This window comes from Colossoma macropomum, unplaced genomic scaffold (genome assembly GCF_904425465.1).
Source record: "Colossoma macropomum unplaced genomic scaffold, Colossoma_macropomum, whole genome shotgun sequence".
Taxonomy (NCBI): Eukaryota; Metazoa; Chordata; class Actinopteri; order Characiformes; family Serrasalmidae; genus Colossoma; species Colossoma macropomum.
The window spans coordinates 42,146,763-42,289,760 of record NW_023494793.1 but is presented as its reverse complement, the minus strand read 5'-3'; the positions used below and the strand labels follow the sequence as shown (position 1 = coordinate 42,289,760).

The 142,998-nt window shown below is 40.3% G+C and overlaps 4 protein-coding genes across 6 annotated transcripts in view; 3 read left to right on the top strand and 1 right to left on the bottom strand.

Moving 5' to 3' along the window:
• The first annotated feature begins 9,250 nt into the window (after nt 1–9,250).
• Nucleotides 9,251–40,395, top strand: rorca (RAR-related orphan receptor C a). The gene is made up of 10 exons (XM_036579601.1): nt 9,251–9,827; nt 24,606–24,691; nt 26,135–26,276; nt 26,631–27,098; nt 29,658–29,779; nt 31,345–31,477; nt 32,523–32,630; nt 35,750–35,860; nt 36,526–36,638; nt 38,360–40,395. The coding sequence occupies exons 1-10, from the start codon at nt 9,821–9,823 to the stop codon at nt 38,519–38,521; spliced, it is 1,452 nt and encodes a 483-aa protein (XP_036435494.1). The 5' UTR covers nt 9,251–9,820; the 3' UTR covers nt 38,522–40,395.
• Nucleotides 40,396–46,665: 6,270 nt separating this feature from the next.
• Nucleotides 46,666–111,472, top strand: sh3gl1b (SH3-domain GRB2-like 1b). 2 transcript variants are annotated; one of them, XM_036579599.1, is made up of 10 exons: nt 46,666–47,120; nt 79,960–80,028; nt 90,169–90,241; nt 91,734–91,877; nt 93,795–93,928; nt 96,044–96,202; nt 100,297–100,400; nt 100,903–101,036; nt 102,478–102,522; nt 111,269–111,472. In XM_036579599.1, exons 1-10 carry the CDS (start codon nt 47,076–47,078, stop codon nt 111,463–111,465), a joined length of 1,104 nt encoding a protein of 367 aa, XP_036435492.1. In that variant the 5' UTR covers nt 46,666–47,075; the 3' UTR covers nt 111,466–111,472. The 2 variants fall into 2 exon arrangements, with proteins under 2 accessions (XP_036435492.1, XP_036435493.1); XM_036579600.1 differs by lacking the exon at nt 102,478–102,522 and having other exon boundaries at nt 111,269–111,465.
• Nucleotides 111,473–122,558: 11,086 nt separating this feature from the next.
• Nucleotides 122,559–140,449, bottom strand: mpnd (MPN domain containing). The gene is made up of 13 exons (XM_036578095.1): nt 140,248–140,449; nt 137,596–137,798; nt 135,400–135,621; nt 133,449–133,560; nt 133,205–133,286; nt 130,828–130,924; nt 129,919–129,991; nt 129,502–129,578; nt 127,937–128,105; nt 126,405–126,475; nt 126,176–126,265; nt 125,027–125,119; nt 122,559–122,981 (listed from the first exon to the last, which is right to left on the bottom strand). Exons 1-13 carry the CDS (start codon nt 140,249–140,251, stop codon nt 122,895–122,897), a joined length of 1,380 nt encoding a protein of 459 aa, XP_036433988.1. The 5' UTR covers nt 140,252–140,449; the 3' UTR covers nt 122,559–122,894.
• Nucleotides 140,450–142,919: 2,470 nt separating this feature from the next.
• stap2b (signal transducing adaptor family member 2b) overlaps nt 142,920–142,998 on the top strand; it is a 30,384-nt gene continuing 30,305 nt past the window's right edge. For both annotated transcript variants that reach the window (XM_036579598.1, XM_036579597.1), the window contains exon 1: nt 142,920–142,998. This exon is cut by the window's right edge and continues 224 nt beyond it. The gene's annotated coding sequence lies outside the window, so the exon portion shown is untranslated.

Below are 142,998 nucleotides of genomic sequence, written 5' to 3'. Positions count from 1 at the left end.
TTGACCATAACATACATGTTCTGGCCGCCATATTTGGGACCAGATTTCTGGCTTCGCTACTCCGCATGAACGTAACTAGAGGTGAAAGATGGCTAAAATTACTCTCCTTACACTGGAAGAGAAAACGTTTCCTTGACAAAGTCGGTAAAATAGACTGTGATCCTTGTGATCCCCCTGAAATCCTGGTCCCACTTAAACTGGCGGAAACCTACCGAATTTGAGTTTTCCTGACATTTATTTTCTATGGACATATATTATCTCATGCTCAACCCGTCTCCCTATTTTGGTGAGTCTCTCAGGGATTTAAAAGCACAGAAGCCCACCAGCTCTTCATGTCAGGGTGGGTAAAGGATCCCATGGTGTTGCATAAAGAGGAGAAAACTCCGTCATCATAGGAGGGTAACGACATCAGCTAATTAACACAGATGTGATCAATGCTGGCCTTTAGGTAGCTTTCACTAATGTTTACGGCCGAGAGATAAACAGTCGCCCCCTAACGGAGCTGCAGACAGCCGGTATAACTTTACTCTCTGTTTCTGGAGATTTAAATGAGGTTTGAATGGAGAAACATAAACCTTAAATATCAGACTGAATGTCGTGGGTCGGAAAACGACGTCGTGTTTCGACAGACGTGATTCTGTAAGTTAGTGCAGTTAGTTCAGAGTTCAGCTCCAGTCCTGAAACCCCTGCACTGCATAACTGTGGTTTCCCTGGTTAAAATACCTGATATTATCAGCTAATTAATCCCTTCTTGAGCTGAACGAGGTGTGAACAGCAGAGAAACACTAAACTATACAGTGCAGCGGCTCCAAACCTGGAGTGAAAACACTGAATTAAAGGTCTGTGTGTCTCTTGTCTCTCAGCTTCTGTCGCGTCTTGCAGGTTGATCATTCACACAGCACAGCAGATTAGAGGCATCGCGACAGCACAGTCACTCCCTGATTCAGTCCTCAAAATAGTGGCGACTATACAGTGTGACGTGACACGAAACGCGAGAATAACTGATGGAGTACTTTATAACCTAAACTCCAGCAAATCGAATGTTATGGTTTTGAAATGTTAAGCTTTTTGAAGTAGTTTCTTGCTGTAGCTTATAAGTAGCATTTTCCACCATTATTTTTGGGATTTGAAAAGGAAAATGCGTCAGTTCGCAATGATTTTTGGGTAAGTTCTGCTGCTAAAGTCCACACTGGTGTTCGCTCGATCCCTCACCCCTCTGAGAGCTCATCTAACACCCTTTAATTGAGCAGCCGTTAAGATGGCACTGGGAATTCCCACTGGGAGGAAATAATGAGTCCGAGTGGACGAGGGCTCGTTAAAACAGGTACTGAAACACAGGAAAAGAGTTTTAGTCCACAGTGTTATTTTAGCCACAGCCTAAGGCTGCATCCCTGTCCCTCATGGCCACATGGTGAGCAGTTAGATCCCATTATATTGTTTTGAATTAAGTTTGCCCCAAAGTTTGGAAATCAGTGTGGAATATTAAGAATAGTCACTACCGAAACACAGATTTTCTGCAGTTAGGTACTTGTGCTTTAACCCCTTAAAAGGCCAGGTTTTATCACACACTTCTATAACCTAAGAATAGCTCAACCAGTTTGCATTGGGTCTCTGTAGTTACTGACCAGTAAACCTTAGTATGTAATAAGCCTGGAATTTTAAGGGATTAAAGAAAAATATGATCATTTTATGTGTGAACAACTGTTCAAAGCTGTGTTTGCTGGCCATGTACTGGCTTTGTTTTTGAGTTCTGCTTAAAATGAGCTAAAATTGTCACTTTAAACAGTCACTACTGAAACATTTGGTAAAGTTTGGTAGTGTTATGCTTGTTTTGGTGACAAAATTGAATGTTCAATCATTAGTTTTAATAAAATAAACATAATTAAGGTATAATAAAGCAAAAGGATTTTAGTCTAAAGTCCAAGTTAGTTGAAAGTCTGAAATGTGTTTTCAGCTCTTTCTATAAACTCTCAGTGCTCACAGTGTTTTTAAATCTTTCTGTAACTGAAATGTGTCTTTTACATCCCTGCATTTTATTTCTTGCTACTTTATTGATGCTTTGGCAATATTATATCTAAATATGGTCATAGTAATAAATCTGAACTGAGTGAACTGCGGAGAGGTTTGGAGAGAGAGAAATGGAAAAAGGAAAGCAGGAAGGATGAAAGGAGAGGAGGAGAGCAGGGTTGAGATGAAATCTCGGCAAAGGGATTATATGGAGCTGGGAGCGAATGGGGAGGGGAGGCAGCAGATTAACGGGATAAGAGCGAGGGGAGGGGAGGGATTACAGCCATGAGAGGTGAAGTCTAAAATAATCCTCTCAGGCAAAAAAAAAAACCTTGCACTTTATCCACTGCAGGGAGAGCAGGAGAGAGGTAAATGTATTCCTTCATCAGCCTTTTCAACCAAAATTCTCAACACCTTCAATATTCCAAATACTCCCAGTGCTCCCAATACTTACAGTATTCTCAGTATTCCCAACTTTTCCATTGTGCTCAATACTTCCAACACTGCCCACATACGGCCAATACTACCAAATATTTCCAAAATTCCCAACAGTTCAGCACTTCATGTACTGCCAACAATCCCAATACTGCCAATACTACCAAATATTTCCAAAATTCCCAACACTTCAGCACTCCATGTACTCCCAACACTACCAATACTGCCAATACTACCAAATATTTCCAAAATTCCCAACACTTCAGCACTCACTGAACTCCGAACACTCCCAATACTGCCAATACTACCAAATATTTCCAAAATTCCCAACTCTTCAGCACTCACTGTACTCCCAACACTCCCAATACTGCCAATACTACCAAACATTTCCAAAATTCCAACCCTCCAGCACTGCCTGTATTCCCAGCACTTCCAATACTCCAACCCTATCAAACACTCACAACATACCCAGCACTTGCACCACTCCCAACATACAATACTTTCCAGTACTCCCAATATGCCAACAATACTATCACTCTCAACACTCCCAATATTCCCAGCATTGCCAGTGATCCCAATACTCCCCACACTCCCAGTATATCAGCACTCTCAAAGCTCCCAACACTCCCTATACTCTGAATACTCTCAACACTCCCAATACTTCCAAATATTTCCAACAATACCAACACTCCTATCATTCTTAAAACTCCAAACAATCCTAATGCTTCCAACACTCGCAATGCTTTCAACACTCCCAGACATTCCAACACTCCCAACATTCCCAACATTCCCAATATTACCCACACCCCAACACTCCTAACAGTCCCAATAATCCCAACATTCCCAATATGCCCATTGGGACGCTGTGCAGAATGTAAATAAAAGTAGAATGCAATGATATGCAAATCATGTAAACCATATTTTTAAAGGAAAATACTACAAACACAACATATCAATTGTTGAAACTGAGAAATATGTGCCCATTTTGAATTTGATGCCAGCAGCACATTCCAAAAAAGTTGGGACGGGGGCCTGTTTACCACTGTGTTTCATCACCTCGTCTTTAACAACACTCTGTAAGAGTTTGGGAACTGAGGAGACACTGCTGTAGTTCTCACAGTGAAATGTTTTCCATTCTTGTTTGATATAGAATTTCAGCTTCTCAACAGTTCGGGGGCTCATTTGTTATGTTTTTCATTTCATGATGTGCCAGATGTTTTCAGTGGTGACAGGTCTGGACTGCAGGAAGGTCAGTTTAGCACCTGGACTCCTTCAATACGGAGCAATGCTGCTGTAAACCATTCAGAATGTGGTTTAACATTGTCTTGCTGAAATAATCAAGGCCTTCCCTGAAAAAGACGTCGTCTGGATGGCAGCATATGTTGACAAAACATGTATATATCATTCAGCATTAATGGTGCCTTCACAGATGTGCACGTCACCCATGCCATGTGTACTAATGCCCCCCTATACCATCATGAATGCTGGCTTTGAACTGTGCGCTGATAACAAGCTGAGTGGTCTTTAGCCTGGAGGACACAGTGTCCGTGATTTCCAAAAAGAATTTCAAATGTTGATTCGTCAACCACAGGATACTTTTCCACTTCACTTCAGTCCATTTTTAAATGAGCTCAAGCCCAGAGAAGGTGGCAGCGTTTCTGGATCCTGTTTATATGTGGTTTCTTCTTTGCGTTTTAGAGTTTTAACCTGCATTTGTGGATGCAGTGATGAACTGTTTTCACACACAGTGGTTTTCAGAAGTGTTTCTGAGCCCATGCAGTGATTTTCACCACAGAATCATGTCTGTTTTTAATGCAGTGCCACCTGAGGGCCCAAAGATCACGGCCAGCAATACTGGTTTTTGGCCTCGTCCTTTACATACAGAGATTTCTCCAGATTCTCTGAATCTTTTAATGTTATTATGTACCGTAGATGATGAAAAGCAAAAGTTCTTTGCTGTTTTACGTTGAGAAACGTTAGTCTTGAATTGTTGCACTATTTGATGGTGCAGTCTTTCACAGAGTGGTGAACCCCTCCTCATCTTTACTTCTGAAAGACTCCGCCTCTTTGAGATGCTCTTTTATACCCAGTCATGTTACTGACCTGTTGCCAATTAACCACCAGGTGTTTTTTTAGCATTACACAACTTTTCCAGCCATTTGTTGCCCTAACTTTTTTGTAACGTGTTGTTGGCATCAAATTCAAAATGGGCATATATTTTTCAAAAAACAATACATTGATATGTTGTCTTTGTACTATTTTCAGGGAAATATAGGGTTTAAGTGATTTGCACATCATTGCACAGCGTCCCAACTTTTTTGGAAATGGGGTTGTAAATCATAATGTTATTTAATCTCTCCCCCTCTCTGGAGTGTAATCTGTAGAATGGCCTACGTGCCGCACCGTGCTGCCCCTCCCCTCGTTCTCCGAGCTCCGGTTAGGAACACTGTGCCACAGAAGTTATATAAGATAGAAGGTCAGGAGGTCAGTGACGTTGCATGTGAGTGTGCGTGTCGGAGTAAGTGACAGAGAAAGAGGAGGACAGAGTCAGTGAGAGAGAGAGAGAGAGAGAGAGAGAGAGAGAGAGAGAGGCTAACAGAGAACACAGAGAGAGGAAGAGAGCTTCAAAGAGGATGAGTAAGTGGGAGCGAGGGAAGGAAGAGAGCTGCTGAAAGAGGAAGACAAACACAAACAGTCGATGAATGAGGAGAGAAATAAAGGCTCTGAGAAAATGAACACACACTGCTGAGTTTCTGCTCAGGATTTGGTCATAATTTCCTCAAATTTCCCCATTTTCCGTCCTGCGCCGGGAGGCCTTTCCAAACACAGGCCAAAAAAAGATTCACACGGGTGAAATGAGGTGGGAGAGAAAGGGACTATAGAAGAGTATAAAGCCCAAAGTGTGGGTTATAACAGAGATATTACACTCAGAATGGGGCCTTCGGCACAAAGGAAGAGGCACACAAAGAAAAGCTCTTATCGCAGTGAGGAACGGTGTGAGTTGTGAAGAGGAAGAGCGAGGGGAAAAAAAACAAACAAGAAACACAAGACAGCAGGCACAGGATGCCCGGTGTAAACAAATCAGCGACGAGGGTGGGGGTGCGGAAGAAGGGAATAGAGAGAGAGAGAGAGAGAGAGTGAGAGAGAGAGAGAGAGAGAGAGATTGAGAGAGGAGGGGTGACAAAGCCCTCTCAGTTCCAGTCTTGTTCCACTAACCTACTTACTATAATCTCTCCTCTCCTCCTTTCATAATAGAGACTCCCAGGTTACATCATAGGCCTTCCATTTTACCCTCCCTCCCTCCATCCCTCCCTCCCTCGTTCGCTCAGTCACTCACGCACTTCTGCCCAACTGTTTTCATTCACCGCCTCTGTTATTTTTATCACTGCTATTTGTTTTCATCAAAGACATTCTTAGAATAAACTGTATTTACATAGCCAGCCTGGGCCTCGTCTTTCATTTCTCCCTCTTTCTTTGTCTATCGCTCTGTTTTCTTTGTCTCTCTTTCTCTATCTCCTTTTCTCTTTCTCTCTCTTTCTTTCACTTCTCTCACTCTTTCTCCTCTCTTTCACACTATCTCCTCTCTCTCTTTCTTCTTTCTCATTTTCTCTCTTCTCTCTCTCTTTCACCCTTCTTTGTATCTCTTTCTCTTTCCTCTCTCCTCTATCTCTTCTTTCTTTATCGATCACTGTTTCTTTGTCACTCTTTCTTATTCTCCTCTCTCTCTCCTTCTTTCTCATTTTCTCTCTTCTCTCTCTCTCTTTCACCCTTCTTTATATCTCTTCTCTTTCTCCTGTCTCTTTCCTTTCTCATTTTCTCTCTTCTCTCTCTCTCTCTCTCTCCTTCTTTCTCTTTTTCTCTCTTTCACCCTTCTTTACGTCTCTTTCTCTCATCTTTCCTCTCTCCTCTCTCTTCTCTCTTTATCTATTGCTCTCTGTTTCTTTGTCTCTCTTTCTCATTCTCCTCTCCCTCTGTCTCTCTCTCCTTCTTTTTTCTCATTTTCTCTCTTCTCTCTCTCCTTCTTTCTCTTTTTCTATCTCTTTCACCCTTCTTTGCATCTCTTTCTCTCGTCTCTTTCCTCTCTCTTCTTTATCTATTGCTCTATTTCTTTGTCTCTCTTTCTCATTCTCCTCTCTCTGTCTCCCTCTCCTTCTTCTTTCTCATTTCCTCTCTTCTTTCTCTCTTTCACCCTTCTTTATATCTCTTGATTTTCTCCCATCTCTTTCCTTTCTTACTTTCTCTTTTCTTTCTTTATCTATCACTCTTCGTTTCTTTGTCTCTCTTTCTCTATCTTTTTCTCATTCTCTCTTTCACTTCTCTCATTCTCTCTCGTCTCTCATGCTATCTCCTTTCTCTCTGTCTCGTCTTTCTTTTTTTCTCTCTCTTTCACCCTACTCTCTATCTCTCCTTTCTCTCGTCTCTTCCTTTCACCCTCTCTCTTCTTTCTTTGTCTATCGCTCGCTGTTTCTTTGTCTCTCTTTCTCACTTTCACCCTTCTTTATCTCTTCTCTTTCTCTCATCTCTTTCCTCTCCTCTCTCTCTCTCTCTATCACTCTATTTCTTCTCTCTAGCTCTCTCTTCTTTGTCACCTTTCTCTCTTTTTTTCTCCCTCTATCTCTCTCTGTCACTCCTCCACATACGCTTTGTTAAGCTGAGTGCTCTTTAATGACACTTGATGAGTTGTTGTTGATTACAGATGAGGATCTGATTGTGTGTTTTGTTGTTGTTTACAGACCCGTGAGAGACACAGTGATATTTGCATCTCTTCAGTGTTATTAATGCATCTTATCTGTGATGCTCACACTTTTTATTTCTCCTTTTTCAATCCACTCCTTGAGATTCTTTTTTAATATGATCATTTAGAACTAGAAACTAGACTAAAGTCCCTTAAAGACTGAGAGATTCTAATGTAATATTAGTCATTTTATCATTGAATTTTATGTAACACTCTTTGAGGGATACTTAACCCTTAAAATATCCAGCCTTATTACATCCTAAGGCTTATTATTCAGTAACGACAGTTATTTTTAAGGCATAGACATTTTTGTTAGTATATGTTTAGACCTGCTGGATGGTTCTTGGCCATTTAAATCCCTATTAATGACAAATTATAAACTGCAAAACAGTACTTTTTAAATAATTTTTCCCATCTTTGTTTCAATTTTATAGTAGTAGCTCAGTCATTCCATAGTCATGGCTATATTTATATATTATTTATAGTCATAAAATTCAGGCCTTTGTTAAATTGGTAATATTGGACCATCTTTAGGCCAAAGCCAGGCTGATATGATTAAACTACAGTCACACGCACTTCATAAAGGCATCAAATGCACTGAAATTCCTTCACTTCCAGGTCTGGATTAAAGATGTCCAAGATAAGTAATAATAAATAATAATAAGTAAAAACAACACATTCACTTTAACATCCTACACCTGTTGATCACCCCCTGAGGCGACTGCCGTACACCAACGCAAGTGCCGCCTTCCAGTTTGCCTCTTTTGGTGAGAATTGTGTTGACGGCAATATATTTGAATCATGCAAATTCTAAGCACCAGTGCATTTGAATGAAGCGCAGAGAACAGCCAAGTAAGAACCCAGATAGCAAGCACACATCGAACCATGAACACTCATTTGCATGCTTAAATGGTTATTTGCGTGGTGAAATGGTTCTTCAGATTGACAGAGAATGTGTTGTATATGGTAGAGCCTTTTTGAAAATGGTTCTACGTAGCAACAAAAAGATTCTTCTACTGTAACAAGCTTGACATCATGATGATAGAAGAACGCTTTTGGGTGCTATATGGAACCCTTTTCAAAAAGGTTCACATAGAATCATACACAACACATTCTCCATCAATCTGAAGGACAATTTCACCATGAAAAGAACCATTTGAGCATGCAAAAGGTTCTTTGAGTGTTCATGGTTCTATATAGAACCACGGTCATTACTAAGAGCCCCTGAAGAGCCGTCTTTTTAAGAGTGCAGTTAGTAACATTTGTCTTAGTTTATTCTCCAAAATAAAAGACTATGTGCATTTAAAATCTGAGGAGATGGCTCTTCAGAGGCTCTTAGTAATGACAGTGGTTCTATATAGAACCATATACAACACATTCTCCATCAATCTGAAGAACCATCTCACCATGCAAAGAACCATTTAAGCATGCAAAAGCTTCTTCGAGTGTTTATGGTTTATGGTTTTTAAGACTGGAGTATTTAATCTCCTCAAACTGATTTTAAATGCACACAGTCTTTTATTGTGGAAAATAAGAGAAACAATGCTGAGAGAAACAATGAATGACTAGGCCTAATATACAATGATGTTGCTGACACAGTGCTAGACTGGTTACAGCTGTAGAACCAGCCTTATTTATGATACTGCTGCTAAAATTACATACCAAACTAATTTACAAAGGAAAACAAAAGAGAGAAATAATAGACAAATGAGTAAACTGGACTGTGAGTGGAAAATGAGTGAAGAAAAGTGGCATTTTTATCTAATGCTCTGCTTAATTGCTGGTGGGCCGCCTGGACTACACTGAGCAAAAAGCCATTGGGCCTCCAGCTTTGCCATAAGTGGGCCAACAGCGACCCAATATACTCTAATATACTATCTGGGAGATACCAATGCTAAATATACGTGTGCTAAAAATAGGTGAATGCATGTAAAAACAGTGCGCATGTGCATTAACTGATTATTACTGAGTCAAGTGTGTTTGACCTTTTGACCTCGTTTCGTTTTTGCTTTGATCTCGTCTTCATCTTCTCCTCCTGCCAGCTGAGCGTCTCGAGGGAGACGAACAGAGGCGCGAGGAGCTTCCACAGGAGCAGACCGGGGCGCGAGCACATTCCCGCAGTGCTTGTGGTTGTGCTGCTGCGGTGGTGACACACTGCCACAGTTTCTCACACATACACACCCGGGGGCACGAGGCGGGCTGGTCGAGCGCGAGATCATGTGAGAGTCCACGCGCCGAAAGTAGGTTAGAGAGAGAGAGAGAGAGAGAGAGAGAGAGAGAGAGAGAGAGAGAGAGAGGCAAAGCCGCGGGAGAGGAGAAGGAGAAGTGCATTTACTGTACTGCAACCGCTGCACCGCGTGCATGAATGCAAGAAAAACAAACAAACGAATAAACGAAACAACAACGGCGACGAGATTCGGGCGCATCGGAATAAAAACAGAAAGAAACCTGACCAACATTCGCTCGGTTTGCTCGGTTTTAGCGGAGACGGACAAGCAACAGGAAAACTTATGCGCTTTAGCTGCTTCAGTGTCTTTGCACCGCTCCGCTCCGGAGCTCTGAACATTTCACCTGATTCACACACTCAGCGGTCAGATGTTCTGGAGTTGCACTGTTCGCAGATAATATAGACCTGGCATCAAGATGAGAGGTAAGTTTTGACAGGATATGATGTATAAAATACAGTAAATGCGAGTTGGCTGAACAATTTTAATGCTATTTGTACTTTTACTGGTGTATTCTTGCTTAAAACAGTCTCAAAAAGCTATGACATGTTTTAAGCCAGTCAGATCAACATTTAAGGCTTTTTAAAAATGAAATAAGCTCGTATTCTTTATTATTGCACGTTTATTTGTTCGCGAAGCTTAAGTCAGTTTCGTATTCGCCAGCGTCTTTTTCGAATTTTACCGTTCCACCTTAAATGGTGCGGCGGTTACGCTCTGGTGCCACAGCCCGAACGTTACCGCTGCACCATTTAAGGTGGAACGGGAAAATTCGTGCAAGTAAGCTGGCGAATAGGGAGCCGATGAAGTTTTGGAAGTGCACAGCGCCAACTTAGATTATGTAAGAGGCAAGCTGTGCGATTAAAACTATATTTCGCCACCTACTGACACAGTTTTCGCCCCGCGTTCAAGCAGAAAGCTGACATTTTAAGGCAACGTCTTCTCTGCATGTTTATCATAACGTTAACGCTGTTGTTGGTTATTCTGTTAGCATCGTGTGCTAACTTAACCGCCATGTTGTTGTTTTGAGCTTCAGAGACTTTTTGGTCGCCTGTTTTTAACATTATAACGCCTTAATACGTGTATAAATCACTTGAATGAGAAATGGGGAAGGTTTTTTGAGAGTCTGTGAGTTTTAGAAGGAGTTTTAAGGTGGGAAAGTGTGCGGTTGTTGTTGTTTTTCCGCACCTCGCTGTCGCTATGGCCGCCCTGAGAGTGTGGCACTCATTCGCTGCTCTATTGACCTACTTCTGTCACTGGGAATTAAACCACGGACAAAATAGAAAGGGAATGGGTCCCAAGTGACCGGCGACATGCTGTTCGTACACTGTCATAGCTGTTTAAGTGCTTTAAAAAGCGACGAAAGTGACAAAGCCTCCTTGTTATAATAAATACAGTATAAAAATTGGTGGAGAGCGAAGCGGGGAAACAGCGCCACTCCGGCGAAAAGGTGTCCTTGCAGCCGAGCGATATAGCAAAACATAAAACATCACGATACTGAACAGTTTTCTTGTGATGTGCATCACGATGTTTGGTTTTTCTGAGGTTTATGAGCCAGTTGCGTAATGGAAAAAGTATCGCCAAAACACTGGGGGAACGTTTTTATTTTTTTGTTATTATTTGTATCTGCAAAAATACTATTTAAAGGATGACCCCAGTGAGTTTTCAAAATGTATGCATAATTAGATGGTTTAGGTGTAGACAAAGTCCTTCACAGTGGTTTGATGTGAAATGCTTCATTCTGGAGAAGCAGAATAGTTTAGAATTTTTTACAAAGGTGGTGATAGGAACCAGATGTCCAAACACTTTAATGCTGCTTAAAGCTATCTCATAGATTTATTACATAAAATGGTTTTGAATACACCACCCAATGCATGAGACATTGTTTCATGATAGTTTTCAGAGGTTTTTGACCTAAAACATATTTTAAAAATACACACTTAGCAATGTAATGCAAAATACCTCTTTTAATGACCTTTTTAGACTTACCACAGTTTTACCATTGTCAGCATTATATATGAAAACCGGTGGTTCCAGTGGTCATTTTGGGTAGTAAATAAAATGCTACCCAAGGTGTAAACAGAAAAGTGAATCTTCATGCAATTTATCATGATAATGACAACATATTATCATATTGCCCACCCCTAAGTGAGGCTAACATGAATTTTAACAGAATAAGCAGTGAAACATTGACTTTTCTTATTTTTTACAGTCCTTTTGCCTTCTGAAAGGGGTACAGCTCATATGTTAGGGCTATCTCCCAAACTTTTCTCATTCCAAGTGATCATTGAGGCTGATATGAGCACCAGCATGAAGTTTCAAACTTCTGTTTTTGTTACACTACATTTAGCTTCCCAGCTCCAGTCCTGTTGTCTGGCTTTGCGTGACCGGTTCCTGCACTCAAGTCACACCAGTAGCCAGCAATCCAGTCCATCCTGGTCCATTGAACCAAGGGTGTCAGTCCTGGAAACTGCAGAATTGTTCAGAACAAGTAGATTATGGTAATGGAGTTGGGAAATATCACTGTGGTCAAAACTGTAGCAGCTGAAAATTTTGTTTGGATTGCATAACTGAAGTTTATCAGGCAGCGGAATACGTTTATTATTATGTTTGGTAATGTCACATCATGTGCCCTCATCAAAGAACATCGTAAAAGGGATGGTCACCTAAAACCATGAAAGAAGGTTCTATAGTCAAGGTCTCCTCTCCATATTTCCTTTACTGTTGTCCATGGTCCCCTGCAAAGGCCTAGTTTTATTTCCCCTTCAGTCTTGGAGCCCCTAATCCAGTTGAGTGGCCATGCTGCGAGCCCTCTGTAGTCTATAAATGTCCAGGAATGTTGCGTGAGCTTTGTTAAGGTGTTCTGACACCTGTTCTTGCTCCCATTGAGCTGCTTGGGCCTGAGCTGTTGGCAGAGTTTTATATGGGCTAAGCCACTCAACCGGCTCTGGCTCCTTCTCTTTTTCCATTACAAACATGCGCTTAAGGACACTGGTCTTGGCTTAAGGCAGATAGGCTTGTGATTTAACACTTCGGGAGCGAGTACAACATGCTTACATGGTTATTTGCACTAGGACTACAGCAACTCGGTCATTGACAAAGAACAAAAGCGTTCCATAATGCTGTGTAACGTTCGTATGATCCACGTGGTCATTCTGACAAATTGCAGTACGCTACAGGAAGTGTAGGGGGCAATATAAATCCCTGTATATTTTTAAATGATTGTTAAACACAGCCTTACATGGCAACAATCTTTAGTCTTTAATCTTTAACAATGTACAACAATCATTAGACTTATTATTCAATATATACTATGAATTATTCAGTATCTACCACAATTTATTCAGTATCTACTATGAATAATTCCTTAACTGCTATGAATTATTTATTATTTACCACAATGTATTTAGTATCTACTATGAATTATTAAGTATCTACTGTGAATTATCCAGTATATATAATATGATTTTTTCAGTATCTACCACAATGTATTTAATATCGACTATGAATTACTATGAATTGTTCATTATCTACCACAATTTATTCAGTGTCCACAATGAATAATTCAGTAACTACTATGAATTATTCAGTATCTATCACAATTTATTCACTATCCACTATGAAGTATTCAATATCTACCACAATCCAGTGAGTATCTACCACAATCTAATCAGTGTTTACCGCAGTCTAATCAGTATCTACCATGTATTTTTCAGTAGCTACTATGAATTATTCAGTATCTACCACAATTTATTCAGTATCTACCACAATTTATTCAGTAACTACTGTGAGTTATTCATTATTTACTATAAATTATTCAGTTTCTACTATGAATTATTCAGTATCTACTATGAACTATTCAGTATCTACTATGAATTATTAAGTATATAATGGATTTTTTACTATCTACCACAATTTATTCGCTAACTAATATGAATTATTCAGTATCTACCACAATTTGTTCAGTATCTACTATCAAACTAATGTTTAAGTTTAATATTATGTTTAATGTTCAAATCCTGTAGTTAGAGTGAGTTGAAATGTGGACAAACATGAAGTCCATCCTGGTCCTGGTCTTAAACCGTTAATGTTGAAGAGGTTAGTTCATTAATCTGTAACATTTTAAACATGTAAACGTGATTGTCCTTCATTTTGTGGAGCAGCTCTTCATATGAATTGAGTGACCGGGAGAAAATCAGTCGGGGGTAAGTGGATTGGCCAGATTTCATTAGTGGAGAGGGGTTTTGCAGGTAGTCTGTGGCTGCTACCCAACGCCACCACACATCAAGATAATCAACAACCATCAACCGCCACCTCATAACACCCGATCCGGGGCTTTAATTCAGTGGCGTTACGTATACTGAAGAATTACTTAAGCCCTCCGTGCATATTTAAAGAACCTGCGGTGTCATTCCACCAGCTTATTTTACCAAACACAGGCGGCTCGGTTTTGGTCTGTTTTTAAGCTGTAGCAGTGGAGAACTGTGACTGTCAGAGCTTGGCCCTCGGTTTGGGCCACAAATCTCACTCAGAACTCAAAAATGAGGGAAAAACACCTCTAGGGTAATGCTAATTTCTGCTAGCATGCCTGTGTGATTCTAATACTATGTTAGCCCCAAGCTAGTGGCAATTCACACATTTTATTTACCTGTTCAAGATTAAACGTCAACATTTAAAGGTTGTAAAAAACATTCCATGTTTCATTTGAAGTTTGTAACAGACATTAGCATATTGCTGTTATATCTCCAAAATGGTAACTTTACAGGAGAAGGAAAAAACATACTTTACTTTTAATGTAAGTCAATGGAACCAGACTTTTTTCCAAGTAAATTTAGGTCATTTCTTTTGGTCCATTCATCATGAAATTTATGTACTATGTAAAGGACAAAAAGTATTTTCAAATTATGTCAAAAAGTGAAAAATGTCAAAAATGGACGTACAAGGTTTTCTTCCGACAGCAGCAATATATTTGAGTTTATATGTGCAGTTTTAGCGACTCAGTAAAGAGTCCTGGCATAGAGCTGCCGGCACTTTTCGTTTTCACAGTCAGTGACGTATCTAGAACTATACTCTAGAAGTACTAGAGTGATTTTTTTAATCACAAAATTAGTCCCATCGTAAATCAAAGAATGACTGATTGACTCCTTGGTCCTCAAATGCTTTGATTTACAATGGGACCCCAAAATTGGTCCCATTGTAATTCAAAGTATGATTGATTGATTAATGGACTTGGGGCATATCTAGTACATTTTTTAAAAACTTTATGAATCAGTGTAAAGCCTTCTGTCCAGCTCCTGATGTCCAAACCAATGGGAGAGCTTACTTGATCAAACCTACCTAGATACCCCTAAGAAAACCGTCCTGACTATTTCAAGAATTTAACCCTTTTGTTTTCTACCAGGGTTTAACAGTGTGGGTACATTTCCAAAGTTTTTTAGCTGTTAAATGTGGAAAATTGCGGTAAGATGAGACTTCACTGTTAAAATCATCTCAAACCAAACACTCGTACAGCTGGAGCTGATGTTGCTGATGTTTATCAAGCTCTGTCCCTTTTTTTCTGTGTTCCATTGCTTCAAGTTGGAAGAGGGAAGTGGAAAAAAAGTTATGACTGTCCATTAAACTGTTTTGAAAACAGATTGTCAAGATAGGCCTTCGGACCCTGGAAAGAGTTGTATTTTATTTTTGAGGTGCACTTATTGGTATTTTTATGTACCAAAAACACCTTAGCTTGTTTTTTCATGACCATATTCCAGTCTTTCTTTATTGCTTGGAATTAAACGAGATGTTTTTGTTATTTTACCCTCAAGACTGATGTATGTAAATGAGCAGTGTTCTAACTGTATCTCATTTAAAAGGTAGGTCGAGCTGAAACACTCCTTATAACTTTCAGTGCGAATGGGCGGGGCTAAAGTGCTATAGACTGAATATGCAGATATATGTAAATGGGATTGGTTTTCATGACATCACAGAAACAGTGCATTCAAAAGTGGGCTGTTTTTGCAGCTTAATTTCTATATATGGACTTGAGGCGTATCTAGTACGTTTTGAACTTTATCAATGTTTATAAAACACATCAAACTCTTTTATTTTGCCCGTTGGCTTCTATTGTGAAAGTGTTTTTTTTACCAAATACAGGGAAACATGTTGAAATCATTGTCCACGGTAATCAACCATACACTACAAATGCAGCACACAGAGGTTGGGTTGAAAATGTAGGAGTATGTATTTAAAGCTGAGACAAATTTCAGGGGGGCGTCAGGTTTGAGCGGTAATTGAAAAATGCAGGTGTGTTAGTTTTAACAAGTGGCTTGTGTTAGAGTTTTTCACATTTGTGCACTTCTCAGAAATGCCAGATTACATCAACATCTGTTGACATGTTCACAATGGGGGAAAAAGCTAAACAGTCCACACAGCAGATGTGATTTAAGCCGTGAAGGCCGCAGCTGTGGCTAATGTGTGTAACCGTGGCTCACTGCATGCGGCTTATACGTTCAGACGCTCGTACTCGGACAAACAACCATGCCTATACCAAGTATGGAAACTTCAGTGCTGTTGCCCTGACACTGTGGCATATGCACGTTTGGAGCACACCTGTTCTGACAGATATGTATCTCTTTACCCTTCAGAGCAGTGGGGCCCAGGAGACACAGCTGTCCAGTAAGGGTGGGCAAAAACAACATGTGTCATAGTGGTGGGCGATACAGCAAATATATAAGTGTCACGATACTTAAACACATTTTCACAATATGTATCATGACATTTTGACACTAGGGCCCAATCCCATTTCACCCCTCGCCCCTACCACTGAGCCATTAGCCCTCTGTTCATGTCTAGGGGTAGGGTGTCCCTGATTTATGTTGCGATAGAGGGGTAGGTTGAAGTGTTTGGGCTACATGGCCCCCCAAACTGAGGTTTTTCAGAGACACTTCAAACAGAGTGTTATGAGAAAAAAAGAAAAACCAGCAAGACGGAGCACAAGAGACCAAAGAAGCCCACAAATGTGAGAATTTTCTATGTTAAAAAATTATGATAACCATTGTTTTACCTTAGTTTAATGTCATTTCAGTGTATTATGGTCGTTTTCTTCATAACAAGCATAAAAAATCACTAAAAGCATGCTAATGTCTCGGTAGCTAGCTAGCTAACTTTCCCGTTCCACCTTAAATAGTCCAGCAGTTCTGACGCCTGAAGCGCCAGAATGTAACTGCTTCTCCATTTAAGGTGGAACGGGAAAATTTGAACAAGAAGCTGGTGAATATCTGACTTCAGCTTCACATCACTGAAGAATTAGGGGTGGATAATAATAAATAATTGTCCCCCTCTTTGAAGGCGTATGATGCCCTAAATGTAACTAAAGCCCAGCAGTGAGGAGCTGAACTTTACCCTCCTCTGCTGTCACTGCAGACTGGCAGGGTTGCCTACAGGGCAGCGCTGGTAGCTGTTAATGAAGTGATGCTCTTTTTATTTGAGGGTCCCATTTCAGAGGGAAGATTTCAACCACTACCCCTTGTAATTCAGTTCCAAGGGGTTAGGGTGACACTCAAAAACAAGTGGTAGTGGTAAAAAGAAGAAATGGGATTGGGCCAAAGACGTGTGGTAGCACAATCTATGTGACAGAGTGCATTAGTGCATCTCTCACTGGAAAAAGGGCTGCTTCCAAGCTGGGAAAAAAAATAATTTTATTATAAAGCACATTTCAAACATTAAATGCAGCTCAAATGAGGAAGGCAAACAAAAGCCAGCATAAGAAATAAAAGCATTTTTTTAAAGGGAAGGGAAAAAAATAGAAATAAAATGCTAAAAAATCTGAAAGTACATAATATTAGTATTTTGAAACAACAAATTAACAATAAAAATAAGTATAAAATATAAAATAATAATGAAATGGAAGGAAAAATAATTGTTGCCTAGAAAAATCTATATTAAAATAAGCTGAACAGAATAATATTAATTATTAATAATTATTAATATAGAAAAATGATTAACTATGTATAACTGCACATACAAATGTCAACTGTATATAGGTCAGTCTATAGGTCAGTCTATAGGTCCAAACGGTTAGGATTTTCCTTTTCTCAAGACAAGCAGCCTTAAGTAAAAATATGTGATCTGAAGAACCATTTCACCATGCAGAGAACCATTTAATCATGAAATAGTTCTATGTAGAGCTCATGGTTCTAAATAGGACGACTGCCTTTACTAAAGAACCCTTGAAGAACCATCTTAGTGTATCATATACATTTAAAGTGTATTATGTTGTAATTTATCATGATAATGTGAACAAATCAAGCTATTGTCCACACTGCTGTCCAGCTTCAGTGGATGTAGGTTAGGCCCTGCGCTCTGTTATGCAAATACAAAGTGCAAGGTAAACAGGACCTTTGAAGCTCTGCCGGTTTGTTTGATTAAAACGCGATAAGAGGCCAAAGTCCCTGGCTTTTTTACAGCACGGCAGATAGAGCTGGACGCGCCGCTGACACACTGACTGACTGACATACAGAGAGAGAGGGCAGATAAGAAAATCTAGATTACTTACAGCTTCTTGCCTGATAAGCACGGCACTCTAATAAATCTCACCTTAATTAGTTTTCTCTGGAATGACGCCGGCCTTGGCGAACGTGCTAAATCAAACAGCGCTGGTTTGATTAGACTTGATTTGCTCGTTTGATTGTGACTGTATTAGATAAACAAAGGCTGACCTGGTTGAGAACCAGCAACGTGAGCTGAGCATCACAGGTGATGACTCGGTTCAAACTTGCGTGTCACTTTCACGTGAATAAACCGTATTACATCAACACGACTGACCGCTTGCACAATTTTGACAGCCTTAGTTACTGTTGCCACTGCCACTGTAGCTTGTATTGACACACTAAAAAGCTCATCAGTGTAATATAGAAGCACACACATGAAACATATTTCATTATTATTCAGACATAAACAGGCTTTAAAAGATGTTCACTGGCACGTTTACTTGAAATAGCTTTAACGGATTCTGTCGGGAACGCTCAGCTACGTCGGTGACGTTGCAAAGTGAGTTTTTCACTGCAAAAAATAGTGTCTTGCCAAGTAAAATGATCTTAAATATAGCCAAGAAACCTAATATTTCTCATGTTGATATTGTTTTAAGTTAATTTATGACCATTTAACCTATTTCTAGACATGTTTTTTTACTTGTTTTAAGTAATTCTATCAAATAAAATGATCTGCCAGTATAGTGAGATAATTTTACTCAATAAAATGACCTAAAACAGGTAAAAAAAATAAGTTAAATGGTCTTAAATGCAAAAAAACGTCTCTTGTCAACTGAAATGATCTTAAATCTAGTCGATATATCTAACATTTCCCATTTTGAGATGGTTGTGCACTTATTATAAGATTATCCAGCTTATTTCCAGAAATCTTTTACTTATTTTAGGTCATTTTATTAAGTAAAATTATCTCACTATGTTGGCAGATAACTGTGCTTGTTGTAAGAAATGAGCTTGAAACCAGCAAAATTATCTGCCAGTATAGTGAAATAATTTTACTTAATAAAATGAGAAAAAAGATTAAAAGATTTCTGGAAATAAGCTGGATAATCTTATAATAAGTGCACAGCCATCTCAAAATGGGAAATGTTAGATATATCAACTAGATTTCAGATCATTTCACTTGACAAGAGACCATTTTTTGCAGTATGAAAATATCAGTCAGCTGTGAAAGGCCTTGACAAAACATTACACTGCGAAAAACAGTATCTTGCCAAGTGAAATGATCTTAAATCTAGTTGATATATCTAACTTTTCTTATTTTGAGATGGTTGTGCACTTATTATAAGATTATCCAGCTCATTTCCAGAAATCTTTTACTTATTTTAGGTCATTTTATTAAGCAAAATTATCTCACTATACTGGCAGATAGTTTTGCTGGTTTCAAGCTCATTTCTTACAACAAGCACAGTTATCTGCCAACATAGTGAGATGATTTTACTTGATAAAATGACTTAAAAACAAGTAAAAATGTCTAGAAATAAGTTGAATAGTCTTAAATTAAGCTTACAACATCATCAACAGGAGAAATGTATGACTTCTTGACTGTATTTAAGATCATTTTACTTGACAAGATACCATTTTCTGCAGTGCAGGGATGTTGACTAGCACCGAGGTGTTATTCTTCGTTCCTGGAAAGAGACTCTGAGGAACTAGAGTAGAGATTCTAATAGCTGAAGCATCTCTGCTATGATGAACATCTGCTGAGTTGTTAAAAGGGTTCTAAATGGATGATCACTAGAATAGCACAGGTAAGGGCGGGGCAGTAAGGCAAAAATGTAAGATGACAAAGACATTTTCATCCTCGCTGATGATGTATCGATGAATTTGAACTGAAGAAATGCTGCATGTCACAACCTCCTGTTTATCAGGGCCACTGATGCCCTGTTGAACTCAGAGCATAATCAGCATTCAGACCTGCAGTCTTAAAAAAGAAGGTTCTCCAAGGGTTCCTTAGTAAAGAAATGGTTCTATATAGAACCTTGAACTCTCAAAGAGGGCTCTATTTGCACCAAAAAGGGTTCTTCTATTCTTATAGGCTTGATATCATAACAATAAAAGAATCTTTTTGGTGCTATTTAGAACCCTTTTCAAAAAGGTTCTATATAGAACCATCTACAGCACGTTCTCCATCAATCTGAAGAACCATATAAAGATGCGAAGAATCCTTTAATCATGCAAGGGGTACTTTGTTCGTTTGGTATCCACCACAAAAGCGGTCAGGCCCTACGCTCTTAAAAATGATGCTTCTTCAAGGGTTCTTTAGTAAAGAAATGGTTCTAGATAGAACCTTGAACTCTCAAAGAGGGCTCTATTAGCACCAAAAAGGGTTCTTCTTTTGTTGTATGCTTGACATCATAACACTAGAAGAATCTTTTTGGTGCTATCTAGAACCCTTTTTGAAAAGGTTCTATATAGAACCATCTACAGCACATTCTTCATCAATCTGAAGAACCATATAACGATGCGAAGAACGCTTTAATTATGCAAGGGGTACTTTGAGTGTTCATTTGGTATCGACCACAAAAGTGGTTTGGCTCTAGACTCTTAAAAATGATGCTTCTGTAAGGGTTCTTTAGTGAAGAAAATGGTTCTATATAGAACCATGAACACTCAAAGTATCCCTCGCATGATTTAACTCATTTATTGTATTTGCTAAATAAATTTTACATATTATATTTCTCTTTAATGTTAATGTACAGCTCTACTTTTGTGTGTATCTGTGCTACTATCAGCCACTCCAGCTTATCCCAGTGGTTCTGGATGGAGCTCCATCACTCCAGAGAACACAGTTCCACTGCTCCACAGCTCAAAGCTGGGGGGCTTTATACCCCTCTAGCCCACGCTTGGCACTGGGCATGGTGACCTTAGGCTCATGTGCTCATGTAGGCTGCTCTAGAGCGTCCCATTCAGCTGGTCAGTGCTTTTCTATGGAGATGATACGGGCTGTGTTGTATCACCGATTTTGAATGCAAAGACATATTCAAATCTCACTCTCTGTCAGAGAACTACTGTATTCTTCTTACCTGACGCACAATGGATGCACAGTGATCACACAGAAAGTGTTGTGAATGGCAGTATATAAATCTTTAAGCTGCACCGAAGCCCAGCAGCTTCATCCAAAGTTAAATTACATACTGCGGAGTTAAAGTGTAATGGCTTTAACCCACTGCCTGTTCATAACGTCCTGGCCGGACGCTGCTGGGGTGCCGGAGTTTAAAAATAGTTTTACGAGCGCGCTCCGAGTCCCCGGCACAGGCGTGCAAATTCTTGACATGCTGCCACAAGTATAAGTTACTGAACCTCTTCAGGATCGAACTGACAATCCGTCCTGCCACGTCTCTTTCCTTTAGCTGTTACATAGAAAGATAAAATGTTCATCTTGTTTATGAACTATAAAAGCGTGGTTGTCATGCGTAGTTGAAGTCTCAATATACCTGCGTTCTCCTGAAATGGCTTGATTTTTCAGTGAGAAGAGCCTCAGTAGTTTAGTTAATTGTTCAACCAATCAAGTCAATCAGTGAGTCAGCCAGACCTCTCAAGCAGAACAGTATTTTACTTTTTTACTTTTAGTTGTTTTATATCCTAGTTTGTATTTTCACTACATGTTTAATGGATGCTTATATACTGGTGTCGGAACAAAACCTCGTATCTCCAAAATGGTAACTTTAAAGGAGAAGGAAAAAACATACTTTACTTTTAACATAAGTCAATGGAACCAGACTTCTTTCCCAGTCATTTTGGGTCGTTTCTTTTAGTCCATTCATCATGAAATTTACTCACAATGTAAAAGGCAACAGGTATTTTCAAATTATGCCAAAACCTGAAAAATGGCAAAAATGGTTTTGTTCTGAGAGTAGCAATATATATGTCTATCCATACAGACACATATATATGGATATATCGCTACTGATGGAACAAAACCTGACAAAACCTGCTGCCTTTTACATTGTGTGTAAATATCTTAATGAGTGGACTAAAAGAAATGACCCAGAATTACTTGGAAAGACGTCTGGTTCCATTGACTTACATTAAAAGTAAAGTATGTTTTTTCCTTCTCCTGTAAAGTTACAGTTAATTTTGGAGATACAAGGTTTTGTTCTGACAACAGCGATATGTATACCACACACACACACACACACACACACACACCCCTTGCTTTTTGATTCACAATGAAAGTGTTGTTGTCATGATTCATTATAACAATCCACTTCGCTCTTGTGCTCAGTATCTAGTAAGAATCTGCTCAGTTTAGAATATTCAGTATCTACTATGAATAATTCAGTAACTTCTATAAAGTGCTCTTATTCCGTTACTACTATTTATTATTCAGTAACAACTATGAACTATTTGTAACTACTGTGAACTATTTTACACCTACTATGAATTATTCAGTATCTACTATAAACATAATATTTAAGTTTTGTAGTTTATAATGTTTTATGGCCTTTGCAATGTGTTGCTGTAGTAGTGTCGGCTCTGAAGTCCAATTGTTGCTGTAACTGAAAATGAATTACTTTAGAAAGTGTTATGTAGTTATGAGAGTGAGGACGTATGGAATTCTTGCACTGTTAAAACTAAAAAATTAAAAACGTGACTAGTTTAAGGTTCGGATTTAAACTTTACTGAGAACATCAGCTTAAGATGAAACGTCAAGTGGATTTGACAGTTAAGACTTAAAGGAGTTGAAAAGTGAAATAAAAATGACTTTAATGTAATTAAACATGCTAAAAAGGTAAACGTGCAAATTAGACAAAAGGAGAGAAGGAAAAAAAGAAAGAAACAATCAGATTAGAAGGCTTTGCAGTTTTTTTTTGAAGGCCTCTCCCCGGCTTTGGACAAAAGTGTGTCAGTAGAGCAGCTCTTCCACATTATCCTGACCCTTCTGAGCAGCGTGTGCGCCGGCCAATCAGAGACGAGGCTTTCCCGTCAGGAGCCAGTGGGAGACGGGAATGGGCAGGACTTGGAGATGCTCGTCATCCTGTTGCTATGGCGACCTCCCCTGAATAAGTGCATTCGTGGAACGTGGCCAGACGGCGGTTATATAACAGGAGGAGGGAGGGGGTGAACGAACGGCGGGGAAGGGGAGGGTGAACGAGAGAGTTAAAAAAAAAGAGAAGAATGAGTGACACCGTTTTCTGCCGTCTGCGCATGTTTATTATGATTTTATTCATTTTATCGCTGGAAAAAGTTCTGATTTATCCCTCACGTCATGCTTTAGATCTCTCTCCGAGGAACGCTGAAGGACTTCTTGCTGAATCATTAGTCACTCCAGCGCGCTCTCTCTCTCTCTCTCTCTCTCCCTCTCTCTCTCTCTCTCCCTCTCTCTCTCTCTCCCTCTTTCTCATGACGCACACGAAAAGCCCCCTTCCTTCACTCGGGTGGGTGTTGATTACCCCCCAAACGCTCAGCTCGCTCTGTCACACTAAATTAGGTGTTACCTAACAGCTTGCGTCACCACACAAAACTCATAAGGGATAAAAAACTGTGAAGTGCTTGAAAAGAGCTTCATCTGGAAGAGTCCACGGCGCTCTGAGCCGATTTCCCTGCTAGCGTTTCACTCTCGTAGGTTCGAGAAGGGCCTGCGGACGTGAAATCCTATAACCTTCCACACGCTGCTGACCTGCTGTTCCTGGACACCAGCTTTCACATGAGCAGCAGAGTGAAGGAGCAGCCGGTCTGTGGAGGGTCTTCAGCTGTAGACAGTTGTTTAAATATCTTGTTTATTCAAGTTTGTTTAATTTGCCTTTGTGTTTCATGCGAAGAAGTTCTGTGAGTGGCTTCCCAAGCCAATGCATTTACAAACAAATACTTTAATATAATAAGTATTATGGTCACACTTTATTTGGATGGTCCCCTATAAATGCTCCACAGATACTTAAATCATCAGCAAACCTTCTGGTGAAGGATTAGGGTTAGGAGTGGATGTAGGTTTTGCCTAGAGGTTAAGGTTAGGGTTAGGATTAGTATTAGGATTAAGCTCATTCAATGGACATTTAGTTGAATATTACTTATAGACAGACTGCTGTCAGAACAAAACCTTGTATCTCCATTTTTGTTGATTTTCAGTTTTTGACGTAATTTGAAAATGCCTGTTGCGCTTTACATTGTGTGTAAATTTAATGATGAATGGACCAAAAGAAACGGCCCAAAATGACTTGGAAAGACGTCTGGTTCCATTGACTTACATTAAAAGTAGAGTGTGTTTTTTCCTTCTCCTGTAAAGTTACCATTTTGGAGATGCGAGGTTTTGTTCCGACAGCAGTGATATATTAAGATGCGATATTCACAGTGTTGCCTCTTTTTGTCTGAATCGTCTGAATCGTCTATGCAGAGGAACTAACAGTGTTTAATACTTCATCTCTGGTTTCATTACATCATTATGAAATATTGTAGGTCAGAGTTTTATGAAGTGGATTTTAAATTCCACTGCTTTATCTTTCCTATTAAAGAGGAACAGCTGGAAAAAGAAGCTGCTGGAAAAATTTCCACTGGTTCGGTGGCGGCGGTGCCTGCAGCAGTGTTCTGACCTATTTATCAGTCATTTATTGAACCAGTGCTCATAGATCAATGGGTCAGACAAAGGACATCACCGGCCTGTGTCACTAACATGATAATAACACCTCTCTCTCTCTCTCTCTCTCTCTCTCTCTCTCTCTCTCTCTCTCTCTCTCTCAGCTCAAATCGAGGTGATACCTTGTAAGATCTGCGGTGATAAATCGTCAGGTATTCATTATGGAGTCATCACCTGTGAGGGGTGCAAGGTAACGTCATCACATCGGAGTTGGTAGAATATAACATATTTCACAATAAATCTCTTCTTACATGCAGATACATCTACTAACAAAAGGTCAAACCCACTGGTCAGAAATTTGGAATCAATATAAAACTAATTTTGTTTTCATGTAGTTTCATATAATAAGTTTTCATATAGTTAGTAGAAAGCTGAAAAATGTACGCAGAAATTGTAGATGAACAGAGTTGCAGATGATAACTGTAATAAACGTGGACGATTAACCAAATTGTGATTAGTATTATATTAATATTGTGATTAATTTTATCCAAAATGAAGTTCTAGTAAAATAAACAACCAGAATGGTGATAATAAAGTTAATAACCAGAATGACTTTCTAATGAAATGAATATCCACAATGAGATGATAAAAAAAATGTATAACCAGAATGAAGCGGTTATAAAAATTAATAACCAGAATGAAGTTCTATCAAAATTAATATCCAGAATGACATTTTAATAAAATTGATTTCTAGAATAAAATGTAATAAAATTAACACGTAGAATGGCATTATAATAAAAATGAATATCCAGAATGAAATGATAAAAAAATGAATAACCAGAATGAAGTTCTATCAAAATTAATATCCAGAATTAAAATGATAGTAAAATTCATTTTTAGAATGAATTTTTAATAAAATGAATGCGTAGAATGACATTATAATAAAAAGGAATATCCAGAATATCTTGTGTTCATGGAATCTCAAGGAGGATAATTTGATGAAAATGATTCACTATAGATACCGGATATTATTTACATAACTTTAACAATGTGTTTAACGTCTTATTCACAGTATATTTCCAATATTAAATATTAAAAATCAGTGTATCTAATTTATCTAGTGTTTGCAAAGTTTTAAATGGCATCTTTGGGCCTTTTGTTTCTGTGCTGCATCCTATATTACTAAGACTTTATGGAATTGCACTTTATTATACTGTAATTATCATATTTTGTATAGAACAGTGATTTCCAGTTCAGTCCCCAGCTGGTCCACAGTCTTAACTAACTCTTAACGCACCTGAGCCAGGTGAGCTAATGTTCCGCGTGGGCAGCCTGCAGGGAGCCAGTGCTCTGTTATTTTGGTCTGAAGTTTTGAATGAAGAGTGTTTTTCCTTTCATTCCGGAGTGCTGTTGGGAATTCTATTATAATCTGATCCCCTTTGAATCACCAGTTTCCACTGGTTCAGCCCCAGGAGCCGAATGAAGTGATTTCATCTGCGTTATGAAACACCAAACAGGAACCAACTGTTTTCTCGGTTTCATTTAAATCCCAGTCGGTGTCGCCTTAAAAATAAAAATCGTATTCTTACCCTCCTCTGTCCTGACCCTGTTAGTTAGGAGTTGTCGTTTATGGTCAGTCCGACCCCGCGCTGGTTGTGTGTTTGATTCCGGCTGTGTTTCTGTTTTCCTGCAGGGTTTCTTCCGCCGCAGTCAGCAGAACAACGCCATGTACTCATGTTCTCGGCAGAGGAACTGCCTGATCGACCGCACCAACCGCAACCGCTGCCAGCACTGCCGTCTGCAGAAGTGTCTGGCACTCGGCATGAGCCGCGACGGTGAGTGACCCGCCGCTGACCCCAAAGACACCTGCTGCCTTCTGAAATGAAGGGAGTTTATCCCTCTTTGCTGGAGTAGCAGCCTCTACTCCTCTGGGAACCCTTCAGATGCTGGAACCTTATTCTGTTTTAACTTATTATCCTATGATTTTCCCCTTGCTTATGCAAGTCGATTATCTGACCTTCTCAGAAATATTTCGCAAAAAAATTTAACAACTTATGGCTTAGTGGCCGTTTTGACTGGAAATGAAGTAAATGACGGGTGGTCTCCGACTTTTACACTGTGCTGTATTTTGCGAAACTCTTCTTAAATAAAATTTAATTTAGTCACTCTCTCTCTTTCCTCTTTTTCAGCTGTGAAGTTCGGCCGCATGTCCAAAAAGCAGCGGGACAGCCTGTACGCGGAGGTGCAGAAGCACCAGCAGTCTCAGGAGCGGGCCGGGGGCACTGGGGCCGTCTCTTTGCCCCCCCGCGGGGGAGATGAAGTTGGAGAGAATGGTAACAGTGGGCACGGAAGAGCATACAGCCGCAGCAGCTCCAGCACGGCCCTCAGCGACCTGGACGACATCGGAGCGCTGCCGGACAGCCTGCTGTTCGACCTGCCGCTGACACCAGAGGGTGCCGGAGAGTACTGCAGCCTGGAGATGCTGGGGGGCAGCAGGGGCAGCAGCTCCTCCTCTCAGAGCTCCCCCGAACAGAGCGGACAGGAGTTCAGCGACACACCCCACATCAAACACGAGTACGAGCTGCTCCACGAGACCGGCATGTACACACACTCTCCACTCAACGGCCAGCCTGACGGATGCTCCCTGCTGGAGATAGGTCAGACTCCCCTGCACTAGACACTCTTATATTGTGGGTATTCCACTACTTTTTGATTGGGCTGCACGATCTTTTGTTTCCGTTATCGTGATGAGTTTCTGCAATAAACACATCATTAATTACCTCACGCAGCATCAAAGTGATGAAATTAGATTGGCGGGAACGTAGCATTAAAAAACTGTTCTCATTCTCAGTGTGTAACGTGTAAAGCAGTAATGGCTGCAGGCACAACAAATCTGCATCATCATAATGAGCTTTTAATGCATTTATTTATTTTTTAGGCCAATATTGAAAATAAAAATATAAGTATTTATTCATGCAAACACGAATAGAAAAGGCTGTTCAGGGAATCCTGAGTGTTTTTAGATGAAAACAACTCTTGGAACTTATGTTACTACAAATTCTCCACAAGGGGGTGCCATTAGCAGTCAACTTACTTTTTATTTCATTATTTTTATATTTGCACAATAGTGAACGGTGCTTTTGTCATTTTTTATCAGAGACACACTATTTTAATAATACTTTATCGCTTCTCATATTATCATGGTGATATCGAACAGCTTTATCGAACATTGCGTTTATGTCTATATCGTGCAGCCCTAATGTGTAATAAGTTAACCCAGTCACTTTTGGGTGTTCAGTAGGGGTGGAAATCAATAGAAGACCCATGATACACTATTACTAGAAATGTATGATGATGTCAGAATCTTATTGGTACAGAAGTGTTTTTAAAAAATTGTAGCATCACAAAAATTTTTAGATTTGACTGATATTTCAAACCAGTATTTGTATATCAGTAACAGTATATCATTCATTTTACTGCATCTTAGGTATCACCATACAATTCAATTGTGATATTTAAAGGTTTTATATGCTAAGAATTGAAATGTGTTGCAAGTTACGGCTCTGAAGGAAAACCTTTTGTCTTTCACTTCACTCTTTATATTGATGCAGAATAGAATAATGAAGTAGACAAAGCAACAACAAAAAAACTACATTTGCATTTAGCAGGTTTTCTTATTGTGCTTGATTCTGATTGCTGCCTGGTTGGAATCAAAGCTCACTCTCCAATGTGGAGCAGTGGTGTTATCCACTGCGGTACCCAACCACACCTACCAACAACAAAGGCAGGAGCCTAGGTCTCTCAAAAAAGAAAGACATCTCAGTGCCATCTTGTGAACTACGGAAGCATTAGATGTTCCTATAACTTGTTGAATGGACTTCATGCATGTTAAATATCTTAGTCAAATATCGAAATGTCAATATTTGGGTCTCCTGAGTGGTGCAACCATCCAAACGTTGGCGATCCCTGGTGATGCTACAGCCATCCATGGCCGGGAGTCCGTAAGAGACACAGTTGTCCTCGCTCTCTCTGAGTGGGCAGGATAGCCCCCCTTCTCCCCCATCACACAGCACGATGCTAGTCAGCGCAAGCCTCTGTTAGCTGACATAACATAACTGGCAGTTGGCGTGGCAGTTTAAAAAGATGCGCTTGCGCTTCACAGGACTCGGAGAAAGCCTTTACTAGCTCTTGCCCTACTAGCGCTGGTGGTATCGTGTGATTGAGGGAGTCCTAAGTAGTGGGTGGAATTAAAGATGTTTAAATTGGTTTGAAAAAAAGTCAGTATTTGAGCCTCGATACATTATTCCACTCAAAATATCAGAAAACTATTTTGATTTTTTCTCCCAGCCTTATAATTCAGTGTTTTTTTTTTAAATAATTTTGACTCATATCGAAAGAATTGAATTGAGATGAACTGAATCGTGGTGAGATTTGGGATTTTGTGATGCAGTGAGTCATTCCCTAAAGAATTACAAGAAAATCGATCAGAAATTAGAGAGATTTACACTCACCCAATACGGATATCAGAACTCTCTTAGTATTTCATGCAGTTAAATAGGTTTTCGACTCAGTGTGTCAAAGAGAACTGCAGAGTCATGTGGTGTGGATGGTGTGCCTGACGGAGCTTATGTAATTTGCGTTGTGTCTCTTGGTTTTACATGCATGATTTCCATGGAAGGCAGTGCCGTCATACCAAAACAATAACACACTGTATGAGCTGACAGCTTACAGTGATGCATCACAGCTTCCATACATTCTGCTCAGTCAAGCATTGACTACAGTTATAATGAGTTACAGCACTTGACAGTGCAGCTAAACCCTTAAACCTGTATTCGGGCCCACACTTTACATGTTTTATCATCAAAAATTAGAGGTGGGTAATCCAGGTCCAAAAAGCAAAAACCCTCCCCAGGATTTTGTTCCAACAGCTTGACTTCTCTAATTTGCTCAGACCAGCAGTAAAGGTGTTCAGGCAGTTGGAACAAAATCCCGGGGAGGGTTTTTACGTTCTGGACCTGGATTACCCACCTCTACAAATAATTTATAGGAAAATGCTGGCTACAAAGTGTTTATAGTTCTGTGTTCATGTTTAATTTATAATAATAATAATCAGTCTAGAGTTCAAGGGATTGAATCTAAAACAGCACAAAGAATGGTATTTTATTGTCTTCTCAGCATGAAGTTTGTGTTCATGTGTTTGTGTGTGTTGTTTACAGAGCGTATCACCCAGAGTGTTGTGAAATCCCACATCGAGACGAGTCAGTACAGCCCCGAGGAACTGAAACGGCTCACCTGGAATTTCTACACAGCTGAGGAGACTCGCACCTACCAGAACAAGGTACTCAAATAATGGATCAAGCTTTGGGTTTAAATCTATAAGAATAGAGTTATAGCTGAAGTAAGGGCGCTATAATAACTACACTCAGCCTTAAATTGCTTATATTGGTACTGAAGCTGTATGGTACTAGTATTATAATGCAAACAGGCCAGTTTTTCGTGGTGTTGTCGTGAAAGGTATCCCTGGTTAAGGTGTGTAGACATAACACCCAATATTGCTGTTCTATGGAGTTAATTTAGTGCCAAAAGTCTCAAATATAATAATAAAATTCACAAGCAAAATATTAAGTATCAAAATGTCTGAGATGTTGCAAATACGAATTGTGAGAATTAAATCAAAATTAACTTTTTAAAAAGATGACTACGCACTTTGATTCCAGACGCAAAAAATATATCAGCAAATCATCAAATAACTCTCATTATTTGCATTTACAAAATATTTTGGACAATTTGATACTCAATATTTTGCTTGTTGATTTTATTGAGTGCATGTATTTAATAATCCGATAACTGCGGAAAATCAGATTTTGTCGTTAAACTGATCAACGTGTTTAATTGCACTTGAGTCATCAGATAAAGGGCAAACTCTGGGTCTACATGAGTCAGACAGTAATCGGATTTCTGCTTTGCAACCAGCCAGTAAACTCACAGAAGAAGACGTGACGTAAACGTAATGTAAAACTCGAACTTCATACCGTGGCTTTTTTTTTAAACATTGAGCCACTTTACCTGAAAATATGAACAAACATTATTTAGAAGATGAAGAATATTTAAATCCTTATTTCGTCAAGCATGTAGTCGATTTCAGCGTTGCTACAAAAGTGTTTTGTTGCGTCTTGCGGCGACACTGCTCACTTATTTCCGGTACCGCAGCCTGTTTTTGCACACGCTCAGACTGAGAAATCTGAAAGAAATCAGAGTAAGAGTTTACATGCACTGAGAAATCTGATTACTGAGTTAAAATCCAGCCTCTTTTATTAGATTTCTTAATCAGATTTCTAGACCTTACTCTGATGTAAGAAATGAGACTGTGCTGTTTACATGACCATTTGAATAATCAGATAACTGCAGAAATCCGATTATGATTGGATTATTGAGTACATGTAAACGCACTCAGTGTTTTATATGATACTTTTGGCACAAAATTAACTCCGTACTGTTCATTTCTAATATTTAAACACAGTATGTTATTGCTGGTAGATCAAAATCTCATAAAGGGACGTTCAGACTTCCTAAACATGAAACGTGCCACATTTTTATATTGTGTGCAGATTTCAGGACAAATGGACCAGTCAGAATTGTCCAAACTTACCAGAAAAGTAAAACGAAATAGCGACGATATCCCATGCATATGTGGCATTATCTTACAGTCAGACTATGATGACTAAGAAAAAAATGTCCCTGGATGAGCTTCCTCATCTGTATATTTATATAGAATTGTTCTATTTAAGATATGGGAGGCAATAAGTGGTTCTAGATCAGGAGTCTTTACCCTAATCTGAAATATACGGTCCAGTATAAAGTGTTTGTGGTGCTAACAGCTTCGTTCTCCTCTGGTTCACACAGCAGACGGAGGTGATGTGGCAGCAGTGTGCGGTTCACCTCACTAACGCCATCCAGTACGTGGTGGAGTTCGCCAAGCGCATCACCGGCTTCATGGATCTGTGTCAAAACGACCAGATCATCCTCCTCAAAGCAGGTCAGCACCACTTATCGCCATGGGAACGACCGTCAGATGCAGTGTGAATCACTCTGTTGTTCATAAGTTTGGAATCATTTGTCTTCTTAATAATTGCTATTTCATATACAGTAATAATAATAATAATAATAATAATAATACAGTTTTAAGTTGAAATAATGTACTGTAAGTTAATTCACTGTAATTAATTATCATTTTTTATTTGAGATTTGATCACTTTTGAATTACTTTTGAGGCATTCTGGATATAAATTTTATTAGAACTTCATTCTATATTTATATTATTATGATGCTCCATAGCTTTCTCACTCGTTTTACTCATCTTCTCCAGCTCTGTTCATCATTCAGCATTTCTGCATTATTATTTACAGCTTCCTGCTAAACAGTTGAAACCTGTTTGAACCTGTTTGAGTTACAGCATCATATCAGAGACATGTTTTAATGTACTAGCAACAAAATCGTTGGAACACAGCTGGTTTTATATTACTTAAAACAATGATTTAACACTCATGCGGTCTTGCGCCCACCCGAAGGTCCCTGAAGCCCCCCTTTTTAAGACTTCTGTGAAATGCAAATGTAGAAATGTTGTGTTTCAGTGCAGTTCTATCTTTTTCTCATTCGCAAATATATTATATCATGAACAGAGGAGTTGGAGAAGGCTGGTTAAATCAATGAGTAAAACAGAATAGTCTGCATTATTCATTGTTTTTGTGCTAACAGTTGCTTTTCTTGTTTCCTTCTCTCTCTCTCGCTTTCTCCCCCTCTCTTTGTCCTTCTTTGTGCATTGTTTGCTGTGCTTTTTACCCGATTTCACATTTAAATGAAAACAAAACCCACTTGTCACTTTTTTCCTCCGAAACCACTAAATCCATTATCACCACAATTATTTGAATGTTGACGATACATTACTTTTTTTGCGCTCATCCTTTTCCCATCAATTTGGATTTGAATTCCATTTGAATGAATGGCGGGTGGAACCTTTTTTCTCTTTTCTGTCTCTGCCCTCCTGCTCCCCCTGGTCTCTGTACGCTCCTTTTGCTCTGCAGGCTGTCTGGACGTGTTGCTGATCCGGATGTGTCGAGTTTATAACCCCCTCAACCACACCCTGCTGTTTGATGGGAAGTTTGCGAGCCCTCAGCTCTTTAAAACACTCGGTAAGACTTCGCACACATAGATGACGGGCATTGCGTTAATGAGACGCTTATGTTTAGTATAATGAGGGAAAAAAGCCGCAGAGTGCGTTCAGAATGGTCTAAAGTCATTTTTTTGCAACATTTGTAAACTGAATGAACATTTATAAGTGCCCATTTTAATTTGTATCATGTAATTTTCATCATTTTTCTCTTTTATTCACAGTCAGATTTGGATTTTCTTTTGTTTTGTTACAAATCAATAGCCCCGTGTGACCAAAAGACTGAATAAGACTGTGTTGTATGATTGATTTTGAAAAATGTACCAAAGCAACATTAAATATTTGAGATATGGACATAAATGGGTTAATATGGGTTAAGGAGTCACTGCATAGTAGGGCTTAGTCATAATTCAAAAATCACAATATCGCTGCAGTTGGAACAAAATCTCATTATCTCCAAAATTATGACTTTACAAGAGAAGGAAAAAACCTGCTTTGCTTTTAATGTGAGTAAATGGAACCAGATGTTTTTCCAAGTCATTTTGGGCCGTTTCCTTTGGTCCATCCGTTATGAAATTTACACACAGTGTAAAGACCAACAGGCATTTTCAAATTATGTCAAAAACTGAAAAACAGAGATACAAGGTTTGGTCCCAACAGCAGCCATATATTTTTTATATACTTTTATATATTAATACTTTGATACAATTGAAAATAATTGCTCATTATATGCATTATACTGTATATTTCATAAAAAATGTTTGGGCACAGCTGATCAAATGCCATGTTTTGTTGATTTTCTCATTGCAAATAAGGCCTCTACAGAGAAGACACTTGTATATAACAACTTTAGTGCACAGTTTTTTATCTTATTGTCCTTCATTAATAGAATTGATTGGATTTCCTGAGTGGAAAATGGGTAATTGGTTTCCTTTCTTCTTCTATTCCTAGAAACACATCAAAACATGCAATTTGACCCAAACTTTGTACTGTATAAAAACATATAGCAAGTAAAAGGCACAGATAACCACTCAGTCTGCCTGGTGTATTGAGGAGCAGAACGCTGTAATCACATCATCAAAAGTGCTTCAAAGGCATTATCGTTATTGCAGTTTTCAGCTTGGAGCCGAGAGCGTTTTTCAGTTACAGATACGTTGCCGTTTTAATCAGTGCTTCAATCCGCACTGGCCGACAAAGTGTGGGCGCCTGCATCTTGCCACATCTTTTTCAGTTATTTTTCCTGAGTGGAGCATAAACTCCATAGAGATCCTGTCAGATTTGATACTCCTACTTGTGGTAGCACTGTGAACTGTATCCTAGACCGTAATTTACTAAAACGTTATAATAATTCAAAGCAGATCCTGAGACTTATGATGAAGAAGCCAACAGCGGTGCTGCTTGTGCTGTCAAGTTTCAAATGTGCTATAAATCTGTAAAGAAAAGGACCTAAAAAGGTCTCATATTCCCACTTGGATCCAGATTGGATTGCTTGGCTGCTTGGACTTCAGTTACACCAGAGAGGATTTATGAAAGCATGTAAAAATATTTCTGAGAATGCGATCAAATGGTTTTGGCATGAGGGATGGGGGACTCATTGCCCTTTTATACACTGTTAGAAATAAAGGTTCTGTGCAGATACATTTTTAGTTCATCAAGGTACAAACAGTGTAAATGTTCCCTCAAAGCTCCAACAGTGGTTTTAAGGTCTGATTGTGAACCTTAAATAAGTTTTTCCAGGTGAAACGTTCGTATTTGTACCTTTTCATAACCGAATGTTTTAAACAGAACAGTAAAATAAAAGCCTGGAGACGAGACGGGGTGTGTGGAGTCAGTACAGCTTAGAACATATAATTTCAGTGGATTATGGTTCAGTTATGTTCCCTGACTAAAGGTACTGAGATGGACCATTGAGGGTCCCACCCCAGTGACAAGAGGGGTCCTGCACCAGTGACAGTTTAGGACCTTTATTTCTGAGAGTGTACAGGCAACAGAGACTCAAGTCTCTTTCATCTAGTTCACCAAACTTTAGTGATTACTTCCCCCTCTTTGTGATTACGGCAAACTTGTGTCCTTTTTTGGTGATTGCTAGACTGCTGTGACTATTTTGAGCCTGAACACGCATCTTCTGATGAGCTGATTTTAAGAAAAAACAGTTTTATTTTGGGTCTGTTCAGCCATCTGCTGGGTCTTTCAGCTGTTGTGGATGAAGCAAGACTTAAGCAGACAGGAGCTGTATCTCTTTTCATCCCATTGACTTTAACCCTTGAGTGGTGTTGATGTGTTTGTTACTCAGTGGTCTGTTTGACCCACCGCATTATTGTTTTTTCAAATCAATACAGCCATAAAAATTGATGTAAAAATACCAGATGTTTAAAATATCACAAGTGTCCAGAGTTCTGCTTTAGCAGCTGTAGCCAGTCAGCAGCCTGTCTATGTTGTCCACCCTCACACACACACACACACACACATACACACAGATACACACACACTAACACCAGGCCATGTAGGAGGAGAACAGAGTGAAGGACACAGCACCTCCACACTTTTACTCCCCACAGATTCACCCAACACCACATGTGTAGTATAAATGTGTGGGGGGGTGAACAGAGTGAAGACACTGAAAATGGGATATTTTATATGTTCTTCACAGAAAATGAGCAAAGGCCAAGAATCTGAGGTTGAAATAATAATAAATCACATCATTTTCTATTTGGTAAACATTGAAAACGGGTCCCACAGACCCAAACACCACACAAGGGTTAATAGGTGTCGCTATTTTGGTTTACCTTATATACCGCCTTTGCGTACAGCATGCTTATATGAGGCTGACGTGTCGTACCTGGTGTGAATTCAGGGTAACAGTCACTCAGTACGTTGTTATGTTGGCTGTTCTACTCAGTTTAACCCTGTACTGCTTGTACAATATAACTCAAAAGTAAATATATGAGCAGATAAGTGAGTAATCGGTTTCCTTCCTGCTTCTGCTCTAATAGAGGTTCTCAGTGCCAGTTGTGGCTGTTCCTAGCTGCTCGGCTCTGAACCAAGAGGTGTTGATTGGCTGATAAGCTGAGTCAGGTGGTAGAACATGTCTGAGAGCTCAGCAGTAACCTTTATTTGTGTGATGTCCACTTTTTTCTGCAGGCTGTGATGACCTGGTGAATGCTGTGTATGAACTGGCCAAGTCCATGAGCCGCCTGCAGCTCACCGAGGAGGAGATGGCTCTTTTCAGCGCCGCTGTCCTCCTCTCTCCAGGTCCTCCACCTTATTTCATTTACTTAGATTACTATTATCATTGTTACACACAAGCAGAATGGAACTGTTTTGTAGCGAAGTATCGAATAGAGTCAAAATTAAGCCTGTAGTGACAGAATTCCCTGGTGATGCAATCAAAACATTCCCAAATTGACCCTTCAGGACTGGACGAATTTATTTAAATGGATATACAAGCTGATGTGGAGGGAATAAAGTGTTTACAGGCAGGGGCACTAGGCAAAGGTTGGCAGCCACATCAGGCCCCACAGAGACAAGGGCCTCATGAATATTCATGATATTCATGACATGTGTATATCAGGCACAGTAACAAAATCAGACTTTTTAATTGTGAGGGATAAAAAGAGGTTGGAAAATGTCCATGTATAAAAAAAAAACATGGTATGTAAAGTCACACATACATCATTATTTTAGCCTTAGGACCAATAATGAAATTAAAACTATTAGATAAATAACTAGATAAGATTTAAGACAATTTCACTTGCCAGTCTATCAATGTTGCTTCACTTGGAATCCCAAAATCTCTACTAATTTAAAAATGGCTCATCCAGAGGGCCCCATTCTTGTCTTTTGCCTAGAGCCCTAAAATCACCATATCAGCCCCTGTTTACGGGTGTTGTAACAGTTCTGGGTGTGTTTTTCCACAGACCGACCATGGCTTACGGATAGCCAGCGGGTTCAGAGGCTTCAGGAGAAAGTCTACCTGGCACTGCAGTACTGCCTGAACAGAGGGGGCACCTCAGAGGAGAAACTGACCAAGGTGAAGTAGACTTCGCTGTTTTAGGGATGCTGATGTGTATTTAAGTAAAGTGCAAGACAGTGTAAAGTAGAGGTCTTTAATTAAAATTCAGTAAGGTCCAGTTAAAGAAAACTTCCTCAAGCAAAGGTCCAGAACATCATAATGTCTAACTTGCATCATGATTCAGTGCCATATACTGTTTACTGAAGTAGCCTAGTAGGTATATCAACATCTTATACAGTCAACAACTGAATGTCAAATCAAATAAAGTACAGTTCAGTAATATTTCAACAACATTTATTGTCAGTAAAGACCGTAAAGGCTAGAAAAGTTACGCCTATTAAAATAGGACCACCCCGTCAAAATTAAATAGTTCTCCATAGTTTATCGGTTATAGGTCCAGGTGTGCATAGGACAGCGCCTGGGTCCAGACTCGGTCCGCAGTCCCTCTATTAGTGACCTCTGGTGTAAAGTAATACTGCATTCATAGCTCATAACTTTAGTGCATTTTTGTTGTATGATGTATACTGATGTATTTAATACTTTACCATGGTAATATAGTATTGTAGTAATCCTCTTTTTTTGTTGTTAAGTTTAAGTTGGAAACAAAAGGGTTAAATTCTTGAAACACCCAACAGAAAATTATCCAGTCAGGAACAGTAACAAAAACCAGTCTGTTTAATTTTAAGGGATATAGAGAGTTGGAAAATGGTCATGTAATTTGAAACATGACTAATACGGTACATAAAAGCAAATACGTATCATAGGTGGACCTTATGGGAAGTGAATTACAAGTCAAATGAAGCATATATGTCCTTTAAAGTTATCACTCATATAGCCAGTGTTACTAGGTTAGCCTTTTGCTGACAATACTCACTTTCGTGGAGGGGTCCATGGTGTTTCCCCACTAGCTGGAATGTTAGAGGTCAAAAATTGCATAATTCCAAACTCCAACTTCCCACAATCAAACACACTAAAAACACTCTATGTGTGGCCTGAGTGGTCAGTTTTGACACAGTCAAATAATTTGTTTGTCCTAAAAGGTTACTATAGCAAATAGTATATGAAGTGAATAGTACACGAAGACTAATAGGGCAAGAATGACTGCAGTTAGCATGATCACATTAGCATGGTCGAGCTAACTGCTAGCTTTTGTGCTGTAGCTATGTGAATAGTTACTTATTTGTGCCTTGTTAGCATTCATTCACCGTTAGCCATGTTAGCGTTTTGGCCAAAGCCTCTTCCTAGGCTAAATGACATTCTTCTTGAGCTTTATTCAGTAATTAACTTTATGATGTATAATTCTATTACTACTCTAAATGACTCAGTAAGTACTATAAATTATTCAGTAAATCATTTGATAACTAATGTGAATTATTCAGTAATTATCCAGTGGTTAATATAATTATTCAGTAGCACTGTGAAACATTTTACTATAATATCTACTATGACTTATTCAGTAACTACTAAGAATCATTCAGTAACTATGAATTATTCATTAACTATGAATTATTCAGTATCTACTCTGACTTATTCAGTAACTATAAATTATTCAGTATCTACTATGAAGCTAAGTTCTGTAGTTATGAGAGTGAGGAATAGACGTGTTGACCCACTTAAAAACTAACTACTGAAAAGTTTGCTGAGTCCAGGACTAAACCTAAATCTGGAGAATTGACTGTGCCGACAGTATCTAATATTCCTCTCTTCTCTTTCCTCTGTCGTTCTCTCCTCTCCTCTAGATGGTGGCTAAGCTGCCCATGATGAAGTCAATTTGCAACCTTCACATTGACAAACTGGAGTTTTTCCGCCTGCTTCACCCCGAAACGGCCTACAATTTCCCTCCGCTCTACCGGGAGGTGTTTGGTAGCGAAATCACCTTCCCCGACTCCACTGAGGGCTAGAGCCAGGCCGGCCCCCCAACTGGTGCTTGAGAGAGAGAGAGAGAGCAAAAGAAAGTTAGGAATACAGAAAGAAAGAAAGATGTAGGGATGAAATGAGGGAGGGGTGGTAGATTTGAAGCGTCATTGGCAGACCAGCAGCTCACTGACAATCATGCACGCAACACTTTAGGACTCCAAATCCCACGATCCCTTTCTTCTGGCTCCCTCCGAAAGGGGTTACTGGCGCTAGCGCGTGAGCAGGCCCCGCGTTTTTCGGACTTTTATTTGCGATTCTACACCAGTTGACACAGGAAGCGCCGCGTAGTCGTGTGCACGCTACCTGTTTTAACAGAGTGACAGGAGAAAGTTTAATTTTAGTCGGAGCTCGAATCTCCCTAAAGATGAAGTACCCAGTACAGCGGATTGGGACGCGACCGCCTCTTTCAGTTCTCTTTAGAGAATCTTTATGAATGTACCCTAGTGGATGTGTGGCACAGCCTCAGGAACGAGACGGAATGTATTATGTGTATTTGTCCTGTAAAAATGTGCTTTTAAGGCTTGGTTTGAGTGTAGCAGCGCCCCATTATCAGCACCTCATCACTAAAAAACCGGAGGGACCAACAGCAAGCAGACTTTGTAGTTGTTTTTAGCATTTTAGCATGCTGATCAGGGTCCGTCAGTCTGTTTCTGCCACGCGTGCACTTAGCTGTAGCACGTCCCTAAGTGTACAGTAATCTTGTGCTGCGCCTATGCATGCTTTTCTACAGGGCTGTGGGCAGACAGTGTTTCCGAGGTTGTTATTTTGACCTTTTTTTTAACTATAAATTTAAAATAAACCTCAGTCCCACCACCCTTTCCCCTGCAAATGCCACTCTAGAATGAAAGAGAAAGTATTTTATTAATATTTTTCTGTAATTAAAATAGATACTAAAGAGATTTATTTAGAATAATAGAAGCTTTTGAATATATATATATATCTATATATTTATATTCCATAAATATATCATAAACATGCGTTAAGATAAACAGATAGACAGAAAGAGAAGGACCTATTGAGAGAGCGAGAAAGATGCACCATAAAAGAATGAATGTTCTCAACATCCCTCAAAGACTGCCTGATTTTATTTTATTTTATTTTATTTTGTTTTATAAGAAGCATCCTGGCTCGAGCTGCAGTTTTAGGAAAGCTTTGGATTTCGAGGCAGGTGGATAGCACTTACGGACTCTGAAAAACCTCCAAATGTGCGAACTTGACCTTCTGAACTGGCTCTTCCCTCAGCCTACATGTCACTCAGGATGGAAAGACTCCACAGTGCACACTCGGTTCACTGAAAACTGGACAGTGCTGTTGCCCTGCCGGTGAAGGAAAGCTGGAAGGCCCACTCTTCCTCACTCCGCAAGTGTGTGCCACAGCCACTGCACTGAAAACTGCATCGAATTTACTCGATTCAAGTGTTGATCTCCAACCCTGGTCCTGAGAGCTTCCTTCTTGTACAGTTTAGTTCCAGCCTGTAAGCTGAACCACCCCTTACTTAACCCTAATACATCTGATCCAGCCAGTCAGGGACTTGGGAAGAGGTCGATTAGCTGGAGCAGGTTTGGCAAATTGTGCTGGATCTAGGCTCTGCAGGAAGGTAGATCTCCAGGATCAGTATTGGAAAATACTGGTGCACGTAATTTCTACATGAATAAAACATCAACTGAACAGTGGTGAAAAAATGAGACAGAATCTTATATTTTAGCTGATGATTAATTGCCATATAAGTAACTGCAATGAACAATTTCATAGTATATAATAATTGCAATACAAGACTGACCAGGTTGGCTGATCAGCTGTCTTGCTGCTATCAGCACTTTATTGTATTGTACCAAATTCTGAATTTTTATATATATATATATATATATATATATATATATATATATATATATATATATATTTTGTGCACTATTAGAAAAACTTTTACCAGGACACTTATTTATCTGAACCAATCAAATGATCTAACATTGACCTCAGAATTGATTTTCGGCAGTTATTGTGTTGATTCAATGCATTTTATTCATGTAGAAATAAATGAAGCTGAATGGAGTAAATTCAGTGCACTGCTTCAGTTCAGCTGGGGGATATTCTGGAGGCACCTTGGAGATTATGGAGAGGAAGTGGAAGGGAGGAGCCTCGTGTTATGAGAGACAACAAACGGTTCGATTTGCAGCGACCCAGCCTGAACTGTGCGGGAGGTGGCCGGCCATGGACACGGAGGAAACGGAAATGGGAGTTTTCCTTGGAAATCTTAGCGTCCAGCCTATTCCTCTCATCCCTGCGGAGATACTGTGGAGATTTCTTCGTGCTCCGCAGTGAAGCTGATGGAGAAGAGAATGCTCAGTGTTCTGTGGTGTGATTTGTTCCTCTCCTGACCTGTTTTGACCTTTTCCCTGCTCTCCTTTCCCCAACGCAGTGACTTAACTCCACATAGCTATGACACACTTTTGGTTCAGCAGAGCCAGCAGCTGCCCCCTGAGTAAGGGACTACTACGGTTAAAGTGTATATTCTATTTTTCATACTTTTGCAGAGCAAACCGAAGGACGAAACTAATGTGTCTATTTTGCGCAGATGTATTTTTCCACTATGGTGCGTTAAGCTCTGGAGGAGAGGCTCGGTAGGACGGGACATGTAGCTGACAGCTCACGTTTTCATCTGCTCATCTCCAGCACGATAAGACTTCGCCTGAGTGAAGGCAGGAAGTCCGTACTCGCTGTGGCAGATTAGCATCGGACTCCGGGGAGCTTGGTGTGGCCGGAAAAGTGTTTTATCAAAAGAGCCTTGCTGTCCAGATCCAGTACAGAACTTTTTTTTGTTTGTTCGTTGTTGTTGTTGTTATTTTTTCTGTAGCATTGTACAAACAGGTCAGTCTGAGAAGCTGACTGCTTCTGCCGTTGTAACCGTTAACATTTAGCAAAAACACTTCACTTCTGCCGTGTTTCCGCACTGCTGGAACAGTGCTCATCTCGGTCCAGACCCAACACTTCCTGTAAACCTTTTATACGTATATATAAAACTTCTTTGGTTCTGCAACACTTCTCTAGGTGCATAAAGGAATTTTCCAATGTTTTTTTCTTTCCTCAGATATGTTTTTCCAGTTTTCACTGTTTTGGGGGAGTACATGTTTCTGAAGTACAGTAGAGTGCAAATATGAGCTCTTATAGATTTCCACAGGACATAGAAAGAGAGGGAATTGCTATTATTTGTATCTTCTAAGTCCTAAAAAAAAGAACTGAATGCATCAATTTCTATACATCATCATATCCCAGTTCCCTCCCTCTCTAAGAGACAAGTGGCAAAGGCTAATAGGACACTAGCTGTCAAACTTATAGTTGCTATTACGGTTAATGTTTCTGTTTAATACTCATAAATCACACAAGACAGTGTGCAAGATTTTGAAAAATAAAATTAAGCTAATTCATTTTTAAAATAAAAGTAGCCCAATCACAGTCGCATTTCCAGTGCCAATCACAGGTGAAATGGAAATACATACAAATTTACTAAACACATTATAGACCACGGTATAATATACACATACAGTGCTGTGTTATGACTCATACCACCTTTATTACACAAAGAAAAAGATGTTTTCCGTTATACAGCTGTTCTTTTCAAAAAAGTACTATACTGCATTTTGGAATGAAACATTGACAACATATCCATTTCTATTCTCTCTATTTATGGACATTTGAGTTTTTGATTTCTTAGGAATTTGGCACTTAATCATCTGCTGAAAGGTGTATGATGCAAAAATTACTAATATTTTCAATAATATGTACAGTAAAGAGCCAAATTTGAAATACAGTGAATAGAGAGCAGAGACTTTTATTTTGGAATGTACTGACTCGAAAGTCTTAAGTGAAAAAAACCTCAAGCATAGTGCTGATACTTTAAAGTCATACTAAAATACATCTGTACAGCTCTCTATCTATCTATCTATCTATCTATCTATCTATATATCTATATATCTATCTATCTATTCAGTTAGCTAACTACATAAGTACAGTATCAAAAGCGTTGTACCTCTGTCCATGGAAGCCTGTGAAGCCTTGTGCTATTTTTAGCTTGTGCTTTACTGATTGAGAGGCATGCATTTCACCATACAGACTTTAATACATTGTTATAAACAGTCAGAAAAGTGGAAAAATATGATTTTTGAGGAAAAACCATTGGAATAGTCCTATAAGACAGTGTCATAATGGGACTGTGCAATAGTTAGCCTGTGCCCCATTACGGCATGCAGGACCCCCCACTGCGGGGGGGATTTCACAAACACTCCAGAACTCATCTGTTAGCACTTCATCGCCCCATACGAGGCTGCAGAATTCTTTCTTTAATGTCACACAACTTGCACACATCTAGTATTAACTAATTTAACTTGCAAGGCTGAGAACGATTGTAAAAAAAATGCAACGCTTTGTAAAATCACATGGGACGGGTTCAGGTAAAGTGGGACTAAATGACAGGTGTTTCTTAAAGATGAATTTCACTGATTCTTCAAAGTTTCTGTATAATTCAGTGTGTGAGGTGTAATCAGAGTGATTCAGAGTGGTTTGATGTGAAATGGTTCAGATGTCTTTACAGTGGTGGTGATAGGAACCAGGGGTCGCCATGACTACAACACAAATATAGACATTTTATTTACTATCCAGAACCACCAGTGAACCTACACGAGTCTTCAGAGTTTATATGGAGAATTGATGATGGAAAATAGTGGAAAATCTTTGCGGACTATTTTGCCTCATAACACCCTGCATGTATCCATCCACCATGAATGGAGTTTACAAATATGTTTTAGGCCAGAAATGAACTTAATCAATGTCTCAGGCGTCAGACGGTGTATTAATCACCATTTCATGTAGGAACTTTCTTTGAGGGAGCTTTTAGAGGTGGATGTCTGGTTCCTATCACCACCACCTCTGACCTTCACACCAAACCATCTTAACCATTTAATTCTGCACGAATTTTGAAAAGATTAGTGGAATTCCCCTTTACAGTGTGCTCAAACACCTGAATCTGCCCTGCTTAGGGGTTTTGTAGATGGTGTGTGTGTTTTGTGGAGCGGTGCTCAGTGTGTGCGGTTGCGTTTACACACACTCACACTCACTCAGGGAGTTAGCTGGGCTCTCGGTCCTTTAACGCCTCTCACCCGATAGCGCACCTTTAACCCTCATCACTGTGTTCGTATCTGTTCTCCTCGATGTTTTTCACTGAAGAATCAAAGATTTCCCTCCCTGTCCTTCTGTCCTTCTGTCCTTCACCAGCGCAGGAGTTCACAGCCTGATCTGTAGAAGAAAATAGGATCTCAAAATATGATAAAGTATATCTATAAATATGAAGATTGTTATGTTTTTGTGATCTTCCTCCTTCCTCGTTGGTGTCTCTAAAACCTCTCTTTCCTCACTCGGTGTTCTCCACCTCTCGGAGAATTGTAATTCTATTTTTTTAAGAGCGTTTTTAAAGCAGCAGAATCTCCCCAGTTCTGTTTATGGTCTTGATCCTTCTGTGTTTCCTTTCATTCTGAGTTTATTGAATCACTTAAATTTTAATAACTGTAATTTATGACATATTATTATGAATACGCAGATTTAAAAAAGATAAACATGATGAGTTGTTGTACATTGGGAATACAATACATGGATTAAGAATGTAATAAAGGTCTTTTTACAAAAATGTGACACTGTCTTGACAATCAAACTGGGGGGGGGTGGCAAAAAACAGAAATGCGTTACGAAATGCAGCACTTTCAACAAGATTCAGTTCAATTTAAGCCATAAAACAAACACTTATGGGTCTAAAAGTCTGTAGATCACAGTGTTTCTTCTGAAATGAAGGGTATTAATAGTGAGTTTGTGCTTCATTAACAGCCTCTCCTCTTCTGGATAGGCTTTACACTAGATGTTGGAATATTGCTGTGAGGATTTGATTGCATGCAGACACGAGAGCATTAGTGGGGCCAGGTAGTAAGGATAGCTGGCCACTGTCAACCAGTGGTTAAGCAGAATAATAGACGAAATGCCACTTTTTATCATTCGCTTTCCACTCACAGTCCAATTTACTTATTTTTTCCTCCGTTTCCTTGTTTTGTTATCTTTTGTAAATTAATTTAATAAATAATTTGAACAGCAATATCAGAAAAATAGCCGGTTACACAGCTGAAACCAGTCTAACACAACAACACTGCCAACAAAATCCTAATTATATCAGGCCTAGTCATTCATTTCTTTTCTCGGACTAGTTTGTAATACTCGCCTTAGTTCATTTTCCAAAATAAAAGTCTGTGTGCATTAAAAATTTATTTGAGGACATTAAAAACTAGTTAGACCTTGTATGCAGGACAGTCCGAGGGTGGACCAGCAGTGGCGTACAGTCGTGCTTGCTATCTGATTGATGTTGGATGGTCAGTTCTGGATCATCACTCACCCCAAGGGTGTTGGATGGAGCTCCATCACTCCACAGCCCAATGCTGGGGGGCTTCATACCCCTCTAGCCCATGCTTGTCATTGGACATGGTGACTGTAGGCCAGTGATAACCAACACTGGTCCTGGAGATCTGCCCTCCTGCAGTGTGCAGTTCCAACCACAATCTGCCTCACCTGCTCCAGCTAATCTACTTCTTCAGAAGTTCTTGCTTGTTTGGATCTGATGCATTAGTGTTAGGTAAGGGTGGGGTGGGGGGGGGCAGCATGATAGTTGCAGGTTGGTAGCTGAACTCACTTTTGTACATACATAGTATAAATAAAGTGACTATCATTTCAGAACATTTAAGCCCCAGTGTTGGACTCATAAGTGAACAATTAAAAGCCTTTGCTGCCCTCTTGTGGTCAACAGGTGAACTGCAGTGACAATTATAATATCAGTTGAACAAGAAAACTTATTGATATTAATATGATGCCAATACAAATTGAAATCTGACGGAATAGAACGAATTCTAAAATGTCAAACTTTAATTTTCACTATTGAAAACAATTTCAGTTCTCACTTATAAGAATCCATGGCTTTTCCCAGTCTATTTTAAAGGAAGGGCCAGTCTTTAAAAGTATGGATTCAGTTTTAACATCTGATAATGCTGATTATTACTTGTTTGAACTGAATTATTGCTGTTTACATTTAAAGCGCAGGTTAACAATAAATTAGAGGTCGTGCACATCAGAGGTTTTACTACATAAAGTGCTGTGTTGCCTCACATTCAGGTATATTTGACATTATATGAGTGTTTCAAATTGTCACAAAATTTGTCGGCCTCTTGATTAAAAACATCTCCTTGTATTTACACTCACTGTCCATTTTATGAGCTCCACTGACCATATAGGAGCACTTTGTAGTTCTACAGTTACAGACTGTAGTCCATCTGTTTCTCTGCATACTTTGTTACCCTGTTCTTCAGTGGTCAGGACCCCCATGGACCCCCACAGAGCAGGTACTATTTGGGTGGTGGATCATTCTCAGCACTGCAGTAACACTGACGTGGTGGTGGTGTGTTAGTGTGTGTTGTGCTGGTACGAGTGGATCAGACACAGCAGTGCTGCTGGAGTTTTTAAACACCGTGTCCACTCACTGTCCACTCTATTGGACACTCCTACCTTGTCAGTCCACCTTGTAGATGTAAAGTCAGAGACGATAGCTCATCTGCTGCTGCACAGTTTGTGTTGGTCATCCTCTAGTCCTTCATCAGTGGTCACAGGACGCTGCCCACAGGACACTGTTGGCTGGATATTTTTGGTTCTCAGTCCAGCAGCGACACTGAGGTGTTTAAAGCACTGCTGTGTCTGATCCACTCGCGCCAGCACAACGTCAGTGACCCGCCACCTAAATAATACCTGCTCTGTGGGGGTCCTGCGGGGGTCCTGACCACTGAAGAACAGGGAAACAGAGTACGCAGAGAAACAGATGGACTACAGGGTGTCGCTGTAGAACTACAAAGTGAAACTATGTGTTAACAAGGAGGTGGAATATTATGCAGAACGCGAGTGCGCCGATCGGATCGGAACACAGCCCGTCATGCGTATTCAAAAGCGCATTGCTTTTGTCTCCCTCTTGTGGCCAGCAGGCGAACTGCAGCGGCCGCGGTGTGCAGTACCTAAAGCTGGCGGCAGAGGGCGCCGAGAGCTCATGCAGGGATTTGGGGAATGTGCCTGCGTTGCGCAGGAAACGCTGGTCGCTGAGTGAGTGAGTGCGGGACCGCTAGCTGCTCGCAGTGCAGCAACACTGAGTTGTAAACAAAGTGGATAAAACTAAACTTCGACACGGGACATTTTCTGCCAACGCTGGACGCTTTTTGGGGCCTTCAGAGCGGCGACTGTCCCGGATAAAACCTCCACCAGCAGCGTTTTGGACCCAGTCGTGCTCGTCTCGTTAACCGTTTCGTGTCTGGAGCTGTTGAGGCGCTGGCAGTGCAGAGCAGCAACGTTTCAGCTGAATTTATGACCTTTTAGCGCTTTAATACCCCGTAATCTGCAAATCTACACTCGTTTTGCAGCTCTTAACCACTTTGTCGCTGCCTTTCCGTCGAAAAAACCGGCCTGAAGATCCTGAAGATGTCCGTTGCGGGCTTGAAGAAGCAGTTTTACAAAGCCAGCCAGGTTTGACTCCCAACTTTTCTCCTCTTCTTTGGCTAAACAGTGCTAAAGTTGTGATTTCTCACTATTCCAGGCATCAAAAGTATGTTTTTAAAACATTTACAGCAGTTTTTACTTCCTCTGTTTACTTCCAGTTGCTACGACTGAACTATCTAGCTTAACCTATGTGTACTGTTAGTGCTGGACGATATCGATACAGTTCAATATCGCGATGTTTTTTTTTGCTAATATGGATCATTATCGCCTCACGAAACTGCCTCAAATTCACTTTTCTCTTTTAAATTTTAAACCCCAATTCCTAGTCACCGAAAAGTGTCCACGTGTCTGATTTTTAACACCAACATTTATCATTTAAAGGGCAATTCCACCCAAAATTTTTGTATAACTCAGTGTTTGAGATGTAAACAGAGTGATTCAGAGTGGTTTGGTGTGAAATGGTTCAGGTGTCTTTACAGTGGTGGTGATAGGAACCAGGGGTTGCCATGACTACAACACAGATATAGACATTTTATTTACTATCCAGAACCACCAGTGAACCTACACGAGTCTTCAGAGTTTATATGGAATGTTGATGATGGGAAAACCATGGAAAGTCTGAAAAAGTGAGTTTTCTTCTGGGACTATTTTGCCTCACAGCGCCCTGCATGTATCCCTCCACCCTGAGTAGGTTTTAAAATATGTTTTAGACCAAAGTGATGTAATAATTCCATGTAGTAACTTTCTGTGAGGGAGCTTTTAGAGGTGGACGTCTGGTTCCTATCACCACCACTGTGAACAATTCTGACTCTAAGTCTCTCTAGAGCAGAGTGTTTCACACCAAACCACTCTGAATGACTCTGTTTACAACTTAACCACTTAATTATGCAAAATAAATAAATAAAAATCAGTTCCTTTTTTTAAAACAGGCTTAAAATAAACTGTCAGCAGGAACATCACTATTTTGAGGGTGTTATATCACTGGTATCTCTGTCAAATATAGCAGACATGACGTAATATATGAGTATTACAGTATATTAATATGGTATATCTGAGTAGACGATATATCGTCCAGCACTTCCGCTGGATAATTTGCAGGCTTGTAACTGTCTTTACTGCTTAACACATGCTGGACCACTTTAGCAGAGCGCTCAGTAACCTTATCCAGTGCCGTTTGCTCTCCAGCTGAAGTGTTGCAGCCGCTTCAATGAGGGTTTTAATGCGTTGTCATTACTCTCTCAGCCAGTGTGGCGTTTTGGAGGTGCGTTCATGCCAGATTAGAGGGTTGCAGTGGCAGGTTTGTGGAGAACAGGCTGGCAGGTTGGCCAGCACTGAGGATCCAGCTTAGTAAAGTGTATATAATCACTGTTGTCGGAAAAAAACCTCCAAAATGGTAACTTTACTGGAGAAGGAAAAAACATACTTTAATTTTAATGTAAGTCAATGGAACCAGACGTCTTTCCAAGTCATTTTGGGTCATTTACTTTTGTCCATTCATCATGAAATTGACATATAATGTAAAGGGCAACAGGTATTTTCAAATTATGGCAAAAACGGCAAAAATGGAGATACGAGGTTTTGTTCCGACAACAGCGATATGCTTTATGATAGGGCTGAGCAATATAATGATATATATTGACATTGTGATAAATTGTATCACAATATACTACAATACGCTTTTCTGAACATATCGTCAGTACTTGTACCTTAGAACACTGACCCACTGTTTCATTATAAAGAGAGCAGAATTAGTTGGATTTAGTCCAACACAGTATGACAGATACTGGATGTTCATTATTGTATTCGCAGTTATTGATGACGTTTTTTACAATGTAGCAATACTGGCTCTTTTTTCTCTGTTCCAACTGATCAGATGTCTGAAAAGATAAATTATGATATGTCGCGTAGTCGTGATAATTTCTTCTACTATCGCGATATCTTTCTGCCATATCGCCCACCTCTACTTTAGAACATTGGGCCTCATTCACCAACCGTTCTTAAGAAGAAATTTCTTCTTAAACCCACTTACGCAGTTTTCAAGAAAGCTCTGACATTCACCAGTGTTCTCTTATTTGGGGTTCGTTCTTAGGTATGAATCAGACACATGGATCAGACACAGCAGTGCTGCTGGAGTCCACTGACTGTCCACTCTATTAGACACTCCTACCTCGTCAGTCCACCTTGTGGATGTAAAGTCAGAGACGATAGCTCATCTGCTGCTGCACAGTTTGTGTTGGTCATCCTCTAGTCCTTCATCAGTGGTCACAGGACGCTGCCCACAGGAGGCTGTTGGCTGGATATTTTTGGTTGGTGGACTATTCTCAGTCCAGCAGCGACACTGAGGTGTTTAAAAACTCCAGCAGCACTGCTGTGTCTGATCCACTCGTACCAGCACAACACACACTAACACACCACCACCACGTCAGTGTTACTGCAGTGCTGAGAAAGATCCACCACCCAAATAGTACCTGCTCTGTGAGGGTCCATGGGGGTCCTGACCACTGAAGAACAGGGTAAAAGGGGGCTAACAAAGTATCAGAGAAACAGATGGACTACAGTCTGTAACTGTAGAACTACAAAGGGCACCTATATAGTAAGTGGAGCTGAAACAAGGAGGTGGTCATAATGTTATGCCTGATCGGTGTAAATGAGTTGTTTTTGTGACATCACAAATGTCGTGAGTTCAGAAAGGCAGCTTGGTTTGAACTGGTGAGTCACGTATGCACAACACCAAACTCTTATTTCATGATTTATTCCACGATGTCGGCTGTTTAACTGTCTGCCGGAAGACGGACGGCGTGCTGGCAGGAGCTAAATGAATGCAGGCAGGCAGGTGGATGTAGATTTCAAAGTCCGAGGTGAGGCTGACTCGGCTCCGGCCAGGAACCAGCTGCCAGATTTGCCGAGCTCAGGCGCAGGATGTTGCTGAGTCCAGCGAGCCGCTGTTTCCTTCAGGTTGGGCTTCTTTAAACAGGCTCACATCTGCCGCTCAGCAGTTCTTCTGCGGGTTGTGTGGGCCTGTCATGCTGAACGGCTTCAGCTGTGGTTTGAATGTCCTGTCTGCTCAACCAGCATTGTGTTTTTATGGAAAGCAGCTGGTTAATGGTTCTTTTTCCTGGTCAGTTACCTCAGGGCTTGTCGTGGCAGAGCCTGGGTCATCAGGCCGCTTTCACTTAACCGAATGTATTATTAGCTGCGAGTCGTCACGCCGCATACTGATAACGATCAAGGAAAATAGGGACAGTGTACGCGCAGGTTGAATGAGATCCATTGTAGGTGGCAGTACACCGTACACAACAGTGGTTTTAAGGTCTGATTGTGAACCTTAAATACGTTTTTCCAGGTGAAAAGTTCGTATTTGTACCTTTTCATAACCGAATGTTTTAAAACAGAGCAGTAAAATAAAAGCTTGGAGGCGAGACGGGGTGTGTGGAGTCAGTACAGCTTAGAACATATCATTTCAGTGGATTATGGTTCAGTTATGTTCCCTGACTAAAGGTACTGAGATGGACCCTTGAGGGATCCACCCCAGTGACAAGAGGGGCACTCCCCCAGTGAAACAGAGGATTCGGACACTCCAAACAGAGAGTTATGAGAAAAAAAAGAAAAACCAGCAAGATGGAGAACGAGAGACCAAAGAAGCCCACAAATGTGAGAATTTTCTCCGTTAAAAAATTACGATAATCATTGTTTTCTCATAGTTTAATGTCGTTTCAGTGTATTATGGTCGTTTTCTTCATAACAAGCATAAAAAATCACTAATAGCATGCTAATGTTTTGGTACCTAGGTAGCTAACTTTCCCGTTCCACCTTAAATAGTCCAGCAGTTCTGACACCTGAAGCGCCAGAATGTAACTGCTGCACCTTTTAAGGTGGAACGGAAAATTCAATCAAGAAGCTGGTGAATAGAAAGCCAACTTCGGCCTCGTCCTCTTGTGAACCTAAATATAAGATAACCTTTGTTTTGATGTTCAGTACTAGTTAATACTTCTGAATAACAGACTTAACATCTTACATTTAGGAGATGTTTATTGCTTATTTAACAAATACGCGTTTCACAGTGAAATATTAGTGTGTCTGCCAAAGCCGAAGCTCGTCCATCCTTGTTTAACGTTACGCCTCTTTTTCCCGACCAATCAGAGGCTTTGTTGCCTAGCGTCCTCATCCGTGGAGGTCGCCCAGCTGCCATGCGCTTGACACAGCAAACGAAGCCTCCGCGCGACGTCTGCGGTTCTTTGTTTTCTCCGCAGTTACGTCACATTGTTTGCTGAAGCCAGGCGAACGTCGTCTCCGCAAGAAGTCTACTGAGGCCATAACGTGGTGCGTCTGTGGAAAGCTAAAAGCTGCAGGTGACTGTTTTAGCCCTTAATTTAAGGAAATGACCCCAGGGGTTCCTTTCTTATCAACTTTCAATTATCATTGTCCTTTTTCTTTTGCTATCTGCTCACAGTGTAAGTGGACTGACGCTGTCGTCAGGTTAAGTTGTTAGTGGGCGTCAAGTTTGGATGCCTCTTTAGAGATGTAAACAACAAAAAACAACAGTGGAAACGTTCAGCGATATTAGTTTTGGCATTACTCGCAAGAGCATATCCCACCCAAACCACACTCTGTGCTTTATTAAGGTCGCACAGACCTGTCGCAGTGGTTTAGGGCATAGTATGATCTTCTGTGAGCTATAAAAATGACCACTACCAGCTGTTTCAGACAAAACCAGGGCAGATACTCACAAAGCAGGACTGCTCTTAGATCAGAATCCTCCATGTTTATGACGGTCACTGTCACAGATACTGATGTCCCGATTGTGGATCAGCTCCTGGGGAGGTTTGTGAATGCAGACTCTGTTGTCTAAAGTGGCTGCCTGCGGTTTTGCTCATTTGAATACTGCGTACTGTGTCCTGCATCATATCAACACATCTTTATAACCTTAATAAAGAACAGGATGTGGTTTGAGTGGGTTGGGAGGAAGGTATGGGGACATATTATTTGGGCTATTTAGGTGCCTATTGAGGTCTGGTGTTTGTTAGCAGCGTTAGCCTCACCTTTTCAGTTCTAAAGAAGCAAAATCCGAGCTCCACACGTGTCTCAGCTGATGGGCTGCACCTGAAGGTGGAAAATTGAGTAAATTTTAATATATATATATATATATATACTTTTTTTTGTCTCAAATTAAAAAAAAAATATTGAGATGTTCATTTTTCTATCAATGTCACCCAGAACTGCCTCCATTTAAGCCTAACTTTGTAGCTGTGCAGCCAATGGGCCTGATGTTTGTGACCCTGTTGTACATAGTAATAAGAAATTGTCAGATAAACACACATCTGTGCACAGCGGCATAAGCGTGCATTACTTTGAAACGTTATTAGAGGTGTATGATTTTATTTCATTATTAAAAATGTAAAACTGTGCCCTCGCTTCCTTCAGAGCGTCTCTTATTTACTGTTTTCAGTGGAAACCACTGTCAGGGATCAAAACTAGGCATCTGGGTGCAGCCTATCAGGGTAAAGGGAGCGTAGAGGGGCGGGGCTTATGATGTAGACACACCCCAAAGTGCAAAAAGAGATTTGTTTTGTTTTGAGTGGCGCAGCATTTGCTGAAAAACTTACTGGAGCGCTTTTATTTTTCTGAGCCAAAGCAGTCTGGAGCAGAGAATTAGGCTGTGTTCACACAGCAGGTAAAAGTGGCCCAAATCCGATTTTTTTTCTTCTCACTTTTTTCTGTTCACACTGCCACACAAATGTGACGCTCAGATCGGAATTCATGTGCTTTTTTTCCGCTGCGCCATCGTTCAGCGTTACCATGGCAGCAGCGCCGAACAGAAGTTAAAGCCTGTAAACGGTGGAAAAGCAGCTCATCTCACCTTTTTCTCCTTCGTCTCGCTCTAATAATGAAGCTGAGAGCTGATCAGAGTTAATTGTCTTTTCAGCGAAGCTCGTTCTGCTCGTTAGTTTGTGCTGATGATGAACGTGATTCATTCACGTGACGTTACTGAGTAGGATGTGGTCATGAGGGTCATTTCAGGACGCCGGTTCATCACATTAATGACAGGAGGCGAGCGACTGGCGTTCGTTGGCGTCGTGATTGTTTACCTCTGGATGAGCCGTGAAGCAGCGTGACGCTCTGTTCTTTAGCGCATGTGGGTCAGTTTAGGAGCTGACCTGTTCAGACTGATGTCTCATACAGATCACATTTAAAAGATAATCTGAACAGCCAAACAAAAAAATCTGATTTGGTGAGAAACTCAGGCCACTTTTACCTGCTGTGTGAACGCAGCTTTAGAGCTCTGTAGAATGGAGACATTTTAATGCACAAAATATTAAAAATTGAATATTAAATTGGAGCTGAAAATATGATTAAGGCCCAATCCCATTTTGTGCATTCTTGTCTAGGGGTAGGGTGTCCCAGTTCTTATTGAGATAGAGGGGTGGGGCGAAGTGTTGGGGCTGCATGACCCTCCAAACAGAGGATTCAGAGACTCCAAACAGAGAGTTATGAGAAAAAAAAGAAAAACCAGCAAGACGGAGAACAAGAGACCAAAGAAACCCACAAATGTGAGAATTTTCTCCGTTAAAAAATTACGATAATCGTTGTATTATCTTAGTTTAATGTCGTTTCAGTGTATTATGGTCCTTTTCTTCATAACAAGCATAAAAAATCACTAATAGTATGCTAATGTTTTGGTACCTAGGTAGCTAACTTTCCCGTTCCACCTTAAATAGTCCAGCAGTTCTGACACCTGAAGCGCCAGAATGTAACTGCTGCACCTTTTAAGGTGGAACGGGAAATCATTATACTCTTTAATGTTGTATAGCGACGTATCACTTATTCGCTGCTGAAACGTGAAGTCTCAAAACTACAACTCAGCACTGTGAATGAAGTTGAACTGAGATAATGTTTGGCAGTGAATAACACAACTTGGGCGCGTCCAGATATCCGTAGGCAGACGTTATCACTTTCATTTGGATAATTTGCTGCCCTAGAGGGCTTCCTGTAAGCAATTAGGCTTTACTCACCAGTGTTGGGTTCTGAGTTATTTTGTTTCTGAACATTACTGTAGCATAGGATTGTTATGATCTGGATTTTTCACAAAGAAATTCCACATTTTTGCAAACAAATTCTACATAATTCAGTGTTTTAGATGTAAACAGAGTGATTCAGAGTGGTTCGGTGTGAAATGGTTCAGATGTCTTTACAGTGGTGGTGATAGGAACCAGGGGTCGCCATGACTACAACACAAATATAGACATTTTATTTACTATCCAGAACCACCAGTGAACCTACATGAGTCTTCTGAGTTTATATGGAATGTTGATGATGGAAAATAGTGATAAATCTGAAAAAATAAGTTTTCATTGGGGACTATTTTGTCTTACAACATGCTGCATGTATCCCTCCGCCATAAGTGGATTTAAAGAAGATCTTAGGCCCAAAAACTAATCAAAACTATCATAAAACAGTGTCTCAGTCATCAGGCAGTGAATTCATAACCATTTCCTGTAGTGACTTTCTGTGAGGGAGCTTTTAGAGGTGGACGTCTGGTTCCTATCACCACCACTGTGAACAATTCTGACTCAGTAAGTTTCTCTAGAACAGAGCGTTTCACACCAAACCACTCTGAACGACTCTGTTTACATCTTAACCAATGTTTTGATTTCAGTTCAAGGTGCTGAGATGAGATTGCCTTTATTCTTTTTTTCATAAATAGCTGTAGCTTATTGAATTTGAACATGACCCACGCGCAAATCACTTATCACGGCTATAAGGCCTCACAACAGTTCAGTTCAGTTAAGATTCAGTGCATCATGAACTCTAAAACCATAACTTGATTCGATTTTATTTATTTAGTTATTTATGTTATGTTTAATAGTACCAGATGCCACATGTTATGAATGTATAGTTCTACAGTAGTTTGTAATGTTTGTCTCTAGATGGGCTTTAAAGTGTGAATGAGAGTTATGTAGAATAAATAAACCGAATTGTTTGCACAGTAGTAGAAAATATAGGCAAAAAAGGAGAAAGAAGAGTCGGAGAAAATAAACCAAAAATGAGCTCAAAGTCTGTTGAATGTAGTTCTATCAAATTATTTAGATTCTGTTTGCCTTGAACTTTCAGATCAGTGTGTGAATTTCAGCACCGCGATATTTACCACATCCTGACAGTATCAGTTCTCAAACCGCTGTAACAGCAAGTATCAATGTTTAACTGTGTCGCAGCTCAAAGATGATAGAACTGCAGTTCTGTTAGACGAAAAATCAAGAATTGAGACATTTTTACACACAAAACATTGAATCAGCTTAACGTGTAAAAATCCTATTGAACAGTGAAATATATGAAGGTCGTTACTCCTCTTTCTGGAGCCTCTTTGTTGGGTTCATCTTCAGTGCAGATTCCAGAAGACGTGCTCTGGGTAACGTGTTCAATCAAATCTGGTCTCTCAGGATTAATACGATTTCATTAAGCCGTTAAAAGGCTGTACAGATGGGGAGAGTTTGGGACAGACAGAGACTGGGGGGGGTTTTGGGGGTTGGTGTAGGGCTGGGTGGTGGGTGGTGGGCGGTACAGTGGGGGGTGGGGGAGAAGTTCAGACCCCTTACTTCCTGTTCGCTGATCTTAGCGGGAAACAAAGCTGCCTGACTGTTGCCCAACTTCCTGCTGGGAATGAACAGGAGTCCCACATGAGAGGAAGAGAGAGAGAGAGAGCGAGAGAGAGAGCGAGAGAGAGAGCGAGAAAGAGAGCGAGAGAGAGAAAAGTGAGAAAGAAAAGAGAATGTGAAGAGAGAAATAAAGAGAAAAAAGAAGAGTAAAAAAATTGAAGAGTGAAAGTAAAAGAACAAGAGAGAGAAAAAAAGAAGAGTAGGAGAGAGTGAGAGAGAAAAAAGAGAAAGATGAACATAAGGGGAGAAAGAAAAAAGGAGTAGAAATGATTGAAGGGTGAAAGTAGAAGGAGAAAAAGAAAGAAGAGAGATGAGCAGGAGTGAGAGAGAGAGAGAAGGAGATAGAAGGGTGAGAGAGGAAAGAAAGAAAGAAAGAAGAGAGAACAAGAGAGGGAGAAAGAAAGTAGAGAGACGAGCAGGAGTGAGAGAGAGAGAGAAGGAGATAGAAGGGTGAGAGAGGAAAGAAAGAAAGAAGAGAGAACAAGAGGGGAGAAAGAAAGTAGAGAGACGAGCAGGAGTGAGAGAGAGAGAAGGAGATAGAAGGGTGAGAGAGGAAAGAAAGAAAGAAAGAAGAGAGAACATAAGAGAGGGAGAAAGAAGAGACGAGCAGGAGTGAGAGATAGGAGATAGAAGAATAGCGGAGAGTAAGAATGAGAGAGAGAGACAAGAGAAAGAAAGAAGAGACGAGCAGGAGTGAGAGAGAAGGACAAAGAAAGAAGAGAGAACATAAGAGAGGGAGAAAAAGGAAAAAGAGGAGTAGAGATGATTGAAGAGTGAAAGTAAGAGGGAGAAAAAGAGAGAACAGTATGGAAGAGAGAGAGAGAGAGAGATGAAGGTGTGTCCAGCAGAGAGGAGAGTACAGAGTGCAGCAGGACGGACTGCTGTCCTTGCTGTGGGGCCAAGTTTGGGTCAGAGAGGAGCTGCCTGTGTGTTTTGTTATGTCCAGAACTCGTTCTGGAACCGTGTAGTGAACCCAGAGGAGAACAGTTCTGACCCGCAGCACCAACAGAATGTTCCTCACCTTGTAAAGTGCTGTTTACCGAAGCTCCCTGTTCTATTTTTAGGAACCGAAAGAGTAAAAATAATACTTTTTGATTTCTCTGGCGTAGGTAACACTTTCGCATGATTAAAGGGTTCTTTGCGTGGTGAAATGGCTCTTCAGATTGATGGAGAATGTGCTGTAGATGGTTCTCTGTAGAACCTTTTTGAAAAGGGTTCCATATAGCACCCAAAAGCGTTCTTCTGTCCGTTACGATGTCAAGCTCGACACACCTCCAAAGTTCAGTCTTAGAAGCTGGTTGATCATTTTCTGAAGTAATCAAACACATTCAGTGGTGTTGAGGTCTGGACTCTGGGGTGGTCAGTCCATCGTCCAGCTTCTTTGTTTGATGTGTCCGTCTCCTTTTCTCAGTGAGGTTCTTCTTGATCAGCTACACATCCTTTCAGACCCACAGCGCTGAGTCGTCTTCTCACAGTGGAAGGATGGACAGAAACACCTGTGGATGTTTTCAGATCTGAAGCAGCTTGATTTTCTCCTCTCTCTCAGAGATGAAAGCTTTAAGTGCTGTTCATCTGATGGGGGCAGTTTTGGGGTCGACCAGGTCTTCCAGGTGGTTGTTAGGAGTCTCAATGTCTCTTATATATGACGTGTGTGTCCTGACGTTGTATAAAACAGGTGTGTGTGTGGTGTGGAGCTCGGCTGGGCTCTCAGAGTGATTGTACTGCAGTGGTGCTGCAGTTCGCTCCTGCCAGCATTCCATTATAATCAATACTCGACAGAGGAGAGAGGCCTGGCCAGGAGGCAGACTCGCACAGTGACTCTTCTGCAGCTCCTCTCTCTGTTTACTATGCGTAGATGTTGTTTTGCTGGGTTTGATAGTGGATCTTACAGTCCTCTGCGGTGCCTCATCCAGAGACCATTTGTGTGTAGATGTATTCCGGTTTAGATGTGAGATAAGGCTGGTGTGCGCCCTGCAGAGACATTTAGAGTAACACATTGAAGTCATTTATGTAGGCTCAGTATTCAGTCATCAGTCTTTGAACCTTTTATTCAGTAACTGTAAGAAATTGTTCAGGAACTACTATAAAAACTGATGTGTGAGCTGCCTGGAATGGATGAAACATTATCGCTGTTGTCGGGGCAAAACCTCGTATCTCCATTTTTGTCTTTATATTGTTTGTAAATTTCATGATGGATGGACTAAAAGAAACGGCCCAAAATGACTTGGAAAAAATTCTGCTTCCATTGACTTACATTAAAAGTAAAGTAGGTTTTTTCCTTCTCCTGTAAAGGTACCGTTTTGGACATACGAGGTTTTGTTCCAACAACAGCGATATTGTGATTACACTGCTACCCGATGTGTTTGCAGTATAACCTGCAGTATCTTAAAAACACCTTGATGCACAGGGTTAAAGATTAGCCTGTGTTGTTTTGACCACTGTTATTTATTAATAAGCTCATTTGCACATCGTTGTGATATCAGGATTTCAAAAGCCAGAAATGATTTAATGATTAACAAACAATGTATCATGCAGTAAAGCTGCCAGCTGGGCTCAAATATTAGATTAGAATGCACTGTTTTTTTTCAGGTATTGTATATGTCGCTGTTGTCGGAACAAAACCTCGTATCTTCAAAACTGTAACTTTACAGGAGAAGGAAAAAACCTACTTTACTTTTAATGTAAGTCAGTGGAACCAGACTTTTTCCCAAGTCATTTTGGGATGTTTCTTTTGGTCCATTCATCATGAAATTTACATACAATGTAAAGAGCAACAGGCATTTTCTAATCATGTCAAAAACTGAAAAACGACAAAAATGGACATATGAGGTTTTCTTCCGACAGCTGTGATATGTTATGGTTATTTCGCATAATATATACACAACTGTAGTTAACTCCTAAATAATAGAAGGACACTGTCAAATATTTATTCATCAGCCCAATCCCATTTCCTCTTTTTACCCCTACCCCTTGTTTTCAAGCGTCACCCTAACCCCTTGGAACGAAGTTACAAGTGGTACAAAATGAGACCCTCAAATAAAAAGAGCATCACTTCATTAACAGGTCTACTAGCGCTGCTCTGTAGGCGACCCTGCCAGTCAAGGATCATGATGCGTTGAAACAACATTAAACTAAGTACAGTGGTTATCGAATTTTTTAACGGGGAAAATTCCACATTTGTGGGTTTCTTTGGTCTCTTGTTCTCCATCTTGCCTGTTTTTTCTGTTTGGAGTGTCTCTGAAAAACCTCCGTTTGGAGGGTCGTGTAGCTCTAACCCTGCATTCACACTGGCAGTGACGCACTGTGACGAAGCGGCCGGAGGTCATTCATTTTCAATGAGAGCTGGTGATTTCCCACGACAGGAGGCGGCACAAAATTTGGCGATGCGAAGTGGGCGGAGTCGGCGATGCGACAAAGTTTACCGGAGTTTAAGTTTATGCAAATAAGCAGCGAAGTGATGTGGCGACTACCAATAGGAATTGAGCGTTGAGCAGCATAGTACACACTTTATCTCCGCCACTGTGAATCGCTCTGTGAATCGCTCTGTGAATCGCTCCTTTTTTGGTCCCTAGATAATTGTTCCTAATACAGGCGGAATAACGGTGGAGGTGCTTTCAGCGCAAACAGACAGTAAAAAGACCAAATACTGTTTTCCTCACAATCTGACTCCACAGACGCGGGGATTAAATAAGAATAAGCACACAAGCGATTTCTCACCAGGATGTTTATTTCTAGCAGGTTCGCCTCTGATTTGTGCTTGGCATCAGTGAAACCATGGCAACCAACGGTCCACTCGCCTGCAGGCGATGAGCAACCAGCGTTTTGGGCGACGAGGCGAAAAGTCGCTGCCGGTGTGAACGTAGGGTAACACTTCGCCTTCTATCTCAACAAGAATCAGGACACCCTACCCCTAGACGTGAACGTGCGAAACAGAGGGGTGCGGCTGAGCGGTAGGGCGAGGGGTGAAATGGGTTCCGGCCAAAGTCTGTGTAAAACAAAAGGCTGCTTCTCTGTAAAAAGAAGTCGACTGAAAACTTTAAGGCGACTAACTTTTAAAACTTGAGTTAACTTGAAGGAGTAAGAGTTCAGTCTTCAGTGCTCTCAGGAGCTGCCTTAAAATTTTCAGATGAGCCTTTTGTTTGTTTAAACTGTGAACTTTTTAACTCCGCGTAGCTGTAAAATGTGATTTCCGGCTCCTGTCTGGGAGGTCCTTCAGCCGGTGTGTTACTTTTGCTTTAATAGCAGTTACACTGATGGAATATATTTAGATGGAAGTGTCATATTTACAAACCGGAAGTGAACTGGCTTCTCATCTTCATAGTTGAGTCAATGTTTATAAAAGTCTTTTTATTATGTTTAAATATGGTTTGTTTATTGTGTCAGTCATACAGCATTGATATGAAGAAAGCTGCAGTCGTCCATTTTATCTCTGCACTGTTGTCTTTGTGGATGGGGTGTGAATAGTTTTTCACAGCAGGGGGTTCTCACCCGCCCCCCCCCTTCACCACTCACTAACAGCTCAACACAGAGTCACAACGTTTCACACTCAGAGAGATCACAGCGTCCTGGTTCACCTGAAAAGAGAGTTTCACCTGAAAAGAGAGTTATGTTGAAAAATGAGGTTTATTGATTATTGATTGGTATTAAAGTCTTTGCTCCTTCTGTCGGTGGAGTGGCCTCTGTGGGGGCTCGCAGGAAGAGGTTATGTGGTGCAGTTTTAAATCAAACGGAAATGTTCTATATTTGTACTTTTTCCATTGAATTCGACAAATATTTGAGTTTCACCAAAACACCTTCATAACAGAGAAAAGCAGTTCTTCATTCTCCTCCTTCTGCTTCTGCTTCTTCTTCTCTCTCTGACTGTCTCCCATGGTCGTGTTGGGGTGGAGGAGATGATCTATTATTGCTTCTGTGATCAATTTTAGCACAACAAGCTATTCTGAGTCCGTGGACACCTGGTCGTCCAGCGTTTCTTCAGAAATGAAGTTATTAATAGTGAGTTTGTCCCTCTTTGCTGCAGTAACAGCCTCTACTCTACTGGGAAGGCTTTACACTAGACGTTGGAACATTGCTGTGAGGATTTGATTGAGCATTAGTGAGGTCAGGTACTGATGTTGGATGGTCAGTTCTGGATCATTCCAACTCATCCCAAAGGTATTGGATGGAGCTCCATCACTCCAGAGAACACAGTGATGATTTTTGGTACTATGATCATATTTTTTAAATAAAAAGAGAACATAATTAGTCCGGCAGCACGGTGGCGCAGTGGGTACCGCTGTCGCCTCACATCAAGAAGGGTCTGGGTTCGATTCCCCAGCCGGGTAACCAGGGTCCTGTCTGTGTGGAGTTTGCATGTTCTTGCCGTGTCTGTGTGGGTTTCCTCCCACGGTCCAAAGAAGTACAGCTTGGGCAACTGGACGCGCTAAATTGAATGTATATGTGAATGTATATGTCTTTCTGCCCTTTGATGGACTGGCGACCTGTCCAGGGTGTTTCCTGCCTTCTGCCCATTGACTGCTGGGATAATCTCCAGCAACCCAGAAGGATAAGCAGTTTAGAAAGTTTCTGTGTGTGTAATTAGTCCTGTTTAATTGGATTTAGTGAAGTACAAAATGTGAAAAGTTGAGTAAAATTGTTGAACGTAGAGTTTTTGATGGCAGTTTTTATTTTTTTTTGTTTTCCACGAATCTTTTTATTGCGTTTTGTAGAATCACAAACAAAAAGTGTGCTTCTGCATCAACCCCTTACCCTTCGACCTTAACCCACCCACCCCCCTAGAACCCATACTTCCCACTAATATACTGCAGTATTTAAAAATGATGCCGGTATTTAAAATTATGCCATTATTTTAACATTATGGCGATGTCAAATAACGCATTCCATCCATTTGTGTTTCAGTGAGCTCCCTGGTTGGTGGTGTGGGAGCTCACAGATAGGTGGTGCTGATAGAAGGAAGCAGGAAACTCCTCAGAAAAACTAAGGCCCAATCCCATTTCTTCTTTTTACCCCTACCCCTTGTTTTCAAGTGTCACCCTAACCCCTTGGAACTGAGTTACAGGGTAGTGGTTGAAATCTTCCCTCTGAAATGAGACCCTCAAATAAACAGAGCATCACTTCATTAACAGCTACCAGCGCTGCTCTGTAGGCGGCCCTGCCAGTCTGCAGTGACAGCAGAGGAGGGTAAAGTTCAGCTCCTCACTGCTGGGCTTTAGTTACATTTAGGGCACCATATGATCTTCAAAGAGGGGGGCAATTATTTATTATCACCCACCCCTAATTCTTCAGTGATATGAAGCTGAAGTCAGATATTCACCAGCTTCTTGTTTGAATTTTCCCGCTCCACCTTAAATGGTGCAGCAGTTACATTCTGGTGCTTCAGGTGTCAGAACTGCTGGACTATTTAAGGTGGAACGGGAAAGTTAGCTAGCTAGCTACCGAGACATCAGGATACTATTAGCGATTTTTTTATGCTTGTTATGAAGAAAACGACCATAACACACTGAAACGAGATTAAACTAAGATAATACAGTGGTTATCGTAATTTTAACAGAGAGAAATTCTCACATTTGTGGGTTTCTTTGGTCTCTTGTTCTCCATCCTGCCAGTTTTTCTCATTTTCTCATAACTCTCTGTTTGTAGTCTCTGAAAAACCTCCGTTTGGAGGGTCATGTAGCCCAAACACTTCGCCCTCCCCCTCTATCTCAACAAAAATCGGGACACCCTACCCCTAGACATGAACGCACAAAACAGAGGACTAAGGGCTCAGTGGTAGGGGCGAGGGGTGAAATGGGATTGGGCCAGAGCATGATAGCGGCTCAGCTACGCTCGTCACAGAACACGCTTGATTTTGATTTTCACTCTGACACCAGCCAATCGGCTTTGTGCTGTGCTGTGTGGAACGTTTGGCCTGCTAGCTAAAGCCTCGGGTTACTACACGACTGAAGTCTTAACAGATAATAAAAAGACTGGGCGTCTCTCACTATCCAATGATTTTTTGCAGATTTTTTGGGCAACTTAAATATTGGAGCATTACTGCTGAACCAAACAGAACTCTTGTGTTCTCCTCTTACTTGGAAACCCAAATAAACAAACTTGGCAGCTGCTGCTGCTGTTTTCTCTGCTGTTTGCTCTGACAGAGTAAAGCAGCAGCAGGTAAACGTGTTCAAATGAAGGTCATGGATGTAAAAACGTGATCAGTTTGGAATTATTTAGTTTTAAACGTACATAAACTCGATTGTGCCTTAAATGCTTCTCTCCACAGAGCTGTTATCATGCTAGCCAAGCTAATGCTAACCAGCTCATCTCTCCTAGCCAGCAGCACTTTTTAACAGAACCATTTTCACAAAAGGTTCTATATAGAATCTTCTGCAGCATCGATCTGAAGAACGATTTCATGATGCAAAGAACCCTTTAATCATGCAAAGGATTCTTTGAGTGTTTATGGTTCTTTATACAGCAGTTAGTTCCGGCCACGCGAGCTGATTGGTTGAGAAGCGTTTTAACTGTGCTGTTATTTCACCATAACATCACAGGTTTTTCACAAACACTGTATCACTCCGCTGAGACGCTGTTGCTAAGCAACGACTTTGACAGCTGTAGGAGACGCTCAAGACATTCGTACAGTTTTACTTCTTACTTTGCCACAAACAGAAAATGGGCACTTTTAAGATCACATCTGACCGACAGCCGATTTGGTCCGACTCTGAAGATGAGACGACACTAAATTCCCAAACTGTCGTCACCACTGAGCAGCTTTTCAGTCGGCAGCTGTGACAGAAGAACATCTGAACAACCTGGAATCAGCCAGAAATGAACCCAACACCATTCGCCAAACTAAACAGGCTGTAAGATGCTTTACAGACTGGCTGGAACAAAACTACATTAATACTGATCTGGCAAAAACTGACAAAACTGAGCTGAACTTGATATTGTGGCAGTTTTATGGCTCAGTCTGTACTTTAAAAGGCCAGGCTTACAGCAGACTGTGCAGCGAGTGGGCGGAGCTCGTTACTCTGACGTAGCAACAAGCTGCTTGTTAAGGAACTATAACTTGGTGAAGGAACTGAGAACATTAAAACATATTAAACGCCGCGTTCACGGCCCAGTTTATTAATTTATTACTTTATTTATTTAACTGTTGTATAAAAGCAATAGAACACTCGAGGAGTGTGTTATCGCCAATAACATCACGGCTGTGATGATCTACGGCGACCGAATCACAGCCGTGATGTTATTTCGCGATAACACACTCCCTCTCGGGTTCTGCTGCTTAAACTTAGAACCATTTCCTTTATTATAAAACTCTTGAAGCACCATCTTTTCTAAGAGTCTACTTGAAAGTAGTGTAGCCATTTTAACCAAACTGCTTGCATCATCCATCCTTCTTCTTGTTCTCCTGGTCAGCCTTTTTTTTTTTTACAGCAGATCAGCTGATTGTGGTTTTCTAATAAGTGGCAGATGATCAGTTAGATAATGCAGTAAGAGGCCACAGACTTTCAGCATGAGTCACCCTACACCCACCTCTCTCTCAGAACACGTCCGCTTCCTCAGGCTTCCTGTAGAACCAGCGCACATTCATCCTGTGAGCTGCACTTTATGCTCAGATTATGTTTATCATCTAGTTAGAAGGTCAAGGGTGGAGATTAAATTGTGGAAGTAATGAATTATAGATGATGTCAGTTACTTCGCACTCGCACAGCTCTCTGTAAGTGATCTCACTCCGATTTGTGGAAGTCTGCGTTCGGCGAACAGTCAGACTTGCACAGTTTCCCATCTTACTGTACGTGACGTAACGTGCATCACGACATTTTTAACCAAAAGTCAAACGGGACAAAAGTACCTCACATGGCTAAGAATGGAAGTTGTAGTCACTTTATAGCCTGAATTTTGTCTGTACTTTTGTCTATATTTATAGAAAACAGTTTGTCATACAGTGTCAGAATCCACAAACGCAACTCTGTTAGAGATAAAAGGGGAAATTTTTCATTTCAGCATAATTAAATTGTTAAAATGTAAACTAAGGCCCAGTCCCATTTCTTATTTTTACCCCTACCCCTTGTTTTCGAGTGTCACTCTAACCCCTTGGAACTGAGTTACAGGGTAGTGGTTGAAATCTTCCCTCTGATATGAGACCCTCAAATAAAAAGAGCATCACTTCATTAACAGCTACCAGCGCTGCTCTGTAGGCGACCCTGCCAGTCTGCAGTGACAGCAGAGGAGGGTAAAGTTCAGCTCCTCACTGCTGGGCTTTAGTTACATTTAGGGCATCATATGATCTTCAAAGAGGGGGGTGATTATTTATTATCACCCCCCCCTAATTCTTCAGTGATATGAAGCTGAAGTCAGATATTCACCAGCTTCTTGTTCGAATTTTCCCGTTCCACCTTAAATGGAGCAGCAGTTATCTTCTGGCTCTTCGGGCGTCAGAACTGCTCGACTATTTAAGGTGGAATGGGAAAGTTAGCCAGCTACCGAGACATTAGCATGCTATTAGTGATTTTTATGCTTGTTATGAAGTAAACGACCATAATACACTGAAACGACATTAAACTAAGAAAATACAGTGATTACTGTAGGTTTTTGTAGCCCTAATACTTCGCCCTGAACAAGAATTGGGACACCCTACCCCTAGATGTGAACGTGCAAAACAGAGGGCTAAGGGCTCAGTGGTAGGGGCGAGGGGTGAAATGGGATTGGGCCTAAGTCATTCAGAGTGGTTTGGTGTGAAATGCTCAGTTCCAGAGAAACTTGAGTTGTTCACAGTGATTTTACCGTATGTATTTATTTATTTATTTTTGACCTAAAATGTATATTTTTAAAAAATGTGCTCATGGCGGTGGGGTACATGCAGGGTGTTATGAGGAATATTTTCCACCATTTTATCATCAGCGATTCAGACTGATCCAAATGTTTCAGCTCGAACCATTTAATTTATTTTTTTTACTCACAATAGTAAAAATTAGTATAAAAGTCATTATCATTCTTCTCCACTTCTTTTTTTTATTCATTATTACATTATTACTATTATTATTTGTTATTATTATAATTCTGAAAACAAAAATTTAAGGTAAACATTAGCAGAACAAGTGTCATTATGATTCTCAACAACCTCACATTGATTTGTTTTTAAAAAAAAAAAAATCATTATCGTTTTCTCCTAATTTATTTATTTATTTATTTACTGTTATTAGTTTTAAAGGGTCCCTAATGCTACATTTTTCTTTGCCTGAGGTACTTTTATAATGTTTGTGTGGTTTTATGTGCCAGAACATTCATAATTCATTTTTACACGACCATTTTCCAGCCTCTCTTTATCCCTTAGAATTAAACAGGCCGTTTTTGTTACTGTGCCTTTAAGAATCTTAAGCATGGAAGATGTAAATGAGCTCTGTTCTAATTGGCTGCCTCATTCAAAAGGCTCATCCAGGCTGAAACACTCCTTATAACTTTCTTGTTAGTGGGAGGGGCTAAACTGCTGTAGGCTGAGTAGGTGGATTTATGGAAATGTGTTGGTTTTTTGTGACATCACAAAAGTAGTAAATTCAAAACAGGCTGTTTATGCAGCTTAGTTTCCATAAATCGACTGTATGGACTGAGTGAGCTGTATATTTTGCAGCTTTAACAGTGTTTGCATAATACATACTCTTAAAATAGAGGATTTTAAGACCAAATTTAAGGTAAACATCAGTAAAAACAGTGTCACTGTTATTCTCCTCAACTTCATTTATTCATTATTACTGCAGTTTAAAAAAAATAAGGTAAACACTGAGCAGAAACGTCTTGTGGTGTGTTTTGTCTTTGTGACATTGTGGCATGAAGGGCTGAAAGATTAAAGATTTAAATTTTTAGATTGAGTGTAATTTTCAAATCGCAGGAGCTGAACTGCCTGTTGATGAGTTAGACCACTCAGATCCAGCCAAACTTCCATGTGTTGTGACATCACAACCACAGCTTACTGGCGCTCTGGCTCACTGCATTCAGGTTTCAAGCCTCAAGCCAGAAAAGGTGGGGACTCTGGTCTTCTTGGCCAGGAAAACAGGCCTGAACCTCAGCTTACAGAAAAAAATCCACTTTTAATTATAAAAGTAGTCGCAACGTTCAGAAAAAATCACGATTAGCTGTTTCCTCCGAATCGTTCAGCCCTAGTGGTGTGTATCGTAAAGTTGCTGGCGATGCTCAGCCCGAGATCAGACTGTCACAGTTAAGTCCAGTTTGCCATAACGCTGCGCTGCAGTTTCATGTCTTGTAGCAGAACATTGTAAAACTATGAGGAAGGCAGTGTGAAACAGTGAGGGTTCTGAAAGTAACCACACCTTTAAGCTGAATCTGTGCTGTCCGATTGTGTGAAAACCCCAGTGGGAGCTTACTGACCTCAATTAGCCTTTAGCAGTGACTCCAGTGCAGCCGTGCTGGCTCAGTTTATCATTTCAGGATGTTTCCTCCACTCTGCAGCTGCACGTAGGCCAGTCACAATTAAACCACAGTGACCTAACTGCAGTTATTTAAGCTGACCGCAGTCGTTTTTTCACTGTCTTTACTGTGTAGGGTAAAACAGGGGTGTCCAAAGTCCAGCTGCAGGGCCAAATGCGGCCTACGGACAGATTTTAATTGGCCCCTGTTTTTTTTTACGGTGTATTATAAGTGGTCCGCCTGCCAGTACGTTGCAGTTCTTCCTTTCACCTGATGGTGGCAGCTGACCAGACCTGCAGCTTCATGTAGTGAACGACGTTCAGTCAAGACTACAGATATAAACCTCAAACTAAACACTGAAAACTGCCGATTTTGGCCAGATGTGCAACTTGTTATCAGAGCAAATTCAGTAGTTCAGTAAATATTAATTAACATTAACTAACAAAACCAAACATTTATAGATTTTTTGTTTAGTTTTCTCTCACAAATTATATTTTTCAACAAGTAAACACTTGAATAGGGACACGATTAATATGATTAATACATTAGACATGATGTATTGTTACCCTTGAACAGTTTAATGATTTATTATAAGCCCTTATTGATCCAAACTGATCTGAATGAACAATCCAACAATAAAAGAAGCCTCGTGCATCTTTTATACAGTGATAGGAAACACAGAAAGCTCAGATTTTGTGCACTGATATTTTGAAAACTTGATATTTTGAATCGTTTGTGAATAATACGTCTCAGGTATTTTAACACCGTACATTCAGGCCCTCTTTGAAAAAGGTTTGGACACCCCTGGTCTACAGTTACACACAAACGTGTAGAGTCGGCCAAAGCTGCGTTTTCCTTGAGACTGTAAAAACGTGAGACAAAACACTTTTTCTGCAAGCATGTATGTAAAAAAAAATAGCATTACTCTAGCTCGTCTTCATAACTTGTCCCAGTGAATCCATTTCATATTTTGCTTGTTGTACTAAAATTTTATTATGATTGCGACACTAACAACTGTGAAAATGAAAGCGATCAGCTTAAATAATTGCGATCAGGTGCTTATTCAATAATTGTGACAGGCCTACCGGTCATATTATACTCCAGCAAACAGAATGTGAGTTGGCTGAGCTGGGTTGAGGCAAATAAATGCAAATGCGTTCATTGAGACATCAATGGATTTATGGCAACAAAAAAGTTCTGACTTCTGACTTTTTTACCAAGTTTAGATGGCAACACTGAGTATTGTCTGTTATTTGTTAGCTATGTAGCTAATTCTAATGTTTTTAGCATGTATGCTGGCAGAATGAGTTTTTTTGTTTTATATTTTCTTTTTTTTTTTAATTTTTTTCTGGGGATTTTAACCCAATTTTCGCCCCAGTTTAGTCGTTGCCAACTCCACCCGCTAGTTAGGACTCCCCCAATCACACGATACTATCAACGCTAGGAGGGCAAAGGCAGCATAGGCTTCTACCATGTCCTGTGAAGGGCCACCGCATCGAACTGCCGCTCACGCAACGTCACTGGACAGCTGAATGCGCTCGGGGGAAAGCGCCGACCGCCAGATCTGTTACGTCAGCTAACAGACGCCTGCATCGTGTTCAGTGATGGGGGGGAGAAGGAGGGGCCATCCTACCCACCCAGAGAGAGCGAGGCCAATTGTGCTCTCTCGGACTCCCGGCTACGGACGGCTGTAGCATCACCAGGGATCGAACTCGCGATCTCCTGATGATACGGCCAACGCTTAGACGGTTGCGCCACTCGGGAGCCCCTGTTTATATTTTCTGCCGATGGGCCGATCCACATTTTTCAGTTCCAATCCAATTCCGATACACAGCTGCCGATACTGATACGGATTCGGATACAAGAGCTTTTTTACTTTAATGTTATCGTTATTGTTGTTGGTATTGCGTTTGATGTTGTGTTTAAGGTGTTTAGTCTTCTCATCACTTAGCATGGGGAAATAGTTTGTTAGATAGATGGGGAATGTGCTGTAGATGGTTCTATACAGATGCTTTTTGAAAAGGGTTCTATATAGCATCAGACTGAGTTCTTCTATTGTTACAAGCTTGACATCGTAACAGTAGCAGAACGTTTTTGGTGCTATCTAGAACTTTTTGACCTCGGCAGCCCTATCTGCTCAATGTAGGTCGTTTACTACGCTTGGTTCTTTAGTAAAGAAAATGATTCTGTATATATTTGCATGAGTAAAGGGTTCTTTGCATGGGGAAATGGTTCTTCAGTTTGATGGGGAATGTGCTGTAGATGGTTCTATACAGATCCTTTTTGAAAAGGGTTCTATATGGCACCAAAAAGGGTTCTTCTATTATCACAAGCTTGACATCATAACAATAGCAGAACCTTTTTGGTGCTATAAAGATTTTTTTCAAAAAAGATTCTATATAGAACCATCTACAGAAATCTGCAGTCTGAAGAACTCTTTCATGATGCAAAGAACCCTTTAATCATGCAAAGGGTTCTTTGAGTGTTCATGGTTCTATATAGAATCATTTTCTTTATTAAAGAACCCTTGAAGAACCGTCTTTATTAAGAGTGTAATTGAAGATGATGCCAGTCCAGTACCAGGTTTCATATCAGGCCAATATCAGCAGAACCTTCTGGATGCGATATGTGAGAATGAATGTGATCCGGTTCTGTAAGAAATCTGTCCTGAGCTCTCTCACTCACACTGCGTGATGTGGTGGTGGTAGCTGTGTAGCACTTCCTGTGGTAACTTCCTGTGTGGTTGAGTGATTTCAGCATCAAAGCCTGCTTTAAGATCTTAAAAGAATTCAAACAGTTTTTCAAAATGTCCGCAGAATTAAACGGTTGACATGTAAACAGAGTCGTTCAGAGTGGTTTGGTGTGAAACGCTCCGTTCTAGATAAAGAGTCAGAACTGTTCACAGTGGTGGTGAGAGGAACCAGACGTCCCCCTCTAAAAGCTCCCTCACAGAAAGTTACTACATGAAATGGTTATGAATTCACTGCCTGATGACTGAGACACTGTTTTGTGATCGTTTTGAGAAGATTTTGGACTAAAATTTTTATAGAATGCAGTTCCATATAAACTCTGAAGACTCGTGTAGGTTCTCTGGTGGTTCTGGATAGTAAATAAAATGTCTATATTTGTGTTGTTGTCATGGTGATGCCTGGTTCCTATCAACACCACTGTAAAAAAAAAATTGGTAAGTTTCTCTACAGTGAATGATTGTACATCCACTGAATCCAACCACTGAATGATGCAGGAATTTTAAAATATTAGTGGAATTCCCCTTTAAGTGAAGTAAGAATAACTCATTTTAATGCGTAGTAGTTTTTACAGAAGAAATATCGGATCAGACACTCAAAAAAAATGTACAAATACAAACTTTTCACCTGGAAAAACTTATTTAAGGTTCACAATCAGACCTTAAAACCACTGTTGTACCTTTGAGGGAACGTTTACACTGTTTGTACCTTGAACGAAAAATGTACCTGAACAGAACCTTTATTTCTCACAGTGACCGTTTCAGTAGTGAGCTCATTTTGAGCAGAACTCAAGTAATAAGTACATGACCAGCAGACACAGCTTTAAATGGTCATAGACACAGAAAATCATATTATTATTCATTAAACCACAAAAAGGTGACTTAATTGCAGGAAATCTGTGTTTTGGTAGTGACATTTTTTAATGTTCCACACAGATTTTCAGACTTTGGGACACAATTACTTCAAAAAAGTAAACTGCTGACCATGTGGCCATGAGGGAGGGATGTAGCCTCACTTCCTGCTCTACAGTGCAGGGGCGTGGCTAAAATAAGGCTCCGCCCACAGGCAAAAACTCTGTGGTTTTTTTTTTTGTATTTTTTTTTTTAATTTAAAAATTAAACTAAAAGTTAGGCATTAAATGAGAAAGTAATAAGCTTATGTGTGAATCAGTCATAACATGATCCTAAATATCTTAGGCTATGTTCACATTACCAGGTTGAAGTGGAACAAATCTGATTTTTTGCCCTAATGTGACTCAGATCATGTTTTCAGAGCTGTGTGGTCATGCAAATCTGATCTTTTCAAATCCGACCTGAGCCACTTTAGCTATGTTCGCATTACAAGTCTCTTTACTCAAATCAGATTTTTTTCTCGAATCCGATCTCTCTGACACGATGGTTCACACTCGTTTAGATAGGTGACTCAAATCTGTCATTAATGTGACGAACCGGCGTCCTGAACTGACCCTCATGACCACATCTTACTCAGTAACGTCACGTGAATGAATCACTGCATCATCAGCACAAACTAACGAGCAGAACGAGCTTCGCTGAGAAGATCATTAACTCTGATCAGCTCTCAGCTTCATTATTAGAGCGAGACGAAGGAGAAAAAGGTGAGATGAGCTGCTTTTCCACCGTTTACAGGCTTTAACTTCTGTTCAGCGCTGCTGCCATGGTAACGCTGAATGATGGAGCACGCGCAGAACAAATTCCGATCTGAGTGTCACGTTAAGATTGCATGGCCACAAATTGGATATGTATCCGATCTAGGACCACATATGAAAGTGGCTCAGGTCGGATTTGCGTGTCCACACAGCTCTGAAAACATCAGATCTGAGTCACATTAGGGCAAAAAATCGGATTTGCGCCACTTCAACCTGGTAATGTGAACGTATCCGATTCATAGCCATGCGACCTTAATATGACGCTCAGATCGGAATTCATGCGCTTTTTTTCCACTGCACCATCATTCAACGTTACCATGGCAACAGTGTCAAACAGAAGTTAAAGCCTGTAAACAGGGGAAAAGCAGCTCATCTCACCTTTTTCTCCTTCGTCTCGCTCTAATAATGAAGCTGAGAGCTGATCAGAGTTAATTATCCTCTCAGCGAAGCTCGTTCTGCTCGTTAGTTTGTGCTGATGATGAACGTGATTCATTCACGTGACGTTACTGAGTAGGATGAGCTCATGAGGGTCATTTCAGGACGCCGGTTCGTCACATTAATGACAGATTTGAGTCACTTACCTAAACGAGTGTGAACCATCGTGTCAGAGAGATCAGATCTGAGCAAAAAAAGGTCTTCATCAGTTTTTTGTTGGGGGCTGCAGTTTGAGCTGACAGGTTGATATATTATTTAATATTTTCTAACGAGCTGATTAACTGAGCTAATCCTCTCTAGATCTCTTTCACAGTGAACAGCAGTATAAAGGCAGGACTCGTGTTTGTCCGTATTTCAGAGTGGTTTGGACACCTGGCTTTGTTTCTCACTCAACAGAAACCACCTTTTAATTATTAATCCCGTTTCTCATACGCCGCCTGCTGAATGCTGCCTGTAGGGAGTGGACGTGGTCTACTGACGGTGCAGACAGACACGCAGGTCAAAGGGAACCTCATTTACTGTGACCTTTGACCTGTGCTGGTTAAACAGAGTCATAGTGATAAAGACATCAGAGAGAGAGAGATAAACAGCCCCTGGCTGCTTGGATCTCACACACAGCCAGTCCTGGCTGAATACCTTCTAAAAAGGTTCCTAGGTGGTTCTTGGCCTGGATGTGTAGTTCTAGGAACACTTTTAATTGGCGTAGAGCCTTTACTTGATTTACATTCTTTACACTTTAAAAAGTGATCAGACATCTGATTTACAGGAATGGTTCTGGTGGTCTGGCTTCACTCCACAGAGCCCTTTCTACCACTTTTATTTTTACAGGAGAACTCCAGCAGTTTTCAAAATTTCTGCATTATTCAGTGTGTGAGATGTAAACAGAGTGATTCAGAGTGGTTTGGTGTGAAATGGTTCAGATGTCTTTACAGTGGTAGTGATAGGAACCAGGGGTCGCCATGACTACAGCACAGATATAGACATTTTATTTACTATCCAGAACCACCAGTGAACCTACACGAGTCTTCAGAGCTTATATGGAATATTGATGATGGAAAATAGTGGAAAATCTGAAAAACATAAGTTTTCTTTGGGGACTATTTTGCTTTATAATGCCCTGCATGTCTCACTCCACCATGAATGGATTTAAAAATGTGTTTTAAGCGAAAAACCTTCTCCAAACTATTATTAAACAGTGTCTCAGACGTCAGGCAGTGAATTCAAATGTAATGCCTTGTATCCTAAAACATCCCATAAAGACAGTTCAGCATACTGCCCAGCTACTGTGAGTTGTTTAAAGAGGAGATGCAGTAGTTTTTCTGAATTTTGTCAGTGTTGGCGCTGCGACTGTGTAGGTGAGGTGTAAAAAATGTTTCTGAAGCTTGTTGTTCACTGTGTGACTAAGTTTCAGGTTCAGGTCTTTGGCATAATGGAAGTGTTATATCTATTTTCTGTTGGTTTGTTTGTTTGATCACCATCTGACCACACGCATAGATGTTTACATGTTTACACGTTTTACTAAATTTTAGTTTTGAGAAGTGTGCGGAAGAGAGGCGTGTGTAGGAGAACCCGTATCACACACAACTTTTTTATTTTTTTATTATTTCATTTAGGGATGCACCGATACGTGAATTGTATGTGATATCCGATATTTTTCTCGTGCATTCCTGCCGATACGGATACATAAACATTTATACAACATAGAAATTCTGTCTAAACACTTAAAAGAAGAGGGTTCCTTAAGGGTGTTCAGTAAAGAAAACGGTTCTATACAGAACCATGATCACTCAAAGAACCCTTTGTATGATTAAAGGGTTCTTTGCATGGTGAAATCGTTCTTCAGATTGATGGAGAATGTAGATGGTTCTATATAGAGCCTATTTAAAAAGGGTTCTGTATATCACCAAAGGGGTTCTGCTGTTACGAGGTCAAGCTTGTAATAATAGAGGAACCCTTTTTGGTGCTATATAGAACCGTTTTAGAAAAGGTTCTATAAAGAACCATCTATAGCACATTCTTTTGGTGTTCATGGTTCTTGAAGAACCCATCTTTTTTAAGAGTGTAGTTCCACTTGGATTAGCATTACAGAGAAATACAACACTTATGCAAAAGTTTTGGCGCCACCACTCTCCACATTTGAATCCATAGTTACTGTTTACTCACTGAATTGAACATATTTGAGGAAAAAATAAAACAAAGTGCAGATTTTATGGTACATTTTATATTGTATTTTCAATTTTTTCAGTATGTTATATTCAGCAAATAAAAAGAAACTGTGCACTTGAATTAGCAGCATCATGTCATATTAAAATTTGACCTCTTTAGCTGGATGTATTAATTTATTCTCACTTAGTAAATAAACAAAAGATGTCATTTTAAATTACCCTTATTAATCCCACAATGGGGAAAGTTTGCCTCTGCATTTTAACCCATCCGTGCAGTGAAACACCACATACACACTAGTGACTGCACACACTTTAGCGGGCGGTGAGCACACTTGCCCAGAGTGGTGGGCTGCCCTATCCACAGCGCAGTTGGGGGTTAGGTGTCTTGCTCAAGGGCACTTCAGCCATGTACTGTCCGCTCAGGGGATCGAACCGGCGACCTTCCGGTCACAGGGCTTGTTCCCTAACCTCCAGCTGCCCCATTGGTTGGTTGGTTCTATTTATGGGGTGTTTAAACTTTCGCATACGACTGTATATAAGCTGTATGTACAAAATCCGCCCATTTTGGATTGTTTTCATGTTGTCACAAAAACCAGTGTGTTTTCTTGTTTACGTTTAGCACACAGAAGTTTAGCTCCGCCCATTCGTGACATCCCGACTGCTTTTTTAATGAGGCCTAGTACAGGGCAGCCAATCAGAACAAAGCCTATTCACATACATCAGTCTTAAAGGCTCACAAACAAAAACAGCCAGTTTAATTATACAGGATAAAGAGATGGTTGGGAAAGGGAACTATTTTTGGTAAGCAAACCCACACAAACATCATGAGTGGACCTAAGGGGAAAAAATGCAGGCTATGGGCCCTTTAAATACATCCCTTAAAAAAAGAAGTAGGGCACGGAGGAAAAAATATGCTGTTTATATCATGTATCCCAAGTTTTTCCTCATAAAAGAGCATATGTTTGAGATTAGCGTTCAGCTGACGTAGCCTCGAAAACACGCAGCGCTGTCATTGTTCCAGCACACAGGGCCTTAAACGAGCGGGACGAGGGGGATGAAGCGACGAGTGCGTGTTTGCAGAGACTGAAACTAAACATTCGGCCTCCCCTGTTGGGTGTTGCTCCTCAAAGCTGGCACTGCTGGGTGTATCTGAGGAGAAAAGAGGCGAGTGTTTGTCTTCACTCTCTTTCCTGTAGCTTTAGTCTCCTTCATGGAAGACGTTTTGGGTCATGAAGCCACAACTGTAAACGGTTCACAGTGGAAACACCTGACGGGTAACTTTAAGAACGTAATGGGGACCTTGAGAGTGGAAGTAGGCCTCGCTCACTGCAGCTAGAGAGCACAGCACACACACTTAAAAGTGCTGACTGTAGCAGGAATGTCTCTGTAGGAAAGAGAAGAGGAGGGGTGGAAAACGAAGAGGGAAGAGGGAGCGTAAAGTGGATTCACTCATGTGCTGGACGAGGGACGAGCGTACAGTAAAAGTGCTTTTCTGCTTAAAAATTTCCTGTCAGGATATCAGGGAGGAGAATTATCACGCGTTTTGATTTAAGAGCAGTATTTTTAAAGGGCCCATAACATGACCAATCAAAATTTGACCAAGTTTGTCTCGTAGTATGTAAACTTTGTTAGTTTTACGCCTCCATCCATTTATACTGTAAGGTCCAAAGGTACTGTACATGTACATTGTTCATGTTACAAAAGTACTTACTATATAGGTGCACTTTGTAGTTGTACAGTTACAGACTGTAGTCCGTCTGTTTCTCTGATACTTTGTTAGCCCCCTTTTACCCTGTTCTTCAGTGGTCAGGACCCCCATGGACCCTCACAGAGCAGGTACTATTTGGATGGTGGATCATTCTCAGCACTGCAGTAACACTGACGTGGTGGTGGTGTGTTAGTGTGTGTTGTGCTGGTCTGAGTGGATCAGACACAGCAGTGCTGCTGGAGTTTTTAAACACCTCAGTGTCGCTGCTGGACTGAGAATAGTCCACCAACCAAAAATATCCAGTCCTGTGGGCAACGTCCTGTGACCACTGATGAAGGACTAGAGGATGACCAACACAAACTGTGCAGCAGCAGATGTGCTATCGTCTCTGACTTTACATCTACAAGGTGGGCTGACAAGGTAGGAGTGTCTAATAGAGTGGACAGTGAGTGGACACAGTGTTTAAAAACTCCAGCAGCACTGCTGTGTCTGATCCACTCAGACCAGCACAACACGCACTAACACACCACCACCACGTCAGTGTTACTGCAGTGCTGAGAATGATCCACCACCCAAATAGTACCTGCTCTGTGAGGGTCCATGGGGGTCCTGACCACTAAAGAACAGGGTAAAAGTGGGCTAACAAAGTATGCAAAGAAACAAAACCTGGAATTTGCTCAGGGACTTGCATACGGCTGTGTATCCACTTATTCAGCCAACAGCAGTTTAGCTCCGCCCATTCACGCTGAAGAAGTGCTTCAGTCTGGACCGCTTTGTGAATGAGGCATAGTGCAGAGCAGCCAATCAGAACAGAGCTCATTTGCATGTATCAGTCTTAAAGAAACAATAATAGAAACACCTTGTTTAGTTCTAAGAGGTTCTAATTTTTTGGGGTTTTGTAAAAATTCTCTTCTGATCTCTTTGCTGCATAAAACCACACAAATGTCATAAATGGACCTCAGAAACAAATCTAAAATGTAAAAATATATGTATTATATGAGCCCTTTGACATATGCTACACATCATAACAGACATCATATTTAGAGACTTTGTAATTTAAATAAATATGAAATTGTATCCCAGCACTGCTTCTGTTTACGGTTCAGGTTATACCTGGCGTGTGCTCAGCAGGAAGCCCATAGCAGTACAACACATTTACATCAGTTATACACATTTACACTGAATGGGCTGAACTTCAGATATGAACATTTAATAAGTTTATAAAATTTGAAGTGATCTGATTATCATTAGGCTTTACACCACAGTACAGCATTAAAACTGGTTACTGCTCCATTCCAACTGTAACTCAATGCAGAGCTGTAATCCTACTCTATCGCTCTGATCAGTGTGAGAGAATCCTGGTGGCTCTTACTGAGTTTCTGAGCTGGACTCTGAGCGTGTGCACTGTGCACTGTTTATGCAGACTCAAAGTGAAAGTAAGCTCACGGAGGAAAAAATGACTGTAGCCGTTGTGTTTTAGGCCATGAACTTTGTCCTGTTTAATAGTGTTCACCAATATTAATACTGTATCGGTATCAGAGCCAATACTGGCACATAAACGCTGTATCAGTATCGATGATGGGGATACCGATAACCATGACCGACACCACGAAGCAATTTCTGACAGAACTTCGGCAATGTGGGACGACTGGCAGCAGTAAAAATGCTCATGGCAGAATCAGTAACTGCAGTTTTGGTGGTAAAACACGCTAACAGAGCCGCTGGCCAGAACAGCTGAGCTGCTTCTTTTAGTAATCACTCGTCTGCCGCTGTGTGGTCACTAACAGTCTGAGTTAATGTTACTGAGAGAGCATAAGGAACCGCCAGACTCTCGGAGTAATGATAACCTTTAGCCTCGATTTAGCCTTCAGCATGGCAGCCCACTTGCCGGGCCTGAGCGTCCGTCAGTCAGCCGTATCACTCGGCTCGTTGCTTCAACCAAGCTAGAAAAAACACTGAAAGTCACTGATTCTGACAGCGTGAATGACGGTGATATTTACTGAACTGCAGCGCAAGTGAGCAAGACGCTCATGTGAGACAAACGACTCAAGAAATTTGGATGTGAAACAACATTCAGCTCCGTTTTAGAGCCAGAGAAGCTGCTGTGTGCTGATGTGTAAACACCACAGGATCATGTGTTTACTGTTCAGCTCTGTGTTTAACGGTTCTGCACAATAAAGAAATTTTATATTTACTAAAGTTGTTAAGTGTGGTTCTTATTACTGTTTATATAATAGCAAATACTAAATATATACAGTAACTAAACAAAAATAAGATTTCTTAAGCTTCTGATAAATATAATCCAACAAGTAAATGTCATCTAGCCAAGCTGAGTGTTTTATGTGTTATGCAGAACATAGATTTTACCAAAATAAAGTATTTTAAAGATGTAATTGAATAAATATCAGGACTTATAGGTGAGTTAGGTTACATAGAGTTAGTATCGGTATCGGCCAGTACTTAAGGATTAGTTAACTGGAAGGGAAAAAGTGGTCTCAGTCCATCTCTGCTGTTTAAGTAGCACAGCAGTGTGGCCGATTAATTCTGTTGGTTTTGATTCTGGTTTATTAAGCGTTGGTTGAGATGTAAATGCCAGATTAGGAAATGCAGTTCATTCTGTTTATTAGTGTGAATTTTACGTATTAAATGGCTTGGAGCCACCGGGGAGGATCCAGGCTTCCATCCCTCACTCCTATAATATAAGAATTACTCAGCCAGTTTGCATTGTTTTCTATGTAATTACTGAACGTTGTAAGATGTAAAACCTCAGATTTTAATGGTTTAGTTATTCAGTTATTAATATTATAACTTGGTATCCAGTCAGCACTATGAATTGCTCAGTAACTGCTTTGAAATTTACTTGGAAACACATCGTCCATGGTTAATATGTGCTTTTATAAAGAAAAAAATGACTGCAGGGCGAATTTTCTACTTTTATTACATTAATTATTTCAGAGTGTGCAGCTTACTTGAGTTTCCTGTGTATAGAGCTGTGACATCTGGACTGTTTTGTTGTGGCTAATCAAAACTAGGCAGCTTGGAAATAATGACGATGAGAAAAACTACACCTAATCTATACTAACAGCGTGACCTTTCACACTAATACGAGATAAATACATAATTTCAAAATAAAACTCACTCTAAATGTAGGTATTGTGATATAAACTCAGTCTGTTCTACAGTTTCTCATTTGGTTGAATGAATAACTGACTCTAAATGTAGGTATTGTGATATAAACTCAGTCTGTTCTACAGTTTCTCATTAGGTTGAATGAATAACTGACTCTAAATGTAGGTATTGTGATATAAACTCAGTCTGTTCTACAGTTTCTCATTAGGCTGAATGAATAACTGACTCTAAATGTAGGTATTGTGATATAAACTGAGTCTGTTCTACAGTTTCTCATTAGGTTGAATGAATAACTGACTCTAAATGTAGGTATTGTGATATAAACTGAGTCTGTTCTACAGTTTCTCATTAGGTTGAATGAATAACTGACTCTAAATGTAGGTATTGTGATATAAACTCAGTCTGTTCTACAGTTTCTCATTTGGTTGAATGAATAACTGACTCTAAATGTAGGTATTGTGATATAAACTGAGTCTGTTCTACAGTTTCTCATTAGGCTGAATGAATAACTGGCTCTAAATGTAGGTATTGTGATATAAACTGAGTCTGTTCTACAGTTTCTCATTAGGCTGAATGAATAACTGACTCTAAATGTAGGTATTGTGATATAAACTGAGTCTGTTCTACAGTTTCTCATTAGGCTGAATGAATAACCGACTCTAAATGTAGGTATTGTGATATAAACTGAGTCTGTTCTACAGTTTCTCATTAGGCTGAATGAATAACCGGCTCTAAATGTAGGTATTGTGCTAGATAATGCATTTGTGGCCATGTATAGGACAGTTATAGGTTCAACTAAATAAGTGAATTAATTCATATTTTTATTTTGTTGTACAGGCTTGACTCGATGGTATCAAATTCATAAAATAATCATTATGGATTTCATGGGATGGTTTGGATTTGACTCTGTATCACTCGGCCTTTATGATCGATATGATTAACACTCTTTCCTACAGATGGTGAGTGAGAAGGTTGGTGGAGCAGAGGGAACGAAGCTTGATGAAGAGTTCAGAGACCTGGAGAGGGTAAGGAAACCTCGGTTTCTAGTTTGTACCTTGTTTCGGTTTCCATACAGTATAAAATTAAAGTGTGAAACACCTCCTCACTCCACAGAGCGCCTGTCATTTACCGTCTTTCACTGAAACCACTGTCACTGATCAAACTAGGCATCTGAGTGCAGCCTATTAGAGTAAAGTGAGTGGAGAGGGGGTGTGGCTTATGCTCCGGACACACCCACACTCAAATATCTGGGTTTTTTCCCCTGAAACTCTAGAAGTTGTGGTTTTTGGGGTTTATTTTGTTAGAGGGCAGCACAGCAGGCACTAAAGTTCTGTTTAACTTTTATTGAGCCAAACAAAACTGTGTAGAATACAATTAGAGAACTGTAGAATTAAAATGAAATCATTTTTTTTGTTTGTTTGTTTATTTGCTTTTTTTTCTTCCTCTTCCTGGTAAGGATGCACCAAAATTTCAGCCACCAAAACTTTTAGGCTCCTTTCGTTCACCGTCAGCTGACATTTGTCTTATTAAAAGGATAACTTTAATCAATTCTAAAAGTGTTTTTAACATTAATTCAAAACCAAATAACAAGAAATAAAATTATTTATTTTTTTTTAGGTATTAGTTTTGGTACGAGTGTGTCCTGAATTTTAGTTTCATCAAAAAAAGTTCATTTCAGTGCATCATTACTAACACAGCGTCCAGTCACGTTGATTGAGGTGACTGAGTGCAAATAATACATCTCAGAAATTATAGGTTTATCTCCACCGTCTAGCCGGCTTATATCATCAATTATACAACAGTTAGTTCCGGCCACGCAAGCTAATTGGTTGAGAAGAGATTTCACCATAACATCACGTTTTTTTCCACAAACACTATCACTCCACTGAGACTTTTAAGATCTCATTTGACCGACAGCCGATTTGGTCAGACTCTGAAGATCAGACTACACGTTTGGCGAATGGTGTTGGGTTCATTTCTGGCTGATTCCAGGTTGTTCAGCTGTTCTTCTGTCACAGCTGCCGACTGAAAAGCTGCTCAGTGGTGATGACAGTTTGGGAATTTAGTGTCGTCTCATCTTCAGAGTCTGACCAAATCGGCTGTCGGTCAAATGTGATCTTACAAGTGTCCATTTTCTGTTTCTGCCCAAAGTGAGTAGTAAAAACGTTCAAATGTCTTGAGCGTCTCCTACAGCCGTCAAAGATTTTGCTTAGTAACGGCGTCTCAGCGGAGTGATACAGTGTCTGTGTTTACACGCAACGATTTTTGCCAATCCAATTGAATACATTCCGATTACAGATTAAGACTGAGGTGTTTATGCTCACTCTGTTCAACAATCTGATGAAAATCTCTGTTTACATGCGCAGAGAACCACTTAGAGTAAACGTTACCATGACAGCCAACATCACGTGAGTCCAGTCAGAGTGAGACGAGCAGCAGTGAGCAGCGCTTGTGTTTTTATTTACTTTAAAATGATGTCAGACTCAGGAAAACGTCCTTCACATGTCCTTATTAAAGAAGGCCGAGAGGAAGACGTCGTGTTCTGAGACACATAAGCTGGACGTCCGTCCCACCGCCGTCTTTTAAAGATCAGAGCATGAACTTGAACAGATGAAGCATGAACAGTTTCTGCTCCGCCATGTTGAACGGTATAAACTTTCACAATGACGTGACGAACATGATCAGAACGTACTTAAACTTTCCGATAGGGAATGTAATCAGATACAGGCGTTTACACGGATATTATTCTTCTATTTAACAGATTATTTACAGGATTAACCACCTCGATCAATCGAATGGAAACTGTATTCCCTATGGCCTCAATCGGACTAGACTATTCCAATTGAAGTGTATACATGGACGTATTTTATTCCGATTGAGCTATAAGTCGGATTATTAACGGATTATTAGGCTGCATGTAAACATGGCTAGTGTTTGTGAAAAACCCGTGATGTTATGGTGAAATAACTGCACGCTTAGAACGCTTCTTAACCAATCAGCTTGCGTGGCCGGAACTTACTGTTGTATACTTCTACTTATACTGGAGTATTTGAGAGATGATCAGAACTGAATACGTGGCAACACTTTCTTCCAGATTTCTAACCTGCTCTGAACACTGTTGCACAACACTGATGGACAAATTCCACAGTCAAATTCCAGCTGATAGATGTTCATGGAAGGCAACACAGCTGGGCCTCAAGCTGTTTTCTCCTCAGTCGACAGACTCACCTCTGTGGAGTCAGACTGATATAACCAAATTAAGTGATTTGGGGCTCTAATTTGATTGCAGTCCTGAACGCATATTATTGAGGAAAACAGCTGAGGTTTGTGTGAAGAAGCTGTTCTACACACTCAAAAAAAGATGGTTCCTCAAAGGTTCTTTACTAAAGAAAATGGTTCTATATAGAACTGTGAACACTTAAAGGACCCTTTGCATGGTTGAAGGGCTCTTTGCATTGTGAAAGGTTCTTCAGATTGATGGAGAATGTGCTGTAGATGGTTCTATATAGAACCTTTTTGAAAAGAGACATTGTAACAAAATAACCTTTTTGTGATGCAGAGAACTTTTTAATCATGCAAAGGGTTCTGGGAGTGTTATGGTTCTATATGGAACCATTTTCTTTACTGAAGAAACCTTGAAGAATCATCTTTTTAAAGAGGTTTTTTGGGGTTGGATTCCTTCGCTGTTAATGTAATTTACACAATCGTTTGCCTGCTACAAGTGTAGTTTATCATCCAGGGCATGTTTGGTGTTTGAGGTTTCCTTCTTTACGTTTACACTGGAGCTACAGAGCTAATGTAGCTAACAGATATTGGAAGCTTATGTACACCAATTAGCATTGTGATCTTGTGACTGCAACAGTAGGCACTGCAGAACAGTACGGCGGGTTTATACTCGAAATTCTCACTGTACTCAGGTTCTCCAGATGTTGCACAGTTAGTCTTGGGTGAATGGTGAATGGGTGTGAATGGTAAAATGGATCGTTTTAAAAGCACATGGATTTGTTTACCCTTGGCATTTTTCTGGCTTGTCATTGGTCAGTTGCATTACGTATACAGACCTACCAGAAATGTTATAATGCACTGAAGTTAGAATTCTTGACTGAAGCTGAAATTCAGGACACACTCGCCCGAAAACCAACACTGGAAGAAAGGGTTCATTTAGGCTACGTTCACATTAGCAGGCTGAAGTGGCACAAACCTGATTTTTTGCCCTAATGTGACTCAGATCTGATGTTTTCAGAGCTGTGTGGACACAAATCTGATCTTTTCAAATCCGACCCGAGTCACTTTCATATGTGGTCCTACATCGGATACGTATCCGATTTGTGGTCATGTGACCTTAATGTGACGCTCAGATCGGAATTCATGTGCTTTTCTCTACTGCACCATCATTCAGTGTTACCATGGCAGCAGCGCCGAACAGAAGTTAAAGCCTGTAAACGGTGGAAAAGCAGCTCATCTCACCTTTTTCTCCTTCGTCTCGCTCTAATAATGAAGCTGAGAGCTGATCAGAGTTAATGATCTTCTCAGCGAAGCTCGTTCTGCTCGTTAGTCTGTTTGCTGATGATGAACGTGACGCACGTGATTCATTAACGTGACATTAGGTCATTTCAGGACGCCGGTTCGTTCACATTAATGACAGAATTGAGTCACTTACCTAAACAAGTGTGAACTTTCGTGTCAGATACATCGGATTTGTCCAAAAAAACGGATTTGAGCAGCGAGGCTTGTAATGTGAAAGTAGTCATATATATAATTTGCCATATTGTAAAGGTGAACTGAGAGAACTAGAGGACTAATTTAAAGTTAAACTGCTTGCTAAATTATATTAAATATTAAGTCATAAAATTATATAAACTTAATCATGGTTTCCCAAAGGCAACTAATGCTCAATTCTAGAGCTCTTCCACTATAACGGCGGAAAAATCACTGTTATAATATGTAAAGAATGTGGACTTTGGGACTCTCATCTTGCAGTTTCTCCAGACAAGCCGCTTTAGTGTTTGTCATTTAGAAAAGAAACAGCGGTGAACCCACACCAGCAGGATCGTACCAATGCACTCTTTTACAGGAACAATTTTAAGCACCAGAGGTAAAAAAAAAGTTACCAAAATACATTGAATTACTCAGTGTTTGGGATTTCCATTAAATAATGTAATTAAATCAGTTAATGCAGAAAAGCATGTAAGTTAAAGAGTATTGAACACAGCTGCAGTGGATCAAACTGTTCGAGTGTGTCTGTGCTGATCTTTGCAGTAGAAACAAACAGCATTTTTAATCACTATTTCTCATTTTCATTACTCTTCAGATTATTTTTTAAGTGTTAGATTTTGATGCCTCATTGATTATTTAATCTTATACATTTTAGCCAAACGTTTCAGCCTTTATTTCTTTTGGCCGAAAACCATAAGCACAATTTACAATCTGCAGAAAAATTGAATTGGCTGAAATTTCAGTACATGCCTAAAGTAAATGCATATGTGGCAAAGAATGTTTAACTGTTTTTTTTGTTTAATAGTTTTTGTTTAACAGTGGCCGTGAATCACATAACTCCTGAAGTGATGAGCTACGTATTAGATAAAGATCTTACAAATATAATATGTAAATATGTGAAGAGTGAATAATCTGGAGCGAGACGCAGGAAATAAAAAAACGTAGGGGTCGTATTACAGAAGCTTCTTATGTCTGAAATCTGATCTGTTTAGTCTCCATGACGACTTCAGTACGGACTGAATTTAGGACAGTAGCTGTTACAGAATAACAGTTCCTAACTTCCTAATCTCATCATGAACTCCAGATAAGAAAACAGCATCACACAAACATCCTAACTAGACTAAACCTCCTAAATACTGTCCTGACTTTAGGATGAACCCCAACACTGCGTATACATGCACTCAGTAATCTGATCATAATTGGATTTCTGCAGTTATCCGATTATTCAAATGGTCATGTAAACACCATACTCCGATCTAGAAATCCGATTAAGAAATCTGATAAAGAGGCTGGATTTTAGCTCAGTAATCAGATTTCTCAGTGCATGTAAACTCTTACTCTGATTTCTGTCGGATTTCTCAGTCTGCACATGCGCAAGATCAGACAGTGAATGTCGCAAGACGCAGCTAAACACTTTTGGAGTGACGCTGAAACCAAACACGAAATAAAGGATTTGAATATTCTTCACCTTCTAGATGATGTTTGTTCATATTTTCCGGTAAAGTGGTGCGATGTTTTAAAAAAAGCAGTGGCATGAAATTTGAGTTTTACGTTACGTTTACGTCACGTCTTCTTCTGTGAGTTTATTGGCTGGTTGTAAAGCAGAAATCCGATTACTGTCTGACTCATGTAGACCTGGAGTTTCCCCATTATCTGATTACTCAAGTGCATGTAAACGTGTTGATCGGATCACTGACAAAATCTGATTTTCTGCAGTTGTCGGATTATTGAGTGCATGTAATACGGCACCATAGCAGAACCTTTTAAGCGGTGAGAGGAAATTGCTGACGCTTCATTCCACTCACACTCTGGAATTTATTACCTTAAAAGCCTTTTAAAAGCTGTGTTTGAACGGGAGGCGTTACAGTCGCTGATTCAATCAGAGCAACATGCAGCGCGCTGCAGCTGGGCTTCACTAGTATGGATGGGTCAAAGGGTCAAACTAGGAAAATATGTAAACAGTGTTATAAAGGAAAGCAGTGACAAATAATTTGTGTCAATCAGTTTGACAGGCTTAATAAAAAATATATGGAAAAAGTAGAGCAACTATCTCAAATCCTGAATTTTGTCCATGTTTGTAGATTACAGTATGTTGTACAGTGTCAGAAAATCTGTTTAAGATTATTTAACAACTCGTTTGAGGGAAAATGTGATGATCCAATCATGCAGTTTGCGTTGTGCTGATTGGTTTACTTAAGTTTCTATTAATTGTTAGCTACATTAGCCTAATTGCACCAGTGCAAACTTCAGACACCAACTTTTTGTTGAACTAGTCATCAAAAAATAAGAAAACAACCTCTGATCCTGTTATACTGAATGCATAGCATTTACTTTAAACGCTACACAGTGCCTCGCTCTCAGTTATGGGTCATTCTACAGAAACATCCACTTTTCTATCTGTCCAAAGGAGTCACTGGTGTTACTGATCCTCATTGATGTTACACAGAATAAAGGGAACACCAGAGACATTTTTAATGAACAGTGTATTTTACTAAATAGCTGCTACAGAGCATCAGACCACATGTCAATCATGGAATATCCACTAAAATATGTAATTTAATCCATTTGTATTCTGTTTTTTCACAATTACCTCAGAATAAAGTCGGTCACACCAGTGACTTCAGCTAAAAGCTTCGTATGAAATCATGAGCTAAATGAGAAAATCTCTGATAACTGAAAGACACAGTGGACTCACCATGAGCTTTTCTTCATAGATCCTCAGAAAACAGGTAGAAGGAGGTCAAGTGATGTCATCAGTGTGACTTTTATTTCAAAATAAGAGTTTTTTTTGTTACGCAGTAACACCAGTGACACGACTCCTGGGGAACTTTCATTATATATTTTTATAATATTTATTAGGCATTTGTTTTCTTTGTCATTTAATTAATATACTTCATAGTCATGTATAGATTATTGCAGTTAAAATTGCAGAAAAACGTGTTTTTTTTTTCTTCAAAATATGGCCTCAGCCTTTACACATAACTGTGGGGACGAGCTCTTCTGTGGTGCTTGGAATTCTAGATAAGTGATTTAAAAACCAATATTGCTAAATTGAGGCTCAAGAAGGTGTAATTGATCAAATAACGTATTGTTTTATTTTAAAATATAAATAAATTGTAACCCTAACATGTTTTCCAAGTGTAATATATCTGTAAACGCTAGGGACACGAAAATGGACGTTTCTGTAGAATGACCCAAATACATAATGCCTGTGAGTTCTGCAGTAGCCGCCCCAGCATTGCTACTGAAACAAACACCTCCCAGTTAAATGTCAGCTGCACTTAACCTGCTGCTGTTTGTGTGGAGAAGTCAGTCAGCATAAACTCCATAAACTGGAGCGGTAACAGACGCGCTGCTACACCTGCTCCAGCAACTCACACCAGCTGCCATGGCTGGCATGCGCACACTGCGCCGTGCTCTTCACCCACACTGGGTGTAAAGTTTAGACCCAGACTACTCTGTGCATATTGTTCATAAAGGTAGTCCACTCGTTTTACTCATCTGTTGACATAAAATGCTATTAACATGTTAATCTATCAGGACTTAATGTTTTAGTGCTGTTGCAAAGGCCTGAATAGCCACTCTTTGAGGAGAGAAGAAAGCCTGCAGTGTTGATTTTGCTGTTTTGGCGTCATTATCATAAAACTTTAATGTGTGTTGACACGTTTTCAGCGCCCGTAGCTGTGAAATGCCTGGAGACAAAATAAATAACTGAATAAAACATGGACGTAGGAGGTTCTCTCGCAGCACCAGAGCTTCACCGAGTCCAGTACCAGTTTAGTAATGGATTCGTATTACTACATTTGTCAAAGAACAACAATCACATGTTGGGGTGGGAATCACTGGAGGCTCAACAATACTTGAGCCCCGGTTCTGTTTAGGGATGCGCAAATATGTGAACTGTGGTACGACATTTGTTCTATATATACCGGCATTAGCAGTTATGTACACATGCACACCCTATATGGACAGAAGTATTGGGACACCTACAGGAGCTTTTATGACATTAATATGGAGTCGGTCCCCCTTTGCAGCTGTAACAGCTTCCACTCTTCTGGGAAGCTTCTACAAGATGTTGGAGAGAGTCTGTGGGAATTTCTGCCTATTCATCCAGAAGGTCAGACACTGATGTTGGACGAGAGGGCCTGGCTCACAATCTCCGTTCTAGTTCATCCCAAAGGTGTTGGATGGGGTTGAGGTCAGGGCTCTGTGTGGGCCAGTCAAATTCTTCCACACCAGACTCACCCAGCCAGGCCTTTATGGAGCTGCTTTGTGCGCTGGGGCTCAGTAATGCTGGAACAGGAAAGGTTCTCCCCCAAACTGTTCCCACAAAGTTGGAAGCATAGAATTGTCCAAACTGTCTTGATCTGCTGAAGCTTTAAGATTTCCCTTCACTGGAACTAAGGGTTCTAGACCAACCCCTGAAACACAACCCCATAGCATCATGGCCCTCCACAAAACTTTGCAGCTGGCACAGTGCAGCCAGGCAGGTAACGTTCTCCTGGCATTCGCCAAACCCAGACTCGTCCATCAGACTGACAGATAGAGAAGTGTGATTCGTCACTCCACAGAATACGTTTCCACTGCTCCAGAGTCCAGCAGCGGCGCTTTACTCCACTCCATCCGACGCTTGGCACTGTGCTTGGTGATGTAAGGCTTGCATACAGCTGCTCAGCCATGGAAACCCTGCCATGAAGCTCCCAGCACTCAGTTTTTGTGCTGATGTTGATGCCAAAGGAGGTTTGAACTCTGCAGTTATTGATCAGCAGTGTTGGTGCCTTTTGTGCTCTATGCTCCTCAGCGCTCAGCGACCCGCTCTGTAACTTTACATGGTCTGACACTTCATTCCTTAGTTGCTGTGGTTCCTAAACGCTTCCACTTTTCAGTTATCACTCACAGTTGATTGTGGAAAATCTAGGAGGCTGACTTTTTGCCTCAGTGGCATCCTATTACAGCACCACGCTCGAACTCAGTGAGCTCTTTAGAACGACCCGTTCTTTCACAAATGTTGGTAAAGGCAGACTGCATGGCTCGGTGCTTGATTTTGTACACCTGTGGAAAAGGCACTGAATAAAACACCTGAATTCAGTGACTAAGAGGCGTGTCCCTATGTGTTTGTCCATATAGTGTATTGGTAAAATATAGAAATTGGGTCTACATTAACCTGGATTAACACTTATTTATTTCAGTAAGGTTGTATATGCAAGTAAAATGAGTTAAATGCAGATATTTTAGCGCAGTAGCCCAGTGTTGCTTAAACATTCTGCTCCTCTGGAGAACAATAAATAACTCATCAAACACCAGCTTCAGATGTCAATCAAGTCTGAACATCTGGCTGATGCTGATAATTTGTGCAAGCAAATATCTGCTGATATCAGTTTGATTCCGATAACATTGTGCTATAATTCTGTTGCAATTTATAAATCTGTGATATGACAAGTATTGCGAGAGGATGAGTAATCGGCTTAACTGTTTTAGGTGCTACCACTCGAGTATTGAAATCTCTATTCAGGTATGTATAAAAATACAGGCCAAGTTTTTAAAAGGGTTGTAAAGTGGGGCAGTTGTGCTCACGTTAGCAGAAAAAAAAAACAAAAAAAAACAAAAAACAAAAAAAAACAATATATATATAGGCACTTGTATTTTGAGGCAGCAAAAATGTATATATATATTATATATACATTATATTGTGTATATATATATATTTTTTTTTTTATTATTTTTTGCTGCCCCAAAATACAAGTGCATTTAATTGAGAATGACAATGTGGTTGTAACTAGGCTAACTACCTTAGCTGGCATTGTTAACTAGAACCAAAGCAATTGAAATATATTAAACTGTTTTCAGTGTTACTTAGACATACTAACATGTTGGAACATCATCCACTAAGAACAAAAAACAATCTGCCACTGCACTGGTTAGCTCTAGTGTTACTTTTAGCTCATTAGCCCATCTGAATAGGCAGCCTCCATTACTCAGTCCTTGTCTGATGCAAAAACACACAGGTCTTCTGGCTATTTTTGCATAATAACACATGGTTTTAAATGTGTACCTAAGTTTACTGCTAAACGTTCCATTTTGCTACTGATTATCCTGCCAGCAATACAGCACCAGTTTGCCCTGTCTGTGTTTTATGAGTAAGAACTACGATACAGAAATATCAGCCAAAACCAATGTTCTTTTTTTATTCATCTTTTGAAATAATAGTTCATTAACTCTTACAAATATCTAAATTCGTCAGAATACACATCCCTAATAAGGGAATGCAGCACTAGGAATCTAGCACTCTTATTCATGTAGCAGATGTATTAATTAAAATTAAACTAAAATGAAATTAAAGTAATAACCAAAACATTGTATTTTTTCACACAGAATATTGCGATACTGTAAGAGAATGATTGTAGTGTACATTTTAGGCCTGTATGTGAATGTCCTCTGTTTTTTTGCAGAAAGTCGATGTGACGAGTAAGGCCGTGGTAGAGGTCATTTCCAAAACGTCCGAATACCTGCAGCCCAATCCAGGTAAGGATGGAGCTATGCCTTGTCCAGTAGTAGGGATGGTTGTGATTTAATCAAAGATATGGATGTCCAGACTCATCGTAGTGTTCATGTACTTAATCAGTATTAAAACAAAGCAGCTGTAGAGCACGGCTCTGTGCTTCTCTGCTCTCTATAATGCTTCTATTCTGTTTGCTTGAAGCTCACTGAGGCTTTTATTTAGCTCAGTCAGGGTTTATTGAGTCAGGCGTTCTGTTCCAGGCTTTGGTTTTGCAGCTCCTGTATGAGATTACTTTTATAGCCCAAGCTGCATCCATCCAGCATTCTCCAACAAACCAAGATGTTACGTTGATGTGCCGTGCCCATGTGTGATTGAAAGGCGTCCCTAGAATGTTCTTCTCCGTTCACATTGTTCTAGATTTTTCCCATTCAGTCTTGTTCTTCTGGCTTGTCAGTTCTTCGCCGGGACGCCCTAAAGCCCTGAACGTTGGTGTAATTATGAAATGTTGGGTTAGTTTGCCATGGAAATAAAACAAGATGTTCTCCCTTATAGACCAAATCAGAATGTTTGTAAACATGAACATTGACTGTAGTTTCAGGTGGGCACGCATCCAGTCAGCGGTAGAAGCTGCTCGTTTTAAGATTTTATATATATATCGCTGTTGTTGGAAGAAAACCTCATATCTCCAAAATGGTAACTTTACAGGAGAAGGAAAAAAACTACTTTACTTTTAATGTAAGTCAATGGAACCAGACGTTTTTTCCAAGTCATTTTGGGTCGTTTCTTTTGGTCCATTCATCATGAAATTTACACACAATGTAAAGGACAACAAGCATTTTCAAAATGTGTCAAAAACTGAAAAACAACAAATTTTCTTCCGAGAACAGCGATTGTGTTCATATAAATATAGTAAGTATGTGTGTATATATATACACACACACATATATATAAATACATATAGAGAGAGAGAGAGAGATACAGATATGTAGATATAGATATATAGATAGATAGCTAGCTTGATAGATGCAAATAGAACAGACTGAACTAAAATATGGTGAAAAATGGTAAAATATTGACTGTAATGTCAAATATTTTGGGGGGGGGTGGGTGGGTTAGGGTCCTTTTGCCGTTAAGAAGTGCAGAGGTGCTGTTTTTTCCTGCTACTGCTGAGAGGGAGAGAGGGAGAGAGCACGAGGAAGTCTGTTAGGACAACTACCTTTTATTAGCCTCTGTTACTTGTTAGCTATATTAGCTCATAGCTGCAGTGCAAATCTAACTATGCGAACGTCAGACACTAAAACTGTCTTATCTGATCTGTCTGCGTTTTGATTTCCTTTTGAACTGTGGCTTTAAACTGAAAGTCAGAGTTTCTTTGCTCCTTCACAGGTAATGGAAGCATGTTTTGCTCGTTTCTTGTCCCAGTTTCATTATGAAACTATATGAAGGCATCTGCTGTTTAAAAGTAGTTTAAAAGTTTGAAAAGCTGGTGCAAATGTTTGTGTTTGTCTGTGTTAGCATCCCGTGCCAAACTGTCCATGCTGAACACCATGTCGAAGATCCGCGGGCAGGTGAAGAGTCCAGGCTATCCGCAGGCGGAGGGGTTGCTGGGAGAGTGCATGGCCAAATACGGCCGAGACCTCGGGGAAGACACCAACTTCGGTGGGTTTACCTGCAAATTTAGTTGTGCAGTGAAACTAACTTCTCTGTGCGTTGGGATGTAACAATACATCAATATGGATTTGATAAAATGCATCCATTTTGGACTGTTGGAGTCAATTATGAATTTCACTAAAATATGTTCTCATTTTTTGGCCAAAATAAAATTCTTGAGCTGTTTTTGAATGTCAAAATTTAAAAAAAACTTGATGTATTATTTTATGGTCTATATTCCAGTAAGTGTATACACTACAGTATTTTCAGAAGTCATCTTTGTACATTTAGTCTATCTGACTCAATTCATGGTGAAATTTGAGATTTGTGAATCATTTCCTATGGAATTCTAATCAAATTGTTGTGAGGTCACAAACCTACACCTATAATGTTAACAGATTGGTAATTTGGCTGATTTGTACTAATAAATCAATCCAATGTGTAATTCCTGCACTGTTGAAAGCCTAATATGGCCGAATTTTAATGAAACCATCGACAACTTGTAGCCACAAATCTGCTTATTAAGTTCCATTATCTGGATGTGTCCCAGATCTGTGTAAGCAGATGTTCATGTCCTTGTTAAACATCCCACAGAACGCTGTAAATAACTAGAGGAAGCTCATAAAGTGAGTGGAATGTTCAGACAGACACACATTCCTAAACACATTTCAGGATTGAGATTCCACTGGGACCAGTCTGAAAACGTTTGGATTTTCCAGAATGTTTGTTTAGAAATGCTTCTGTTGGGGGAAAAAATAGTTTAGATTTTTGAAGTAGGAGAAAAGGCTGTTGTTTCCTTTAATGTCATTAAGCAGGCATGTGAACCTAGATAATTCACTTAATAATTACATAATTAGGCTGTAATGTTTTGGTACAATATCAAAAAAGAACATTAGAAAAAAATTTATACCAACTACTGATATACCCCTCACTCTCTTCTGAGCGTCTCTCATTCACCATTTTTTGCAGGAAAAATACAGAAAGTGGTCTGTCAGTGGTCAAAACTAGGTAAAGTGGGGGTGGAGAGGGGGCTTGGAATGATATGGGGAAAAGTATTGCTTGAGGCTTGACCCCTGAATGCAGTGAGCCAGACTGCCAGTAAGTTGTGGTTGTGATGTCACAACACATGGAGGTTTGGTTGGATCTGATTTGCCTAACTCATCTACAGGCAGTTCACAATCTCTGTGATATTAGGTTAATTTCCTAATTTCAAACTTAAGACAGTGTTTTTGATCATGTAGACTTGAACATGAAAAATCGCAGCTCCTGTGATTTTAAAATTACGTTGTCTTAAGTTGCGATTTCGGTATAGAAAGATTCGTCTTAGATAGAGATTCATCTTTCAGCCTTAGACACCCCCCACATTCAAATTATTATTATTATTTTTTTTACTTTTTTTTTCTGATGAGCTCATAAATTCTAGTGGTTGTGATTTTGTAGGAGGGCAGCTGAGCAGGTGCTGAAAAATTCTGTTGGAGAGCTTTTATTTATATGAGCCAAACCAATCTGTCTAGAGTAGAATTAGAGCTCTGTGGAGTTAAGAACTCTATTAACATGTAAAATATTGAAAATATATTCCTGACATCAACCTGAAAATGCATTACACCCTTAATAAATGTCTCTTTTTTTGCCATTATTAAGAATGAGGATCTACAACAAACATTGCTTGAATGAACTAAATTGTGCTGTGCTAAAACGTATAACAGCAACAGTTTCCATGAGCCTCTCCTGTGTTATATCTCAAGCTAATTCTTATTACATGTTAAATCACTGCGTTTACTGTGAGGGGGAGAGATGCTCGCTCTGGGTGAGTGTGGGTCAGTGTTGGAGCAGAGCACCGTTTGTGTTGTTTCAGATTGCTATAATTTTGCTTGCTTTCACTCGTGTGTAGGAGCTGCTGTAACTCAAGCTGAGCTGTTGTTACAGGAGCTGCTCTGATCGACGCTGGTGAGAGTATGAAGAGACTGGCTGAGGTGAAGGACTCTTTAGACATCGACGTCAAACAGAACTTCATCGATCCTCTGCAAGGCCTGTGTGACAAGGACCTGAGAGAGATACAGGTGACTCAAACTGGCACCATAGATTAAATGAACAAAGCAAAGGACGTCTTTTGACCAGAAAGATGTGGTGGTTCGAACACCATGTCTTTTGTTCTGACACCTCCCCTTTCCTGAGTTTGGTCCAATGTAGTCACTTGGGTCACTGGATGGAGGACATTGACACATGGATTTAGACACAAGCAGTGCAGAGTGTTCTTTAAAGAAGCACTATACGATTCTGGAGAACAATTGTTGATATTTGAACTGTACAGCAAAACAAATACGCCCCTCACATCAGTGCTCCTTCAGAAGCCCCGCCTCCCGAATTCATGGACATGCGTTGTCGAGGCCATCATGCTTTTTTTTAGGTCTTTGTGGCCATAAAACCCTTCACAATTGTTGTACAGACAAATACCAGGAAATAATGTTAGAGTGAACAACGACACAGCAAGTAATGTAGCTACCGTTAGCTAGGCTGTGAGTAACTGTCGCTACAGTTGCTGCTGAAAAGCTAACCAGTTGCTACCACGGACCGTCAAAAACAGGACAAAACAATACTGACCTATTGAATCTGTGAAATAGCAAACATTAGTTAATGTTACCCACCTGTCCAGCAGTTGCAACCTCCTCATCTGTTTTCAGGCATTTCAGCTCTCAGTGGAGCTGAAGTCAGCTCCTTTTTTGCCAGCTTCTTGTTCAAATTTTCCCATTCCACCTTAAATGGTGCAGCAGTTAAGAATACAATCCGGCACCTCAGCATCTTGATTGATTTTTCCCGTTCCACCTTGAAAGGTGCAAATAAGTTGTGCGGACGGTCACCGTCTGGGGAGGGCAGAACGAAACGTGGGGAGGGCCGACGTTTTCACAGGGCAGGACTAACATGCACACATGGCCAGACCGGCTATAAAAACAAAAAAACAGGGAAGCTCAGATTACATATATAGATGGGGCGTAACTTCATTCTCTGCTCAGGACGCCATCAGTTCACTATGTCTTTATGTAGAAAAGAGTGTGCTGCTGTATTCATGTTTGAAGTGTCGTGTGTATATAAACTTTACCTGCCTGTTTCACAGTGGTTCATTTTTTGTGTAGTTCTTTTGTTGTTTGAAGTAAACCACTGTTGTCAGGCTATGGCTGAAAATCGCCAGCTAGCTCATGACGCAGTACTCATCACGATGTGTGTCAGTTTGATATATTGTGATGTATCACATGCAGTCGCAATAGTTATTCCTCAAAACTAGCTCAGAACAGCTCGCTGGCTGTAGAAGGCATAGAAGTCTTATACGGCTTGTAGCCGCTGCCAAGTATAGGTGTTAATATAAGGCTACGTTCACATTACCGGGTTGAAGTGGTACAAATCCAACTTTTTGCCTTAATGTGACTCAGATCTGATGTTTTCAGAGCTGTGTGGACACAAATCTGATCTTTTCAAATCCGACCTGAGTCACTTTCATATGTGGTCCTAGATCGGATACGTATCAGATTCGTGGCCCTGTGACCTTAATGTAAACGCTCAGATTGGAATTCATGTGCTTTTTTCCACTGTGCCAGCATTCAGCATTACCATGGCAACAGCACCGAACAGAAGTTAAAACCTATAAATGGTGGAAAAGCAACACGTCTCACCTTTTTCTCCTACGTCTCGCTGATTCATTGACATGACGTTACTGAGTAGGATGGTGCGCATGCGGGTCATTTTAGGACGCTGTCAGACTGTAAAACTACACGCACTGCAGATTCATACTGGATTAAAATCACTCCACAATTATTACTGTCAGACTGTAAAACTACACACACTGCAGATTCATACTGGATTAAAATCACTCCACAGTTATTACTGTCAGACTGTAAAACTACACACACTGCAGATTCATACTGGATTAAAATCACTCCACAATTATTACCGTCAGACTGTAAAACTACACACACTGCAGATTCATACTGGATTAAAATCACTCCACAATTATTACCGTCAGACTGTAAAACTACACACACTGCAGATTCATACTGGATTAAATTCGCTCCACAGTTATTACCGTCAGACTGAAAACTACACACACTGCAGATTCAAACTGGATTAAAATCTGACTGTAAACACTGGATTACTTCAACAACTTTCTCCTGTAATTTTCACAGCATCACTTGAAAAAGCTGGAAGGCCGTCGGTTGGATTATGACTACAAGAAGAAGCGTCAGGGAAAGATTCCGGACGAGGAGGTCAAGCAGGCGCTGGAGAAATTCCACGAGTCTAAAGAGGTGGCGGAGATCAGCATGTACAACCTGCTGGAGACCGATGTGAGTGCTTAGTATATGTGTGCGTGAGTCTGTCTGTAGTACTGTACTGTCACACCGTGTTTAAATGCATCACGATTCTCTTGAAAGATTCTCAATCGATACACAAAATTGGCCTTTATATAGGTCATAGGTTTATAAGTCAGCTCTAGAATTATTGGCACCCTTCATGAAAATGAGCTAAAATCAATATTTTAAATAAACCAGTGTTATTACAGGCGTAATAAATGGACAAGCTGCATCTTTTTATTTATACGGTGTGTTTAGTAACACTATTGTTTTCAAACATAGGTTTTAAAAATATGAGCACCCCCATGATTAATATTTGGTGAAGCCTCCCTTGATGAGAATAACAGTAGGAGCTGCTGTCTGTAATGCAAAACAAGGTTAGAGAACCCTTGTTGAGGGATCTTGGACCACTCCTTCATGCATAACCGTTACAGTTCTTTGATATTCTTGGGCTTGTGAACTGCCCTCAACACACACCACAGGGTTTAAGTTGGGTTCACATAATGACCCCAAACTCACACATATACACAAAAAAGTGGGTCAGTAGCTGCGTCCCAATTCAAGGGCTGCATCCTTCGGAGGCTGCGTTTGAAGGATGATTGTGTCACAGCGGCGCGACTAGACCGTCCCATTTCTAAGTCTCCTTCATATGCAGCCAAGAAATGTGTCCTTCTTTTCCATGGCAGCGAAGGATCCAACAGGTGGATCCTTCACCAGCCAACATATCCCAAGGTTCCGCGAGTATTCGAGAACATGGCAGCGTCAACAAAGGAGCGACGGTGGCTGGGGAGACGCTTTTAAATGTATGCATTGGGGCAAAACTTAGGCTAATGTTTCGTTTTGTTTTAGGGGGCAAAGAGCAGACAGAGAGAAGCATCTCCAGCTCTAATAAAAGAAAAAAATAAATAAATGAAATCAAAGTTTTTGGCTCTGTCTTTAAACACCTAAAATATCTCGACAAGAGCTGCATTCATGATGCACCAGTAAGGGAGGGAACAGCGGTGCTGTGACGTAAACAGAAAATCCGCCTTAGAGCAGAGCGTCTCATTTCAGCTCAGTTCGGGTCTACACAGCCTTTGTAGGACACGCCTTCGTAGACCGCGTCCTTTGAAGGATGCAGCCCCTGAATCGGGACACAGCTAGTGTCTTGCTGAAAGGTCCACCCATGGCCACGTTTTAATTTTCCAGCAGAGGCAGCCAGATTTCGGGCCTAAGTATCCAGATGTATAGTGGATCATTACATCACCTGATTTTCACAAGAACCTCTGGACCAATAGCTTTTTTATTCTATGCAGTCCATTTTTTCGCCGTGACATTGGCATGCATGACCAGAAAGTTTCATTTTTGTCTAATCTGACCACACCATCTGATCCCATTTGTATTTATAGAGACATTTGCAAAGTTCAGCTGCTGTGTTTTGTAGGTGGTTCTTAGGAAAGGCATTATTCATGGTGTTCCTCCAGTCAGGGTCTGTGATGGGGGTGGTGTCTGACAGTGGATTGTGAAATTTGAAAGCCCCCAAGATTCAGCTAAACTGTGCTGTTTTGAAACTGATTTTTGGATTCTCTTTGCCTGCTCACTGTATGTGGGGGCAGAGTGCTTATGCATGTTCTTCCTGGCTAATTTTCAATGCTCATGCTTTTCAGACGTTTATTATTGCCTTGATTGTGACATATATAAAACCATTTCCTCATCTGTGAAGGTCCACAACAAAGTTAATAGCTCTTTGGTTTTACACATGTTGATGGATGATGGAAGGATCTTACATGTGTGTAACCTCATATTTCTACACCAGGGAAACGGTGACGGAAATGGTCATAGACATCAGTGGAGTTCCTGGAGACCAGGAGGAAAGAAATAAAAATGTCTCCAAAGACTTTTTTTGGTTTTGTTGAAAATACTGTTAAGGGGTACCAATAATTCAGCACCATATGCTTTTGAAAGAATACGCTATTCCTGAAATAAAAGTTTAGATTCAACTTAGTTGACACCTCTTGTGAAAAAGGATAAATACAGGAAAAAATGCGTAACGGTGGCTGTAGGAATCAAAAACTGCAGCCCCCTGAATCTGACTTTGTTGTGAGCAGTCTAGCGTCTCCCACGCCTGCTGTGCTGTGTTTCCTTTCTCTGAATGTTTTTTATTAACTCATTGTTTGGTGTTATTCTCGACTTTGTAGATTTTGTTTTGCTGTGTTTTCACTTGTTGACAGTTGTCGAAAAACTTTGCAGCCCTATTGGCCGTTTCATGGAGACCGTTTTATAGTTTGGCTGTGGATCGTATGTTTTCCAACCTGCCTGGTTTCATTAGTGTGGGATAGCCACAGCTCAGCCCCTCCTCTAAAGCTGCAGCAGAGATTATTCACACGCTGTAAGAAGATCCTGGGGTTTTTTTTTCATTGCTCACGTCTGCTGCTCCCTGGAGAGCTTACGGTGCCACCTAGTGGACAATACTGAACTCTGCTTATATTTTTGAAATGGACAAATGTAGGGAACCTTATAGCTCTCTAGATATAAGACTGACCTTTAGAAAGAATTTGATGAAATCCGGTTGTCGTGCAGTGTTATTGAAACGTGTGTTGACTTTATGGCCTCGCTCAGAGTTGTCTGATATCAGTAGCACATTCCTGAATGGTAGCAGTGAACTGTGAAAGCAAGCAGGGCCGCTGTGTGCTGTTTCTGACCTCACAGCGGACGTTATTCATTAACTCTTATGAAGCTGTGTGAAAGGGAGGGTTAAGAAGGTGTGTGTGATTGTGTATGTGTTGTGTAGTTGACGTGTGTCTGTGTGTGTGTGTGTGTGTGTGTCAGTAAAAACTGACAAAAATAAAAAAATTATGTATACAATACTGTCGAAGTCTGAGACCACCCTTCAAGCCAGTCATTAAAGACAAGATATTCATTTTTCCGCATCAGGAAATAAGCAAATAACATACACAGTTGTATGCAAAAGTTTGGGCACACCTGCTCGACTTTTTTTTTTTGTTTTTTTGTTGTTGTTTTTTTGGAAGTACAAAAGAAGTAAACACAACCCTTGAAGCAAACTATTTAAAAAAAAACATTTTCTGCAAATGTTAATGCACAGTTAGTATATATTTGTGCCTTATATTTGATTCTCTGTTTAGGATGTGTTAACTTATTTTTACTTCAACAAAACCATCTAAACGTGTCGTTTGACTAGGAGCGCGCAAAAATTTGCATACATCTGTAGAAGGCATGTTAGTATTGTTACATGTAGATACTGACATACATGTAATACATACGGGATATATTGTTAGATTTGGGTTTTGTGTGTTTATATATATGTATACACCGATCAGGCATGCCCTTTGTAGTTCTACAGTTACAGACTGTAGTCCATCTGTTTCTCTGATACTTTGTTAGCCCCCTTTTACCCTGTTCTTCAGTGCTCAGGACCCCCATGGACCCTCACAGAGCAGGTACTATTTGGGTGGTGGATCATTCTCAGCACTGCAGTAACACTGACGTGGTGGTGGTGTGTTAGTGTGTGTTGCGCTGGTCTGAGTGGATCAGACACAGCAGTGCTGCTGGAGTTTTTAAACACCTCAGTGTCACTGCTGGACTGAGAATAGTCCACCAACCAAAAATATCCAGCCAACAGCGTCCTGTGGGCAGCGTCCTGTGACCACTGATGAAGGACTAGAGGATGACCAACACAAACTGTGCAGCAGCAGATGAGCTGTCGTCTCTGACTTTACATCTACAAGGTGGACTGACAAGGTAGGAGTGTCCAATAGAGTGGACAGTGAGTGGACACAGTGTTTAAAAACTCCAGCAGCACTGCTGTGTCTGATCCACTCGTACCAGCACAACACACACTAACACACCACCACGTCAGTGTCACTGCAGTGTAATTATAGAGCTACAAAGTGCACCTATATAGTAAGTGGAGCTGATAAAATGGACAATGAGTGTAGAAACGAGGAGGTCATAATGTTATGCCTGATCGGTGTATATATGTGTGTGTGTGTGTGTGTGTGTGTGTGTGTATTTATATATATATACGTATTTATATGTATTTGTATGTATGGGACATTGTATAAATGGCCATCTCTCCTCTCTCTCTGCAGATCGAGCAGGTGAGCCAGCTGTCGTCGCTGGTGGAGTCTCAGCTGCAGTATCACAGGCAGGCTGTACAGATCCTCGAAGAGCTCGCAGACAAGCTGAAAGACAGGTGAGTTTGCTAATAGACCACAGAGGAAATACAGCAATAAACCATGAGAAATATGAGGTACAGTGTGTTTCCCACGGTTAAGCACTGTTGGACACTGCATGAAGCGGAATGACATCACTGTAATGCACGCCCTGGAGTGACTTATTGCAAGTGACCTGTAACTGTTATATGATAAGATTACCAGTGTTCAATAAATAACTTCAAATTACAATTGCAGTGAACAGTTCTTCTGTCAAGCAATATAATTTGTTAATGTTAAACTACGATTTCCAAGCAGCATGAAACAGAATTCAGTTAATGTATGCAGTCATTTGTGTGCATCAAGTACTCAACTTTAGACAGTTAGATTTTAGAACTGGAGCTGTGTTTTATAATTACTTTAACTGATGTGAAACTCTTGTTTTGTGGTTGTATCGAGATACATAGATGATGATTTTGTGATTTCATCATTTTTAAAATAATGAGTTGTTTGTTTGTCTTTTCTGCTTGTTGCCGTGAATAGGATCAATGAGGCCCAGTCTCGTCCACGGAAAGAGTACGTCCCTAAGCCTAAACCTGTTTTTGACTTCGGAGAAACCAATGACCAATCAAACGGCGGCTTCACGCCTGCTGCTGCCCCTTCTACCCGTAACTCAGGTAACAGCCTACATATATATGTCTGAGTGCATCGTTAGGAATCACTGGAGGGTCAGGCTGCACAATAATGGCTAAATATCATATTGCATTGTACTGAGCAAGTAGTGTTCTGTTCTATCTGTCGCTCTGTCGTTCTGCCTTTTGGTATATTCTATTATCAGTCTGTGGCTCTGTCTGTCTGTCTATCTATCTATCTATCTATCTATCTATCTGTCTGTCTGTCTGTCTGTCTGTCTATCTATATAACAACAGGCAGAATGGCACATCTGTATGTCTGTCTATTATCTGTATGTCTGTCTGTCTATCTATCTATCTATCTATCTGTCTATCTGTCAGTCATTCTGTCAATCATTCTGTCTATCGTTCTGTCAGTGTCATTCTGCCTGTTGTTATATCATATTATCGTTCTATTTGTCTGTCTATTATCTGTATGTCTATCTATCTATCTATCTATCTATCTATCTATCTATCTATCTGTCAGTCATTCTGTCGATCATTCTGTCTGTTTTTGTATCATATTATCGTTCTATCTATTTGTCTATCTGTTATCTGTCTGTCTGTCTATCTGTCCATCTATCTATCTGTCTATCTATTATCTGTCTGTCTGTCTATCTGTCTGTCTGTCTGTCTGTCTATCTGTCTATCTATCTATTTGTCTATCTATATCTGCCTATCTGTCTATTTGTCTGTCTATATATTCATCTGTCTGTCTTTCTATCTGTTTATCTGTGTCATCTGTCTGTCTGTCTTCTGACTGTCTGTCTTTCTTTCTGTCTATCTGTTGTTAAAGCACTATTAAACATTCAATTGTTTACAAAGTCAGAATGTCTGAATTCACCTGTGATCCGTCGTGTCTGTGATCCGTCGTGTCTGTGATCCGTCGTGTCTGTGATTCGTTGTGTCTGTGATCCGTCGTGTCTGTGATCCGTCGTGTCTGTGATTCGTCAGAGCGCTTGTGTGCTGAGTGCGCTGTATTGCTGCTTTATGCAATATGATATTCCAGGCCAGTAATCGACCAGCAGGTCATGCAGAACTAACTAATGATGTATTGATTTTTGGAAGGTCAGTGCCGTTGCTGACTCTTCATCGGAGTGTTATCAAAATGAAATTCCACTGACCGTTCCAGGTATGAATGCTGTAGAGTTAATAGTCAGAGTGTTATCAGTGTGAGTGTGTAGTAGAGCCGAGGCAGTGACGAGATGCTTCAGTTCTTCACAGAGGAAAACCCTCCCTCATCCACTCTGTCCTTATTTCTCCCCCTGATGAGAGAGAGGGAGACACAATGTGCTTTGTGTGTGTGGTTGTGGGTCGGTGGCAGGGTGTGATAAGACTGCCTGGCTGTGTTTGTGAGAAAGCAGGCCAGAAGGGCAGCTGTCAGCTGCTGGCTCTCTCTTCACTGCGTGACCTCTTCTGTGTTTTCCTCCTATGACATCATCATCAGAACCGTACCTCAAGCTTGGCAAGTCAGCGCGGAAACCCAGATTAAGTGAGTCCGAGGCCACGTGTGTGTAAACGTGTGTGTGTGTGTGAGAGTGTGTGTGTGTGTGTGTGTGTTTGTGTTTGAGTGACAGAGGAAATCAATATAAATTAAAGTGATTGACTGGGAAGAATAGAATCTAATCATAGAACCAGACTCTCAGGGTTAGACGCAGTAACGTATCAACTCGCTCTTAAAACGATAGCTCAGCGATCCGTCCCACCGCCCCAAATGTAGTCAATCAGCCAAGATGTGTTTGTGTCTAAAGTTCACTTCTTTAGTTTTGCACTGGAGCTGCAAAGCTGATTTAGCTAACAAGTAATGGAAGCTTATCTAGGGGAGAGCGAGGCACAACCTAACGCATTTTGGCTTTTGGTTAATTGTAAATAATTCAGCCAGAAGAGTGAGTGCACACATTAGAACCAGTCCAGAGGTGAACAGACAGAGGGGCTAGTTTAACAGTCACTAAAAAGTCTTGCAAATTGATGCAAAGCACAAACAATTCAGTACAGTTCTGTGTTCTTTGAACAGAGTACCTTTCCAACGTAAATACATACAAATATATTCATCTAAATAAATAGCCTAAGTTTAGTCTTTTTTTTATATATATATATTAAGCCTAATGTTTTCATCTAAATATATAGCCTTATGCAAAAGTTGATTCTATAGAGAACCGTTTTTCTTTACTAAAAAAACTTTAGACGTCAGACATTTTCGTCTCTGCACGATATTCCTCACCCTCATTTCCTGGCTGCACTCAAACAGAGCTCCAGCAGGGCCTTGTGCTTTTTTTATAAGAGGTTAGGGCTGAACGAGTCGGGAAAAATATCTAATATCGATTTTTCTGAGCAGAATTGTGACTGTGTGCTTTGAATTGAATTTCTGAAAATAGTCCACATTTTCTAGCTTGAGGTTTGTACACCACACATGGCGCATCTACGTAGTGCTGGGCGATATGACCTCAACTCAGTATCACGATTAATCGAATATTTTACCTCGATAACGATTATTTTGTTTTTGGGGTTTGTTTTTTTGCCCTCATAGTTCACTGACAAGGTTTGTACTGTAAATATGTTCTGCATATCTTAATGTAAATCATCTCAAAAGCCAGATGGGAAATTCACGCTGCTTTTACGTCAGTCCAACTCGACATTCGTCATAATTTCGTGCTGCTGAGACTCATAAACATTTGAGGTGATATTTCTGTACAAAAATTATGTTATATTTCATGTCTCACTCTCCGTGTTCGAAGAGATTTCTGAATGTGGTCGTAGGAGAACGAGGCTGCAGCGTCAAAGAACAGTTAAAAGTCTGAAAGCAGAGTTTAAAGAATCCGAGGACGCGAACCAAAGAAGTGACCGCGCCCTTTTTACGGCTCGAACACATTCTGGGTGATGAGCCCAGCTGTCAGTCAGTGAAGCTTCATGATGGCTCCTGTGATGCTGGTGAAGATGAAGCTGATCCTCCGGGAGCGACTGGCGTTCGTTGGCGGTCGTGATTGTTTACCTCTGGATGAGCCGTGAAGCAGCGTGACGCTCTGCTCTTCAGCGCATGTGGGTCAGTTTAGGAGCTGATCTGTTCAGACTGATGTTGCATACAGATCACATTTAAAAGATAATCTGAACAGACAAACAAAAAAATCTGATTTGGTGAGAAAATCAGATTTGGGCCACTTTTGCCTGCTGCTTGAACGTAGCCTTAGCTTCCATGTCACAGACTGGACATGGCGGAGTCACGTGACGACATGCGCGGTAGTAAGTTTTTAAGAGGACAGTACATGAACACACAGAGTGGGGAACTGGTATGGTCAAGATTACGTCGGTTGGAGGTCCTGAATGTCGGTTTCGATTACTTTTCGATTCATTTGCCCAGCCCTACATCTATGCACAGTTCACAAGCTCTGTGTTATTGAGCAAAATTACCTCACTTCAAACAGAAGACAACTTTGTTGATGATGTGGGCTATAATTAAACTCACAGCTCTGCAATATGGAAAATGCTCTCCTTCAAACGGCAGTTTTGATATAAAAGCAATTAATCTTTCAGCCCCATCAGAGATTACATATCAGACTGAATACGTTCTAGTAACTAGTGTTCTATTAAGCTTACACACTTCAGTTCTATATGGTTTTAACTTAATGTCCAGACGCAGCGGATATTGGTTAAGTAACCTGCATATGAGATCCAGATCCACCCCATCTGTGCAGCTGCAGAGCTGATGGGCCTATCTGAGTATGAACCCTTTCCAAGGCCGTGGTTTTGATCAGAGCAGGGTGGAGGTGGTGAGCTCTCTGTGATCGCTTAATAAGTGTTATTTCCTAATCCAGGCCACAGTTCTCTGCCTGTTCAGTGTTCTTTGTGGTCGAATAGAGTGATCTGTGTTATGTTCCTGCAGTAAATGCCTCCAGAACCCACTGGGGACAGTTGTTTTGTGCATGGGCATTAGGATTGGGTGCTATTATTTTTTTAAAATAGCGCATAGATCTTTAAATACCCCAGTGGACACTAATAGCGTTCCTTACTAAGAAAAGGCAAAGGCTCCATAAAAATATGCACTTCAATATTTGTCCACACAGTGGTGCTGAATGGCTCACTGATGGTCAAAAGTATTGAGCTTAAAGCTGCACTATGTAAGAATTTTTTTTTGTTAAAATTGAAAGCAGTAGCATTACTGAGTCTGGAGAATATAAACAGGCTAAAATATGGTGAGCATATGCTGAGTCGCCCTGTAAAGCCTGAAACAATCATTTAAAAGTCAGAGGCGCCAGGTCGGGAGTTTTTCTGTGTTGTAACATTATATTGGTGAAGATGTGATGACAGTAGTAGATAATTCACTCACATCCTCAGTAGATGCTCCTTCACCAAGATTTGAGTTCTCTGAATATTCTCTCATCACTCATCAGGCGTCGGATTCACAAAAACTTGCGAATGTTCTTAAGACAAACGCTGAGAAGTTTGTAAAAATGTTGTTAAATGCAATCCTCGAAGAAAAAACATAAGTTCTCATATTCTCTTTAGATGATCTTTATTATTTTCTTAAGAAAATCTTCATTGTTTTCTGATGTAGGCTACGTTACGTTTTACCCCGTATCATAAACGACGCGAGATACATTTTGAATTGGTATTCACTGTTATATCTGTTATTTAGTTTAATCCACTCAGAGGAGCAAAATGGAGGAAAAAATAAAACCAAGCCTGTTAAAAAATTTAGCAAACAAGAACTGGAGGTGATGGAGGAAGAAACAGCCAACAGGAAAAAATCCTCATTGGAAAATACAGTAATTGTGGGGTGACGGCGGAAAGCGAGAGACGAAGATGGGCGAGAACAGGTGAACTGATCAATTTAGACGCCGACCTTGTCAACTCTTACAGCCTAAGACGAGTGTGAAGCTGCTGTAAGGTTAAGAAAACATTGAAGAACATAATATTTTCAAGAAAACTTGTTCTTACAAATATTCTTAAAAAAAGAAAAAAATTCTTTCACAACCATTACAAACATTTTTTCACAACTTTAAGTTAAGAAAAACACGACAAAGGGGTCCGAAGCACACCAGTGTTACAGAATGTTCTTCAGAATGTTTTTTTTTTTAATGTATATAATAAAATTGGCAAAATTCGCATAGAAATCATTGCTTGAGGTGGATCAATTTTTTGCAGTCAAAAAAGAAATCAGATAAATTGTGACAGAAGCACGAATAAATAATGTAAATGAGAATGTAATATCAGATGTTTTTGTTGTAGCTACAAAACATGGCACATAGTGTCTCATTAAAGGAAAAAGTATAGACCAGTATATGAAGCCTAAAAAGATATCAACTGTTCAAAGTAAAGAGAAGCTGCTCATCATTAAAGGTTTCCCTGTAAACTCGCTTTATATTTCTCTACATTTCAACTATTCGAACGTGACTTGGAGAGATTTGTTCTCTGTACACAGCAGAGAAAAATGCTGCCTTTTTCACATTTTTTTCTGACATTTCAGTTATTTGCCAGAATTTTAATCTGACTGTTCAGTGGAAACCTGGATATTGAAAGACATTTTCACTGTGCAAACCACATACCGATTCCTTTGAAGAGAATCTCTTGATTTCGTGTTCGTCTGATCTCAGTGTGTTACGTATGAACTTGATGCTTTTCACAAACCCTCTGATAATGACAGGTTTTATCAGTAGGATAACATGCTTAACATCTTTTGCTTGCATAATTCAGGGACGAAGTGACCGCGACTGTTGGCATCGCAACAGTGATACTGTCAGAGAGGGTGTAGAGCAGGATTTCTCAACCTGTGGTCCATGGACCACCAGTGGGCCGCGAAGCACCCTGTAGTGGTCTGAATTTCTAGGGAGGCAGTAGTTCGTAGAGGGCCAGTAACGTCACTTTGAGTCCTAAAAACATAAGTGGAAACAAGATTCACTGAATAATTACAAATCGAACAAATCAAATTATAACCAATATACGTACAAATAAAAACATTGCACGTCATCAGTTTGAGACAGTGCAGCTGGGGGTGCGCGGGTCTCGGTCCGCTTCAACCGAACCCTGGTTCAGTTCACTGCTGGTGGGAACCCAGTCTATGATGAAATGAGGGAATTCATCAACAAAGCTGTCTTTCCTTCCTTTCTAGCAGCCCGTCGGTGTTGTACCGTCAGCACAATCTGCCTGATTTCATGTCTCACTCTTTACAGACCCTCATTGCTCTCGTTTCTGCAGCAGGAGCTGCTGTAAAATAAAATAATAGTGAAGATCCACGTTTAATTTTGGCTCGTAGATCGGAGCGTGTTTTTGGCTGAGCGTCAGCGATGTGAGGGGTTGACCTCAAACTGATAAACCAATCCTAAAGAAGCAGATATAAATTAAGGTGTATTATTATTGCTGATTGACCCCAAAAGCCCGCACAAAACCGATGTACTGCTGCTCCAAATCACAGTCCACATCCACCTCGTACATTTCGGTTCTTTTTCCCCTTTTTTAACATCTCTGGAAATATATCGCTGCTGTTGGAAGAAAACCTCGTATCTCCGTTTTTGTCCACCTGTTGCTCTTTACATTGTGTGTAAATTCCATGGAGAATGGACCAAAAGAAACGGCCCAAAATGACTTGGGAAAAAGTCTGGTTCCATTGACTTACATTAAAAGTACAGTATGTTTTTCCTTCTCCTGTAAAGTTACCATTTTGGAGATACAAGGTTTTCTTACGACAGCAGTGATATGTTTTTTAACATAACTGCAAATTTTGGGACCTGTGATGGAACCGAAATGGACGATCTGATCTTTTTCTAGCCCTGATTTCCAGGTTTTCAGTCTCAGCACTTAAGAAAAGAAAAAGAAAATTGTATTTTAAAAGTGAAGTCCAGTTTCTCCTGTGGGCCGGCCTGCTAAGTACTTATAAACAGGTGGGGTGGAAAAGGTTGAGAACCCTTGGTGTAGAGGACAGAGAGGGAGAAAGGATAGAGAAAGGGGACTGGGGCAGTGAGAGAATGAAAGAGTGTGTGTGAAAGAATGAGAGAGAGTTTGTGAGCACTGTGTTGCACTGTGTGACTCCCCCACAAGAGTGGACCCCCGCACTAGGCCTCTCACATCCTGGCCATTGCAGCCTGAGCCCAGCTGCAATGCTGAGTGTCCCTTCCACACTAACGCAGAGTAAAACCCAGCTCTGTACTAACTCCAGATATCTGCCGTGGGTTTGAGGCTGCGCCCTCTGACTAACACACACTGCGCTTTCTGGTTTGCACCGCAGCCGCTAACTACGCCCGTTTGTTCATGTGTCAGAAATGTTGAACTCTTGAAAGATGGTACCGTTCTGGATCAGCAAAGAGGTGGTGAAGACTTTTCGTTTGGTGGTAAGAAATGCAGGCCGTGCGTCTGCAGGAGCTGTGCTTCAGTCCCCGTCCTGGCAGATCCCTACACCGCACAGTGTGTCCGGCCCTGTTCCTGCAGAGTCCAGATCCGACAGCGGTTGTAACTGGTCGATGAAGTTGACGATGTTGATTATGAAAAAGTGCCGACATTAATTTTTATTGCTGACACAGTTGTGCTTTATAACAGGGCTGCCCAGAGTTGGTTCGTAGGGCCTTTGATTTGGCGGGCCAGAAAGTAACCCCACCCCCTTAACTAATGAGAGGACAGACATTATATGCAAAAACAGTGGTATGCCAATAAGTTAACACACCCTCTAGAGCAGGGGTATTTAATTAAAATTCAGTAAGGTCCAATTAGAGAAAAGTTCCTCAAGCAAAGGTCCAGAACATCATAATGTCTAACTTGTATTATGATTCAGTGCCATATACTGTTTACTGAAGTGGCCTAGTAGGTATATCAACATCTTATACAGTCAACAACTGAATATCAAGTCAAATAAAGTACAATTCAGTCATATTTCAACAACATTTATTGTCCGTTTTCTCTTTTTAGAGCACGACATGTGAAATAACTTCCCTCTGACTCACTTTCTTCTCCGACTGCTGTTTCTCGCCTCGTCCCTCCCCTGTGTGTGCGTCACTCACTCGAGTCTCAGTGCTCAACATAATGCACAGATCTGATTGGCTGAGTAGCGTCATGTGTGATATTTACAAGGCATATGATTGGGCTGTGAGTTTCCCGGGCCGCTAAACGGGTACCGTAATGACTAGAAACGTTACACTGATTAATATAGGACCACCCCATTGAAATTAAATAATTATTTATAGTTCATCGGTTATAGGTCCAGGTCTGCATACGACAGCGTCTGGGTCCGGACTCTGACCGCGGTCCGCCTATTAGGAACCCAACTTACATATGGCAATAGTCTGCAAAATTGAGCAAAATGTCTATTTATTTGCTGAGTTTAACATGTAGTAAAATTATAAAATGTCTAACTTTTGCAAAGGCCACATTTTATGTTTTGTCTTATTTGAAATGTGTTAAATTCATGAAATAAACAGTAATTGCGCAATTAAAATGTGCAGAACAGTGTAACCTTCTGAAGATGTGTTTTAACTTATTTTCACTTAGAAAATCAACAAAACAGTTTGTCAAAGGTGCCCAAAAACTTTTGCATATGACTCTATTTTACATGATATATCTTAAATATTATATGTTAAATTCTTAATTTTGAATTAAAATTGCATTTTGAAATATAATGTTATAAAATACATTTCTAAAAGCTTTATTTGAAACCTGCCTCAGACATTGTACTTTGGCTATTGCACCCCAAGAACAAAACATTTGGCACCCCCTGCTCTATAATGTCCATATGATCTACAGTCATTGTGACAGATTATTGTATTTAAGTCTGTTGGATTAAGACACTAAACTCTTCCCAGTTCACAAAAGGTTTAAATTAGTGTCGAGGTTTCCCAGGATCGGGACTGAGAAGCACTTTGTTTGAATGTCAGCAGCTCCACAAACAAGGCCTCAGTTGGAATGAGTTCTAGCTGAAGTCTGTCTCCTGTCCAAGGGTGTGATGTGCCCCAGACAACATGTTGCGTTAATGAAGAAGAGAATATTACTGTTGCCTAGTTCACATTTATCCTTGGGTGATAATATTCTGTAATTGATTCAGCCTGTGGGTCCAAGAAGAAGTGATTGCTGCCTGGAAGATTGCACCTGTGGGTTAATCGGTGTCATAATTCCACATTATTACAGGAGTGGTGTCCAGTCTCGGTCCTGGAGTACCCCTGCACTGCTTCTTTCAGGGTTTTTCCTGTTCTAACACACCAGATCCAACTAATCAGCTGATCAACAAACCCTTTTCAAGTTGAAGTGGGTGTATTGGAGCACCACAGTCGGGATCTCTCACAGCTCAGTTGGTGGAAGACCTTTTTTTTATATGGACCGTTCCACCGAATTGGGCCAAACTGCAGCCCCGCAGTAAAAACAAATAAATAAATAAATAATGTAAAAGAGATAAGTATTCAGACCTCAGATATTTACAATATATTTACTTACTATTTAAACCAAAGGCTTTGACTGAGATAGTAATAAGCAAAATACATACAACATCATCATTTATAGGATACTTTCTATTGGGAGGCATCTGTCCCGAAGCGTAACCCCTGGATCACCATGCAAAGAACGCTTTAATCATGCAAAGGGTGTCTTTGAATGTTCATGGTTCTACATAGAACCGTTTTCTTTACTATAGAACACTTGAAGAACCTTCGTTTTTGGGTGTGTAGTCATGTACTGGCTGTGTTTTTGAGTTCTGCTCAAAATGAGATAAAATTGACTCTACCAGAACAGTCTTTGCAAAGGTTTTGTCAGTGTTACGATTGTTTCGTAGTAAACAAACTGGAATGTTCAATCATTTGTTTTACTAAAATAAAGAAAGTAGGTATAGGGTCGCTCAGACTTCTGCATAGAACTGTATATCGCTGTTGTTGGAAGAAAAGCTTATATCTTCAAAATGGTAACTTCACAGGAGAAGGAAAAAACGTACTTTACTTCTAATGTAAGTCAATGGAACCAGAGGTTTTTACAAGTAATTTTGGGCCGTTTATTTTAGTCCATTCATGATGAAATTTACACACAATGTAAAGAGCAACAGGCATTTTCAAATTATGTCAAAACTGAAAAATGAGATACGAGGTTTTCTTCCGACAACAGCGATATATGATGTACAGGGGTGCTCCATGACCAGGATTGAGAGTGAATGATCTCTGGGTTAATCCTTCTTCTGAATTTAACCTCCTAATGCTCCAGTTACTGCTGCACTCGTCTCTTTGCAGACTTCACAACTTTTTCCATCTCTAACGCTTCTTTTATGTTTTGTTTCCCTGCAGGTCCGGCGGAGCAGCCGTGCTGTAAGGCTCTGTACGACTTTGAGCCGGAGAACGAGGGCGAGCTGGGCTTCAGGGAGGGTGATATCATCACTCTGACCAATCAGATTGACGAGAACTGGTACGAAGGAATGCTGCACGGCCAATCAGGATTCTTCCCACTCAACTATGTGGAGGTGATCGTCCCACTACCACACTAAAAAAAAACAGGAGAGAGGAAGAGAGCGGAGGGAAAGGAGGGAAGGAAAGAGGAAGAAGAGGAGCATCACCTGCGTCCATGTTCCAGCCATGGCCGACGCACCTGTACTTTGGCACTTTGACCCCTTGACCTTCTGAAGGAAGGAACTTTGGAAGATGGTGACTTCTCACATTCCAGGAGAGAAAAGGAATGACTGACTTCGCGTGACCGAGACACGGACGGACAGACGGACGGACGAATGGACAGACTGCCTTGGACCTCGTAGGCTTAGATGTAGACGGATATTAACGTGACTTACCACAGATGACCTTAATTGAATGGACAGCTGAAATGACCCCCTCCTATAGTAGCCTACGTTTACAAAGAAATAAGGTTAGAACGTTTTCATGCATCCAGCACAGCCAGTGGCTTCCAGGAATGCAAAGCCTCTTCATCCCATCCACCATTTCATAGTTCAGCTTTCAGCATCCGCCCTTATTTAGTCTTTAAAGAATGGAAAATCAAATTTACACAGTTTCCTGCTTACTTTAAATGTAGTAATTCAGCCAAAGACATGTTTGGTGTCTTAAGTTTGCTTCTATAATTTGGCAATCAAGCTAAAAAGCAAGTATACACTGCAAAAATGGTCTCTTGTCAAGTGAAATGATCTTAAATCTAGTTGAAATATCTGATGTTTCACATTTTGAGATGGTTGTGCACTTATTAGTAGATTATCCAGCTTATTTCCAGAATTATTTTACCTGTTTTAGGTAATTTTATTTAGTAAAATTATCTCAGTGTACTGGCAGATCATTTTGCTGGTTTCCAGCTCATTTCTTACAACAAGCACAGTTATCTGCCAACATAGTGAGATAATTTTACTTGATAAAATTACTTAAAACAAGTAAAAAGTCTAGTAATAAGTTAAATATACTTAAATTAAGCTTACAACAATCTCAAAAGGAGAAACATTAGATTTCTTGAATGTATTTAAGATACTTTTACTTGACAAGATATCATTTCTTGCAGTGTGTTGAGTGTTTCAGCCCAGACTGATATCAGTCTTTAATTCTGAAGGGTTAAGAGAGTAAAAATATAAAATTAATTATGGTGGTTTTTCGTACATAACCACACAAACACCTCATAAGTGGACATGAAGTGAAAAAATACGAAGAGATTGTTGAATTTGTGCCGTTTATACTTAATAGAATCCTATATCACCTAAAATCATTTTTCATTTTGGTGACACACTTTTACATGGGTTTTGTATCTCCAGTGCAAAACTTTAGGCACCATCATGTCTTCACTGCAAAAAATGGTATCTTTTCAAGTGAAATTATATTAAATATGGTCAAAAAATCTAATATTTCTCCTGTTGAGATTGTTGTAAACTTAAATTAAGATTATTTAACTTATTTCTAGACATTTTTTACAAGTAAAATGATCTCATTATTGTTTTAATTAATGTGCTGGAAACCAGCAAAATGATCTGCCAGTATAGTGAGACAATTTTACTTAATAAAATGACCTAAACCAAGTAAAATATCCTGGAAATAAGCTGGATAATCTTATAATAAGTGCACAACCATCTCAAAATAGAATATATTAGATATATCAGCTAGATTTAAGATCATTTCACTTGCCAAGAGACCAGTTCTTGCAGTGTTTGTGTAAATTTGATTTTAATGAACAATTCTTTTAAAGTGAGACTGAGTAAAATAAATATTAGATATTACGTATTGCCGGGTTTAAGTACGTAAGAGGAGTTCACAGTGCACAGAAGTGGAGGACTATAGCATGCCTTGATTTCACTGTGTGGCTCAAGATATTATCCTATTCTTGTATCAGGACAAGCTTAGTGAGCGGTTAAATGTTGCTTAGCGAGTCTTTAAGCGCTGATGTCCCAGTCTGAAATGGAAACTGGGCGAAGTTCACTAATAGGAAAACTCTGGCGGAGAATTTTCCTACACTTGATACAGCAAAGTTAAAAGAGAGAGAGAGAAATGAATAAAATGAAGTAGTAGTTTGACTGAACTGGTCCCCTGACTGCCCCCTGCTGGTCAGGCTGTGATATGGACCTGTGTTTGATTAGGGACCGTAGCTGTGTAACTGTGTTTTGTACAGGTTAACTCAGTACTGTGTGCTGTATATACAGTTGCTCAGTCTGTAGCGTTTCTGAGCCACACACAAATACAGAAGCTTCAGTCCTTCACGCCGCTCTTAGCTCTAACTTCACCCCCCGCAAAAGTGTTCTTGTTTGTTTTTACACGGTGATGTGCAGCATGTTTAAGTGCGTTTTGGTCCCCAGGCTTTGGATTGACAGAAGGGACTATGATCGGCGCGGCGTGCTCTGCACACTTCAGTGTTTTCCTCATCCCAGCGCTCCAAGGGCTTGATCGTTGACCTATCCAGGCTCCACCCACAAATGCATTCTTTGGTCAGCATCTCTTGCGAGGTTGGACAAGCTTTACAGAACACTGATTAAAAAAAAATCCCATTCAAATTTATTGAGAAACGATCAGTATTTTACCTACATTTCTGTATGAGGCACTTTTTAAAGGGCAATACAAATACAGTTTTATTATTTATTATTATATTATGGTTAAAATACTTAAATGTACAGTGTGTCTCGAGCTATATCAGTAAAGTCAGGCTGCTCAGAGACAGCGATGGAGAACAGCAAATTGAAAACCGACTGAACCGACTGAAGTTTCTTCTTAGCCTATTGTTTGGGCGATATAACGGTATTTATCATTACTGTGATAAATTACATTTATGCTTTTCTGAGTATATCACAGATACGGTCAGTAACTTGTGAACACTTGTGGACCTAATGAACACTGACCAACTGCACATTTCATTAGAGAGAGTCCATAATTAGCCCTGTTTAATATGGCATCAAATCCAATTCAAAATTCACAAGTGAGGAAAACTACTCTCGCGCGCGAGAGGCTAATGTAGTGGCATATTAAAAAAATACTATCAAAAGAAACAGATACATTTTTTGTTTTATATATGTGCACTAAATCCAGTTAAACTATGGCGTCAAATCCAATTCCCGTGAAATTGAGCAGTTGTGTTCGCACACGCGAGAGTAGTTTTCCTCGCGCAAGGAAAAGCCCCCCTGCAGAAGAAGAGGAAAATTAGCCCGACACTCAGCTGTTCTTTGTGCTCGCTGTTGAGCTTCTGCTCGCGCAAGAGTTTAATTTTATTTTTGACTATTGTGGGCGGGTCCCGACATATGATTGGGCACTACTGATTTCTGAAACTGTGTTGTGATTGGCCGGCTGTCAGTGGTCGTCAGAGCTTTTGCTATATATATATATATATATAGATAGAGAGAGAGAGAGAGAGAGAGAGAGAGAGAGAGAGAGAGAGAGAGAGAGAGAGAGAGAGATACAACAGAAAAACTATCAACAGTGTGGTGTTTCACCTGCACACCGGTTAAATATGACTGTAAATGAATATCTCGCTCTAAATGTAGGAATTGTGATATAACATTTTCTCATTGTGTTGAATACCAGCGTTCTCTTAAGCTTGTCCAACCCAGCGACTGTAACCACGGAGGAACCGTGGAGCCTGTTCAAAGAAGCGTCTTAGAGCAGGGAAAAGACTAAACTGTGCAGATGTGTGGTCCTCTCTTACAAGGACCGCCCACCTCTGGACTGCAGTAAGGGATTTTGTGTAGAGGCCGGTTGTTTGGGGTACTGAGAGAGATGAGTTTACTGTTATTTCTGTAGAAATTTATTTCATTATAATATTTTAACACTATAACAGCTGAAACACTATGCCATCCCTTTCCACGTTTGAATATTTAATCTCCTGGGTCAGATGCGTTTTCTTTCATTAATAATTAGTAATACCCCCCTGTAGTGATGAGTTAGACTGAACGTCTTTTGTTCATGTTTTTGAGAAGGAAACAGCCAAATAAACTCTTGATTGATTAGAATGTACTGATCTGAGGCCTAGCTACAGTTCGCTGCCCGAATCTTTGGCCTTCCCTCACTGTTGCCTGCTTTTCTGTTCGTTTAGCTGTCGTCTGTGTAGCCGATACTGCTGGCAGTGTCCTGCTGTTTCCTCTTCACTCACACGTCTGTATGTGGATATGAAATAATGACCCCCTTGGCCTCAACACTGTGTTTCAGATCTGCGGGGTATTTCACAGAGCAGGGTTTCTCAGCAGACTGGAGGATTTAACCCATTCATGACCAACAACTGCACAAGCAGATGAGGAAAAACGCCACAGAGCTCGATCTGTTTGGTCGAAAGTGGTGAAATTTTTATAGTTATAGCATCTGATAGAGCTGATTAGATTTTTTTGATTAGATAAAATTTTCATACTTTTATTCCCAGTCAGCTTTGCATTTTGTATTGTTTGGTGTGATTGGAGGGACTAAGCTGAATAGAAGTGATTAAAAACTAAAATGTTCAGAGAACCAAATTAAAAATATAGAGTTCAGGATATTAATGAGGTTCAAAGGGAATTCCACCAATTTTACTGTTTTTTTTTTTTGTTTTTTTTTCTTTGTTACACATGATTCAGTCGTTGAAATGTAAACAAAGCTGTTTATTGTTCATTATAGAGAAACTTACCGGCTTGGATTTCTTTACAGTGGTGGTGATAGGAACCAGGGGTCGCCATGACTACAACACAAATATAGACATTTTATTTACAATCCAAAACCACCAGTGAGTCTTCTGAGTTTATATGGAATGTTGATCGTAAAATAGTGGCGAATCGGGGACTATTTTACCTCACAACACCCTGCATGTATCCCTCCACCATTAATGCACACAATAAAATATGATCTGAGAACTATCATAAATCTGTGTCTCAGTCATCAGGCAGTGAATTCATAACCACTTCATGTAGTAACTTTCAGTGAGGGAGCTTTTAGAGGTGGACGTCTGGTTCCTATCACCACCACTGTGAACAGTTCTGACTGAGCATTTCACACCAAACCACTCTGAATGACTTTTTTCATCTTAATCTTTTAAATTTAAAAAAAACGAGTGGAATTCTCCTTAAAGGCCCAAAGCTGTGTGATGCCTGATGGCATTGTCCCTGACCTCTCTTCCTACTGGACAGGCTTTTTTGTTTAATTGAGAGAGTCCTGCTGTATCCTGTGGAATACCTCTTGAGCAGATGGAAGAGCTATGTCATTTTAAGTGATGGAGGAGCGGTGCTTGATCCTCACACTCCATCAGTGCTCTAAAGGCTTGACCAGTACATTGTGCATTAGTTTATCCCCAGTTGAGCTGTAAAAGAGGAGGACGATGTTCTGATTGCATGGCAGGGCTGGGATCATTTAGCGATTTTTCAGTATTTATCAATAACGGCCATAGAATCTAAATAGAATTCATCTGTTTTTTCCCATTTTGTAAGTGTGAGCATTCTGTGCTCCGATCCGTGATCTGAAACTCGAGTCCTGGTTTTGCCTCATTTACACACAACGCAGTGTACTGTCTCTAAGAGTGAGTCGATGTGCAGCTACGCGGGCAGAGCGCCATCAGAACCCGTATGTTTCATGTTAATTTTAGTTTAATCATCGTGTTCAGTTGTTATGAGGCTTTTTCATAACCAGTTGTTTTTTTAAAAAGCAGATATGATTTTTAACGCACTGAAACACCCGCGTGAAGAAAACAAAGAGGATCCATCGAGTAATAGTGATGATAGTTATCATTTTTCAAAGACGCAGACGCTGGGTAACGGCCCATTCTGCTAAAAAAACCTGATTCTCAGCTGAAGCTCTTCAGTGTGGAGTTGTTCAGCGCTCAGCTCGGAGCTGCAAGCATTAAAAGGCGCGAATAAACCATAAGTTCTGATGTGAAACACAGATTTAGTGTTAATATTTATGTTTTCAAAACTTCCCTTTTGTTTTGATAAAGTGGTGAAGGTAAAGTGGTGTGATGTTAAAGAAAAAAAAAGCCACAGAACGAAGTTTGAGTTTTACGTTATGTTTACGTCACGTCTTCTTCTATGAGTTTATTGGCTGGTTGCAAAGCAGAAATCTGATTACTGTCTGACTCATGTAGACCTGGAGTTTCCCCATTATCTGATTACTCAAGTACATGTAAACACATTGATCGGATTACTGATAAGATCAGATTTTCTGCCGTTATTGGTTTATTAAGGGGATGTAAACACACTCAGAGACGATATACTGAATGTTGCTGAAAATATCTGTGGTTTTAAGTATTGAAAATATTAGTATTTATTGATCATTTTGTCCCGATTAATTAATTTTTTCATAATTGCTTACTGTCCCAGCCCTGTTGCCTCCTCCGCTTTTATTACCTAGCGTTCTCCAGGACTGAGATTGTTCTGTTTCTTTAAAAAATCTGCCCCACTCACTCACAGACTCCTTCCTGCCTCTGTCCTCATGCTCTCCAGTTGTGAACTGACCTTCACACCTCTGTCCCCGTCCACATACTCTGTATAGAGTGCAGCCTGCTCTGTTCACGCTCTTCTCCTCTGTTTCCTATTCACAGCAACTCCCTTCATACGTTTTGTGTCTGTGCAACACCTGATGTAACTTGGACGGAGGGGACCTGATGTTAAAAATGACTCAGATAAAGATAAGAAGTCTAACACACCAAACAAGATAGTTTAATCCGCATTGTTAATGTGTTTCTGTTTGTTTTTTTCTTTGTACAAAGGGCTTTGTTGGCATGAGCTGTGTACAGACGTACGAGCATGTGTACAGATGTGCCTTTGCAGCGACACTACAATTTAAAAACAACACAAAAACAAAAAAAGGGTTATGTGTGTCTGATCCCTCAGAGTGCCAGAATCATTTTACAAGCAAAAATAATTCTGGCAGTCTTCTTTAGTATTATACTATTTTTATATCTATTTGTCTTTTTTTAATTAATTATTTGCATGTTAGCTCTATACAGTAGCGTTCTAATGTATGTTTTAGTTCTTAAATTACTGGTTTATTTTGAAGGAAGAAACTAACCGCAGTATCCTGTTATTCTTAAATATCCTGTACTTCTAAATATTTGTACTTGCTTTCTCCCCGTCTTTTACGTAAATAAATTCCTGAAAGTATTCTCCTGTCTGTCTAGTCCATGCAGTCTTGTTGAGTAGATGAAATGTTACTTATAATGTAGTTTGTAAGTATTTGGACGGTGACGTTGTTTTTGGCACTGTATTTTAAAACTATTTGAAATGGAAAATTGCTAAATTTAATTCAGTCGTCTGTGTGTCCTTCGAAATTCGAAACTTTTCAGTTTTATTCCGGGAAACCAAAAGTTCTTGGACACCTTTTCTTGGCTGATGTGTGTTGTTGCATCATTAGTTAGCAGTAACAAGGGGTCTCGAGTTTATTCGTAAATGCACATAAAAAGGTCATATATTTTCTATATCACTGCTGTCGGAACAAAACCTCGTATCTCCAAAATGGTGACTTTACAGGAGAAGGAAAAAACACACTTTACTTTTAATGTAAGTCAATGGAACCAGACTTCTTTCCAAGTCATTTTGGGCCATTTCTTTTGGTCTATTCATCATGAAATTTACACACAATATAAAGACCAACAGGTATTTTCAAATTATGTCAAAAACTGAAAAACAACAAAAATAGATATACGAGGTTTTGTTCTGCACAACAGCGATATGGTTCCCCCAGCACAGTCGTAAATACTCACAAATTCTACATATCCAGCACTGTGGCCTCTACTGCACCTGACAGGTTCTAGAGATGCGTAATAATATATGGATTTTGGCTCATAATGTCTTAAAATCGAGTGTCAGTCCAACAGAATCTGGCTGATGCAGCTGTATGCAAATGTTTGGGCACCAAATTAGGTTAACAAATTTAACAAATTCCCTGCAGTAGGATCACCAACGCTCCTCCTGGAGATCTGTTGTCCTGCAGAGTTTAGTTCCAAACTAAATCCAACCTTCTGCTGTGTTCCTAACACTAACGCATCTGATCTAGCCAATCACAGACTTCTGAAGACGTTCAGCAGGTGTGGCAGATCGTGGATTGAACTAGATTTTGCTGGAAGGTAGATCTCCAGCACCAGGGCTGATGACCACTGCTCTACAGCGATCACACAAATATGGCATTTATCTGCACGTTTTCATGCAGTTTCTATATTTTGAGTTTAACATATTGGAAAAAGATGGAACATTAAATATATGAAGTGCTACGTTTGCACAGACCACGTTTTATTTTTTTTCCCAGTATTTTAAATTCAGCAAACTAACAGTAACTGTGTGCAGACGTGTGTTCCCTGTAGAGGATGCATTAACTTACACTTAGAAAATCAACTTAATTTCAGCAGGGCTGCACAAACTTTTGCATACGACTGTATTTAATGCTATGATGAAGCTCATCCATTCTAATCTGGAGCGTGCAGACACGTACTGCAGAGGAGAGTAGTTTTTATCCGCTAATAAAAACTTCATAGAAACTTTACAGGGAAAAAAAGCTCTAAATTCATGTTCAAAAAGTGAAAAATCTGAAATACTGATATTAACGAGGGCAGCAGAACGTGGAAAAATACACTATGTGCAAAAGTCCTTCCAGCATTTCTTCTGAAATGAAGGGTGTTAATAGTGAGTTTGTGCTGCAGTAACAGCCTCTACTCTTCTGGGAAGACTTTACACTAGATGTTGGAACATTGCTGTGAGGATTTGATTGAGCATTAGTGAGGTCAGGTACTGATGTTGGATGGTCAGTTCTGGATCTCCAACTCATCCCAAAGGTGTTGGATGGAGCTCCATCACTCCAGAGAACACAGTTCCACTGCTCCACAGCCCAATGCTGGGGGGCTTTATACCCCTCTAGCCCACACTTAGCATTGGACATGGTGACCTTAGGCTCATGTGCTGAATTCACTCATTAGAAGACTGTCTGGATGCTTTTGGATACACAGTATATATCGATTATAGGTGTTACAGGCACTTTCATACGGTTGCAGCCACTGCTCATTACCTGGCAGGCAGAATTTCCTAATTTGCCATTTGAAGGTGAACGTGTGAAAAGGACAGAAACACAGACGAGTAAATGGGTTCCAGTGTATATTTTACTGTATTCAGTAGTTTAAAGGTATCTTGTCCCATTCTGAGCAGTCCACACGGCACAAACCCACAAACCTAACCACAAATACAAATAAATACCAGCTACATAGAAGGGAAACACTTCTTTTTCTATTTCCTCCCTTCACCTTTCTAACCTACACCATCCAGACGATTCTACCCACAGAAAAGGAAGACACATTCACGGTACGCATGACTCGGCAGAACACTGACCAACGCCGCGGAATTTACTTGGTTCAAATGTCTTATCTTTTCTACATAGGAACAGAAAAAATAATTCCTACACACTATACAGAACCATGAACACAAAGAACCCACTGCATGATTAAAGCGTTCTTTGCGTCATGAAATGGTTCTTCAGGTTGATAGGGAATGTGCTGTAGATGGTTCTATAAAGAACCTTTTTCAAAAGGATTCCTTATAGCACCAAAAAGTGTTTTTCTATGGTAACAACCCTGATGTCATAACAATAGAAGAACCCTTTCACCATGCAAAGAACCCTTAATCATGGAAAGCGTTCTTTCAATGTTCATGGTTCTATACAGAACCATTTTCTTTACTAAAGAACCCTTGAAGAACCATCATTTTTAAGAGTCTAAACAGCCATTAAGTGCAAGTTATTCATGTTTCAGGAGATACTTCTGAGATTAGATATCGGATAATCCACTTATAAGGAAAGAGAAAGTCAAAGAAAAGAGTTTCCAAAATGGAGAAAAAAAATGCTTAAATGCTACAGAGAAAATGGGGCTCCTAACAACCACCTGGAAGAGCTGGTCGACCCCAAAACTGCCCCCATCAGATAAACAGCACTTAAAGCTTTCATCTCTGAGAGAGAGGAGAAAATCAAGCTGCTTCAGATCTGAAAACATCCACAGGTGTTTCTGTCCATCCTTCCACTGTGAGAAGACGACTCAGCGCTGTGGGTCTGAAAGGATGTGTAGCTGTTTAAGAAGAACCTCACTGAGAAAAGGAGACGGACACATCGAACAAAGAAGCTGAACGATGGACTGACCACCCCAGAGTCCAGACCTCAACACCACTGAATGTGTCTGATTACTTCAGAAAATGATCAACCAGCTTCTAAGACTGAACTTTGGAGGTGTGTCTGCAGATTCTTTGAGGAGCTGAAAGTGAGTCTCCTGGAAAGAAACTGTAATAAAGGTGAAGAGTGACTCACTGACCACTGAATAATGTTATCGAGGCTGTTAAATATGTTTTGTCTAAACTCCTCCTGAAAAACGAATAACTTGCACTGTTTTGACTGGAAATTAAATAAAAGAAGGGTCTCTGACTTTTACACAGCACATTATATATATATATATATATATATATATATACTCTTGATATATTAACACTAATAATGATAACTATTCATATGGAGATGAGATACACAGTTGAGTCAAGTAAATCCAATGCGTCACTGTTTTCAGTGAACAGCCGCAGTTAGTGAGGCAGCTCTAACGGTGCTAGAGGCAGCAGAACAGAGGCAGAAGCATGGTCACTTAGTTCCTCCACAAAGGCATCATCTAACCTCCATGACAGGTGAGCGTGTACACGTGGCTACAGGAAGAACCTGGCTCACACCAGACCACACCGACAGAAGTGAGGTACTGAATTTACAAATGTTATTTATTTCCACATGAATAAAATGTTGCATCAACACAATTTTGCCTTTCAGTTTACTCAATTTTAGCAATAATCATGTTGACATATTTTATTTTTTTGGGAATGAATAACATTTGAATCGAGTAAATTCAGTGCAGGACCCATATTTATCAAGCTTCTCAGAATATGGTCTAAAATCTGCTCACATCAATTCATGTAATTCTATTAATTGTTACAGACATATGCAAAAGTTTGAACGCCCCTGGTCAAATGACATGTTTTGCTGCTTGAAAAGAAGTGAACACATCCTCTATAGTGAACACATTCATGCACAATTGATATTTATTTGCTGAATTTAATATGTAGGAAAAATTTAAATATAGAATGTGTCACATTTTAGGTTTTATTTTCCCCCAATATGTTCACTTTAGCAAATAAACAGTAACTGTGTATTAAAATGTGCAGCAGTGTGTCTCTGTAGAGGATGTGTTCACTTATTTACACTTAGAAAGTCAACAAAAACAGGTAATCTGACCCAAACCTTTGCACACGACTGTACATATGCTAAATATAATACGATCCCAGATCAGGATGCACACACTAAGTCTGATAAATCTGGGCCCAGGTCAGGTCAGGTCAGGTCAGGTCTAGAGAGCATATTTCGCAAAGCTGGATCTCTCAGATTGACCTACAAGCCACTACAGTGAAACAGGAGAAGAGCTATACTGATCTGAGAAACCATGCTGTGTGAAAATGCCCTACATATACGTCTAACACAGTGTGAGAAGGCCCTTTCACTGTATGCTGCGCAGCTGGTTGTACACGTGCTCCAGAATCTGGGAATAGGCCTGGTCTTTGGGTGCATGGCCACTGAGAGACGCCTGGGAAAGAGAACACATTCAGAGGGTGAGAATTCAGATAATTCAGTGCAGAAGCTCAGAGTTTAGTATAGATATTAATAGATATCGCTGTTGTCGTAAGAAAACTTCGTATCTCCATTTTTGTTGTTTTTCAGTTTTTGACATAATCTGAAAATGCCTGTTTATCTTTACATTGTGTGTAAATTTCATGATGAATGGACCAAAAGAAATGACTCAAAATGACTTGGGAAAACGTCTGGTTCCATTGACTTACATTAAAAGTAAAGTAGGTTTTTTCCTTCTCCTGTAAAGTTACCGTTTTGGAGATACAAGGTTTTCATCTGACAACAGCGATATACTAAAAATAAAAACACTCATTTTATTTTAAAACCAAAGACTGCAAAGTGGCACATCCTCGTGCAAAAGAGTGATCTTATGAAACGGTGCAACTGAACTGTGAATCATACAAAAAGCCTGAACGGCCTCATGTAAAATCTATGTATTATAGGCACTGACAGATGTAGATGTAGTTCACAGAACCCAAGATTACAGATAGAGCATCCTACAGGTTTACTACACAGCGTTTAGTATTTGGATCGCATTAGACTTGCGATATTGTGTGAATATATCGTTGTCCCCCTAGCTATTGCTGATTTGTGACACCTTTCTTCATCACTATTTTCAACGCGACACTATAACACCACACTACCAAGCATGCCTGCTAAAACTGGACAAAACAAACACGCTTTCTGGTCAGAAACTTTGTTAGAAGCCAACTTTGCTCTGGTATGGTTTGGTAGTTTTTGCTCTAGGTTTAATACATAATGTTTTTACAGCCTATAAAAACGACTAAAGCTCACAGCTGTAGCTGTGAATTCTTTGTTGTTTTTAACTGATGTATTCACAGCATAAACATCTTTTAAGTCCCTGTTTGTGTTTCATAAGGGAGGGCGTTGGATGTGCAGAAGGCAGCAGCACAGCTTTATCGACAGTGGGTGGTTTCTACCTCGGACTGCTAAAGAATGTCCTGAAGCCAGAGAATCAGGGCTGATTTCCAGACTTCTGTTTGGTAGTGTATGCAGAAGAGCAGCCATGAGCTACATGCTAATTATAAGCTGAACCGAACTGGCCACGTGGAACCACATTTGCCATGAAACAGCAATAACACACACCGATCAGGCGTAACATTATGACCACCTCCTTGTTTCTACGCTCATTGTCCATTTTATCAGCTCCACTTACTATATAGGTGCACTTTGTAGTTCTACAGTTACAGACTGTAGTCCATCTGTTTCTCTGATACTTTGTTAGCCCCCTTTTACCCTGTTCTTCAGTGGTCAGGACCCCCATGGACCCTCACAGAGCAGGTACTATTTGGGTGGTGGATCATTCTCAGCACTGCAGTAACACTGACGTGGTGGTGTGTTAGTGTGTGTTGTGCTGGTACGAGTGGATCAGACACAGCAGTGCTGCTGGAGTTTTTAAACACTGTGTCCACTCACTGTCCACTCTATTAGACACTCCTACCTTGTCAGTCCACCTTGTAGATGTAAAGTCAGAGACGATAGCTCATCTGCTGCTGCACAGTTTGTGTCATCCTCTAGCCCTTCATCAGTGGTCACAGGACACTGTTGGCTGGATATTTTTGGTTGGTGGACTATTCTCAGTCCAGCAGTGACACTGAGGTGTTTAAAAACTCCAGCAGCACTGCTGTGTCTGATCCACTCAGACCAGCACAACACACACTAACACACCACCACGTCAGTGTTACTGCAGTGCTGAGAATGACCTACCACCCAAATAGTACCTGCTCTGTGAGGGTCCATGGGGGTCCTGACCACTGAAGAACAGGGTAAAAGGGGGCTAACAAAGTATCAGAGAAACAGATGGACTACAGTCTGTAACTGTAGAACTACAAAGTGCACCTATATAGTAAGTGGAGCTGATAAAATGGACAATGAGCGTAGAAACAAGGAGGTGGTCAGAATGTTATGCCTGATCAGTGTATAATACAGCATAACATGCACTGTTATAGATGCAGTAACAACAGGTGGGTGTGGACAGACCTTGATTTTGTCCAGTATTGAGGTATCAGGAGACCACATCTGATTGAAGTTCACCAGGTCAGGAGCCGCCCGATAAAACTCCACCAGCAGCATCTACAGTGACCACACACACACAAAACACACACACAGTGCTGAGCAGACGTCAGAGACCACCCTTCATTTATTTAATATGCAGTCCTGCAGCTGTTAAGTCAAGTTGTTCATATTTTAGGAGATATTTGTGAGGAGATTAGATATCAGATAATCCACTTGCGTAAGGAAGGAGGAAGTCAAAGGAAAATAAATGAAAGCAGTTTTCAAAAGTGGAGCTCAAAAAACTACCTTCTAAGACTGAACTCTGGAGGTGTGTCTGCAGATTTCTTTGTAAAACTGAAAGTGAGTCTCCTGAAAAGAGTGGAAACACTAAATACCGAAAAAATGATATATAGTTGTTGAGGCTTCTGTGTGATTTTCTGTTAAATGTATGTTTTCTGCTTTTTTTTGTACTTAATGTCTGTATGACTCCTCACAGTCTACAAGACAAATATAGCCATGTTATTTACTACCCAAAAACACCAGCAAACCTGCACGAGTCGTCTGAGCTTTTATATGGAATGATGATGATGGTGAAATAGTGGAAAATCTGACATGTATTCCTAAGCCATTAATTGATTAAAAAAAATATATACATTTTAGGCCAAAAGCTTCCCTAAAGCTCTCATAAAACAAAGTCTCAGACATCAAGCAGCGTATTTCTTTTCATGTAGTAACTTTCTGTGAGGGAGCTTTTAGAGGTGGACGTCTGGTTCCTATCACCACCACTGTGAACAGTTCTGACTCTGTAAGTTTCTCTAGAACAGAGCGTTTCACACCAAACCTCTCTGAACGACTCCACTCTGTTTACATTTTAACCCTTTAATTATACTTTTACCCCTTTAAGAAAAAACGTGAAAACCCATTTCCACAGAGTCTGATGGACTATTAACAGACATGGAGGTTACCAGGGGATCAATTTAACCAGGAGTAATGCGTCATTTTGCATCCAGTAATAATTGCATTACTAATCCTGCCTGAATACATGTGAACGTGAATGTGGTGACACCAGTACTTTAATGCAATAACTATTTTTTTAGATTCCAGCTGCTGTCTTTCTTTCTATTTCTTCCGTACCATTTCATTGAGGACGTCTGTAGTGAGGAAGTTGTCTTGGACGTATGTCACCTCCACAGCCACTGGGATGCCGTAGTCGTTCGGCCGTTGCTGAGAGAGAAAGAGAGAGGACTGTATTTCCACACTGATGCTGTCTCTCACATTAGTGTAAGGGAGGCAGAAAGTTTCTGCATTTTGTCTTTGGTGGTTTTTTTTCACAATTCTGAGATGTCAAGATCATGTTAGATACCTCTGGAGGAGGGACCACCCAGAATGGAGTGATGGTTGATGCCACGCCCTGGTTGCCATGGTAATACGGTCCTGTAACAAAAAAAAAGGTAAAGCCTCAACAATCAAACAAGCTTCATTACAACATTGTTCAAAAGAGAAAAACTCTGAAAGTGGAATGACTGAAGTCTTCACCAACAGCAGGTGCAGAAAATGTTACAGGCGCATTTATACTACACAGTTACACTTCTTAAGACCTGTTATTCAGTCACTACCATGACTTATTCAGTATCCACTATGGATTATTCAGTATCTACTAACATTTATTCAGTATCTTCTATGAATTATTAAGTATCTACTATGAATTATTCAGTGGATGCTATTAATGATTCAGTATGCACTATGAATAATTCAGTATCAACTATGAATTATTCAGTATCTACTATGAATTACTGAGTATCCACTATGATTTTTTCAGTATCTACTATGAATTATTCAGTGGATGCTATTAATTATTCAGTATGCACTGTGAATTATTCAGTACCTACTATAAATTATTCAGTATCTACTATGAATTAATCGGTATCCACTATGAATTATTAAGTGTCTACTATGAATTATTCAGTATCTACTATAAATTATTTAGTATGCACTATGAATTATTCAGTATCTGCTATAAATTATTCAGTATCAATTATGAATTATTCAGTATCTACTATGAATGATTCAGTATCTACTATGAATAGGAAGTTGTCTTGGACGTATGTCACCTCCTCTACTATGAATTATTAAGTATCTACAATGAATTATTCAGTACGCACTATGAATTATTCAGTATCTACTATAAATTATTCAGTATCAACTATGAATTATTCAGTACACACTATGAATTATTCAGTATCTACTATAAATTATTCTGTATCAACTATGAATTATTCGCTATCTACTATGAATTATTCAGTATCTCGACCAAACTGCAGTTACTCTTTTTTCACTCTTTGCATCTCCAGTTTGACCAGATCAGATCTGATTGTTTCAGTTTTACTGTTGTTTACGTTTCGCCCTGTTATGAGTCGACAATCTCGGCTTGGAGTCTTTCATCAGCCCACAGTGCATGAAGCCTCTACACACTACACACTTGCATGTCCTCCTTTCGTTCCCTTGCAGCAGACGCATTTCCACCCACACGACTGTATACGGATAACGAAAACGCATTCCGTCTACACTTCTGTTAAATGTGGAAAAAGATCAGTTGAATGTGGTTTGAGTGATCCGGTTGTAATTGGGGTGTTTACACCTGGCTTCACATGCAGTCAAGTGAATTGCAGTTCTGCGGTTTTGAGCGTGAGGAACTAAAGTGTGGATCCACACAGGCACCCTCAGAGGTTAAGTGGTTAAACATGCATATTGCGCATTATTAAAAGCCTCTTTCCTGTCGGTGCGGCCAGAGCGATCTCAGCGGTGCTCTGATTCAGCAGCTGGTGTTTCTCACTTTTCACAGCGAGACGAACTCCTGCTCCAGTTTTTTTTTCAAAGTGGAAAATCCTGTCTCACCGCAGATGATGCCCAGGCAGGGCTGGAAGCCGTTGCTGCTGCCCTGGAGGCGGAGCTGGTGGTCCATCTGTGAATCGATATCCTGTAGAGACGGGAGGGCGGGGCCTCGAGGGTGACTGTGGTACCAGCCCACCAGTGACAGCCCTCGCATGAACAGATTCTGACAAATCTGCAGAGACAGACACAATTATACTGCCTGCAAAGAGGTCTGGAAAAACATTCCTCCTTTACACTGAAATTTTGAATCTTCTCAGTTTTACTTCATGCTGCACTATTAGTTCAATTAAGTTATGCATATACACACATTTTTGACATCATAGTTTTTTTTTCTCTTTGCTTTGGCCTCCTGTCATTCACTGAAAGCAGAGATTTTTGAAAACGCTCTCCAGGGTGGAGATTTTTTGACGGGCAAACTGGAACAAAAGCCTGAAGGTTTACTTTATCATAAAGGAGCTTCATACTATTTCTTTGGCCATATTTATCTTCAACACTCAGCTTCACGTCAAAGTATCTGCCTTGGTATGAAGGGCAGGTTTTGCCTAAATAGAGCAATAACTCATGACAGTGATTTTATTTTGGGTAAGGGGTGCTTCACAGTGAACACGAAGCAGAGTAAACCTTATCCGTAGTAAAATCACTGTAACGTGCGGCACTGAGTGGCTTTTATAGAGCAGCGACAAAATACAATACAGTAAAATGCACATCTGTCGCTGAATGAAAACAACTTTCACTCACACTGCTGTCATTTCACTCACGCTGCTGTCGTATAATCATGAAAATATCAGAGTATAGCAGTGTTTAATGCAAAAGTCTACACCTTATGAGTAGCTCTTCCTTATCAAACTACCACCTCAATGGTAATGCTAGAATCTCTATGTGATTTGCTGTGTTGTGTTAGCATCACACTATCAGTGCCGTGCATTTTCCTGCATTGGTTCTAACACTATCTATGGAGGACATACTAAAAACACTACATTTGAACCTTGTAAGACATTCAAGTAACATATTTCACTTTTTCTTTTACAGCTTCACCATGAATCCTTTAAATTTAATGCCTAACAAAGAATGCCAATACCTGTTAGCTATCTGCTGAGTCGATCAGACTAGTTCTAGTTGTTAAGAAAATACGTGTAAACAGAACCGGGTTCTTATGTGTAACAATGTTTAGAGCCATTTACTTCATACACATGTTCAGTGGTCCGTGCAAAGCAGAACGGTGCATTAATACAGAATTAAACTGTAGTGAGGGGGTCATAGATGTGCGTATATCTGCTCAAACACAGATCAGCCAATCAGATTTTAACAAGTGTATTTGAATAATATGGGTTAATAGCATGAGGCTGTTATATGGGTGATGGGCACACAGAACTGGGCTAAAAACAACTTCAAAAATGAGCTTAAAATGTCCTGGAGATCTGTCCAAATCAAACACACTAGGCTGCAAACCTCCATAAGGCAGATCAGCTGTGTTAGAGAGTTAAGATTAGACTCTACAGGCACTGTTAGACCCCCTGCATTAAACCATAATAAGGTCAGACATGTCCAGGTGTGATATCTGAACTGACCTCTTCCTCCACAGCAGGTGCAGCCTCTCTGTCGGCCAATCGCGTGCGACACGGGAAAGCTCGCAAGACTGTGAGCACTGAGGGAGACAGGAGATGATATTGGGACCATGAGAGGTGTAAACCAAAATAGTGGGGGGTGTTATTTTAAGCCTGTACTGTCTGGATGAAATTCCACATTTCAGTTATAATGCTAAACCTTACAACATGTAAAAACACAATAACAATAGACCTGCATTATTTTAACATTTTGACAAAATGAACTTATGTTGGATAATTTGAACTGGTTCATCCACACACACAATAAAACGTTCCGTGACTGGTTTAGAGGCTTGAGGAAGATAAATAGGGCTGTATAATATATTGTTTATATCATGCAACCCTAGTTATATGGAAAAGTCACTGAGAGGTAAAACCTACGCTGTGTTGTAGTGTCCCATCGGCCTCCGAGATAGCCCACCACCTCGCTCGTGGTCAAATGACAGTGGAAATCCTGAGGAGGAAGATTAGAAAGAGATTGCATTTTAGAATTATTATAATTCTTAAACTGCATTTCTTTCAGTTTCTCATCTTAATATATATTACTGTATATATTCCTTTATGAATTATTGAGCATCTACTCTGAATTTTTGAATATGTACTACGAATTACTTTTTACCTAATATGTATTATTCAGTATCTACTATGTATTATTCGGTAAATACGAATTGAGTAAATACAACTATTAATTATTCAGTATATATAACAAATTATACAATAACTACTGAATTATTAGGTATAGATTATTCAGTATTGACTATGAATTATTCAGTAGCCACTAAGACTTTTTCAGTATCTACTCTGAAATATTTAGTATTTACTATGTAATAGTCAGCGGCTACTACGAATTATCCGGTAACTACTATGAATTAATCAGCATCTACAAAAAATATTCATTAACTACTAATTATTCAGTAGATACTATGAATTATTCAGTAGATACTAAGAATTATTTAGTAACCACGATGAGTTATTTAATATATACTATGCATTATTCTGTATCTACTATAAATTATTCAGTACCTGCTACAAAACCAATGTGTATGTTCTGTAATAGTGAGTGAGGGACTGAAGTGTGGATCCACATACAGATCGTTTAAGGGGTTACAAAGGAACCAAATGCCTAAATACAATTCATTTTCAGGCATATTTAACAAACAAACTGTGCTAAAAAGTAAACAAAAGAGAATGGAGATGAAATCACACAATAACAGCGGAAATATAGTATAACCAGAATATGTTACTGATACTGTATGTTCCTTTCAATCTCTGAATAGGGGCAGTATTTACCATTAGCAGCAGGACGTTGCTGGACACAGCGACGTTAAACGGCTGGAAGCGGTTGATAGCGGAGAAGGCAGACAGCTCCACGAGCGTGTGAGGATCTCTAAAGACAGAAAATTATATATAAATTAAAAAATACATTTTCTTATTATTTGCAAAACAGCCAGAACAACACACCCTGTTCACTCTGGTTCTGGACACTCAGATACGTGGTGCGGTAATAGACGGTATCACAGCCACAGTCAAGCTACACACTGAGATTTAATGCTACACTTGATTGAAGTTTTAAAAAATGATATTAGGCCACTAAAGACCTCAGTAAGAGCCTCTGCACATATTTTAACTCTGCACTTCTAAACTTGCCTGTGTTTTAGCGACTAAACATATTGAAGAACTGAAAGGCAGATTTTTGCTCAAAACACCAAATCAGTAATCAGCATATTTATTGTTTTTTATTTTGCCTTTTTTATTTTGTTTTTTGTGTTTTTTTACTATTGCTTTTGCTTGGATTTTTTTCTTCTTCTTCTTCTTCTTATTATTATTATTATTATTATTATTCTTTTTCTCCTGAAAAATGTGTTGTGGAGAAGAGACCTTAAGCCCTAGAGACACCAAACTTGGTGGGTAGGTGTAGTTTGTGTGCACATAGTCAGGCAACACTCCTGGTCTGGTATTTTGGCTTAAATTTGTTTGGCACACTGTACTTTTCACCATGGTTGCCTATTAGGCCCAATTAGGCTAACATGTGCTTTGACCCGCTCATTGCCGCTTGCGGCTATACTTTATATTGATCTGTGATGCAGTTTTATGACATAAATATGGCGAGGCAGGTAATTACACACACTGTACTGTATTTGAGTGCTGCTGCTACACCTGCACCAAAATGTTGTAGCACTGTCAGGCTGCTTTGGGGAAATACCTGTAACCTGTTACCACTGCATGCTGATGAAGCACAAATCACACATTTATCTGTAAAGCGTGATGTTCTCAGCTAGCAAACAGGCTTTCAGTCAGCACTTCTGCGCAGTTTAGTGGTGTTATTACAGCCTTTATTACAATACTCGACCCTCCTACATCCCTTATAGACATATATGCCTCATAAGTATGTAAGCATATGCCTCATATATGCCTCTTCTTTTATTTTATATAAATAATTTCTCTTGGTAATGAAAACAAGCTGTGAAATTGTGTGGAAAGTGCACATTTTCAATGTTCAACCCACACCGTGTTTGTGTTTGTATGTAAAATAGGAGATATTTTATGATTTTAACTTATTATTTTTGTCTGTACAGACTTGTTTTGCAAAAAGGAAAATATTTTTTACATTTTTGCTGTTTTTAACATTTTTTGACATTGAAACAAACAGAAAAGAGTCAGAAGTGCAGACTTGAGTCTACAGAATGTAAATCAAAAGTAAACGCAATTCATTATGTAACTATACACCGATCAGGCATAACATTCTGACCACCTCCTTGTTTCTACACTCATTGTCCATTTTATCAGCGCCACTTACTATATAGGTGCACTTTGTAGTTCTACAGTTACAGACTGTAGTCCATCTGTTTCTCTGCATACTTTGTTAGCCCCCTTTTACCCTGTTCTTCAGTGGTCAGGACTCCCCCATGGACCCTCACAGAGCAGGTACTATTTGGGTGGTGGATCATTCTCAGCACTGCAGTAACACTGACGTGGTGGTGGTGTGTTAGTGTGTGTTGTGCTGGTACGAGTGGATCAGACACAGCAGTGCTGCTGGAGTTTTTAAACACTGTGTCCACTCACTGTCCACTCTATTAAACACTCCTACCTTGTCAGTCCACCTTGTAGATGTAAAGTCAGAGACAATAGCTCATCTGCTGCTGCACAGTTTGTGTTGGTCATCCTCTAGTCCTTCATCAGTGCCCACAGGACGCTGTTGGCTGGATATTTTTGGTTGGTGGACTATTCTCAGTCCAGCAGTGACACTGAGGTGATTAAAACCTCCAGCAGCACTGCTGTGTCTGATCCACTCAGACCAGCGCAACACACACTAAAAGACCACCCCCACGTCAGTGTCACTGCAGTGCTGAGAATGATCCACCACCCAAATAGTACCTGCTCTGTGAGGGTCCATGGGGGTCCTGACCACTGAAGAACAGGGTAAAAGGGGGCTAACAAAGTATCAGAGAAACAGATGGACTACAGTCTGTAACTGTAGAACTACAAAGTGCACCTATATAGTAAGTGGAGCTGATAAAATGGACAATGAGTGTAGAAACAAGGAGGTGGTCATAGTGTTATGCCTGATCAGTGTACATATATGTGTACGTATTCCAGTGTATAGAGAAACAGCGTTAATATCTCTAATGGTTAACTATTACCACACCTCATATTTCATGTTTGTTACCTGGCCACGTCTCTGGTCCCGAGTGTACAGTATCTGACAGGGATTCTCTCTCGGTCTCCTCTCTTCTGCACCGCACTGATGTCTGTCACACATTAACAGACCAGCATCCTATTAGTGATCACTCTCACACACAGTCCCCTTCACATAAACCTGCCTTTCTGCCTTTAGTGCACACTTCACTCTCTGATACGGGATGAAACTGAGGCTTTTTTATGTGTGTGTATGTGACACAGCAGCGGCCCACCGTGCAGTTCTGTTTTGGACTTCCTGTTTTTCTCCTCCGCCGGAACAGCCGTCTTCCCTTCCTCCTCTTCGTCATCGCCCATCTCATCTTCCTCTCCCTCACTGGCCAGGCTCTGAAACCACAGAGACAGAAGAAGGTGGTCAGCCGTCAGTATGGTTAAACATGCTTTCAGTAAGTTTCCCAGATCATCATGAACACGCCTTCAAACGCCTCATCCTACATTAACCCTGGATCACAAACACCACTCCAGTTCATCCCATTTATTTATTTATTTATTTGAATTGTACACATATAAATGTTTACATATATTAAGATGTAAACAAAGCCATTCAGAGTGGTTTGGTGTGATACGTTCTGTTCTAGAGAAACTTACAGAGTCAGAATTGCTCACAGTGGTGGTGATAGGAACCAGACGTCCACCTCTAAAAGCTCCCTCACAGAAAGTTACTACATGAAATGGCTATGAATTTTTGTTTTGCTACAATATATATATGCTGGCCTTAAACCTGCTTTTTAAAATCAATTTTTGGTGGAGGGATACATGCAGGGTGTCGTGAGGCAAAATAGTCCCCAAAGAAAATTACTCTTTTTAGATTTCCCACTATTTTCCCATCATCAACATTCCATATAAACTCAGAAGACTCGTGTAGGTTCACTGGTGGTTCTGGATAGTAAATAAAATGTCTATATCTGTGTTGTAGTCATGGCGACCCCTGGTTCCTATCAACACCACTGTAAAGACATCTGAACCATTTCACACCAAACCACTCTGAGTCACTCTGTTTACACCTCAAACACTGACCTATGCAGAAATTCTGAAAATTCTGGTGGAATTCCACTTTATCACCTAGAGAGCATGTTTGAAAACAGTGTTTCATTTAACCTCGACTGTGGGGTGTAGAAAGGCTGCCAAGGCCAGACGAGTGTTGTTACAGTCTGAGTCTGGACGTTTGTTTATTTTGGCTTCCTAGCATTTCTACAGTATCTCACAAAAGGCTGGTAAAGGAGGAATTTAGAAAAAGATGCTTTGAATGACGATTCTGAAAGCGTGAATTTATCATATTTACAATATTGCTATCTGTAGAGACTCACTGTTGGAACACTGGACCTCATTCTTCTTAAAGACTCTGACATTCACCAATGTTTTCTAATTTGGGATTTGTTCTTAGGTAAGAACAGATTCTACACATTCAAGAGCACAAAGGTGAGAACAAATCACACATTTATCTGTAAAGCGTGATGTTCTTGGCCTTTAGTCAGCACTGTGCAGTATAGTGGTGTTATTACAGCCTTTATTACAATACTCGACCCTCCTACATCCCTAATAGACATACATGCTTATTAGCATGTAAGCATATGCCTTATATATGTCTGTTCTTATATTTTTTGTTTGTGTTTGTAAGTAAAAGAGGATTTTTTATTTCTTAATAACTTATTAAAGTTATTGTTGTCTGTACAGTCTTGTGTTGCAAATAGAAAAAAACTATTTTTTTACATTTTTGCTGGTTTTCTCATTTTTTTGACCCTGAAACAAACAGAAAAGACTCAGAAGTGCAGACTCGAGTCTGTCCACACAGAATGTAAATCAACTGTCAAATGTAATTCATTATGTAACTATACATTTATGTAATTAAGAACAAATATTTATGTCATGTGAATACAGTGTATAGAGAAACATCAATAACTTACTTAACTATTGCCACACCTCATATTTCATGTCTGTAGCCTGGCCACGCCTCTGGTCCCAAGCGTGCAGCATCAAAACAAGCACAAGCAACTCAACTGCTAATTCGGTTTACTGACTGAAAGAACTGTGTTGTTATAACACATTTTACTGATGTGTAACAATCATGTAAATTCAAAGCACCATATGTTTCTGTGCAGATATTATAAGTCCTGCTTGTTTAGTTCATGCTCTGCTTGTTTTTATCGTGCTGTGTTTTTCTCTCACCATATCTGCGCTGGGCTGGTACTTGCGGAGCCAGCTGGTTTTGTACTGGACCAGTTTTTCTCCGCGGTAGCGCACCGATGCCCAGCCGCAGCCGGACTTTTTGGCTGGATTGACCAGCCGCTTGCAATGTGTGGCCCAGGCGCTCGGAGAGTTGAAGATTTGCCCTGTTTCCACCCAGCGGATTTTTCCATCTGTCAGTAAATCACCCACAAAATTCTTCCCCTGGAGAGAGAGAGAGAGAGAGGGAGAGGGAGAGAGAGGGAGAGGGAGAGGGAGAGAGAGGGAGAGAGAGAGGGAGAGAGAGAAGAGAGAGAGAGAGAGAAGAGAGAGAGAGAGAAAGAGACAGAGAGAGAGAGAGAGAGAGGGAGAGAGAGAGAGAGAGAGAGAGAGAGAGAGAGAGGGAGAGAAGAGAGAGAAAGAAGAGAGAAAGAGAGAGAGGGAGAGAGAGACAGAGAGAGAGAGAGGAGAAAGAGAGAGAGAGGTCAGGGCTGCAGAAGTGAAGAAGATAATAACAGAGTAGGAAATGGGAGAAGCTCTAGGAATCACTTATAATATTCAATGTAATCATTCATTTATAAGCACAAGCAAATAACCTTTACATGTCAGATTTAGCCCCTCTTTAGCCCCTCTAGACCCCCACTGACTTCTACACCACAAAACACCTTTTCTAACAGTTTGAGTCACTGTTTGTCAATGGAGAAGCTCTAAGCTTTCAGTCCATACCACTCAAACCTGTCCATACAGAACATAAATCGATTGCAAATATCATTTATTAAGTAACTATGTAATTAAAAATGTAATTACATTTAATTAATTTTGTACTGCATAACAAAACGACAACTCCAGACTTCAAAGGCTTTAAAAGAGCAATAAAGAGACTCACAACTACCCGAAAGGTTAAATCAGGTGTTTTTGATCAGGGAAAACACTAAACTCCCCTGGGCCGAGGCTCTGGAAACCCCTTTACTACATCAGTTTCTCATGTTCTCTGTATAGAGTATTCCTGAATATTATCTGTGTAAACGTGACGTCCTACAGGTTCACTAACTTGGCTTGCTCTATTTCGTTGTTTTTACACCAACCCCCACCTCCAAAGCCAAATCCCACCCTCTAGCTAGGTGGTCCTACTAAGCTGGAAGGGTGAAGGCCAGCACGCTCTTCCTCCAAGTCACATGAAGCTCCACATCTTCTCAAACAGCTGCTAACATCATTGTACGGCTGAAGGATCACATTCGAGGAAGTACACTAACAGCTAAGCCTGTTACGTCAGCTGTCAGGTGCCTGTGTTGGCTAGCATCACGCTGAGTGATGTAGGGAGAGGGAGGACCACCCTACCCACCCAGAGAGAGAGAGAAAGTGAGAGAGAGGACAGTTATGCTCTCTTGGACTCATGGACACGGTTGGAGGTGGAATCACTGTGGATTAAACTCATGATTTTCGCCACAAGTCAGTGTGTTTAATTTCTGCCCTGCTAAATCTGCCCCAGTCAACTGTAAAGGCTATTACAGTGGAATGGAAGCCTCTTGGAGGCTCAGCCATAAAGCGGTAGACCACGTAAGCTCTCAGGGTCCCAAGTGATGAAGCACTGTGGCTTGTAAAAATGGTCTATCCTCTGCTGAATCGCTCACTACGAGTTCCAAACTACCTCTGGAGCAACTTCAGCACAAGAACTGAGCATCAGGAGCTTCACTAATGGCTTTCAGCAGCTGAGCAGCTGCACACAAGCCTAAGATCACTATGCACAATGCCAAGTGTCGGCTGGAGTGGTGTAAAGCACACTGACACTGGACTGGGGCAGTGGAAAAATGTTATCTGGCCGTCTGAAGGATGAATATGGGCTTGCTGGACGGCAGGAGAACACTACGTACCCATAGAATTTCATAATTTTCTCAAAAGTAATTTTTGGACTCTTTGTATTGATTTATTTATCATGAGAAAAAAAAGTTTTAACAGCAACAAAATATACAAACACAAAGAACTGAGACTGGACTTCACTTGGCCCTTAAATGGCCAGGTCACGGCTTGTTGTTGCTCGATGTTGTCAAGTCACGGCTTCTATTCCTCGCTCCAAAACTTAAGAATAGCTTGGTTCGCACTGTTTTGCGTGTAATTACTGAATGATAAGTTTCGGGATGTACTACGCCTGAGAATATCAGGGGTTAAATCCATTTTTTATGAACAGGCGGTCAGCAGTACCAGGTAGTGAATGGACAGAACTCCGTCTCCAGGCTCCACCAGGCCGTCCTTCAGTAACACTCTGAGCGTGATGCCCCTGCGGGTCAGAACGGACCCCCGTCCTGCAGACGTTCTGAGCTCAGCATCCTCTCCTCCGCTCAGTTCTTCATCCTCCTCATCACCTCCCTCCTCCACCACCTGAGGAGACGAAGGCGGCTCTGAACCTGAGGGAGAACGAACACAGACACAGACACGCGTGAAGCTGGACACTCACATTATCCTGGTTACAGATTACAGTCTTTCACATTAGAGACACTATATGTCACTATATATATATATATGGGTGGTCCTTCTAATGAGTGAATGTAGGTCCACCCACTGCTGATACAGCCATTCAGTTGTGCCATGTCCAATGCCAAGAGTGGGCTAGAGGGTCTAAAGCCCCCCAGCACTGGGCTGTGGAACATTAGAACTGTGTTCTCTGGATAATGGAGCTCCATCCAATGCCTTTGGGATGAGTTGGAGATCCAGAACTGACCATCCAACATCACCTGACCTCACTAATGCTCAATCAAATCCTCATAGCAATGTTCCAACATCTAGTGTAAATCCTTCCCAGAAGAGTAGAGGCTGTTACTGCAGCACAAGCTCACTATTAATACCAGGGCTGTCGCTATTGAGTAAATTAGTAATTGATGTTGTAATCTAAACTATTATTTTTATTATTATTACATTTAATCGTATAAACATGTGAGCACATTTAAAACAGCGAACATTAAATTAGACTTTACATACATAAAATGTGTAACAACAAATATACATGCATTTGCGAGCTCCTGCTGGTGTGGGTTTCCTCTCAAAAGCAATCTGAGTGCTAACAGCACCCCCTCTGTTCATTTTTTAAGCGAGTACTCGATTTTAATCAAGTAATCACGACAGCCCTAATTAATACTCATCATTTTCAGACGAAATGCTGGACGAGCAGGTGTCTACAAACTTTTGGACATACTACATTCTACAGAAACGTCCATGTTTGTGTCCCTAGCGTTTACAGATATATTACACTTAAAAACATGTTCGGGTTACAATTTATTTATATTTTAAAATAAAACAATACGTTATTTTAACAATTACACCTTCCTGAGCCTCAATTTAGCAAGATTGTTTTTTAAATCAATCATATAGAATTCCAAGCACCACAGAAGAGCTCGTCCCCACAGTCAGGTGTGAAGGCTGAGGCCATATTTTGAAGAAAGAAAACACATTTTTCTGCAATTTTAACTACAATAATCTATACATGACTATGGAATATATGAATAAAATGGCATAAAGAAAACAAATAAATATTATAAAATATATAATGAATGTTGTCCCCGGGAGTCGTGTCACTGGTGTTACTGCATAACAAAAAATCTCTTATTTTAAAATAAAAGTCACACTGATGACACACTCGACTTCCTTTTACCTGTTTTCTGAGGATCTATGAAGAAAAGCACATGGTGAGTCCACTGTGTCTTTCAGTTATCAGAGATTTTCTCATTTAGCTCATGATTTCATATGAAGCTTTTAGCTGAAGTCACTGGTGTGACCGACTTTATTCTGAGGTATTTGTGAAAAAATAGAACACAAATGGTTTAAATTACATATTTTAGTGGATGTTCCATGATTGACATCATGTGGTTTGATGCTCTGTAGCAGTTATTTAGTAAAATGCATTGTTCATTAAAAATGTCTCTGGTGTTCCTTTATTATGTGTAACACCAATGATGACCAGTAACACCAGTGACTCCTATGGAGAGACCGAAAGGTGTCTGTTTCTGCAGAATGACCCACAGTCTGGTGTGAACGGGCCGAGCCTCCGTGCTGTGAAGTGTGTGAGAGCAGCAAATGTTGTGAAAATTAAGAATGACTCAACAGGAAAGCCACAAATGGAGTCGGAGATTAGCGGAGCAGACCTGCAGCTGTACTGATTTTAAGAAGCAGACGCTGCAAAATGCAAACTGCTCTATAAAAGTGCACTGAAAAACCCCCAAATACGGGGTTCACATGAATAAACTGTGCTCCATCAGCTCAGCTGCCGTCTTCCTCTTATTTATTCATTTAACAACAATAAACAGATGAACAACACGCAAAATAAGCAAATACATAATAATAAAAACAACCGTATTCTACATTCTAAGAAGATAAAAAATAATAATTACAGGATGAAATGTTCAAAAAGTGACATTTTTCATTTGCCTCACTCTGTAGCCAACACATCTGACTCACGTGCACTGGCACATCTGCCTGCATATTAAAAGTGCATAAAAGTGGAAGCTTCAAAGTGTAAACAAAAAAACAAGAAAACCAGTGGTTTGGAAGTTTGGAAGTTGAGACCGGGCTACTTTGTGGTCTGACCCCTGCTGTGTGGACGCGTCTGGTCACGATGGCTGCTAACTTTGCTCAGGTGCAGAATAATGCCTTTATTTCTTAACGCGGACCGGAATGAAACCCCTAATAAAATCACTGAGCGCGCGCCGATGGGCTTTTTGTTTGGAGATCCGTGGTGCCATCTTTGTTCTTCTTCCCTGTTCTGGCTACTCCTCGCCTCGCGCGGCCTGCTGATTATTAATTTCATCCGGTCATTAGAAGACAGAAAGGAAACAAAATCACTGTTTGTCTTTTAATTCTCACCCATCGTCTCCCGCGAGCCGTCGGCCGGCGCTTGTACTTGTAAGAGCTCCACGGCTGAGACGCTCTGTTTCGGCCACTTTGGTCAGCGCAGCCGCTGCTTTTGGGGCTTTATTTTTGCGAGAACACTTCGCTGAGCTAGCCAGCAGGCTATTATTCAAAAGCATCAAATGCAGGCGTGTGTGTGTGTGCGTGTGTGTGTGTGTGTGTGTGTGTGTGTGTGGAGTTTCCTTGTTGTGTTAGTGTTGCTTTAATGTCACTCTCCTCCCCTTTTCTCCCTCTGCCCGTCCTTGTCATTCTCTCCTCGGCACACTGTCGCTGCTTATGCGTCTTCACGGCTGTGTTTAAGCCCTTTTGCGTTGACCAGCCCCACTTAAGGGTGGACACTACGTTCTTGTAAGATAAAAGTGTGAAGCAGATTTAGGATACTGTGTTGTGGTTTCTCGCTAGCGCCGTTTTTGTCCCCCCTTCCTTTCCGGTGGTCAAATGAGCAGCCGGACAGGAGCGATTAGTAGAGGAATTACGGTAATGCTGCCAACACGAGTGCGTCCGCTAGAGGGCGACAAAGCAGCGCATTTTATATAGTATTTACCACAAAAAGGCAGAAGTACGAACTGGACTTAAAGGGCCAAACTGTCAAAAATGTCTGTTTAACGCAGTGTTTGAGATGTAAACGGAGTGATTCAGAGTGGTTTGGTGTGAAATGGTTCAGATGTCTTTACAGTGGTGGTGATAGGAACCAGGGGTCGCCATGACTACAACACAAATATAGACATTTTATTTACTATCCAGAACCACCAGTGAACCGACACGAGTCTTCTGGGTTTATATGGAATGTAGATGATGGGAAAATAGTGGAAAATCTGGGAAAAAGAAAGTTTTTTGGGGGGACTATTTTGCCTCACGACACCCTGCATGTATCCCTCCACCATGAACTGAGTTTAAATATATGTTTCAGGCCAAAAAACTATCATAAAACAGTGTCTCAGTCATCAGGCAGTGAATTCATAACCATTTCATGTAGTAACTTTCTGTGAGGGAGCTTTTAGAGGTGGACGTCTGGTTCCTATCACCACCACTGTGAACAGTTCTGACTCAGTAAGTTTCTCTAGAACAGAGCGTTTCACACCAAACCACTCTGAACGGCTTTGTTTACATCTTAATATATGTAAATATTTATATATGTACATTTCAAATAAATAAATAAATAAATGGGATGAACTGGAGTGGTGTTTGTGATCCAGGGTTAATGCAGAATGAGGTGTTTGAAGGCGTGTTCGTCATGGGGATCTGGGAAACTTCCTGAAAGCATGTTTAACCATACTGACGGCTGATCACGTTCTTCTGTCTCTGTGGTTTCAGGGCCTGGCCAGTGAGGGAGAGGAAGATGAGATGGGCGATTGTAAAATAATGTAGGCAGTGTATTAATAACCATGCCATCTCATAACTTTCTGTGATAAATCTCAGGAGTTGAGTGTGGCCTGTGCACATAAATAGAAATAGTGTACTAAACTTCGCAGAGAAATTACACTCAGTTCAACTGAATACTAAAATATAGCTCATCTATGTTTTTTTCACCGGGAAAGGTTTTAGGATTAGCCTGAATTTGCATATGAGATACTTATAAGTGACCAAGATCACTGTGGCATCAGTGTGGTCAGTTAACTCTACAGTAAAAGGATTGTTATGAGTGAATGGCCAGCTCATTTAGTCCACAGCTCGTCTGAACTCATCTGTAAACTAGCCTTCGCTGAATTCGGTAGTAGCTGAACAGGGCCTGGCCGATGTGATACAACTGAAAACATCAGCCAATATTATGTTAGTTAAACACTGCTGTGATTGGATCCAGTGCTGCTGGAGTTTTTAAACACTGTGTTCACTCACTGTCCACTCTATTAGACACTCCTACCTTGTCAGTCCACCTTGTAGATGTAAAGTCAGAGACGATAGCTCATCTGCTGCTGCACAGTTTGTGTTGGTCATCCTCTAGTCCTTCATCAGTGGTCACAGGACGCTGCCCACAGGACGCTGTTGGTTGGATGTTTTTGGTTGGTGGACTATTCTCAGTCCAGCAGTGACACTGAGGTGTTTAAAAACTCCAGCAGCACTGCTGTGTCTGATCCACTCAGACCAGCACAACACACACTAACACACCACCACCACGTCAGTGTTACTGCAGTGCTGAGAATGATCCACCACCCAAATAGTACCTGCTCTGTCAGGGTCCATGGGGGTCCTGACCATAGAAGAACAGGGTAAAAGGGGGCTAACAAAGTATCAGAGAAACAGATGGACTACAGTCTGTAACTGTAGAACTACAAAGTGCACCTATATAGTAAGTGGAGCTGATAAAATGGACAATGAGTGTAGAAACAAGGAGGTGGTCATAATGTTACGCCTGATCAGTGTGTGTGTGTGTGTGTGTGTGTAATTTTGTCCACTTGGTTTACATCCGGTTTTCTAATAACTAAAATCATCAGTCAATTTGAGGAAGTCTATTTTTCTTACCCATCTGTGTCTCATAAAGCCACGCCCTCCTGCGCTCGGATTGGCTAGAAGTTCATTCTCTAAACTAGTAAAAACAACAGCCAATCGCATCACGCCAGAGGGGCGTGACTAGAGCTTTGCGTCACTGCCCACCGCCGCCTGACTCACCTGCGGTAAGAAAAGTCAGTTCAGTGCAGAGCAGCTCACACTCACGCGCGCAGGAGCTACAGACGAGTTCCTCCACCCAGAACCACACAGAACCTACAG

What these genes read in the sequence shown, in the direction of transcription:
- rorca (XM_036579601.1), top strand. An exon ending in CTCGCACCTACCAGAACAAG is followed by an intron (nt 29,780 to 31,344) that starts GTACTCAAATAA and finishes TGGTTCACACAG; the next exon opens with CAGACGGAGGTGATGTGGCA. An exon ending in CAGAGGAGAAACTGACCAAG is followed by an intron (nt 36,639 to 38,359) that starts GTGAAGTAGACT and finishes CCTCTCCTCTAG; the next exon opens with ATGGTGGCTAAGCTGCCCAT.
- sh3gl1b (XM_036579599.1), top strand. Translation starts at nt 47,076, where the DNA reads ATGTCCGTTGCGGGCTTGAAGAAGCAGTTTTACAAAGCCAGCCAG. An exon ending in ATACCTGCAGCCCAATCCAG is followed by an intron (nt 90,242 to 91,733) that starts GTAAGGATGGAG and finishes TGTCTGTGTTAG; the next exon opens with CATCCCGTGCCAAACTGTCC. An exon ending in AGGACCTGAGAGAGATACAG is followed by an intron (nt 93,929 to 96,043) that starts GTGACTCAAACT and finishes TAATTTTCACAG; the next exon opens with CATCACTTGAAAAAGCTGGA.
- mpnd (XM_036578095.1), bottom strand. An exon ending in GTCCAAAACAGAACTGCACG is followed by an intron (nt 133,287 to 133,448) that starts GTGGGCCGCTGC and finishes AATGTGTGACAG; the next exon opens with ACATCAGTGCGGTGCAGAAG. An exon ending in GGGACCAGAGACGTGGCCAG is followed by an intron (nt 130,925 to 133,204) that starts GTAACAAACATG and finishes TTCTGTCTTTAG; the next exon opens with AGATCCTCACACGCTCGTGG.